Source organism: Pagrus pagrus (genome assembly GCF_965226575.1).
Source record: "Pagrus pagrus genome assembly, chromosome: 9".
Lineage (NCBI taxonomy): Eukaryota > Metazoa > Chordata > Actinopteri > Spariformes > Sparidae > Pagrus > Pagrus pagrus.
In genome coordinates, this window is record NC_140193.1 from 24,059,679 (window position 1) to 24,203,857 (window position 144,179).

The window sequence follows — 144,179 nt, forward strand, 5'->3', positions numbered from 1 at the left end:
ATTTAGGTTTAGAAGTAAAAATATCGCTACTGTATAATTTCTTTGACAAAAATGTAAATTGTTGTTCAAAAGTTTTAATAAGAAAACAGCATTGATAGTAAATGTGAACCCCTGGTTTGTGTGGACTCGGGTATTATTACCTGTGTTCAGAAAAAATATTATGCTTAAAGATTTGGTCATACCAGCTTTCAAAACAAAATAAGCCAATTTCCAATGAAATTTCTGTGATCAGTAGATTTAGTCATAGAGGAGGAGTTCGACTTTGACATACAAATTTGTACCATTTACCAACAGTAGGCTGTGCTGATCTGTGAGGGAACTGAGAGTCGGAAAGCCCAAAATGAAGGAAGATTATTATCTCTGCTGCACCATCACCTTTTTTTAAACTCCCCTGTCAGTAGTAAGTGTCCCACAGACGAGCTGTGGATTGCAGTCACTTATGAGACAGGAGGTGATGGTACAGATATGTCTTTTGAATTAACTGTTCAGAATAACCTCAGAGCTCTAGATCTGTAGATGTATACTGTCCAGTGTGACCAGGTTTGTATCGCATGTGGTCAGTAGGTCGCTGTGTGTGAATGTGTGTGTGTGTGTGTGTGTGTGTGTGTGTGTGTGTGTGTGTGTGTGTGTGTGTGCGTGTGTTCAGAGGCATAAACAGCTATTTCCTCCCATTTTCAGTAATGTCAGCAGCCCTGCCCATCTCCTCCATCCTCTCACTCCCTTTCTCTTCCTGACCCTGTACAGCTTCCATCAGACACACACACACACACACACACACACACACACACACACACACACACACACACACACACACACCACACCGACATCAAAGCCCTGTATCTGACTAGAATCTGTGATCGGTAGATGTGCACACAGCGGGGATCAGCTGTCTATTAGCATACCACAGATAACAAGATAAGACAGAAGCCCACACTAAGTTCAGCTCTTGAATTACAAATAAACAGTTACAGAAAATGTGATCTGTTGTTTGTTGTTTTCACTTTGCATTGTAAATGTAGCTTTATTTTTGTTTCCATTCATTTTATTTAATATTTTGCAGTTACATGTGGCTGTGAATTAATTTGTTTACTGTATTGCCACAGCCAGATCAGCAACCACTTAACTAACCCAAACCAGACTCACAAACATCTAAACATCTAAAGTAAACCGGACAAGTAAACTGAAACTCTACTAAAGTAAACAACAACTTTCCTCAAAACTTGACGAAAGATAATCAAATAACTCCACTGAAGAAAACTATAAGCAAAGAAAAACAAATTAAGTTTAATTAAAGTAAAGAAAATTAAAATAAACTGAAGATCCAAACTAAACTGGAATCAAGACTATAAGTTGAACAAATATTCTTACAGACTAAAATTGAAACAGTACCAAAGTACTTATGAATCTAAGATAAAAAATCATCCAAACAACAAAACTTAAATTAAAGTTAAACTGTGCTGAAGGGAAACGTTAATAAAATTAGTTCCCTTTTTCTGTTTCTTACACTATCTCGCTGCTTAAACCTTAAATTTCCTTCAGTTTGTGACTCTTCATTCTGAGGTAATTTTTGCTCTGGTCGCTGGTTTCAGTATCACATCACACAGATGTTGTCACTGACCTATTCTGTGTTTGTGTTTCTGCTGTCATGACAACTGCACCAACATTATCAAATGATTTGGAAGAGGCTCATATATGCTCACTGCTCACTGTGGATAAATCCTGGGCTGCTCTACTGAGAAAGTTGTTTTCATGATAGTGTTTTACTTAGAGTCACTCTTCAACATCTGCAAAAAGCGGTGACACATCAGTGATTTAGCAAACTGTCAGACAGGAAAACTGCTCACATGTCATGTCTTCTGTTACATGTTGTGTTTGAATGCATCACAAAGACCAGCTGACAACATGCACATACAGTGCACTCAGTTGCCAGTTAATTAGGTGCACCTGGATAAAACTCATGCAGTCTAATTCAACAGTGCTGGGTCTAATGTCACATTTGAAATCAGCGATTCCAGAGAAAGTTTGAAGTCATTCTGCCCCCACCCTCAGTTTACGTCATCATTTTGGAAAAACTCTGACACACACTGAGAAACCAAGCTTTTTAAGATTGCTACACTCTGGAGACTGATTTGAAAACCTCTATTTTGGGGGACAAAATTGCGGATCGGGGGCTGAAGTGGAGATAAAATTCCAAACGAAATACGTTGTGAACGTGTGAACGTTTAGTGTGAATGTACGCCTGGGGCTGTGAGAAAAAAGTCAGAGGGAAATGAAAGAGAACAGAGGAAGTGTCGAGGCTATTAGCTGTCATCTGAAACAATGTCACATAAACTCAGTCAGCACATGATGGCTGCATGACTGACAAAATGACTGCTGCTTTCCATGGGTGTGATTGAGGAAGACTACGATACTCCTTGTTTTGTTTTAACTGGTCTTACTGGCCTCTTTCCCGGCAGCAGCATACTTTCAATCATTTAAAGTGACAAGCATAGAGACATCACAGCTCTTGTCTCCCTGCAGCTTATCTGCTTCATGTCTTCTGTCCCCCTCCTACTATCTGCCGTGACCTCTGACCTCCTAATTGCTGGTTGAGCGGAGGTTCACAGTGACCGCATTGGAGCCATCATGCAGCTAACGCAATGCTATCAGTGCTAGCAGGAACGCCGACGATTGAATGAGCGGGACGGCAAACTGTCTGTCTGTAACCACGACTTGTATCCACACTCATGTTTTTAGGTTGTTTTTTTAAAAGCTCTCTGTCAACACTGAAACATAAACAACACAAAGTCTAAATCTCTTGTTAGAAGTGAAAAATCCCCCCATTTCCCCGCTTCGCTAATTGTGCACTGATTTGCTAAACTAAACAGTCAATCGGTGCCACAATCCTACTCGCTCAGTCGACGAAAAGCCGCTGACAAAGGCTGACTAGTGCCAATAGTGTGGGACCCGCCACAACAACAAAGGTCACAGATGCTCACTAATGACCCTGATGGTCGACGGTCGCCTTGGTATGTCTGGGCCCTTAGATTCTGGTCCCATATGGACGACATTAGAGAAGCATTTAAGCAAATTCACATCTTTGCTTCACATGGAGATCCACTTTGATGAATTTCAATGCATATTTTGATGTTTGTGTTTGTGGCTTCCCTCCTCGTCAGCCTCTGATTGATATTGCGCACGTGCAACTCAGCAGAGATTAGAAAGAAGCAGATGTCTCACTCCTTAGCTTCTTCTATTATCAGCTTTGGAAAAAACAATGTGTCTAATTTAGGCAAACTCGTCTCCTGGCAATGTGAAAAAGTCAAACGGCCATTTTTAGCGGGTTTGCCTACATATACACACTAATTTGGTGTAAAAGTGGAGAGTTACTCTACATTAAAAATGGTTCAGAGGGTGGTGTCTTTTTTTGTCTATCTGAAACAAAAAACACAACAGCAGAAGTGTGTGGACGTAACAGAGTTTTATTTGTTCTAAAAGCCTTAATCGTTAGCATGTGTGGCTAACGATCTTACTTTCTATCTGAACAAACTTACTATCTAACCCAAAGCAATAACCAAACACCACTTCCAACACCAACGAGCACATCATTAACTACATTTGTTTGTGGGTCACAGGTTGCGTTAACATGTTACATCACAGCTGGTGAGGAAAATACTTCTCTCTGATTGGCTACCAGGTGTGACTTCAACCACAGGTTAGGTTAGCCACGAGTTAAACTGTCAACAGACACTCTTCGTAACATGGAAGAAGATTTAAACACAGCCTCTCTTTGGTCCGTGGTCGTGGTATGAGTGACAGGACAGACTCCCAGGTGTTCTGGCTGACTCAGAGGAGGGCACATGCTCTGCTTCATGCCTTTTTTAAAAAAAAAATGTTTTAAACAAAATAAGGACTCACAGAGTGTGTGGGAGTTTGGGAATGGTAGCTGGTCAGATTCCAAGTTACTGTGGGGTCATTAACAGGAAATACCAACAAACACACCAAGTGTATGTGTATGTGTGTGTGTGTAGCATGGAGATCCTGTCTGACATTCACACAAACAGCCTGTCTGCTCCACAAGTGTCTCTCTGTCTGGAGCTATTTTTACCAGAATAGCTAAAATCAGAAAGTTTGGTCTATTCATTATTATTCTGTTATCTGTATAAATTCTGCTGAAAACTTTCTGTGATGCAGAACATTTTTTTCAATTAAAAAAAATGCTCTCCCTCTTTTCTTTGCTGTCCCGCTGGTTTATTTACTGATGGCTGGTTGAAGGTCTGGAATGAATCACAGAGCGCTCTGAGTTCTTCAATGACTCTTTAAGGACAAATATTCTTCCCCTGAACTTCAACATAACACTGTTAGCACCAGCTATTCATCACATCCGACTCAAACGACTCACAAACTACTTATAAAGTCATTGTTTACTGAGTCCTGTAACTATGGATTAAAACTGTTTGAATCACACAAAGTAAATCTAGAATTTATTTGTAGTGAGTATTTACACAGACCAGCTAGATCGATCGGTTGACAGTCAAACTGCAGTAACACAGAAGAACTGAAGATGCATATCTTTACACTTTGGTTCTGTAATCATCTCACAACTCATTTTACTGCTGAGCTATTTGAGGGGTTTGAAAAATCAGACAAATTACTATGACAGTGCCCATGCACAATGGTGTTTTCAAGCTTCCTTGAGTATATTTAATCATTTTACCAGAATCCTAATAAATTTGGTGATGCCTCTAAATCCCTCTTAGAGATCTCTTCTAAATCTATCGTCATCATCGGGTCAAAATCTTTATATGCCACACACTTTGGTTTATGAGCTGTTACTAACAAGCACTTCTGTGTCTAACTACAGCCCCAAGAGCCACTATGTCTGAATTCCACATGTGAAGGAATAGAGTGAAAAGAAACAGTGAAAACTACAAATTTCGGTAATGACACAAAGTGATGATGATAATGATCTATAAATTAGCTTCCTATTGGAGAAGAGTAGTGAATGTACGAACAAGAGAGCGATCTCCGACCTATCCCTCGTCTTGCTTTGTCATGGTGCTGTTTTGAGTCTGCAATCTGACTTTGACGTTCAGCTATTTTGCTAGATGAAGGTTTTTTTGCAACATCAGGTCCTCAACTTTTTCAGGCAGTGCTGGTCTGAACGGTCCTAATTATACTTTATAGCGGTAGAATTTTCACTTCTGCTTAGCATTATTAGACCACATGACAACTGTACTGATACTGTGGTTTACCTCTCTACATTGTTGGTCCCACAGTAGTGGTAATTGTACTCAGATCTTTTAACATGATGTTTTAGGTTAAAGTAGCTATACCACAGTGTTGAAATACTTCTTCACAAGTCAAAGTAAATCTTTAAAAGTAAGTGTACAAAAGTCTTGTAGTAGTCTTAGTACTTTAGGCAAAATAACCTACCAAAATAAAAATAAGGTACTTATTATTATTAGAATTTCCCATATCAGAATAATATACATGTAATATTTCTGAACTATATTATTGATGCATTAATGTGTACATTGCTTTAATGTGCTGGTGAAAGTGTACTGATTTTAACCAGCCTACTTTATACTGTATACTGCTGCTAGCTTGTGAATTTTCCCCAGGAAGGAAGTCTTATCTTAACCTATAATTCATCATAATTGCTTGTTGGGAATACTTGGTACTCTGTCTTAAATTGAGCGAACATATATATATATAAGTCCATCCAAACTAATATGTCCCTCTGAATTACAGTGAAGTAGCAGCAAAAGTAAAGTAAAGTAAGCCTACAAAATAAATGGTTCAAACTGGCAGGCCTGTTAGTATGTTTCAGACTTCAGACACAAAAATCAGATTACTGCCCCACTCACTCCATTCACACTGTGGTGATAACTGAAGAGGAAACACCCCGAACACACACACACACACACACACACACACACACACACACACCCCGAACACACACACACAGAGAGAGAGAGAGAGAGAGAGAGAGAGAGAGCCGCGTGCACACCATCGCCCGCCTGGCTTAAGCGGACATAGCGGGGGTGGAGAGGAAACACCGTTACACACACGCGCACGAACACACGCGCGCGCACGAACACACACGCACACGTTCGCACTGAAGGAGGGTCCCCGCGCGCTCAGCTCTCAGTTTCATTGACTTCATCTCAAACTCACATGAACTTCAGTTGTCGCTCATCCTCTCTTCAGTTCCTGTCACTTATTTTTGGTCTCAGCTCACCTTCCTGTCACAGAAACACGGACCCGCGTGCGCTGCCTCGAGCGGACGAACAGCCGGTTCACGCACGAGACAGTTAACGGGACCGAGGAGCAACAGGAGGTTTCAGAGCGAGTCACACCGAGAGCCGGACGGACACACCGGAGACCCTGGGAACAGACCGCGGCTCTTAGATCTTATCTACCCGGTACTGATTCAACATCTACCCGGTTCCGACTGGACCCGCACTCTGACCCGGGACATCTGCTGTCTGAGCGGTACGGTAGCCTTCTCCTCCTCTCAGCTGGCGCTCTTTAGTTACAGGACAGAACATTAATGACTGACAGAGCTGAAGAAGAAAGTTTGTAGACATAAAAACCTAAAACAAACTTTTTCTTTTTCTTCAGTGGGACAGTTTCCTGTCTTAAACAAAGTGTAGTTGGATTTACAGACTGTTAGTCAGATTGAATAATGTTTTTTGTTCTGAACGGAACCGTTCATTGATTGGGCTAATCAGAATTACAGTAGCCTACCAACTACACGGACCGAGCCCAGAGGTTAGTATTAGCCCGGCTCCGTCCATGAGTCAAACATCCTCACATCCTTTTGCTACGTCAGTACAAGAAACTAACGTTAAAAATGTTCAGATCCAAGAATCCAATCCCTTAAATCTCACTTTTACTGATCAGAACCAAGATGAGTTCAGTGACAGGGCCGGACCAAGAAGTTTGGGGGCCCTGGGCAAAACTTGTTCTTGCAACTGTTCCTGATTTCATGTCAAAGTGTGAGATGTTCAGAAGTCTGGTTTAAACTGTAGATCAGAAAGTTGATACCACTTTATGTGTCAGTCATGAAATATTTAGCGACAGACAGGACTATTGTAGCTTAGCTTAGCATAAAAAAGTACGAGCAGGGGGGAACGGCCAGCCAGGTTCTGTCCGAACAAAATCCACCTGATCACCAGTTCACCGTTTGCCGGAGGTTATGTGTCAGACGGGTGAATTTTGTTACCTCAGAGCCGGGCTAGCTGCTCCCTCCTGTTTCAGTTTGTATGCTAAGCTAAGCTAAGCTAAGCTAACCACCTTCTCATATTTGCTGTACATACATGATATCAATCTTCTCAAATGTCTTTTGGCAATGAAGCGATTAGCGATTCCTTTAAATAGCTTAAAATTGAAAATGCCACGTCACTGTCCGTGTAGGGTAACTTTTAATCATGAGATTTCATTTTTTATGGATGTACCATTCCATTAAATACACATTTTTCTAAGTATCCGTAGGCCATTGTTTTCTCCAGCATCTCCATAGGCCTAAAATATTTGGTGTCTGGGAATTGTATGATCTCCACAAGAATCTTAAATAAAGTTATGTCAGTGCAGAATTTGGACAGTTTTACAAAATCAACTTTTTGTGGCTTCTCTGAATTGAAAGTTTGCTCCGATCTCATATGTATTGATTGTGACAGACTGTTGATGTGAGTCTCTCTGTTGTCTTGTAGTTTGGCCTCCATCATGCCTCCCTCGGTGGGCGGTGTGTGTGTGCGCTGCACCCTGACCTTGGTTCAGGTCCTGGTCCTGGTGCACTGCGCAGCAGGATACAATCTGGATCAGGAGCACAGTCTGGAGTTCAGCGGCCCCTCCTCCTCCATGTTTGGATACTCAGTCCTGCTGCATAGCCATGGATCTCACAACTGGTCTGGATCTATTTTGTTCATCTGATATTGATCTGTGATTTATTTTCTATTCGACTGATCCCTATAAATACTCTTTACTGCTTCTGTCAATCTGCTATTTAGCCTCCATCTGTTTCTCTTATATTGATCCTCAATTTATCAGCTTTTGATCATCTATTGATCTATTATTAATTGTCGATAATTGTAGGTAATATTGCTCCTCTCTTCTTCTGCTATTGGTTCTCTATTGGTTTTCCACAAAACATCTACCTGTTCTCTATTAATTCTGTGTTGATCAGCTATTAATGTTTTATTGATCTGCTAATGTTCTGCTGTTGATGATCTGTTTTCTATTGTGGCGGTGGAAGCTGTCCATAAAGTTGCACAGTCATGCTGCATTTTTTTTTTTTTACTTTTAGGAACTTCAAAACTCATGCTAAGCTTTCAGTATCTTATGTTTTGCTGATGCTGAATCTCCTCAGTTGTGAACTATGACCTTTAAATGGTTAAAATAAATCCCCACTGTCCTTGTAGAGCTGCAGCAGTCAATAACTTTTTAATTAATTTAATTATTATAGTAATACTCTATTAGCTGCCACCTTCACGGTAGAACTGTGTGGTCACGTGTGTGTGTGTGTGTGTATGTTTACGAATGCTAATTAGCCAGTTCTTGTCAAAGAGAGAAGCTCTTTGATGCTTCACACACAGATGCCATTCAGACACTGATGAGACAAAGACAGATCCTGTCTAACTGTCTCTCTCTCTCAGGTTGGTGGTTGGAGCTCCAGTAGCGAACTCATCCTCCAGTCCGTCGGTTCGATCTCCAGGAGCTGTCTTCCGCTGTGAGATCACCGCTGAGCACCGCCGCTGCCACCACATGCATTCAGGTGTGTTTGTGGATAAGTCCTTTCTCCTCGCACCGAATGTACAATCACACATAGTTTGTGCTAGACAGAGAAAGAAATGAAGAGTATTATCAAAGGCATACCTCTCCTACAAATACCTCTTGATTAACTGCGAGGGCTGCATGTGTGAAACAGTGTAAGCTGTTGGATTCATTTGCGTGTGTATGTGTGCAGATGTGCTGAGCTGTGGGAAGACGTGTGAAGCAGACAGCAATCACCAGTGGCTGGGAGTCAGTCTGTCCAGACAACCTGGAGACAATGGAGGACACATCCTGGTAACACACACACTTTCTGTCTTCACTGAAATTTAACGCATCACATCAGGGTGACAGAGGGACTACAGATGAGCTGTGATCGGTCAGCCCGGGCTGCTTGTGTTTCCTCATCCATGTTTGTGATGATGATGATGGTTGATGATATTACATTTCTGTAATATTTAAACACAGCTCAAGTCAGAAGTGAATGATGACGTACTGTTATTTGTGTCAACAAAAAACTGCGATGAATACACAAAAAAGTCAAGGCACACTGCTTTTGTCATGGTAGAAAAGTTAAAAAGCCTTTGTTAGAGTGGCTACATGATTAAAACAGGTACCTGTAGGTTACCGCAGCTTATATTTCTACCCCGTCGTTTTGCTGTTCTCCAGCGGTGACACAAGACACATGTAGCTCTAACCATGTTTGTCCTGTCATGTATGAAGGAAGCCGTTATGAAACATGTACGTGACAAAGTGATATAATTGAAAACACAGCGCTTGCTGTGAACAGATACTGTCGATGTTAAAGAGTTCCATGAATGAAAGGAGCTTTAAATTTAGGGATTGAGCAGAACTATTTATAGCACCAACTGTGATCATCTCTGTTACACACTGAGGGGAAGACTGCCAACAGGAATACTTGAGGTTTAAAATAAATACACAGCAGGGCTGATAATGTTACACACACACATACACATACACACACACTCACAGAGTCCCTGTCACAGTGACTAGGGTCATGGGAATAACAACACTGTGCTGCTAATGTGTTATTGTCAGTAATGAGACCATGTCACATGTTGTTTGTGTGTGTGTGTGTGTGTGTGTGTGTGTGTGTGTGTGTGTGTGTGTGTGTGTGTGTGTGTGTGTGTGTGTGTGTGCGTGTGTGTGTTTGTGTGTGTTCAGGCATGTGCCCACCGCTGGAAGAACGTCTTCTACTCACAGAAAGACAGTCAGAATCATAAGCTGCCGAATGGAGTCTGTTATCGCTATGGCAATGACCTGACACACGCCCAACCCATCATCCCCTGCTACAGAGGTACACACACACACACACACTGTGTGAAAGAAGCAGCTGTTTGGCCGTAGGAGGCAAACTTTTGGGTTTTATCTTCTTATGTGTTATAAGTTCACCTTGACCTCTCAACATGTCCGTCTCTTGCAGACCACCAGAGGAAGTTTGGTGAAGATTATGGGTCATGTCAGGCTGGCATTTCCAACTTCCTGACTGAGGTCAGTAGCACACAGGCAACAATCTTCTTTGAAATCCTGTTTGTATTCACTGTTTCCACCAGCAGACTGGATGTGATCCATCACTGCTGTCTTATGTACGACTTCAGAAGTACTGTTCTTGTTCCTCCTCATGGTGATGTAATGCATAAATCCATATTGACATTGTAAGATAGAAAACAAACACTGTCATCTTATTGTTTAAAAATCAATGTTAAAAACATATTTTAAAGCAACAAATGTTGATTCATTAAAGAGCTTCATTAGAGAGATGTAGTTCACATTATGTCATACAGACTCTGATATCTGCCTGTCTCTCTCAGGATTTGATCATCATGGGGGCTCCAGGGACATCTTATTGGACGGGTTCGGTTCTGGTGTTTAACACGTCCAGTGGAGGGATGTCAGTGTACCTGGACGACGAAACTGGAGCTGTCAGTTTCGGAAGCTACCTCGGTAACTGATACACCTGTTTCTGTACCAGTACTAATAAAACTGCTGCTACTGCTACTAATATAAAACAGGTTTTTCCATGGTCCCTGGTCGGTCTTCTTTAGCCAAGTCAGCCAGCACGCACACTTTTATGTTCTCTGATTGTGTGGAAATCTGATGTTTTCACATCACAGATGATGAAGAAAATGTGAGTCTGAGGCTATAGGTAAAGCATACTGCTGTAGGCAATTATATTATTAGTAATTATTCTTGTAAGCTGGTGGGAAGTACTGAAATATAACTGAAACAATAATCATTTCCGGCCATATGGTCCACACTGCTTTTTCAGTGTAGTGTCTTTCTTTGGCTAATGTGATTCTGAAACAGGTTTTAAATTGCATTTTGTTTGGTATCAAAAAGTCTTCAATTTAACTCCTGATTCATGATTCTGCCCTACATGATGTTCAAGACATTAGTTTACTGCAGAAGGACGAAAACATTTTGTACATTTCAGCCTGAGTTCAGGCACTTCGTACCCACAACACCATCGCCGCTCAGTATTTGTGCTGTACAGGAAGCAGAGCTGAAAGGTGCGATGCTGCTTAGATGAAGGTGTTTCTGACTCTGACAGAAGAAAACACCTTTAATTTGTTCTCACCATGTCAGAAAAGACACAGCTGAGGAAAACCAGCAAAGACTGTAAGATAAAGTGCTCAGTTATGATGGAAGTAGAAGCTTTGTCTTCAGTTAGGACGGTGTGTGTGTGTGCGTGAGAATGTCCTGTACTCACTGGTCAACACAAATCGACAGGAAGTAATGGCTACCATCAGAGACTGGTGTTTGATCTGAACACATTTGAAAGCTGTGGCTGTTGCTGTGTGGCTTTCTTTCACACCCACCCACCCACACACACACTTGTTGGCTTAGACATTGGTTTCAACCATAACCTCTACATATTCATAACCAGGCACAAGCCTTAACCATTTTTGGTCACACTGTACAAGTCAACCAATGGTGTAATCTCTACTTTTCTAATCTTATTATGTCAGTTTGATGTACCACTGAATAAAATCTCACCAAACAAAACGCAGATGAGGTATGACAAAGATGCTGACTCATTCATCTGGGTCGCCTTCAGCTATTCCTGTGTGCTAGCAGCAATTCAGGAATCAGTTCTCCATTTTTGTAAATACCGGCTTCACTTTCTTGTGACGCGTTAGGTGAGAAGACTGATACCGCTCTCCTTTTTTGTTTGAAGCTACACTAAGCAGCATGTTAGCTTAACTTAGCACAAATGTTAACAGCGAGCCTGGCTCATGTCTAAAAGTAACATAGTCCCTGAAACATCCCCTAAAACAAAGTGCAGCTATATTTTTATTTTTTTGTGTGGACTTTTTTCTATTCCTCAGTATATATCTGATATTGGATGATTTGGTCTTTAACTTTGGTCCTAAAACAATTATTTAAAGGGAACTATGCCGAAATTTAGAGGAGAAATGTCTGTTTAATGGAACAACTCATAAACAACTCAAATATGACAGGGACAGCTACACATAGCTTTTTGTAAGAGGTCACAATTCAGAAAGTTTGGGACTCATTGGTTCAATCTTTACAAATGTGTTGTATAAAGTAAGAAGAAGAAGTATAAAGTTGCATGAATGGATATATTCAAAGTACATGGACCTCAGAAGTGTACTTAATTCCAGGACTTGAGTATGTGTACTTTTTAACACTGCAAGATTCTGAATATGCGACTCGTGCTCTTGTTCAGGTTACTCTGTGGGAGCAGGACACTTCCAGAGTTCTACTTCTATGGAGGTGATGGGTGGAGCTCCGCAATACAACCAGAAGGGCAAGGTAGGACCTGCCTGTGCAGTGCGATTGTGTTTGTGTTTGGACCAGCTCGATACATTTTTGCAACATCATTTAGCTTCACCTTACTTCCTCCTGATATAAGTGTGAAGACTTAGAGATTTGTGATAAAAGTAAGGTTGTTATTGAGTTTTTGTTCATATGTTGTGTTGTGTCATTGCTCTGGTTGAGGTTAGTGTGTGTGTGTGTCTCTTTGATGTGCAGGTCTTTATCTTCACTGTAGACAAAAGCATGCTGCGGGTTGTCTCTGAAGTGTCCGGAAAAGAGGTAAGAATCCACTTAGCATGAACATCCTCCATTCACAGTAATGGAATACTGAACACTTTGCTTGTGTGTGTGTGTTTGTGTAGCTGGGATCTTACTTCGGCTCTAGTGTGTGTGCTGTGGATCTGAATGCTGATGGCCTGTCAGATCTGCTGGTCGGCGCTCCTATGGCGACAGGCGTCACTAGGGAGGAGGGAAGAGTCCATGTGTACATCAACCAGGGGGAGGTGAGCAAACATAAACACTTAACTGAATATTTTTTAATTGAGATCTGACGGCTCAACAGAATTCAATACTACATGCTGATATCCTACAGTTATGTACTAATTGTCACAGTATACTGTTTCTGCAGTCAACGGACTTTACTAACAGGAAATAACATAAGACTTAACATCGATGCGTGTGTCAATTGCACTGAGACTTTAAAACGCTGTCAGCCAAATGTTTTTTCCAAAGATTTTTTTATTTTCTGAGTCGCTTCACCGGCATCCACAATTATTTTAATTCCTCCCAGCTGTGAGCAGAACAGCTCCTCTACAGATGTGCGTTATGAGTCAGTTTGCTGATTTGTACCTTTTTCGATCAGTTCAGTTTAAAGCTTGGATTCACTCACCATGTAGCTCCTTCATTTTTTTTAAGTAAGGAGGTCAGATCACAATGTACGTAAGTGCACTTCAGTAAACACAATACTAAGTGAAGGCATCGGCGTTCATACTGGTTAACAGATAAACATCTCAACAGTCACTTCTGTGTGACAGTTATATTATGATTGTGTGGTTTTCACAGTTTTAATAAGCTTTTAATAAGGAAGTGATGTGCTGTGTGTCACTGAGCGTACACCAGAGCTGGTCAGTGAGTGGAGCGACACTACTAAAAGCTACTGAAATAAATGATTTTTCCACCACATTGACTTGACGCTCATCTTGTTCCGTTCTCTTCTTCTGTGATTGTTTCATGGCACCTGACTATTTACAGTCTACACCTGAGTAGAGGATCAGTGCCACCGACGGTTTATCTTGATTCACCTAACTGTCAAAATTTGCTATACATTTGTTTGGAAACTATTCCAGGACAAAAATGTTCAACAACAGCACACTCTAAAGGGTTTTTAGTATGTATACTGACTTATATGAGTGGTTTTTTTTAGCTGTTTCAGATCCCTGAAACTACAGCAGCTAAATAGAAGTTTTTTTATTATTACACCCATGCTTTCCCTGCGGTGACTTAACAACCTGTCTACTGTGAAGAAAACCTTGTGGGACACAGTACAGCTTGCCTGTTTCTTCACAAACTGTCTCTGTCTTAGGCAAATCTGTTGGAGGCAGAGTTTCAGCTGAGTGGCAGAGACGCCTATGCCGCCCGGTTTGGAGAGACCATCGCTGACCTGGGAGACCTGGACGATGACGGTTACCCTGGTAATGACCACACCTTCACGGCCTGACCTATCAGCTTTTATTCTGGTGAAACCTTTTCAAGTACACACAGTACTACTAACACTACTGCTACTAATGCCATTGCAAATACTTTCACTTTTGTTGATAGTGCAGCAATACACCTTATACTGTCTGATACTGTACTAATGGAAATGCAACTGACACTGCTTATGACACCATACAACTACTGCAACTGTTGATACTGCTAATACCACAACAAACACCATAATTAGTACTACTGCTACTACTGCAAAATACTATTTGTTCCTTCTGATATTACTTATAAGTACTTCCACCACGACGAACAGTAACTAATATTACTGTTGCTAATGCCACTGCCAGTACTATATCCATTACTACTGCGACTAGTACCATAATCTTCTATTACTTCTTCTGATTCCACTCATCTTTCTCATACTAAAAATAACTGCTACAACTCTGAATACTACACTGCCAATGCTACACATGCTACTACTGCCTTTGATACTGCTAATAACTACAGCTACTGCTCCACTGGAGCTCAAGGGCACCTCAGCAGCGGTAATTAAAGAGCACTAAATGTTGCTCTGTCGCTTTCTGCCCAGATCTGCTGCCTCACAAATCAGCCTACAATACTACTAATACTACAACAATACTTTGATGACTGCTACCCCACTAAACCAAAAACACACACTTTACCCAGGGGGCAAAACCCACCCACCACCACCTCTGACAAGAACAACAGTAACTGCCACTTCCTGATAAGAGTGAACATCGCTTTAACACAACGCCCTCACACATGCAGACCCCTCACCGTGTGTGTGTGTGTGTGTGTGTGTGTGTGTGTGTGTGTGTGTCCGTGATGAGGGTGGAGTGTGTTATTAAGCTCATTAAAACTGTAATGACAAACTGTTGCTGCTCTGCAACTGAACCTGCCTTCTAATCAGGCACGGCTACATAAAAGGCTGTGTGTGTGTCTGTGTGTGTGTGTGTGTGTGTGTGTGTGTGGCTTTCAGACCCTTTGCATCTTCAAAGGACTCAGGTTAAATATTAAAGGACCATGCTGGTATTTTCTCATGTTTATGTACTGGTCCTGAATACTTTCATCCTGCTGAACATTTTCCTACCGGGCCTCAGCCGGGACTACTGAGGTCATACATGCTATCCTACGCATCCGTTACCGCCTCAATTAATGACTGATTAATCTATAACAATTTGCAGCAAGTTTCAGGTTTCTGAAAGTTTCATAGAAAAAAAACAGAAAACGGTGGCTGTCTGCAAGGAAGGAAACCAATTTGTTGGTTAAAGGTTGAAGTTAGTAACAGAGGCAGCAAGTGTCCTCACAAAAACAGTCATATAAACCTCTGTATTTGTGTGTGTGTGTGTGTGTGTAGATGTGGCAATTGGTGCCCCACAGGAAGACGACCTTAAAGGAGCCGTTTACATTTACAATGGCAGGAGGGATGGCATCTCACCAACTCCGTCTCAGGTACTACACTGATAGAGATATAAGAATAAGAATATGGTTCATTTTATGGTTTGATCACTTTTCATGGTACTTACATTGGATTATATATGGTAGCTTAAACATTTGCGAGGAGATACATGCAGGTTTGTTCTGTGATATCCAACATGGTGTGTGTATGTGTGTGTCTTCAGAGGATAACTGGATCCACCCTGGGTCGTGACCTCAGGATGTTCGGCCAGTCGCTGAGCTCTGGCATTGACATAGATCATAACGGCTACATGGGTAACCTGAACTGTCACAACCATATACAAACCAAAGTGTTGCCATTTTGTTAATTTCTGCTCTCAGCTGATCTGCTTTAAACCCGGTTAAACTCTCTCTGTCTCTGCAGATGTGGCTGTTGGTGCATTCCTCTCAGACTCGGCTGTTGTTCTCAGGTAAAACCACACTGGACCTAGAATAGTCCAGTTGTAGTTTTTTCTCCTTTTATAGAGGAGTGCAGCTTCCTTATTTTAGCTGATTTGGAGGGAAATTATACCGCTGGTGAATCAGGACGTGCCACAATAGGACAACCAAAAGTCTCTAAACATCTGATGAGAATATTGTGGATGCAAATTGTTGTTTTGAGGAATAAGATTTCCTAAAAGAAGATTAATGATTGTAAATAATAAAATACATCTACTGTCAGACATAGAAATTGGCAGCAGGGAATCATATGACTGTTTGATTGTTTGACATTTCAGTCCAGTCAGCGTGCTGTAATAGTTTCTCTGAATGTGTCCTTTGTGTAGGACCCGACCAGTGATTCAGGTGAAGGCGTCTCTGACTTTGCCTGAGCAGATTGACCCGCAGATGGCGCTGTGTCGAGACCACAAAAACCCAGCTGTCTGCTTCAATGTTACTGTCTGCTTCAGTGTCAAGTCCAGACATTTCAAAGGAGCTATAGGTACTGTAAACTAAACTGTTGTGTACATAATGCTATTTTTTCCTGATTTTAGACACAACCTTCTATTGGTCTGGCCCAACTGACCACTGTCCAAGTCCTGCACCCCTTCGTTACTTGTCTTACTTGCGTGTCCAGCTTTGTAATTATAACACATATGCAGTTTAGAACGTTAACAGTTGTAGGATTGTTGTTATATATTGACACAATGGGTTCTTCATTTCTACAAAAGCTGCTTCTAAGTGGTGGCCTTGGACGGTGGTGGCTGAAATGACAACTGTCACTGTCAGATTGTAGCTAGCTGATTTTGTGCTTAAAGACTGAGGTTAAGCTCACATACATATACCAAAAAGTCAGCATCCTCACCAGTTGATGATCTATGTAGACTGAAAAGCGGGAAAAGCAATTGGTTCTTGTATTGCAGAGTAGAGCTAGATAGTCCTATCATTATAAGAGCAGGACAGTACAGCCACATGTGCACTGCTTAAATATGTGGAGAGATTCAAAGCTTGTCAGGCTGCTGTGCCCAGTTATGGTTGCAAAGCTATGAGTAGTCAGTGATATGAGTGTGGAACTTATCTACTGATATTTAGGATTTTTCCTCTCTTCTCCTCCTCAGATCTTCAATATAATCTGACCGCTGACCTCCTCCATAAGCCATCCTTCTCTCATCGTTTCTATTTCCACGGTAACGGGTCATCCAATAGCACACGGGGGCGTGTGAGAACACGACACGGCCAGCTCGCTTGTACAACACATGTGGCCTACCAAAGGGTAACACACTCTCACACATACAAAAACATACAGTGATTAAGTTTAATATGAGTGTAGTGTCATGACTTGTTACTAACTAATTGGATTTGCTGTGGTGATGCTTACAATGTCTATTCCTCCTGTGTATCTGTTTCTTCCTCTTACAGAAAGATGTGAGGGACATTTTCACTCCGGTCCAGTTTGAGGTTTCCTATAGTCACAGAGAAACACACACCCAAAGAGGCTCTTCCAAAACCTTCCCTCCATTAAAACCCATTCTGCAGCAGAGCGCAGGACACCAGAACACCATCACCAACCAGGTACAGTACTGTCCATCAGTTACACAAGCTAGTTACCAACTAGTGCTAACTAGTGCTGACTAGTGCTAACAGCTTGTAGGAACCAGTTATTATTGCTATCAGGTTCTGGTTAGTGCCATCAAGCACCAACTAGCCTACCAGTTAGTGCTAAAACTAACAAGGTACCAACGCTAACACCAACCAGGTACTGGCTAGAGCCAAGCCCCCAGGAAGAGTGCCAGGTTTTGAAGCCAACTTTCATAGTGGCCGAACTGTGTGATTACATCATCACTGTGGCCCAAACAGATTTTTTCCCATAAGCTTGTGAAAGAAGCATCTGTAAAACGGCTGATCTCTAGCGTGCACGCTCTGTGGGCCACACAACATGAAAGATCTGGCTATTTTCAAACGGGGAGTCAAGCTTTTTTGGCTTCAAAATGCCACTGAGCAGCTTTCAGAAGAATAAATGGGGCTCCGCCTTCAACGCTGTGTCCAGATTTCAACTAACTTGGCTAGAGCCACTAAATCATAACTGATTGATGACTCTTCATCTCAAAGCCTCTGTTACAGATCATTTCCAATATTAACTAGAAGGACAAAACATTTTAACAGAACCGTAGAACAATACAGTACTCAGCTTTATCAAAAGGAGTTACTGTAGTAACAAAAAGTAAAAAAGCTTGCTGCCTTGCTCTGCACTGGATTTTTGAGCAAGGGGAAGAGTCTGGGGGAAGTTTATTAACGGAAAATAGCAATTAGCAAATACCTAGCATTACTTACCTCCTTTATTACGCCAAATATTGACCTTTAATAGGAACACCATGTACTGAATTCAGTTTAATTAATTTAAATTAAATTAGCTTAATTAACTAGACATTAATAGTAGTTTACATGCAACTTTGAGGTTCGCTTATATAAAATTAACAGTATATGTACTACTACTTCTATTAAGTCTCTGTGTGCTGTGCTGTGGTTGGTAAGTGTCAAGATTACTGTTGAAAAAAAACAAAAAACTAACCCATCGGTTTCCTGTTGGAGCAGCCTCAGAGTCAGATCTGTATGTTCATCACAAAACTTAGCTGTCTTCAAGGGAAGGAAACAACTAATCTGATGTCAGCTCCACCACACACACACTCATAATGACTTCCTGCTAATCCAGATGTGTTTACGGCTGCAGCATATCATCTGCAGCACATTACCGAACATCAGTCAGCTCGTTCTGTGTCCACACCGTGTCCCACTGACTCCTACAAACAGACCAGGAAGAGTTAACATGTAGGAATTTACAGCTGGAGTTAGTCAACAGGACATTAGTCATCATCTGTGAGAGAGGGGTCAGAGGTCACATTAGTCATCTGTAACGTCCATCGCTCCATTCATCATTATTAACATTATTATTACTGATGTCATCAATTAACTCTGAGCCTCTTTCACTCCGTCAGACTTGGTTTGCTCGATCCTGTTCTCTGGTGAACTGTTCGACCAACATGCAGCTGTCGGCTGAACTAGTGCTACCACAGTAAGAGCACACACACACACACACGCGTGCGCACACACACCTACACACACAGAGTTATCACATGGAACAAGACAGAGGGAGAAAGAAACAACATCAGCTTTGAATTCACCAGGATCAGCGCCTGTTGGATTTTATTTATCCAGTTTAAACGTTTAAGTCACACACAGGTCATAGTAATGATGAGTCCTCTTGTGTTGTGGTGAACAGTATCTACAAGATAACCCAAGACTAGCCTTTCAGTTCCCTCTAAAAACAACATACAACATGAGGCCAACACATGATCCTAATTAGCTGCTGGCAAATTGGGGAGGATTTATTTAGAACATCAGTCGACAGCAGGGCTTTGATCTCGAGTCGAGCTGGACCGCGCTGTTGTTATGCTCTCACGGGCTGGAAGATATTGCATGAAAATTTGTGCTTTAATTCTTATTAACTTAAGAACGCAAACTGTCCTTTTTACATTTCTGTTGATATAATGTATTGATTATTAAGTGTCGGAGGTGCTGGTAGATGTATGGACAGAGCCAGGCTAACAGTTGGCTAGCCCCCTGTTTTGAATGCAAAGCTAAGCGAACCATCTCCTAGCAGCAACTTGATATTTAACATACAAACATGAGAATGGCATTGACCTGCTCAGCGTATTTTAAAATCTTATCCTATTCTTCCTTACAGTCAGTGTTTTTGTTGAACTTAAAATTAATTAATTTACAGAAAAATGAATGAAAAATGTTGAATCTTGTCATTTGAATCTCGCAGTGTGACATGTTTACAGCCAGGGAGGTCATATTAATTCCCTTCTGATACAATAAAATGACAATTCACAATTACATAATGACAGTAATGGATTTCCACTGTCCATAATAGATCTGTATGTTTAAAGTTATCATATCTGTTGAGCTGTGACTTCTCTACTGACAACTAAAGTTTATTTTAATCTTTCTCTAATATAATCTAATCTCTAGCAATCATGTGTTCACGCATTTAGGTAATTTAGCCCATTTTGCAGTGCTTATTTTTAGAAGTGGACTCCCTCCTCCCAACACGTTGCTACTGTATATTACTGGTTACAAATACTTGTCATGCAAGCTGACTTATTAACAGTATATCAGAGTATATAATGTTTCTGTGGCGTTAACCTCATTGCCCAGTACTAGTGTTCATTGTTGTCATTTGTGATAGTTATAATATCTTTATTTTGATGTTGGTTGCGATTGTAACATCAGTGTTTTTTTACATCATCAGTCAGCAGCAATACTTTGCTCTTGGCTCTGGACAGACCATCATGTTGAAAACCTTGTTACTGAACTCTGGAGACGACGCCTTCTTGCCGCGACTGACGCTGCGTTTCCCCAGCAACATCCAGTACATTAAAGTACTGCAGAACGTGAGTTAACATCATGTTGATTGGGCAGCTTGACGACATGGCTGGTTGGTTCTCTCACTTCTCCTGACTTTCTAATTCTCCCTGACATAGTGAAAAGTGATCTGCTGTCAAAATTATTATTTTTTTTTTTTTCACCAAGTGAAAGCTTTTTATGTGAAGTAACTTTATCCAGCTTTGTGGTTATAAGAGATTGAACCCTGAACAGCAAGGCTGATAGCAGTGAGATAATGTTAACTGAATTACATGCTGCATTATTCCCTGTGAATCCCTCATGTGTTTGAAGGCAGTCTGAATCCAGCACAAGGCCCTAAATAGCATCAAAAACAACTTCAACAACACCAATAACTCATTCAGCAAAGTAACAACGACAAACTGTGTGTCTGTGTGTGCAGCAGGACAACGTGGTCAGTTGTGATGTCACGCAGGACGTCAATAGTACAATGGTGGGAGTTGACTGCAGTGTCACCAGCCTCCTCCTTGCAGCAAACACCCAGGTAAGCCTCAGTCAGTCACACACTGTTACTGAAATTGAAAAAGACTAAGGGTGTAGAGTCGTAGTAGCAGCTCTGTGTGCTGAAGTTAGGGACAGCAATGCTTTTAGCTAAATGCTAAGATCAGTCGGAGCAGATGATGTTTATTGTGGTTGCCATCTTAGTTTAGTGTGTTAGAATGCTAAAATTAACCAATTAGCACAAAACACAGTACAGGTGATGCAGATGGGAATGTCATAAGTTACGCAGGTACAGATACAGTATATGGTCATAAACCAAAAAATGATACAGTATGAATATGAAACAAAAATGTTCATATCCTGACATGGATGTCAATAGCCATGAAATATGGTTCATTCAGAAGTTGTTGAGACACTCTTGGTGGTGCTAGACGAAAAGTCACGGGATCCCCAAAACCATTAGGATTCATGGTATTTGAACCATAAATGTTTGTAGTCCAGAGGTCCAAGACGAGATCCAGTGTGTCTGTACTTTTTTTTTTCACTCCTGCTTTTGTCTCGTCAGCTGATTTATTGCTGTATTTCCTCCGTCTCAGTTGCTTTAAAGTAAATGTTGCGAAATACAATGTTGAAATCTGAGTTCCCCTTTTGAAAAAGACAGAGCAGCAGTGTTAAGGTGGAATTTCTTTCGACATGTAAAAGGTTACAGTTAAATATGCATTGAACACAATTCAATAAAGAGTAGAAAAAAGTAAAGGAATAAAGATCCAAAAGTGTCTACAGAAGAGGAGGAAACTGTAAAGAGGATGCAGCAATCAGTCATCATAACCGATGTATAAGGAAACTGATAACTATCTGAAGTCACTAATTTATTTCCTATTTCTTGTAGTTGAATATCAGCTTCCTATTGGACGTTAGTCAGAACAGCACACCTGGTGATATCATCATTCACGTCAACACCAGCAGGTAAGGACCCACTGTCATCTCCAGGGGAGAAGAAAGTCCTTTACATGAGTTACAATTTCAAGGATATTTCATCCACAGTGCAACATTATTGTTGTACCAGGATTTAAGAGGTTATGAGCACAAAAGCTATTTGTGTGATAAATGATTTAATAAATCCATCAATCCATCTGTGAGTTAAAGATGAGACATTTGCAGGTTAAATATTTGTTAATGTATTAAATCCATGTTGTCCTCAGTGATAACTATGAGAGGGAGGAGTATCTCCATGACAACTCCATCAGCCTTCCTCTTCCTCTCAAGTACGGAGTGAACGTCAATGTCCACGGGTGAGTCTGCGTATCTTGGTATTACTTTTTTCAAAGTTATTTTTAGTAGGGATTCACAAGGTCCTATACCAGCCAGATAAACTTCAAAAGTCAGTGTATTTGTGTGTATTAGTTGTCTATCTATCTAAACAGTATATATACTAAACTGAACTGTTGGATAGTGTGCTTTGCTGTAACAGTCTTCGATAGCTTGAGTCGAAGCGAAGTGCACCAAGATAGACATCATTGTTACCATGGCAGTGCCTGTAGCCCCAGGTAAATAATCACCAGCCGCCACTGATGTCTGTCTGTCCGCCTGCAGTTTTGTGACTCCCACCTCCTTTGTGTTTGGAGATGAAGACTTGACTCCAGTTGAATGCTACTCTGAAATATTCAACTACACGTACAAGGTAAACATCACTCTGGTTCAGAAGTTCCTTCAGGTGCATTCAGACAGAACACAAAATGAATTCTGGGCGCAGCCCAATCACATACAAGTCAATGAGGCGAGGTCACATACACATGGGTTGACAGTAACGCATGTAAAGATTTATTGCTATGGCATTTTTCTAAACAAAAATGACAAAATGCTTCACATTAAGTATCACATACGTCACAGTGTTAATAATAGCATTAATGATGCACTTCCTGAGCTGTCTGATGCTTTGCCATAACGTCTGAGGTCAACTAAAAGTGCTTCTGCAGTCTCTGTAAAGTCACGTCTTTGCTTCTTGTGGCAGCCTGAACAGAAACTCAGCATCTAAGTGATGAATCCAAGTGGTAAAAAGTATATTCTAATCTTATATGCATCTGTTGTTTTGTCTGTCTGCAGGTGTTAAACTCTGGTCCCAGCAAGTCTCTTAATACTGTGGTTGAAATTACTCTACCAAAGATCCTGACACCTTACAAACACAGACTGCTGCAGGTGGTCGACTGGCAGGTATGTCCAGTACTAGTAGCAGCAGTAGCACGAGCAGTAGTGTAACCAATTCGGGTAAAGAGGGCTGGAGCCATAGGTGAACAACTGTGATAGGCTGAGACACCCTGAATACTTCTAATTAAGCTTTAAATATCACCTAATTGAACAATTATTCTGAAAATCTTTTCACTTCTCCACATTTTTGGCTTCAACAGTCAGCCTTGGTAAATGCTGACTGAGTAACGGAAGGAGCTGTGGTTGAGCTAATATTAGAAGTAGCAGTAGAAGTGTAGTGGTAGTTGTGGTGATAGCAGTAGTCATGTTTGTAGTGGTATTCATAGCCAGGGTAAGCTACAAACTTCAGAAGTAGTATCAACAGTGTGTATATAATATTAATGTACTGTTTCTTTCTTTCCCTTTGCAGTCGTCTCACGGTGTGTGTTCAATCAGCGACACAACTGTTTCAGTCATTGAGGACTGTGATGTCCCTGAAGCTTCCTTCATCAAACAGCTCGTCTTCTTCTTCTCCTCCACCTCCACCCGCAGAATGGTATACACTCGGACACACACACATGCAGACACACACACACACACACACACACACACACACTAGCATCCTCAGACGTGACTAGCAGTAGTACATACTAGTAAACTCACAATGTCACTGCCTACATGTCAGTAATATTATAGTATAATGTTTACCATGTAAACCTTTGCTAATGAGCAGTAAACACACATTTTACAGCAATGGCTGATGGTACTCAGTTTTGTTGATATTTGATCATAAACCAAAGTGTTGGACAAATTAACAATGTTGACCGTATAATAGCGCTGGAGGAAATATGAGGGAATCACCAAAGTTATTACGGTTTGTTCTGAGGACAGACTGATAGAATATATCAATCAACTTTCAAAGCAATCCATCCAGTTATTGTGATATTTTACTCCAAACCACATGCCAAATTAATGGTACAGGAAAAGGCAAGGGGTCATTCAGTGCCCATGAAAAGTGTTCTGTGCCAATTCATCTATTAGTTGTTGAGAAATCCGAGTCTGGACAAACTGGTCAACAGACCAACATTGCCAAAAATATTTGCCAACACCTCGACTACATACTGACCTACAATGTATGAACTTCCATGTTTTTCTGCGTGTGTGTGCAGTTTTGTGGCCGAGGTGATGAGCTGTGTGAGCGGCTGGTGTGTCATCTCGGTAACCTGGAGGTGGGGAGAGAGGCCAGTATCCAGCTGGAGATCAGACTGAACCCTGCTGTACTACTGCAAGCTCCGGTAACACACACACACACACACACACACACACACACACACACACACACACACACACACACACACACACACATTTCTGCTGGCATTAGGATAAAATAGTAATGTAATGTAATGTATTAATAACTGGATAATTAATAATAATTAATTAATAATTCTCCTGAACCCTGCTGCCTTACATTAAGAAAAACATCTGATGTCTGTCTGCGTCTCTGTCTCAGGGTCGTCATGGCATCATGAGGATGGAGAGCACTGCGACGCTGTCCAATCCCAAGGAAGATCCTCACACCATCCTCGTCCATGGGCAACCCGTAGCACAGGTAAAACACTTCACCAGCAGGCACAACCAAGAACCAACAACACTGTAGAGTCAAACCAGACCACATCTGGAAGGAGCTCATCAAAGGTTCAACATGGAGTTTCTACTACAGTACAGCTGACAGTAGTGCACTATCAAAGCCACGTGGGACTTGTAGTTGCTGAATGTTAACAGACTAATCCTGCTCTAATGTAATGTGTATTCAAGGTGTTGCTCATAATCACATATTGTATGTCACACATCTCCAGGTTGTGGTGGAAGCTGTTTTTACCCAGAAACCCTCAACAATAGTGAAGGTCTTCATCATCGTCGTCAGTTTAGTTTTGGGTCTGCTGATCCTGGCTGCTCTCATCTGGTGTCTGTGGAAGGTAAATATTCATTTTATAACATGATGATACTGTTGAAGAATAAACTTGAAAATGCTGTCTGAGGGACAGATTTTCTATGCTGCTGCAATATAATTAACTAAGAATTACAGCGTATCACTAAACAAGTAGTATTGTTAAAGTGTAACATGTCACAGTATACAGTACTAATAAACCTTGGTATATAACAACACAATGGAACTGACAAACCTGGAACTGTGCATTACAATATACAACTATATAATTAAGCACAGTAAACAAAGTATATTGCTTCATACTCCACTGATAAAGCACCATGATATGACAATTTAATGGATGTTGCAGCAACTTTAACTTAATTTTTTGTCGTAACGTCTCTGTCTACTCGTGTCCCTCAGGCTGGTTTCTTTAAGAGGGAGTTCCAGAAGAATAAGGAGGAAGAGGAGTTCAAGAGAGACAGCTGGGACTACGTTCCTAAGCTCGACAAAAGAGAGAGCACTTCCTAACCTCGACTGTCACCTCTGGCCATGACCTGTGACCTCTGACCATAGGATTGTGTTCACATCGTGACTGTGCAACAGTTTTTAATGAGACATATGAGCTGATGGACGGATGGATTGCTGTGTATGATTTGTCCAAATCAGTAGAAAGTCATCAGCCAATGAAATCCGTCCGGACTGGTTCAGATGGTCTGAAGCCACACGCGTAACAACTCAGCAAGACAGACCCGTCTTGAGTGTGTGATAAAACGTCTCACGTGAACGCCCGAACACCTGAACCTTCATGCTTTTTAAACTATTTAGCCTGATGTGCCTTCACAAATACAGACAAGTACAAAGACTTGAAAAAGACCACAGCAACGGATGAACGGGCGAAGGATTAATAAAAAGGAAACCTGAAACAATCAAATCTGGACAAATTAAAAGTCTTCAGGGCTGCCTGGGATGTTGCATCACGTGTGACACTGTTGTTGTCCGTTTTGACTCTTCTAAGAGGAAATACACCAAAGGAAGTGACTTTCTGCCGACCTTTGATCTCAGGGGATGGAAACCTGGCCTCTGATTGGCTCATAACTCTCTGTGTACATTATCTTTTTATATTTCTGTTTACCTGCTGACCAAACACTTTATGCACTGGTGACACAGGGAGCAGACTCAGTGAGTGTGTAGCACCATTTGACGCCCGTAGCACACACCAGATGATTTCCAGACAGAGGAAGTCAAGTGTTGAGGCTGGGATGTGCTGATACAGGGAGGCTTCTGTGGGTCGATGCAGACGGATGCTGGCAACAATCAGCACGGGTGTTTTAATGAACATTATGACTGTTGTTTCCACTCTTGGACTTGTTATTTTGAGATTTTGTCCCTCTAAAGGCCCAGTCACACCAGCATTTCTTGGCACAATCACTTCAGTGCATGGATTTGCTCATCGGGGTGAAGTAAAATCTGTGCAAATGTTTTGCGTTGAACTAAACTTAGAAATGTGAATCTGACCAACAGCGAGCTGTCTTAACACTGTCAGAATAAAAAACTGCTCCACAAAAGAGGGAAGGTTTACGGAGAGTGAGTTGTGAGACAGTAGTCAATAGTACAAATACGTCTTTTGTCTCATTAGCGAACCATCAGAGACAGTAACTGACTGTGAGCTGAAATTCTTTATTGAAATGAAGGATGTACAATCCTGACAACGAAATGCCCGGGGGCAGAAACACTTTAAAATACAAAGAAGCTTGGAGAGCTGTTTGGACTGTGTGTTAGTGGTGTGCACACTGGTTGTTCTCCAGCTAGCCAGTGCTTTCCACTTGGCTAACACGGCTCTTACAACCCTCACTTGCATCTTAACTCTCCCAGCTGGAGGTGAGATATAGAGACACAAGGAAGGAGGAATTGTACAGTATATACCAAATGGAAAATCCTTGCTAACTCAGGTGCCAGAGACAGCAAATCCTCCCACCCCACAGCATCAACTGTAAAATGTTGAGAAATAATTCAAAAGCAGCAACAGTTTAAAAGAAGAGGCACCTGGTGCCTGATGACTGCTGCTTCAGTCTGACATCTTTTTCAGCCTCAAGGTGAAATTATTGGACTGATAATAATAACTGGGACTGTACAGCTGTAGGACTCTAGCTGTATATTATAACTAAATGAGCAACGATGCACTTGGAAAATAAGAAAAGAAAACAAGAAGGAAAGTGTTTTGGCTTGTAAAGAAAACAGTTTTAATGATTCAGATTCTCCACACGTAATATTTTTTATTTTATAAATCAACATTAATAACAGAGCCACTGTTAATGCCGCCATCACTGTTTACACAGGCGTTATACCAAATCTGTTTTACAAATCATCCAATATTTCTGTCTTCACTACAGCACAGACCAGTGAGTAAAGTGATTCACATTAAAGGGCTGTTGCTGTGCTGTCCTGTGTCGAGGACACATTTAAGGGATAGAAACTTCCTTGATAATGGCAGACTTTGATCCATGTCTGAGTCGCAGACCGGAGGATGGGAGAAAGTATAATTATCAGAATGGACAGTACAGACTCTGTCAGAAAGCCTCTGGAGCTAAATATTACAAAGATGTACGGATGAATTTTGCTGTGCCACTATCTGTGACTGGGTCTGACTTCACAACTCTTCAGTTTTTCTGATCTGTTGCCTGCTTGTGAAGTCTGCTGTGCAGCCGTTAACCACTCCTGTTAGGAAACAATACACGGACATGTTTTAATGTGTGCAGGAAAAATGTAAAATAATACAGTCTGGCATGACCGCCTGTAGGTGTCACAGAAAGAGAAAAAAAGAGCGCTTCTTTTCCACTGTCCTCGTAGGGACAAATATCATGTGATATCAAGTCAGGCTTGAATGTTTTTTGTTGTTGTTTAGACATCAGTGAAATGTTTTGATCAACTTGGTAACAAACATGACCTGCCCCTGTGAATCTTCTTCCTGTGGGAGTTCTACAGTAATAACAAGACATCATTTTGATCAACTCAAAGATGTACAAGACAAATATATATAAAGTAAAAAAGACAGCTGAAGCAGATCCTTTGTTGACACCTTGGTCTGTAAAGCTTGAGTGTCAGATATGTCAGATGCATCTTGTTGGCTGCAGAACAGAGTCGACAAAGATAATTGAGCCACAGGGTTGAATGATGGAAGACTACTTGAAAATCAGCATTTAAAAGACAATTTATAAGATGTTTAAAATATTCAAAGGTGTTGTTTTAACGGTCTGTACTCTGTAAATGCCGACATTTAAAACAGCTGCTACCCTCCCGTTTGTTTATGTATTCAGTACAAATGCACATCACACAGAGAGATGTTTTTTTAAATGTTTTAATAAATGAGTCTGTTGTTTTTGTTTATGTGAAGTTGTTCTGCACTGGAGTCTCACTGCTTTTATCAACAATTTTCCATTAAAATGAAGGATTTTGTATTTAAACAACAACTTGTACTTGTTTCTTTCTCATGAAGACCACAGGAGTAAAAATCTGCATTATCTGAAGAACAAAAGCTTGAAAGAGCTTCTAAATATAAACAGCCATATTAAGTAAAAACAGCACTGTTTTATTAAAATATAAAACTTTTACAGTCTTTGGACAAATTGGGCTCATCCGGTCTGGTTCTGCTTGTATTGAAGCATTATTGTCTGTACAGACAGCAGCTCAACTCTCACCAACACACAAACACTATTCAAACAATAATCAATACACTGAGGACGAACCACCCCCTTTCCTCACAGTGTTGGATTCATTCAACTATTTTGAGCTCACATGTTTATATTTTCACAAACTAAATACAGATGAATCTTCGCTCTCTACAGCAGAACCAGAGACTGGACCAGATGAAGCAAAATGAAAAAAGTAGGCAACACATTTTTGATAAAAGTTCAGTGCATCTGAGAGGAGCTGGTAATTAAAATATAGTAAAATGTAAACATGATTTGAATATAAGACATTCATCTTTATCAGTTAGCTCAGTTCATAAAGCACAGGTAGATTGGAGTTAAATGTAGCGTACAAATTATCTTTCAGGTTATTAAAGCAACAGTAATTAAATGGCCAAGAAAATGCAAAGCTCTGCCACAGTTTTTGCTACTTTTGATGAAACTTCTTCATTAGTTCACATCGCTATGGAAACCATAATGACCTAGAGGGGACAGGTCACTATGGCAACGTGTCTTGGTCCAAACACAGCAGCACCCTCAGTTGGACTCATATGCAGCTGCAGGAGACGGTCAACTCCGCCTCATCCACCTCCTCTCCGTACAGAGTGATGAGTCGTGGATGGACCCTGAATGCACCACACACACACACACACACACACACACACACACACAGTTATAGGTGAAGTATATGGCCAGAGTTTGTCCGTCTGATGTTCAATATAATGCAGCATCAGGAGATGCAATGTAAAATACTGTAACAGGTAAAGGGCCAGTTCACCTGAAACAAACAAACACATTTTTTTTTTTTACAAAATTCAAATGTTATCAAACAGAATTAATCAAATTCTAACAGTGCGCCATTTCATTTCCTGGGGGTTTTGACCATAGACATATATACGTAGACGCTGCATTGACTCGCTGGATCGTACGTTGACATTACCGCCATATTGGATGTGGCAGGTCTGCCCTTCAAGCAAATACAAGCAGACATGAAAACTGTGGGTTTTCTGAATAACAACCACTAACGTTTATATTTAACTGATTTTGATGAATAATTTTTATATTCAGTGATTTATATTCATTTAAGTACCAATACTGACAATCATTATTGGTCATTATTGATCATTCACAGAAAATGAACAAAGCCTGCAAATCAAAATAAGACACTGCAACTGGCAGGGAGTTTACTTTCTTTTCTTTTAGCAGTGAAGTGATAAACTCCATGACAGGAAATTATACACTTATTATTATACATGGCCGCACTAACGTATCGCAGCAACCAGCCAACACTGTATATATGTCAGTGGTTGTGACACTCAAAAAAAGAAGACATTATACAACTTTTTCATGTGTGAGTAGTGCTAATGAGTGCACTGATGAGTAAAACCTCAGAGTCAGACATCTTGAAGCAAAAAGTAAACAAAACAATCCACTTGGACCCGGGCCGGCTCTTGGCGTAAGCCATATAGGCGGTAGCCTAGAGCGCCACATGCTGGAGGGGCGCCGCGTCCTTCTCTGTCTGCTGCAGCTACATGTTTTTGCTTGTGCAGTAATAATCAGGTTAATCTACTCTATAACTGTCCAGATGCTCTCAGGACATTTTACAGCTGTTAGAGAAGGGCCCTCTAATCTGCCATGTACACCACTCTCTGAAGCATGTGAGTTTAGAAAATGATTTGCGGTCTCTGATACACTGCTATGTTGTTATTATTTGTATTGTTGCTGTTGTTATTTTTACAGAGTGTTACAGCTAAACCTAATCTCGCCTAGGGCACCAAAATGGCTAGAGCCGGCCCTGCTTGTATGTATGTCTAACTGTAGATTACAGATTAATCAATGATTAAATCAATCATTAGTTGCAGTCCTGCTTCATGCAGTGTAATAAAATATGTTGATAATAATATAAATGATGATCGTACTGAAAGGGTATATTCTTTTCAGTAACATTAACACCGAGCATCAGACCTGATGAGCACTTCGTTAGCGATCTCCACCAGCTCTCCATCGATGTTCCAGGGAAAGGCGGCTCCCTCTGATTGGATGATGGGAGAGGTTTTAGAGTCACCATCTTCCTCACTCTCCTCCTCTGACCAGCCAGTCAGCGCCCGGGGGCGGATCCTCACCGCTGACACGGCATGCGTCTCCACGAAGGAGAAGCTGAACTGCAGACGGACAATCAGACAGTCAAACTGACAGACCAATCAGGAGAGACAGAGAGGAGTGTCTGTGTGTGTGTGTGTGTGTGTGTGTGTGTGTGTGTGCATGTCCTCGCAGGTCAAAGATTTACTGAGGATGAAGATCCTGTTTAAGCAGCTTATTTATCTGGATGAGTGACTGAGTTTCTTCCTGTTGACAGTCCACTGCTGTCTCAGCTGTGGCCCCATGGAACTCCAACAGGGGGCAGCAAAGACCAGGAGACAGACAGAGAGACTGTCTCATTGTCCTGTCTGTCTGCTTCACTTCCTCCTTAGAATAAAGCTGATCTTGCAAGAGAGGCTCACAGTTTTTGTGGTTTGTCTTACGACAGTAGTCCTGTGGTGGAATGTAACTAAGTACATTAATTCAAGTACTCTACTTAGAATGTAAGTACGGCTGTAGAAATTTGAAGTATGAGATGAGTATTTCCATTTCATGGCACTTTATACTTCTATTCCACTAAGTTTCTTTGGATTATAGTACATTTACTCCTCTGCATTAACATTATAACTTCACTTACTAGTTACCCTAAAATATAAGATTCTGAAAACATATGAAGAGCTTTCAAAATGTGATGCCTTGTAAAAATTTGAGCAAACTGAATCACTGTGAAGTCTTGACTGTTGGTCAGACAAAACAAAGCATATACCCTTGTCAGCTCTTGGTAACTGTGAAAGCACGTCTCTCTTTTTTCTCATGTTTTACAAACTAATCGATCAATGGATTGACAAAGAAAATATTAAATTAAAAATGTCCTCCACCTAGACAAACTACAACAGTAAAATGCTGCTTAACTGGTGTGCTTCTAGTGTAGGGGATAGGGGACAAAATCCACAGTCTTCCTTCTGTGCAAAAATGATTGTATTCTCTAGTTGAATTGAATTTAATATGAGGCTGCGCAGTCTGAGTTAGAAACACTAAATGTGTAACTTTCAAAGTAAGTTAATTTCCTGTTTGTGTTGCTATCCCTCCACTGTAGCTCCGCATGGAAGCACTGCCTAAAGTCTTTTTGACACCTGCTTGATGTCAAACTATAAAGAGGCGGAGTGGATGTCTCTGACCCTGGTTTTCAGATCATACTGCTGAAAATTCTGATTTACTTTTTCACTTCACCTGACAGAAGTGACTCAGGTGAGATTCTACGTCAACAGTTGGACTCAAACCAACTGCTCCACCAGGACGCCCGTCCTGTCAAGTTTGATGCTGAGCTGCATGTCACTCCACCAGGATAGAAGCTAATAAGATGTAGGTCAATGAGTAAACAACCTGTTTACTCTTGAGGACAGGGAAAGCCACACTGTCAGTATATTTAGTAAGTGGGTTAGTGTGCTGTCTCACAGGCCAGGCCAGGCCAGGCTGAACCAGGTTAATCTACCCATTAACTAGTTTGTTTGTTTTCTGTCCAGTAAGAGGTGGAGCTTTAGGATGGCGAGGTCAACACTGAGATGTCATTAACGGTAGGAATTGGTTTACATAACCGCCTCGATTTTGGATCCAGTCTGTAGCTGTAATTTCACAGATACCGATATCTAGCCGATAATATACATTTTCCAATGTCGGGCCAATAACTAATCAGATATACAGTATATCATGCATCCCTTTTTTAAATGTTAAAAGGTAAACCTTATGAGATTAGATGAGTCACTGGAAAATAATTTGGATTGGATACAAGATTTTAAAGCAGCTACAAGGAACTTTCATTTTTTGTTGATTCAGGCGGCCCCTGTGGGCAAAAGCGGTATAAGTGCCGGCGCATTGTGTCGAAAGATCTTGATGTGGCACCTGCATTTGTTCTGAAAGCGAGTGAAAGGAAGAGGCAACACATTTTTAATACTATTTTTATGAGGCAATGTATCTATTTGAGGCTAAGATTAATAAATGTAATATGATGCGGGTGAAATAAAATAAACTTTGTTTTAGTTAACTGTCTTAGTTCTGTATTGTACCACCAGACCACAGAGCAGCTTCTTTCCTCAGGCTGTGACATTTTATGACTTATCCTACCCGGTGACAGGCATTACAGCTGAATGCAGAGCACTAATCACCAGACATAACAGCAACTAGGAGGACAAGGACATGGGTTACTGAACAAAAACTATATGACAGTAATTACTATAGGAATACAGAGCTATTTACATTTTTTTAAAATCAAAATATATCACTTACAGCAGTTTTAGGATTAACTAATAATAATAACCAAGCAGAAAAAGCCAATATCTGCACTGAGGGTCTCATTTGCTTATGTAGGTCATATAGAGGCATCCATGGCCGTAGCCAGCTATGAGGTCACTGAGGTCCGGTCCTCTGTAATTATTTCCTCAAAAAAAATAGGACAATGTAAAATTAGAATAAAAAATGGCGCTCTGTAACTGTATAATCAGGAGTTGAAACATCTGGTGAATCCTTTAGGCCTTAGTGTCTGTCTGGCAGCACTACTTTAATTAATCTATTATTTTCACCACAGCCACACCTCCACATGACTGTTTAATGCAGGAGCTGCTGCAGGAGGTTGGCTTTCAAATCGCGCTGACCGCTATATTTACAGATGAGTTACCAGTGCGCAGTGCAGCAGGCTGCAGCTGTGAAGTCATCAGGGCACCGGGCTGACAGAGAGCAGTAAGTGTGTCTGTTGTGTTTAAACTTATAATATATAGACGCTGTACATGCTTCAAAACTACTATTGCTCCTGCTTTCGGCCATAATGTCTGCATTAAATCAGTCACGCTCATTAGTGTAGCCTGATGAGGACAAAAGCGGAGACCAAATCATGCACACACACAAAAAAATGTTTGAAATGTTTCAACCACAGAGGATCTTCAGGTAAAAGTGACACGAAGTCAAATGAGTCATCTGATATGAGACTGTTTCAGAAAGATAACAGACTAATGTGGCCACAATCTCTGATCTTACTGTGTTCATGTGATTGGACAGATCCGGATGTTGGGGGGTAACACCTGATCTGTGGTCGTCTGAGATGGGAACTTGGGACATCTATACTGGATTTATCAAAGTTTAAGGACACTGTAACATGTGAATACTATTTATATTTACTTTTTGGCATAACAGACATGGTCTATTGTGCCCATACACACAATTTGCTCATTTATTTTCTGAATCATAATATAAAATAGGAGAAAGCGAGCAAACAAATCATTTTAACTTAATAGAGTATTATAATAATGTCATATTTTGTTCACACTTGACTGGGAATATTGTCCTGGTGTATATCTAATCATGAGGTCTGTTCACCTCTTTACTTCTGCCTGAAGCGGAACATCTGTGGTTGAATTATTCAGATCAGTCAGACCCACATCAAATAAAAGATTGTAATGTGCTTGGTGATTTTTCTTTTTTAAGTGTGAGGTTATTCAAAATAACTCGACTCAAGTTATTTTTACAGTACTTTCATACTCTATTTTAAATAGTTATTTTGATCACTACGTTTACTTCTACTTTTGTAGACCTACTTGTTTTTGCAAAGTAACGGTACCTATACTTGAGTACAGTTTTTGGGTACTTAACCCACCTCTTCCTCCACTGTCTCTGCATATTAAACTGACAGCTCTCAGTAAGACAGCTAATTGTGCGGGAGAGACTAAATGAAGAACAGACCCTAAAGGCATCAGTATTACATTGAGACTGTTTCATAAATTCACACAAATTTGTAGATGATATGTTTTCAGTTCGTTCTGAAAGTAAAGCCTGAGAGGATGTTGACTGACAGCTGCTGACCTGTCCACTGGAGCTGCTGTATCTCTTCAGGTGTTTGATGAACTCTGACCTGGAAGTGTTTCCAACTGCAATCAATGCAGCGCTGCCATTTGCCAGCCTGTCACAAACAGGAAATGGAGGAGTACGGTCAGTAGCAGAAACATGATGACATGACATGCTGTGTGGTGCATTCAAGGTCATGACACAGCTGATTTAAATATTCTTAGAGGGATTAACTGCTCACCTGGTGTTTGGAGCCAGTCCTTGAGGCGTGTGTGGACTCAGACAGGGGATGGACATGATGCTGATGCTCAGATACAGGCCCTGATTGGTCGTCCAGGACTCCTCCCCTTCTGCAACGACCTCAAAAAAAAAATCGGTAATCAAACAGAGATCTAGAGATGGAAATCTGAACCAAGGACAGAGAAGCACTGGTCTCACCTGACTCTGGGTCCTCAGCCTGGTCTCTGTGGGAGAGGAAATCAGATTTTGTTTTAATCATGACAGTTGTGTTTTAAAACATGAATATGACACACTGACATTTATAAACACAATGTTTAACAGCTGCATTCAAACCAGTTCATAAATCAATGATTGTATCAGTTAAGCCAGCAAAAAAATACTTAGACAATTAGTTAAAATCTGTAATTAGAGCACAGTGATGTTAACAAAGTGATGATACAGATTTGAGGCAGTCACTTTTTTTCTCTTTCTTCATGGTGTCATCCCAATCCAAACAGTAATTTTTAAATTTTTCTAATACAGGTAAAGAGATATAAAAAGGGTAAAGAACACAGATCACTAAAACCAAGCCTGCACAAGGGAAGCAAACCCTGTTTTGTATTTCTCATGCCATCAATTACTGTAGCTCATTGTAAGGAAAGCAGACTTTTAGCCACTCAATTCCAGTCTTATAAGAAAAAAAGTAATAGGTCTAATATGTGTTGATCAACTTGAGGGGGACACATTTCCTTGGAGGACACATCTATCCACTACAACAATTAGTTTGGTTAAACTGTAGGCTGATTCCACGTGTTATATGCTTGATGCATACTTGCATTACTGTCAGTATCGTGGCAACATTCAAAAGAGAAGCCAAGACAAGACAATATTTAATCACAACAGGAATGAGTGGACATTCAGCGTTAGGTCTATATTTTGTCTATATTATTTATAAGTCCATGTTTTGTTCATTTTTCTAGAGGTTCGTTCTGCTCTGCTGTATATTGCTTTTCTGATTAAATTGTTGAGTAAATGTAACATTTGTCTGCAGTTGAAGTCAAAGCTGCACCAAGCCAGACAACAACATTGTTGGTGTATAGCCAGAGGTCCTCAGTGCCACCCGGGTAATTAATCACCAGCCAACACTGATACAGAGCCTTGAGCCTTGAAACAACCGAGCCTGCGCTGTTTCACACAGTGTTGATCTGAAGATGACCTACAATTTACTGTCCATACATAAAACAGTCTGTGTGTGTGCATGTGTGTATTTCTCACCGATTTTCAAACAAATTCTTTTTTGACATCTTTACTGGTAGAAAAGACAGTTGACAGTCCTCGGGTCTGAGGGAGACAGAGGAGAGAAAGAAATGAGAAAACAGACTGGGGCCCAAATCCAAACCGATCCCTACATACTCATACTTCGGACAGAGTGTGACTCTTCATGGAGTCACACTTACGGCTGTGATGTGTCTATTAACTAAGGGGGAGGGCACAAATGTACTGGCAAGCTTTGGGACACCCTCACCTTCTTAGAGGGAAACAGGAGCATAGACATACAATGCATATTTTTACACATGTGTACTTTTTATTCTCTCTATATATTATTATAAATATTATAAAACATGTATATTCACTGTATTATATTTAACTCCATTTTATTCTTATTGACTATACAAAATAGACTCTATTCGTTATTTATAAATTTTTTTACAATTTCTCGATGAATTTCGAATGAATTTGGATCATCAAAGTAGCCTATTTCTGATTGTAATTTCATAGTAAGCTTGTGAGATGAAATTACTAATTGAATAAATAAAAACACAGTCCCACCTTCTTTTGTCACAATTTTTTTGTTAGACATTATTCGTTTGGCACTCTTCTGACTAGGTCCATGGTTATGTGGGCAGTGTGTAGGGGCTGGTTTGGAATTGGGCCTACAAGTCTACAGCCACGCTAGCGAGCTCAATGCTCAACATTAGCATGCTAACATGTTCACAATGAAAATGGTAAAATAATGATGGGTGTTCTCCATCTTAGTATCGCCTGTTAGCATGTTGCTAATTAGCAAAGGGGACAGACAAATGACAATGCAGTCAGGGGAAAACTCAGAGGATCACTTAAAATCAGGAGGGTTTATCCCACGATGGAAATCTGTACCTAACTGAATGGCAATCTATCCAATAGTCATTTGGCTAACAATGTATATTTTGAACTTTTTCTGACATATTCATTTGAGTCTGAATTCAAGCCAATTTGATTTAACTAGGCCAAAATCATGTCTCTTCTCATTATCAATGTCTCACAGGACTTTGAATTCTGAACAAGATATGACCCTTGTTTATGTATGCATGCATGTGTGTGTTACCTCAGTCTAGCCAGTGTCTTCACCAGAGCGTACTCTCGTCGCCGTGACGATGGCATCCATCTCTTCTTCTCTGCCAGTGCTATGCTCCGTCCACCAAAGCCAAACATGGCGGAGAAACCAAAACGCACCAACTGACCGAGAGACGAGAAGCTGCACATGTCCACCTGCTGCAGGTGACCTGCAGACAGAGAAGAGAGGAGGGGATATGAAATACAGATCAAATATTATTAACTTTGAATACTTTTTTGAAAAACTTAGGACCCTAAAACACACACACACACACACACACACACACACACACACACACACACACACACACACACACACAAACACACACAAACACGCTCACACACACAGCCTGTAAGAAGGCCAAGTGGTCGTATGGTGAGAAGCTCATAAATATTAATGAGAAGCAACACTCCAAATATGGGTGAAAGAAAAAGGGTCAGGAGTGTGTGTGTGTGTGTGTGTGTGTGTGTGTGTGTGTGTGTGTGTGTGTGTGTGTGTGTGTGTTAATATCTATAAACTTCAGTGGAATCGTTGACCACTCTGGTTGTTAGTGCTCCAGTTTGGCAAGTCTCTGGCAGTACATCAGTCCAGTTTTACCAGTCCCCTGGCTGAGACAGTCCAGTCTGACCGGTCTCTGAAGCTGCAGACTTCAGAGGACATTTACAGCAGATTTAGGACAAATGTGTCTCTCTCTCAGTGCAAGTGAAGATTAAATGACAATCCGTCCCTCTTTAATGGTTTCCAAAGCAAGAAGATGCTTCTTACTTTTGGGCGAAATTCTACTTTCAATGACTAGTGTCTTGATTTGCTGTTTCTTCTCTTCTATGGAAACATTTAAGCCAACAGAAAAATACATGACACCTGTTAAATTTCCTTAAAACTGTCAAACACATCAGCTGATGAGGGCCAACAGATAGGACTTAAAAAAAAAAAAAAAAAAAAAAAAAACCCAACTAAATGAAACTATTCAGAACTTGCATTTTCAAAATGTGACTCCTCCGTTAGAGCAAACATACACATGGCTGTGCTCATGTAAAGCAGCTCAGTTTGCTATTACAAATATGAAAGGTGTGCTTTTTGGTAACCCTTATTTTTCATTTTACAACACCAGGCTTGTAAAAGGAAACTGAGTTTAGTCCCTTTATGCTATACACGAGGAAAATAAGAAAAAACAAACAATTTTAAATGCAAGGATCACAGGTAATCAGCCTCATCATCAGCCTGATTTTACCATCAAGACCATTCAATAAGATCCTACACACACACATACATACACACAGACACACACACACACACACACACACACACACACACACACACACACACACACACACAGCGTGCCATCTGGCCACATACCTGCTGTAACCTACTGAACTGCTATCTACCCACCTGCCTGTCTGACGGACTGCCTGTCTGTCTCTCTGGATAGAATCTGATTTCCTCACCATATGGCATGTTGTCCATGTGTGTATGTGTGTGTGTGTGTGTCTGTGTGACACTGCCTGTCTCAGTTTTAATCCTGAAACGGGCAGTGTCACAGTCAGTGGGATCAAACCTGCAGCACCTCTTAAAAAGCTACAACCAAAATATATATCGTGACCATTTAAAGAGCAGCTAATACAGTACACTACAGTTTGATTTATAAACAAAATCATAGCTGATCCAACGAGGGGGGTTTATCGGTCATCTGGCCCCTTCCTGGAACAAGGCTTCATGACTTTGCAGCTGAGAGGGAGGAGCGGAGCCACAAGGGTTCCACAAAAACAAATGAACCTCCTCCACTTGCAGTGCATGTGCGACGCTTTGAGTGTGTGTTAATGGTTTGACCTTTGTGTAATGAGTCTAATGGTGCTCCTCCGACAACTCTGTGGCCGGCCCATTGGTTGTGTTTGGGGCTGGGCAATTTATCAATATTATATTGATATCATGATATAAGACTTTACGTCATCTTAGATTTTGGATATTGTTATATCATAATATGGGATACGTGCTGTCTTGTCCTGGTTTTAAAGACTGTATTGATGATGGTAGCACAGCCTTAACACACAATGAGTAATACTGACAATTCATTACAGTTCATTATACAGTTCATTAAAGTTCAGGTATAAACTCACCTGTGGTGTCCGTGGGAAAAGCTTCCGGCCTGGGAACTTTAACTGTTTTCTATTGTTCAGGAATTAGTCCTATTTGTACCACTGAATACTCCCATCTGTCACACACACACACACACACACACACACACACACACACACACACACACACACACACACACACACACACACACACACACACACAGCTCTAGCATTAATTAGTGTTAATGAACCGCCACCTCACCACAACCTATCATTCAAAAACAGCAGCATACCCTGCTGCCAGCTGATTGGTCAGCAGGTTTACCTGGAAGGAGGCAGGGAGTGGTGGAGGGGGCGGGGCTCCAGTGAGCAGAGTAAACCAGTGATTTAGTGTGAAAGTGATCCTGCTGTTAGACATCTGTCTGCTGTCTCCCTCATGAGACAAGTCACACCGTCTGCTGCTGTCTGTAGGTTTGTTTGTTCTGACTATCAGCCAATCACATGAAAGCTTGACAAAAACATAAGCTCCTGATTCACTCCCTGCTTGAAATAAATTAAATTAGAACAACGTTGGAGAGATGACCATAGACCTAGATGTGGTAGAACCCACAAAGTACAATGCGACAATAAATGCAGAAGTTGTAGAAGTCACGCAGAACATCATGCTTGTAGATCTGGAACAAGTAAAACCCATCAAGTACGATGTGACTATCTGTATCTAGAACAACAATCCAGTGCAATCGGAAAACAGATCTGGAACAGGCAGTGCCCACCCATCGCAATGTACCATAGATCCAGACCTTGTGGAGCCTATTGAGGACACTGCGACTCCACATATATCTAGAACAAATCCAGTACACCTATGATGACCTGACGATAGTTTGGAACAAGTAGAACTTATTCTACTCAGAACCCCATGACTATACAGTAGATGATGAACAGATAAACCTAATTATAGAGCTGGGGAAGGTAGAATCCACCAATGGCAATCAAAATATAGATATAGAACATGCAGAACTAATCCAGGACACTGTTCCTATAGATCTAGAACAAATCGAACCTCCTCATAGATTTAGAGGTATAAACCCACCATAGCCAATGTGACTATGGTCCTCGGACATTGTACCTACAGCTCTAGAACAGGTAGAACCTACCCAGGATGATGTGCAGGGCTGCAGTGACCGGATCTCTGACTCCATGAACAGAACAGGAAACCACATCTGTAGAACCTGTAAAGATGGACAGGCAATGAAACACAATGTCTGGTAGTTTCTACATGATATGGATATATGTGTTTCTGTACAGCGTTGGCCCAGTGTGTGGATCGACACGCTCTGGATCTATATGAGGATGTGTCCTCTCTCTCACCAGCTGGAATGATTCCAAGTGGCAGCACTGGTTTCACTGGTCTCTCTGGAGAATCAGCATCCAGCTGAGCTCTGAGGACCACAGCATGACAGAGCTCTGCCACCGAACCATCCCCGCCAACACACACCACCCTGACAGACAGGTGGAGACAAAACAGGTGGACGGTTTGAACAGGTATCCTCAAATACATAGTCATCCAGCAGAGGGCGTGGCTTTTCCATAGGGTAATTGCTGGGGTCAATTACTGTTAGGGTTGTAGCTACCATTGAGATCATGTCCTCTGTAATATTTCTGGGAATTTGGGGGTTTATTTACCTGAAGAGAAGTTTACATTTTACAATCATATACTTGAACAGTTGAATGCATAAATAAAATGACATTTTATAGTTAGTTTTTTTTAAATACTAAAAAAAAAAGAGGTTTTTTTTGGGTTCTACTTGGGGAGTTTGACGTCTTTAATCCTGTCTACAGACCTGAGAACTGACATGTGGACCTAAACTAAAAAATAATAAATAATGAGTGTGGAAGAAAATATCAAACCTGATTTGTACCTACGGTCAAATTTAGAGAATTTTCTTATTATTAATGTCATGATATTTCCTTTTTTTATGAAAATTGTTGCATGTTAGGTATAATGGACTCTGTGCAGATGAGGGAGAGTTTTTGTTTGCGTATTATTAATAGTAGTACTAGTGTTAGTGTTAGTGGGAATAATTAACTAATCATAAGAAATCATAAATCCATAGTTTGAAAGGTCCGTCCATGATTAAAAGCGAGAAGGCTCATCTTCAGAGTTGCAATAAATGTGAGGTAAACAGACTCCGCCCCTCCCCCTGTGGATGGGATTACCTGAAGCTCCGGTCACCACGGTGACAGCCAGCCTAATTGGCAAATGTAGGTTTCAACCAAATCCTCCTGAGCAGCCTCACACACACACTCATACACACACACACACACTGAGCAGCTAGCTTAGCAACGAAGCTAATCTTCTCTAAGCACATTAAGCTTTATGAGGGCTGAGCACAAAAGCTGCTTACACACACTCATGAACATGAACACACACACACAGACACGCACACACACACAGACCATATCAGATAGTAATGAGTTTGATCAGTGTTGTAGTTGTAGCTATTGTTGTTGTTGTATTATCTCACATTACATTATTTCCACTTTTTTTTTAATTTCCAGTTCCTTTAGACGTTTGGTCTTTGACCTCACCTGTCTGTGTGTATGAGTGTGTGTGTTTGTGCGTGTGTCTAATCAGTCTGGGTCAGTGTGCTTTAGTGTCAGCCTCTGACAGTAAAATGCTATTTAATTATCTGGTTCAGTTAAGTCTGTTATGGAAAAGTGAGGTCACAGTTAAATCACAAACATTACCTTCCACTTTAATGTAAACTTGACTTTAAGCTTGAACTTCACTTAGCTTTAATCATCACAATGAGACTTAACTATGTCTGCTCAGAAATACAAGAACAGCATGTTTTTTACATCTTCTACATGGATCATCAGCTGGTCAGGATGCTGACTTTTAGCCTGGGCAATGTTAGCTTTAGCCTCACTCGTTTAGCATGAAAACATGTATGTGACCATCGAGTGCAAATTTAAGACTAATTTTAGTTCACTTTCAAACAGGACAGCTGAAAACATTAAAAACTCAGCCAGAGACCGAGTTTCCAACCAACTCATTGAGCAAGGTTAGGTTTAAATTAGCTATAGCTGAAGAAATCTGGCAGTGAAAGTTATTTCAGTAAAGGTGAAGGTCACTGACTAGAAATTAGAGTCTCCTGTGGTGTACCTCTGTGTGAAATCAAAGATGAATTGCTTCAAAAAAGAATAAGAATCTTTCCTGACGTGCGTAGAAAGAGCACCTAAAGGTGGGGCTTAGAAGATGGTCAAGGGGATCATTTTTGCATAAAAAGCCCCTTCTCTTGGAAAATATCTCATAAGGCTGTCAGAGCATGAGAGCGGAGCAGAGCTTGAGCGAACACTCGCCTTATCTCCCGCTCCATTTTATCATTTTTCTGTTTAAAATAAGTTGTCAGGCGTCTGTCGTCACCATTGAAAAGATGTTGAACAACTGGTTCAAAAGTGACAGTTTTTCACTCATGTTAATTAAATATTCACATTTACACCATACTTCACTGTGATTTACCATACTTGCACATTATAGATGATAAAAGTTGTTTTTAAAGCAGTTAGAAACATACTGACATTGACTCAAATCCCCAATTTTCTGGCTGAGAGAAACTGTAACACAGCGTGTGTGTTTGTGCATGCGCTTTACAGCAGTAACCACAAAGTCTGATTTTACATTAATGTACAAAATTGGTCCCATGAAGAAGCTTTTTATTGCCAGCTCACAGCCTATGTACTGTAGTTTTATATTAATTATATGTTTTGTGAAAAATTAAATGTGCTGAAATGAAGCTCCAGCGAAAGTCCAAACGGGGCTGGGGCTGTCATAAATATGGTATATCTATCCAATAACGCACTTCCTGCTACTGCAAATACTAAACTACTTATGTCAATATAACTGAATCAACTTCTAAGCAGCTGCCATTTTCTGTTGTTGTGTATTGTATAGTGTATTGAGTGCAGGAGATTGAGTACATATTGAGTTTTCAACTTTATTGCAGGAAATCACTATTTTCTTGGGAGAACAAAAGAGTAAAAGAGTGACACAGTCCCAGGCAAATGATCAATTTGAAATCACAGGAGAGACAGGGACTTGTGAGACAGAGAGACAACTTACCCGTCATATTCATCCAGCTTGCATTCCTTCATCACTGAGAGAGCATGTCCCTTTCTCTCTGTCACTGGAGAGACAGACAGATAGAGCGAGAGACAGGCAGAGACAGAGGAGGAGCGAAAAGGAAAAAGAGAGGGAAACAGATGGAGAGACATTAAGAAGGACAGAGACAGAGTGTTCATGGATGTGTGTGGTCACATGTACACAAGTGTGTATCGATGGATGCCAAAAAAAAGTGGGACAACGGATATCACACCATCTGCTGAGAGGAGGAGAGGAGTGCAGAGGATAGGAGGGGAGAAGATATGAGGAGGAGGAAATAAGGGAGGACCAAGAGAAAAGAGGAGAAGGGGAGGAAAGGAGAGGGAGCAAGGGAGGAGAGAAGTGGAGGCAGAAGGAAATACAGGAGAGGAGAGGAGAGGAGAGGAGAGGAGAGGAGAGGAGAGGAGACAGCAGGAAGAAGAGATGAAAAAGGGGAGGTGACAAAAGAAGGGGAAAGAGGAGAGGAGCAGGTTGTCTCCCCCTGTCTCAACAGATGGGCTAAGCTCCACCCCCTGTATCAGGTTACCTAGCGACCAGGGACTGCCATTAACTCTGACCTTTGGACCTCCTCTCCCTCACTCTTTCCACACACACACACACACACACACACACACACACAGTCCTCTCTCCAACATTTTTTCTTTCCTGACACATAATTTTATTACAATACATGTGTGATATCATCCAAAAATGCACTGTGGCCCCACCCATTGTCACTGAGGTATAAAATAATGAACACTACTTTCTATAAATGATCAGTTGATGGATAAAAAAGTGATTCGACTGACCAGTGATGTCAGTGCGGACGTCAGCCATCTTGAAGAGTGGAGCCACATGATCTCTGTAGATGTGCACGGCCTCCTTCTTGTGGCTGCAGGGGTTGATGAACACCTTTAGATACCTGGGGCGACTGCTGAACCCTTTGCACATAAACATAAATACACACAGACGCACACACACATACATATGAAATTTTTCCAAAAGTATAAAAAAGTAAACACAGTCTATCATCTATTGGTGGGTCCCACACTTGGTCCAAACTGAAATACTTTGACAACTACAGTATTACGTGGAATTAAGAGTATTCTATGACATTTTGCAATGACATTCATGTTTCCCAGAGGAAAAATCATATTGACTTTTCCTCTAGCACCCCCAATTACTTAAGCTGAAAATCTACTACATGGATTTTACAAAAAAGTACGCGTCACAGAATAATGACTTGAAGAAATGTAACCTGATGACTTAAGTGATCACAATTTTTTTAGCACCAGCATCCGGTCAAATGTCTGATTTGTCCTACACTGGTTAATGACCAAATACTTGCAGAACCTGCACCTGCTTCATTTTGCATTTAATGCTAATTAGCTAATGTCAGGATGGTAACAGCACTAGAGCTAACAGTTACCAGCCTTTACTGGTCCCATTTCTCCCTGCCTGAATGAGCCCTTATCACTATACACTGTGTTATCATCACTGACATCAAACAACTGACTACACTTACACCTACACATTCAAATCTTGCTTGTGACCTCAGTTTGGATCAACAACCAGTTGGTATTTTTCACATTAATACAAAAGTCAAACTAGTACAAGTCTGGATGGATGAAATATAGATTGTACTGAGAAGAGTGGACACCTATATACCGTTATAACATCAGCCTGTTTGATGCTAACTATTCAGAATATCAGTTACATCACTGGTGGACGTGTGTGTGTCTGTGTGTGTTATCGATTCCACGCACACATGTACACGCACATACACACGCTGACCCCCTGTGCAGCTCATCATTAGGCAGATTTAGAGACCGCATTATAAATCCCCACAGACCAGCACAGATCAATATACACACACACACCAGCTCCATTATCCAGCTCATTACTATAATCTGCTCCCAAAAGGCTGTGACCTCGCCCTGTTAATGACCTCCACACACATACACACAGTGCGCCTCCTGCTATCACTCCACCCTACAGCTCTGACCAGGTTCTCAGGAGCTCCTGTGAGGAGTTACCCAACACCCCCACCACTCTACCGGACCCCCACCAATACCAGAAGCTCCAACCCTTTTTCTGGTGTCCCCAATACATTAAGGCCCAACCCAACTCTAGCCAACGTGACTCATTTGTGACTCACTACTGCATTTATCAGCCCCAAATGTAACAACAACTTGGATTTGACCCTGATTTACAAGTATCAAAGGATGACACGAGGAGCCATGCTGGCCAGGAGCTTGGGATGGCACTGCAGGCCAATAAGCCCTTTTGGACAAAACAGTTCCAGGAACTCCCTAAAGCCCTAACAAGCAGTCCATAAACTCAGGAGCTACATTTTTTTTACTGTTGCAAGACAAAAACTCCAGAGCATCTGTCTCCACAGTAGAGAATCCACTGAAAGTATCATCCATTTCTGCGTAACTGCAATGAAACAATCAGCAAATTGTAATTTCTCCTGTTCCAAGATCCAATCACAAGAGGTCACTCCAGATGCATGTCAAGAGGCATGTTAATGCAAGTTGTGAATTGACGGGCATAAGGCTGTCCAGTTGTCATCGGATCACTCAGGATGGATAGCAATACTTAATGTGAACAGCCTCCTTAGATTTGCCTGAGAATCATCAATTTTTAAGTTTTCTTCAATATCAAACGGATCTAGTGATAGTTGTATGTTTATCAATGAGTATGGTGCAAACACAAACAGCTAATATCTACATCGGCATTCTTTTTATGGTGCCATCTTACCAAAATGTAAGCAAATGTAGGTGAAAAAGTTGATTGGTCTCATATAAAATAATCTCATTCAATATTCGATATTTTTCTAAAAAGAAAGGTAGACAGACAGGTAGATATAGAGATCAAGTATCCATCAGATCATCTCCCTGCCTCAGCCAGCGGCAGGTTTCTATGGCACTGCTAAAACGTTACCATGGTAAACAATCCCAGTGTTGTCAAGGAAGGGTTGAGTTTCTGTCAGACGACTGAAGACTGAGCTGCTGAATGTTCTTGACAAAAACAGATTATATGTTGGTGCAGACTCCATCCGAGGTCGGTGGACAGTAATCAATTAGAGGCTTTAAACATCCAGTATAATCAGATTGATGAGTCTTGGTTGAACAAAAAAGGCCATTTGAAGATGTCACCTTGAACTTTGGGAAATTTTTTTGTACAGAGCCACACAGCTAGGGAGGCTATAAAGGGAAAGTCTACATCCCTGATGCTAAAAAGTGGGGATGCTGTGTAAAATGTAACTTACAACAATGCAATGATTTTGCATATCCTTTTCAACTTACATACAACTGGATACAGAAAAAGGGATACTGTGTGTGCTGACAAACTAATTAAGATTTCAACCTACATATGAAAGCCAGAGACCGACAGGTAGGCAGGTTTCTCCATCCTGTCACTATGGATACACTCACTGACTTCTCAGAAACACCAGTTAATATGTAACACAGAGCTGCACACACACACACACACACAGGGCCATAAAGCACTTTACAGAGGCGTCCTCTTCTGTTAAAAAGAGAAAAACTAGAAGATAGATATAATATCACACAATGTTCAATGTTTGATACACTGGGTTTTGTTGGACACATGTCAGGAGTGTGTGTGGTGGTTAAACTCAATTTATTATTCCTCAGTCATTGTGTGTTTGTTGCACTGGAGATTTTGCAAACAAAGTCCTTATTTTACAAAACAAAAGTCATAGATGACGCTGGAAAGATTTGTCAGTTAATCAATTAGATTAGTTGATCGACGATGGTCGAGTTGCAGTGTGTATAATGTAGATAGATAGATAGATAGATAGATACATTGGATTTGAATGTGATAAATTGCTATCAAACCCGATCCCTATTGGTCACACAGTGTGTTGATGGTGCCAGTTTGACCTTATGACACCTTACAGTACCAGCCGACTGATTGCTGACACCTTTCACCTTGTCACCACGAACCCGAACAAACTAGCCCTGCAAGAGAGCATAAAACTGACATTGGATTAAAAAGACAATTGACTTGGGAGGAGTCGCAACAGCTCCGAGCTAGGTACGGCTGTCCCATGAGCGCCACCGCCGGCCTGTCAGTCTGTTGTGCTGTTAAACAACTGCAGTCAATCCATCCCGCCATCTGACTGCGTGTATGGAAACAGACTCTATACAGCATCACTGCTTGCCTTTTGTCAATCTGACTGCCATTCACTCTCTGCACGGCGTTCAGCAGCTGCTTCACATAGCAAACAGCACAGAATAACGCTGTGGAAAGAGAGAGTGTCTGCTCTCTGCTCACCATTGTGCAGCTGAATGTTCGGACCTGAAGGTTAAGAAGTGGCGGTGGTGTCTGCAGCGGCGGGACTGCCCGCTCTGCGACACCACAATTCACACAACAATACACTTTTCACACTGACCTCTGGCTGGAAAATAGGCTTAGTGTCCCCACAGCAGCGGAGCAACCGACTGTGTTTACCTTCCCCACACACACACACACACACACACACACACACTCCTCTGTCGCGGTGTGTAAAGTCACAAAAGCCGTCACAGTTTGATGTGCAGTGTGACCACACGAGCTGACACAAGACCTGCGAGACATTCACGTATGTGTGTGTGTGAGGCCAAAGACAAACACTTAAAGAAGTTGTGACTTTGCTGCAGGGCCTCATGGGTAATCTGGTTTGATGGACAGACAGACGGACAGACAGACAGGTGACCAGCGATAACGTGTCAGACCGATGCCATGGTGATAGGAAGACGGTGGCGAGTGTGTAAGACCTTTGACCTCCTCATTTATGGATAGCTTGTAACATCTCTGTTTGAGTCAACATCATTGGAGGAACAGTGAAAACCTGAAATGCAAAGTGTGTGAGATAAATCCATACACCCAGCACTCCAACATTTCTTTTGTGTGTAAAGTGTCAGCCAGGCACCGCCCACTGCGGTGCACCTGGAAAAATAGCGTCTGGGAACTTCAGTCTGCACCAGCATCCAGAACTTTATTAAACAGGTCCTGTCAGGAGGTTGTTTAGTTGCTGAGGTACAAGTTGGTTGAATTAATGCATTTTTTCTTTAACAGGGAACATGTTAAATATGATGGAATCTACACAAAGGAACACCTATTTTTTTTATAAAGTTTAAGCATTTTAGAGGAATCACATTTTTACCATTTTATTATTATGCTAGAGGCATATTTTCTTATATAATTATATTGGTTAACAACATCAATTAAATCAAATCAAATACATCAAAATAAATAAATCCTGTAACTGAGACTGCTGCAGGCCTCAAATCAATAGCTCATCCAACAATCTCATTCAGCCTGTGTGAATAAATTGGACAGGCTACCTGTCTGTCTTCCTATGCACTTGGCTTCCTGCAGTGTCCTTTGCATTTTGTTCTCGATATTTAGCGGATGTACTGCTAAAGCTATGACTGAGCAAGAGAAAGTGCAGCCAAAGTTTCCCAATACTAACATTGCAGTGACAATCGTTCAGCTGCTTAGCGAGTACCACAAAGCACATAGCCCCTGAGCCTAATAAAAGAGCCACTGCAGCTCCTGTAGCAGCTAATGTTAGTATAAAGCACACAGCCCCTGAGCCAAACAGAGCTGCGCCGGCAGCAACAGCCTCCTACGGCGACTAATATTAAGTAGTAACTGTCGTTTTTGGACTGAGGTAGGCTGTTGACAGCTATTTTGTTTGTTTTCATGACTGTGGCATTTCAGTATTTAACAAAGATGTATTTGTTCATCTCAGCCACTAATACATCACCCTGATGGCCAGTGAGATGGGCGAGGTAGGATGCAGAGGCTGGTGTGAAATCACATCCGGCAGCTTTGAGATAAACTAAAATGCCCACTATGAGTCAGACCTGATCACCCACTACCAGTGTTGGACCTCGATAATGTTCTTGTGACTGACTGGGTGCAAATCCCCGAAGCAAGGTTTAAAATCTGGTTCTGTTCAACTATCACGTATGGCTGCAATGTTTGAGTGTCCACATATATTTGGCCGTGTAGTGTTTCATGTTTCTGCAGGATGGTTTTCATTACACTGAAGTGAACTGGACTCACATACATGTACTGTATGTGTAGACAGTGTTTTTACTAATCTTTCTTGCAGACATGATTCAACTGCTGACAGCATGCTACTGAGTACTGCTGAATGAGTGTGTTGGTGGTGTCAGTGTGTAATCTGTCACTTTGTTCCGGTGGATTAGCAGATTAGCTCCATTGTCTGATGTAACTGTGACTCACCTCATAACACTGAGTGACGAACAGGCTGATAGAAAACACTGAAATTATAATCTGAGAAGGTAGCGCTGCATGTGGCTAAGAACTAGCTTATCCTTGGACATAACAATATATGCTCAAGTTTTTTCCTACAGATTTTTAAAAATGTGAAACTGAGCCTTGAAACTAGATTTTAGAGGAAAAAGTGTTTTGCAAGATTTGCTTATTATCAGTAAAAACAAGTGTAATTGAGGCTGAGTGTCTGACCAAGTTATTGACATGACAACCAGTACAGCTAGAGAAACTGTATCTTGAAGTTCTGATCTAGGACTGGTGGTCCGGGATATCCATCTGATGGAACACAGACATTTTAATCATTAGCTCTGGCTAATGACTGATTATCTGACTGATTATAAGGTGACTGCATGGTGTGACAGTTAGTGCTAATAATAACAGTATCACCTACAGTGTGTGTGTGTGTGTGTGTGATAATCATCTTACAGTATGACGCTCACTGAGTAAAAGTACTGAGTCATGTTTCCAGTGTATCTCACCTCTCATGTAACACAGAGAAACTGTTACTCACACAATCAGCCTGGGCTTTTTTTGACATGATATTTCATGTGGAGAGAAGGAAAATCCAAACTGGCTTAGTCAATAGTCACAAAACAAATATGACTTGGTTTATGGTACTGGAAATCTTACTACCTTTACATTTTGTAGTTAGTCAATGTTCTGGTAAACTGTTTCAGGCCACCCCTGGGTGAAAAAAAAAGTAATCAAAAATACATTTATGCTGTGCTTGCTGACAATCTGAATGTGTGTGTTACCTGTGAGCAGCTCCTTTAAGGTGTTGTACCAGATGTGTGTGTGCTCTGATGAGGCATTGTGGAGGTGAAGCGTGTCCTCCTCCAGCCTCTTCCCTCTCCTCTTGCAGCAGAACAGAGCCACACCGAGCACGGCCCCTCCAGACTGCTGACCTATCGCTCTCCGCCGCTTCACCTTCACCGCATACACATCCTGTAGCAGTACCACACCTGGCTGCACCACGCATGCCTCACCTGCACGCAGAGAGGAAGAGTTAACACCCGCACCTGGAGAAAGATCTGTAGTCTTCTGTATAAGTCAATGGATGAACATTGTTGCAGTGGCAGCAGCATTGCTTTCCACTTAATCATGCTCGCTAACAGCTAACAGTTTCTGAAACCAGTCATTATGCTAAGCTAGGCTAAATAGGTCCTTGACCTTTCTGGATGCAAAGAGATGAAACTGATAAACATCTACTCATCTGATTTGCCCCAAAAAAGTATTTTGCAAAATTCTAAAATGCTAAAATAATATGTTTGACTTTTTCTTTAACAATGCTGCTTTTCAGAAGCCAACTGGTGTTGTCATAACTAACTATAATAAAGGCTGACAGTAGAACACAGACTTTAACTCTTAAATATCCTCACAACAAGAGGCTCTGTAGTACACCATTACAATTATACATCAAATTCTGTTTTAATCTCAATACAAAAAGTAAAAGTCATTTTTCTGTTTTATGAAATATTAATTAAAATATTGTGAAGAAATTATTCAATCTGTAATCAGTTAAGAATAACACTGGATTCCTGGTACTCAGGATCCAAAGAGGACGTGTCCACAGTCAGTCAGTGAAATATGAAGGTAGCAGACCGCTCGTGTGTCCACATTACATAATATCATTGTATTAATCACAAATCCTCTGATCAGAACACTGAACAGTGCAGTACCTGTCAATCAGTCAGTGTAATCGGGGATGTCAGATTAATCATCCAATCCTCAGAGGATAATGTCAGCAGAACAATACACTCAGAGTTACATAACAAACACACGTGACACACACAAACACACGTGACACAGACAGTGACACACACGCACACACACAAACAAACAAACAAACACACACACAAACTTTTTGATTATGACTTTGGACTTGACAATGACATTTCAATATCTGTAAAACTTTCCAGGACCTAGAAATTGTATTTGTTTTAGTGCTATTCAGTCCTCTCTGTCCTGTTGAGCTGAGTGAGCTCTAACGCCTCAGCACACAGTTCTTTAGTTGAAATACGAAGTATTGTCTCGGGCTTATGGAAAAATGATATTCATTAAAGGCAGCTGAAAACATAAATACTGAATAAACAATGATTTTGTTATGAATGTCAGTGGGATTTTTAATGAGTTTTCCTTACATCTGGAACAGAACCCTCAAATTCTGGTTTCACTTTGGCTCTCTACAATCAAATAATTGAGTAATCATGAAGCTATTTCTCAAGGAAAAAAAAGATTTGCTGTTTTCAGCCTCCTAAATGTGATAATGTTTCATTGTAAATGAAATAAATCTTATTATCATTAAAACAAATAATCAAGAAAACAATCCCCAGAATACTAGATAATGAGTATTCATTATCTATGAGTATTCATTATTCATATAATGTTTATGTATGTGCACATTCCTGACTCTATCTGACTTAATGTTGCAAATATTTGCTATTTTTCCAGGTTCTGGAATAAAGGTCGTAACTGTTACATCATTTGCAAACTGTTCATTCATTTTCAACAGAGAAAAAGTGTTAAATATTAAGAATGATCGATTCTATTTGAAAAGTATTAGACAACAAGAAAATTATTGATTCATTTAATTTTAATTGTTTCAAAATTAATTTAAATTTAATTTATTTTCTTGTATTTAAATTAAAATAGATTTTTGAGTAAATGCTGTGTATAAACAAAATTAATTAATTGTAATTTAACTACTACATCTAAGAAATGTCATTGACGTCAGAATATTGAAATATCAAATATTGTTAGAATTAAGTGAACAAATAGTGTTGCACTAAAAGGGATTGGATTGTGTTGGAATAAAGTGATGAAACTGTGTCGGAGTAAAATGATCCAAGAGTTTAATTTACTTTATCGATACACATTACAATGACTTTTTTGCCAACAGTAATTACTTGTGTTGCTTTCACACAATTTTGTGAGTTTCTGCCAAAACAAATCAACTGGGTACAACCAGTGTTCACTATTGAATTGAATAAATCCAGTGCATCTTTTTAGTGCATGTCTTTTGGATGTGTAAGCTGTTTGCTAATGAGCTAATGAGCTGGCTATATCAACTTTTGGACTGTTATGTTAGACTGTTCAAAAAGATCCTGCATTAATATGAATGATCAGCCCCACATGTAACAGATGAGGTTAGCTATTTAAGGGCTCGTGTTAGTTTGACTGTTGAATAGTAGCTGAACAAACTGGATGACAGTTCAGTAAAGATAATGCACATTAACAGACCATCTCTAACTCTTACTGATTTGATAGGTTTTAATTACCTTCACTGTGTAGAAAGTCCTGGAGGTCCACAACAAATCCTCTTACACAAGAGCCTGTAACGCTCCTTGGCTATCATTGCGCCTGTTTTCAGGAGGCAGGGCTTTCCATTTTGAACCAAACATAATTCCTTTGAGACCTAGTAGACTTTACATCCCTCAAGATTCAACTAGTTCTACAAGATTAAAACATGTCTAAGAGAGAAATATAAATGGATTGTGTTGTATACACTAAATGCATGTTTCTAAACTGAACAACCCACCATTTCCCCTTTTTAAGTGGAGTAACATTAACATTCTTTTGCGATTGTCTTCTGTCCACCTGACAAAAAGGTGAGTTGTTATAGTTCTGCCTCATTTACACTGTCAAAAGTAGCAAAATATTGAGCCAAGACTTTAAATTTATGCCGGCAGTTCTTATAGGTAAACTGGGTATAGGTAAATCTGCTCTCTCCAGTTCTGACTCATGTTTCCACCTTCGTCTTCCTGCAACAACTCACCTCTCTCGAGATTTCAGTGTGAGACGTCTCCTTAAACGAGACTTGTGTTCCTGGTTACAAATAGGATGAATCACTTACACACCAAAACATGTTAACATGAGGCCATGGTTTAAAAATACTGTAATTCCCCTTTAACTAGGACAATGAGAGTCCTGAAATTCACATGATGAGATATACTTCAGAGAAGAAGTATCACTGTATTGAACCACATCTACAGAACCGCTCGCCCACTCTGATAGTACAGTTGCGTTACAGAGAGCAGCTACACTAAAAAGACAACAGGCAAGTTTAATTTTGGCGTGCCATCACATTACTCACAAAATTAAATTTGATGTGACCTACCAGGCGGGATGTTTTTCATTTCAACCAGAGTAAGGAGAGTCATTGCCAGCTGAAAATGAGGACCTAAGCTCAGCTCAGGACATCTCTAATTTTCATCCATTGTTTTCTTTCTCTATGTGCTTTGGCAACACAAACGAAAGTGGAAAAAGTGAAACTGAAAGATAATGCGACAGATTTTCCATCCACCCCAACAAAGATGACTCTGATCTGATATGAGTTGACGGAACCTACAGAGCTGCTGCGCACACATACAGTGTGTTGCCCATCACAGGTAGCGTGTTGGCCGGTTCCAGATGGAGATGAGTTTCCCATCATGCCCCCACCAACCCACTGTGCCAGCAGGCACACACACACGCACACATACAAATTCAAATATATATGTTATGTTGTAATATTATATTATTATAATTGCGAGGACAACTTCCATTCACTTAAGGTTTCACCTTGTCCTAATTCTAAAGTTAACAATAAAAAACACGTCTAAATCCTAAAAATAACTGGTTTAATTTAAAGGGATAGCTCCACAACACACAAACACACACACCCACACACATACAGGGACGTACACACTCACACACAGTGGCAGTCCAGTCCCATGGTGACCTGGCCATGTGGCTCACTGTGGGGAGTTATGGATCATAATTTACACACACACACATATACACACACACACACCATACTTGGCACACGCAAGCGCACACACACACACTGAGGCTGCAGCACTGCATCACTCGTTCAGTGTCACTGACAACAATTGATCATGTAAACAAGTCCACCGCTATGATATTGTAAATTGATTGTAAATTGATCAGTTATCGTTCCTTCAGAGTTTTTTACACTCCTAAAACCTCCAGAGACGGCCTGTAGGAACTCTTAACCCAGAAAAGCAGAAAAGAGAGTGTCCCAGTTCCAGTCAAATACTAAATGTGTTTTTTGAGTATTGTAAAACTGTGAAGTGGCAAAGTTTAGTAAAGTACCTAAAAATTGCATTCCATTTTTGAATGTGCTGTTTATGGACATAATTGTCCCTCAACACATTGTACAAATAGAGAAATAGTAATAAATAAATAAATGAATAGTAATGAAAGAAATAGAGGTATTTGGCACAGCTGGAAACATAATGCAGATGGTGGTGAAACAGCACGAGACAAAAAAAGGTGTAGCATTTTTGCAAAAACCTTTGTGGTTTTTTTTGTTTGTTTGTTTGTTTTTACAGCTTAATTGATAATCGTATTCCTATGCTACAGTTTTAAGTTTGTGCAATAGTTTTCACACAGGAAGAGCCACTGGTTTCAAAGTGCTTTATCCCAATCTGTATTCCCATTTAAACTTTTTCTTGAAAGTCTGACTACACCTCAATTCAGGAGCAACTCTCTCTCTTTTCAAATCTTTCTGGGCAGGATCTAAATACTACAATACCATGAGCCTTGGCCACAATTGCCATGAAGAAGACCCCAGTTGGAGACGTAAATCAGTGTGGTAGATAATCCAGTGCAGTGATAATCCGTTGTTGCAGCTGAAAACAAAACGCGGCGCCATAGCTGCTGATTTCAATCAAAATGACCAACAATGCTAATGTAACTTAATTCAAGCTGCCGACTGTAGTTACAGTAGTACGGTGTTAGTGCTGCACGTCACAGAACTCTGTGAATGGATTTCTCTTACTGAAATGCACCTTGGAGGACGTAGTAAGCCTCTTCTCTGAACTGCTTTAAAATAACCATATATATAACCTCTTTTGTACTGATGATTCAGCAAAGAGTTTCATGCTGATCCTGTCTGCATGTATATTTCATGATTTCACGACAGTGCAAAACATTTCAGTACTTTGATTTATTGTAACTGCAAATCAGACTGGATATCATTTGAAATTCTTTCATATCAGTACAGTTATAATATCTGAGTTTACCAATTATACAAAACACGCTCTGTATGTCCACCTGTGTGAAAGCTCAGGCCTCACCTCCCTGTCAGACAGAGAGACAGGTTACAGGGTGAGGCAGGATGAATTCATGTATACAAATAAACAACAACAGCTGATCCATTTATATAGAAATATCTCATCAACACACTCACAGCATGCTGACAGGCTGATTCTCAGTGCGTGTGTTTACGTGTGTGTGTTGGTGTGTGTGTGTGTGTGTGTGTGTGTGTGTGTGTGTGTGTGTGAGTGTGTTAATCTCCTCACACTGAGAGACTCTAATAACCCCCCATGGGCCGAACCAACTGCTCTGTACTACTGCCAATACACACACACACAAACACACACACAGAGTGCTGGCTTAATGACATTAGCTTGGATGAAATACAGCAAAACAGATTGGCTTCAACCTCACAGACACACTCACACTCACACACACACACACCACACACAGTTTTTACACCTTTATCCTGCTCCACTAAGCAGTTCTTCCTGAATGAATTTTAACCAAAAACTAAACACGCAACACAAGATTTTAACAAAATAATCAATATTGATACAAACATACTACCAAAATATTACCGCATGACTAAACCAGATACTGTGATAACCTTTACTGGAGGAAGCTAATTTCTAGTTCCTTCAGTTTTCATACACTTCCCCTCTCGGTGTCTTTTTGGTGTGTTTTGATGCTACTACCTGTAATAACAGGAAGGAATCTCCACCAGCTTCTGCTGACGTCAGAGCTGATCAAAGTCAATATAGCTTTACTACAGTATATAAGAGATGGTGGTGGCCCACTCAGAGGCCTGCACCTGCAGTAGTCCCAGTGATACAAAAACAAGCATTTATTAGGTTGTTAATAATTGTTGGCAGAATGTGAAAAAGGTGGGACCGGGCTGTGAGGGCACAGCACAGCATCCGGATGGTGTACAACAAACGGTCCTCTATGCGTGTCTGAAATCTTTCCCTTATGCGTTCTAGCAACAAGGAAGTACTTCGACTCATTAGGTTTGTCTTTTAACTTTCTGTGTTTTATATAGTAGGGGTGTAACAATACATTGATCTGGATCGATATATCGATTCAATGATCAACAATCCAATCGATGCAAAGTGTAAACATCGATCCATATCGCCTCCATCGTTAAGATACAGCTTTATTCTAAAATTCCCCTGGCACGTTTCCATCCATACACAACTCCTTTCGGAACAGTGCTCTGTTTTTATTAAAAAGAATAGATTGCTTTCCAATTAAATGTCTGGAACCATTGATTAAATCATTTTTCCACTGAAGAGTTCAGTAATAAAACTGTCAAATCATATTTTAGTTTTTTTTTTGTGAGTAGATATAAATGTAACTGATTGTGTTAAATGGGCATATGATATCATCTCATATCGCAGACCCCTCTATCAAATCAAATCACCTTTGTGATATCGGAAAATATCTCACTGTGATGAAACTTGTGATTTACACCCCTATTACATTGTGGCACTAATTAGATCAGTTCTCCCACATATTTCTAGGATCAGCTGGTCATGTTTATGTTTTATTAGTCCTCGTCTGAATGTGTTGGTATATTGCGTTGTATGTTTATAACAATTACATTTGTTGTTGAGTAGCTATTCAAAAGGTGCTGACAGTACATCAGTCACAGTGGAGACTCATTTGGTTAGAAACACTATTACACACAGTCCAGTTTCCCATAACAAGCTGATTATTCTAAATTATAATAGCTATTATTATAATAAAGTTATAAAAAGTATAAGTTACACATACTTGAAAGTTTTCATTTATGTTGATAAATCAACAAAGCCAATATCAGCTGATGTAATTATCTTTTGTGAAGAAGGAAAATAAAGCTGATAACTATATCATCAGACATCAGAGCTTTTGAAAAGTATTGAACACAAATTAATTGTTCAGAATTGAGATATTAGATATGGGTTGTAACCATGGGTTCCCCTGGTACTAGTATTGAAGCAAACAGGCTGTTCTCCATTGCTGGAGACATAACATTAGTGACAATACACAGTTTGTTTGTGGGTTAGGGTTAGGGCTAATCCTCTTTTTTTTCTTACTCCAGAACATATAGCCCACATTCTGTTTCTGTTTCTCTAAAAGACATTAAGCAGGTGGTGATGGACCAAAAATGATAATGTCATGTCGGTATAGACTGATATCAAATCTGATATTCACCATTTTATTTTAACTGGTGTTTTTTTTTTTTGTCAGATTGCAGATAAATTAAAAAAATTACAAATGTGCCACTTGGCTCTGATGCAGCCGTCCATTTGTGTCAGTTACCATTTCATCCACAACACTATGTGATGTTACATGTCACAAGTAATAGCCTATTAACACTGAATATTCTCATCTGCAAAGTAACTGGTAACTTAAGTTATCAAATTAATGTAGTGGTGTGTGTGTGTGTGTGTGTGTGTGTGTGTGTGTGTGTGTGTGTGGTGGCTTGAAGTTTGTCCAGATGTCATGTTTCAGGTGGTCTCAACATGACAAACCTTCTCCATTACAGCACCAGCTGCCTCGACATACACACAGTCTGTCTGTCTGTCTGTCTGTCTGTCAGCATCAAGACAACTGATCGACATGTCAACCCATCACTGTTGTTACTGACCTGTGGGGGTTTCTGGGGTGATGGGGGTCCAGGTCAGTCTGGTTCGGGTGAGCAGGACGTCGTGACTCTTTTTCCCCAGTTTGAAGATCCCACGCAGAACAACACACTCACTGACACACACAAGCAGAGTTGATTTTTGACAAATCAGAAGTTTAAAACTGATATGGAAGAAATATTTTGTAATTTATATCAACATCAATGCTGATAAATCAATCATTGGGTCATACTGAGGTTTCTGCTGATTTCTGGAAATCTGTCCAGAGGTGAAACTGATTTCTCTCACACTTACTGCTGATTCTGTCGTCAGTGAATCTGAAGGACACAAACTAAACACCTGGCTGAGGAAGAATATGGAAAGAAGGTGCTCTGTTCACTCTAACTAATATTATTTCCACCCATCCATCCGTCCGTCTGATATCCATCATTTACTGCATCTCTATCAGGCTGTACTGAGGGAGTCCAGTACACAGCTAAGTGTGCTATGTTAGCATGCTAGCACACTGATGTTTAGCAGGTTTAATGTTAACCACGTTCACCATCTTAGTTTAACATTTGCTGTTTCTCAATAAACACATACAGTACGTTGGGTCTAATGGGAACGTGATATGTTTAGTAGGTATTTGGTCAAAATCCAGTTAACTGCTGTGTTAATAAGTTCCTCTGCTCCTTTTCCCTTAAAATATTATCAAATGTAACATATTTCATAAAAATGTAGACATTCTTTTTTGGGCGTGGCAGATTGCCTTCACTATAATGCGTAGCAGGGAAGCCTGCATTGTTTAGCAAACCGAACTTGATGAAAAAAAATAATTGTAGATGAGAACATCAGATATTTGTGGCGTGATGAGAAAATCATAACTGTGTTTCCATCAATGTTTTCCACTTGGATCTTGGATGTTGTTGTGTACGCTTCTTCTCCAATGGTTTAATAGATCTGACTGGAATTCTTTATCATGAACCAGCCAAGAGTCTGGCATAGCCAGACCCACCATGGCGCCGCGTCAGCGCTGGAGAAAGGCCTGACTGCACCAATTCTCATTCTGGTATAGGGGTCATAAACGTTCTGGCTTGTTTGCATGTCTTTAAACCAATCACAATCGTCTTGGGCGGCGCTCAACCTAGAATGCGGCAACAGCACCCCTGCAAAATAGTGCCAGGGTAACTTGGTTTTCATGTGGGGAGGCGAGTCCTGGCATTCATGGCTAAAACCCTGCAAAATAAAAGGTAACAGCTGCTAGCTTGTTTTGTGCCGTTAGAGTAATTAGTGTTGGAGTAATTTCCCAGTTTCAGTGTGTAGCTTGCTAGCTTGGAGGTTGCTGTTGTTGTTCTTTCATGTGGCAATGGGGATTTTGAAAACGGTACACACAGATAGTGGAAGGAAGGAGCTCACAGACACACTGCAACTGCGACAGTCGTGGTGGTGTGTGTACCGGGACAACAACGGCTGACAGTTCGCTGCATCAGCTACACCACTGGCTGTTTGTTTAAAACAACAGCGAGAAAAACACAAGCACAGCCCAGATGGCCGGAGGATGGATGACCCTGACAGGAGCAGCAGAAGACCAAGAGAGAGCAGGTGTATTTACCATGTCGATACATTTATGGTTTACCTGCAAAGCCACTGTTTATAACAGCCACAAACAGACATTATCAGAGCTCCTGTGTGTTAACAGAGTGCCGAAGTGACGCCACTTCCAGTGGACCTCATGGGACCTTACTGAAAAAATTGTACATTAGTCAAGGGGGCTAAGCCGGACAATTAACCTGCCCCGGACCAGGTTAGTTTTCAAGCATAAATTGCCATAGTAACTGAGCTTGAACTACGCTGAGCTTGCTTTATGTAACAGAATCAACTGGAAAATGAGTCAGACTAACAAAATAAGCCTGGCTTATTAGGTAATCTTGTTTTATGGAACAGAGGCCCAGCAAATCAGACTATCCAACACCTAATATTTGTAATACAGTAGTGGGTGGAAAACACAATCGTTTTCATGTCATTCTTTTTTGGTTATTTTTCTCAATTAAATTAGGATTTGCGTTACCTCTGGATGAAAACGTGGCAATTTAAGAGTTCTGTAGAATGAATCTGAACCTGTGGTTCTTTAACCGATGTAAAAGTTTGGTATTTTCATAGTAGCGGCTGCATGATGGGTGCTGCACTTAAGTCCAATTTTGAGGTACTCACACCTCCACTCCACTACGTACATTCTGGAGGCAAATATTGTACTTTTACTCTACTACGCTTATTTGGTAACTTTAGTACTTGCAGATTGCTTGCTGCATTGGAGGGCCAAAGTAGACGATTTTTAAGTTGATTTTTTTTATTGGCAACTGGATTGAAAAAACACTGATTCAGATAATTAGAAATATGTTTAATATTGAATCCAATAACTGGCCAGGTTGATAATCGGTCGACCCATAGTATACAGTACTGTATATACATGCAAATTTAAATTTTGACACTGAAGTACATTTATTGCCAGACACTTACTTTTGATACTTAAGTACATTTAATATCAGATACTTAGTAACTTTTCCCTTACTAGTACTATTCATATGGGTGACTTTTCACACAGTAATATCTTGACACAATATCTTTACATTTACTAGTAAAGTATAACTTTAGGGTACTTTTACAACAATGTGCACCATTCATGCACAAGGATCTATTCTTTTACTTTAGTACAGTTTTGACAGCAGGGTTTCTTCTCTTAAATACTTTTGTGATTTTTGATAGCAGAAATGAAAGATTCAGGGATTCACAGTGCAAGCTGTAACTGTTCTCTCGTCTGATTCATCAGTTTGTTGTGGGCCTATGAACCACCAATCAGAGAGCTCTTTGTGGTTCTGTGTGGAACCTTAAACTGAAGGAACCTCAGAGCAAACACTCACCTCTCGTCCTCCTCCTCCACCTGCTGCTCCTCTTCCTGCTCCTTCTTCTCCTTTTTCTTCTTCTTCCCGCTTCGTTTTTCTTTCTTCTTCTTCTTCGTGCTCTCTCTCTGCAGCTTCTCCTCAGGCTCCGACATGTTTACCAGCTCAACCCACGAACAAAAATGCAAACAAACAAACAAACAAACAAACAAGCAAGCAAAGAGTCGGTTATGAGTTTGTTATTCTTCGATAAACAACACGGCAGATAAACACGTAGTAAGCTGATCACCACCGGCGCGTTACGGTGTATTTCCGGGGTCTCGTCGCTATGGAGACAGACAGCCGCAGCTCTGCCGGACTGACAGCTCGTGCACGCGGCGGGTCGCCCGGTGTCTAATCAACGGGCGTGCGCGCTCCTGTGTGTAGCTTGTCTCCAGGCGGGAGCGCGCACACGGTGAGTAAATTTAAAAGCTGATAGTACGTTACCTCATTACGTCATCAACTCATGTAGCATACTGTAGCCGATACACTTAGAAGATACGATTTCACAGCCGCTTGTACGACATTTAAATAAAAAACAGGTTTGTGTAGGTTAAGCAGCCTCACAATTAGTATCAGTGCACCTAAACTACCCAACATGGTATGCATCTGTAATAGGCCTATATTATAGGTTAATTAGGCCTATTGCAGATCATTTTAAACTACTGTAACAGTAGTTTTTACGTTAAAACTCTTTAGTTTTGCTGATAATTTATCCATACTTTTATTTAAGTAGAAATTAGAACGTAGGACTTTAACCTATGTTGGGATCAGGAGTGACTGTACTTCCAGTGTGGTCTTACTTCTATTGAAGTAAAGGGTCAGAATTTTTCTTTGAACTCCGGTATATGGCTGATATTTGAATAAACAGGTTGCCTGTTGAATTGAGGGTTGCCAGTTTGAATCCATGAGTACAGACTTTTCAGAATCTGACTTAGCCTCACTAACTTAACTCTTGCAGCAGCTTCTGGTGGACCACCATGAGACCATGGCAAGAGACTGATTATTTTTTGATCCAGTTTGAATTGTGCCATGAATCACACATAGGATTGCCAATTTAAATGAGGATTTTTCAACTAAAAAAGTAGCAGTTTCATATAAAACTAATCCAAAATAACAGTGTGAAAATACCGAATTACAAACACACCCAGCAGTTGCGTAAGTGACGTTGTCTCGATTGTCACTCTCCAAAACCCATAACCAAAACCTTGTGGAGCTGGTCCTGTATTTTACTGTATTTATGACAAACTGCAATGTTCTTGACTTGAAAAAATAGCTTTTGAATTGGCAAACATCATACAGGTCACAATTTAAATGTGATCAAAAATGTATTTGTCTCTCGCTATTGACTACTGTAGAAATTTCTTTAGAAATAGAGTCCCATGGGGCACACTGGAGAGGGCATGACTTCGCTGCAGTGCTGCAGCATTTGGTCTAATGTCATGTTTGACAACATTGCCGTCAACATCTCTGTGAAACTGCTTTATCAGTTGAGACTTAAGTTGTTTTCAAAGTGAATGGGACACTGTGAGGTCACAGTGACCTTGACCTTTGACCACCAAAATGTCATCAGTTTATCCTTGACTCCAAGAGGACATTTATGCCAAATTTGAAGAAATGCTTTCTCAGAAATACAGTGTTCACAATAATGGGACAGACGGACAACCCAAAAAAATAAAATGCCTCGGGCCATAGCTATGGCTGGCACGGAGGCAAAACAACTAAGATGTGATGCATATCATTATGGTGGGTTTGAAACCGACCAAACTGAGTGATACACAAGTGAAAAGTGAAAATGTCCTAAATCCTCCTCCATGTTTTAAAGCGTGTTTGCAGACTGTTTAACTCATGGTGTCATCTGTTAACTGTTAATGAAGTCTGAGGCATCACTACTGTACGGCTGCCTGCAGTTGATGCTCAGTCCCTCTTTCCCCCCAGTCCTACACCCCTGCTCCCTGGCTGTGGTATATTATGAGCTACAACACCAACAGTGTGTGTGTGTGTGTGTGTGTGTGTGTGTGTGTGTGTGTGTGTGTGTGTGTGTGTGTGTGTAGGTGACAGATGGCTGAGTTTAAGCTGCATTAATCAGTGTTATGATCAGCTACAGACTGAAACACAAAACCTGTATCACAAAGACTACTGCTAATACTACTATTAATACTGCTAATACACTGCTGCTAACGCAGGAGCTGTATAATCATGAGATGTTTATGTTAATATAATTTACTTTTAAAGAATAAAATGTTAATTTCACCATCAGCAGTTCAGCTTTTTTAAGCAATTTTAATCTTAATTTTCTTCCGATCTCTCTATATATACAGTCATGGTCAAATGTTTATTTACACTTGTAAAGAATCTGTACATCTCAACATTTGGTTCAATAATGAATTTATTATAGGTCCACTCATTCCATCACAGAAAAATGAGAGTTGTAGAAATCATTGGAACCCAGGACTGCCATGATATACATGTTTTTTTACAAGTGTGTATAAACTTTTGACTGCGTCTGTATCTGTAAAGTGTTTTTCATTATTCTAAAGCAGCGTTTCTCTGGCTAAATAACATGATATCGTAGTTCCAGATATCTAGTTGGTTTTATAACTAACATTTATTCTGCAAGTGTTTTCTGCTCCGTTTGAACAGGATGAGTCGCAGTCTCACTTTATTATTCCATTTTAAGAGGGAAGCTAAATGGTGGGATATGGCCACCATATTGTCCCTGTTGACATACACGCACACGCGCGCGTGTACACACACACACACACACACACACACACACACACACACACACACACACACACACAGCAGGACAGCAGTGTGTATTGAGGAGGGCTCTCATGCATAAGCGAGATCATTTTCATAAATTAAAATCTTGCCTGCAGAACGAACATCTGTGTCCGTCACACACACGCACACACACACACACACACACACACACACACACACACACACACACCTCACACACACGCACAGTAATCCTGGTTTTGTCCTTCAGCTGTTGTGATAATGCAGTTAACATGCTAACAGGGTTTTCTCTGTAAGGGGATACGTGTTTTCTCCTCAAGTGTCTGACCAAAATTACAGAATATGGCTGCAACTAACGATTTGTTTCTGGATTAATTCTTCAATCTACAAAATGTCAGAAAATAGTGTAAAAATGCACATTACATTTTCTCAGAATCCAAGGTAATGTCTTGAAATTAATTTTATCTGACCAACAGTCTAAAATCCAAAGATATTCAGTTTGCTATCATGAAAGGCTAAGAAAACCAGCAATTAGTCAAATTTGAAAGGCTGAACCAGTGAAATTTGGGCGTTGTTACTGAAAATAATTTCTTCGGTGCCTGATAGAATATGACAAAAAAGTCTAACCCTACTTGAAGCCCCCTTAGGATCTATAAGCAGTATAGACATTTGATAAATGGTAAGAAAGTGTCAAGTAGTTGTAAGTGGATATTAGGAATTTACAAGTGTTTAATGCTACATAGATGGACTACCCAGATACACTTGCTGTGAATGGACTAATTAATGAATCGTTTTATCTTATTGTCCAACAGCTTGATTATTGATTGTTTGGGCAATCAGGTGTAATTCTGATTAGTTCTGATTAGGCTGCCAAATTTGGGAAAGAAATCAGACATAATTCACCTTCAGCAGCAATGAGCTGCTCTAAAGCGGCATGACCAAAACAGATATAAAGAGAGATAAAAGGTTTTATGTGCCACTGTATATTACATATACATATTACATTTTTACATTGCGGGCCTAGATATTTCTGTGTGTTTAAGGTATAGGTGTGCTTTTTAACATTATAAATAGAACGGCATTCAATTGTGAACTTCAAAGTGAACTTGCCCAAACTGGACTGAAAAGGACTAAATGAACCCTGAAGAAACTGGATACAGCCGCAGTAAAGTGGACTGAATGGAGTTTTGTTGTGTTGTTGCTGATGAACAGAGTCTCAGATTAATCACATTGAATTCCTTTTAATGAAAGGCCTTTATAAACATCTATCTTATAAAATATGAACAAAGGTCACATGAAATGTTAACAGAACGCTACAGGAACATTATAAAAAGCAGAAAGTAAAAACCACATGAACAACATGAACACTTCGGCCCAATGCCGGCCCAGCACCGGCTCAACAATGCCTTACACACTGACCCAAAAATAGAGAAATCTTTATTCTTTTAACATTTGGAATTATTAGCTGAGCGTAGCTCAGGTTTTAACAAAATTGCATAGTTTCCTCCAGATTATTGCTTATTGATTATTTTCCAGTGATAATATTGATAATAACGAGACATTCATAAAGCATGTCCTGCAGGATGAAGCGCTACAAAGAAGGTTACATCATCGAAGTGACACCATCGTCGACATCACTGTCTTTATGACCATACTGAGGAGGAGTCGTCGAACCTGACGCAGACAGAAAGAGCAAAAGAAAGAAGACAGAAAGAAAGACAGCGATGAAATGATAGAAATAAACAGAACTGTCTCTCTCTCCATACAACAGTCTCTCTGTTCGTCTCTCTGTCTTCATCAGCCTCTCAGTCCTTCATCCTCCACATCCTCAGGAGTCGTGGAAAATGGCATTCAGCTGGGCATTCATCAGCCGCTCGTGATGCGAGTGTCCATCAAAGCCCATGAGCCCGTCCACCTGCAGCTCACCGCACCGTGGGTTGGACCCCCCGCCGCCATAGATGGCGGCATGTCCCCCAGCTCCTCCTCCCCCGTAGTGCACACTGAAGGCGAAACTCTTGTCGTAGTCGGCAGCTGCGACGCCCTCTTGCTTGAAGGACGAGAAGTTTCCGTTGATGCTGAGTGGAGGGCTGAGGGGCGGGTCAAACGCTGGGCCGTCCGACACCAGGACGCCATCGAAGAAGGGCTCCAGTGGGCCATAGGGCTGACCTTTGACCTGATGGAAGATGTGGGAGGGCTCCATGGTGCCGTAGGGTGGGCTGGGTAGGCCAGCCGTCAGCCCAGGACTCTGATAGGAGAAGTGTCCAGGATAGGTGACAGTGCCAGCGGGGGGAAGGTGAGCTGGCAGGTCGGGTGTCTGCTCTGGCAGGAAAGTCCGAGGATTGAGCTGCAGGCAGCCTGCCACCAGGTTAGTGGTTGGCTGAGACAGACCTGAGAACAGAGAGACAATAATTAGTCAATGATCAATACATATCATACCTTCAAAACCTGTCAATGGATATCAATACTTATGTATTATAAATGTAATGTCAATACCTGCTTGTCCCTGTTAATACTTGTCACTGTCAATAAATCTTAATATTTGTAACATATGAATACATATGATGTGAACTCTAGCTAACAAGTCAACCTAACCCAACCTTTTGGCTATTTTGTTGAAATAGGTTACCAAAGCCTCATCAATATTCCATTAATAATAAAAAACTTCCCTGGTTAATGCTTATAGTTTTTCCCTTCATATTAATGTTATGTGAGCAGAGATCAGGCTTCAGACTTGGTAAACCCAGTTCATTCTGTTGCTGTAAGGTAATGCTGACCTTTGCAGAGCGCCTGGACGAAGCTCATGAGGTCGGGTGCTTTGCCGGAGCGCAGGACCTCACTCAAGGCCCAGATGTAGTTCTTTGCGAGGCGGAGTGTCTCGATCTTTGACAGTTTCTGGGTTTTGGAGTAACAAGGGACGACTTTCCGCAGACTCTCCAAAGCGTCGTTCAGCCCGTGCATTCGGTTCCTCTCTCTGGCGTTAGCTTTCATTCGACGGACCTTAAACCTGCAGAAACAGAAAGCAGATTCATTTTTTAGGCCTGCTTTCAATTAACTTATCTGTTACATCCTAGAATGATAACCAGCATTCAAGAATCCCTTGAGAGTGGGCATGCATGCAGTCATTATGCAGCTACATAAATGTCGTAGTTAGCATTTTACTGTAGCTGTAAGCGTGTGTAAGGATATTTTGCAGGATGGCGCTCTCTTGCACACGTAAAATGCATTTTAGGTCACTAAAGCAGAGATTTTTAAAAAACATTGTGAAGTGAAGATTTTGGTGTTCATGTTTTTTTTGTGTAATGTGTATGCACCTGAAACAATGGCAGTTCTCGTTTTGTTTACGTTTGGTTAGCACCAATGCTAGTGCTTTTATGCTAGCACTGCTCAGTCTAATTATAATGGTAAACAGAAGTGTACAACAGTTTTACATGGTTTTAAATTGTTTTATTTTAATAGAATAAGCTCACACATGCTCAGAATGCTCTTCTCTGGTGTTTGACTTAGTTTTCGACATAGACGTTATCGCCACCTACTGGCCCAGCTTGAACGTTTGGAATTGTTTTCGCGTTCTCTTGTGTAATGCGATATTTTGAAAACCAAAGTTGTGTTTAAATTTTTTTTTTTTTTAAAGGAAGTTGAAAATATCTGTTTTGAAAAACATCTGAATACATTAGGACAAGTTAAAAGAATGTACACAAGATGTACCATGACAGACTGCCTCTGTCTTTTTCTGATTGGACAAAAAAAAAAGGTTTTGGATAATGTTCCTCATTTCCCTTGTTTGATGGTTGTGTTTTTGTATTTTCATTAATTAATTATGCCTTTGCCTATATGTTTAGTAAAATTGTGATGATGATATTGGTCCATCTTACATTTCTATACAATGTACTGATCCCAATCATGCTCCTCAGAGGATGAACCCTGTTGTTTTAATGACCTTAGAGCCCTCCTCATGACAAACTTTAGCTCAGTGCTAAGCTCACATGCTGGAAATACTTGCTTTTAAAACTCAGAACGAGCAGGAAAAAAATCAATCCCCTTTACCTCTGGATACGAGCCTTCGTCATTTTCTTCTTCTTTGGCCCTCGCCTCTTGGGTTTGTTCTCGCCGTCCTCGTCCTCCTCTTCTTCCTCATCATCGTCATCGTCCTCGTCATCTTCCATATGGTGGAGGTGATCCTCCTCTTCCTCTCCTCCTCCCCCCCTCTCTGTCTCATCTCCTGAGGGGCTGTGAAGCTCCTGCTGCCCCTCTGAGTCCACTGATGCCTGCTCCACAGACCTGGTCATGATGCTGATTCTCTGTTTGACAACAAAATACAGAAAGAGACATGTCTTCATTAGAAAAAAAACTCCTGCAGAGAGCTTATTATCACTCTTAATCTCTGAAGAGACAGAAAAAAGCTTATTATTAGAATATTATTATCCGTCAGAGGTCTCCACTTTCACAGTGAATAAGGTTTTGTCGACCTTTAAACTGTTTAAAACGAGAACCACATATGCAGATTTTTCATATATTGAGGAACGGATGGAATTTATTTTCACATCAGCAGGTATTAAAAAGGGTTTCTTGAAGCATTACTTAAACATTTTGCCAATCAACAATAGAAATGTCTTTAAGCATTTTAAGCACTCGGCATTCGTTTTTCTTTTTTAATATTAGAAATATTTTTTGGTCTTGATTTTACAATAATTGAATTATCAGATAGGCCACCTGTTTGTTTATAATGGTGAAAATACCCAGAGGACTGGAGTCAGAAGGTTTGGTGCATTTTCACGTGTTAATAAACATGGCAGGCGGGTTGCTGATGAATTTAAGTTCTAACTTGAATTTCCTCCAAAAGAAAATACACAATAAAGAACATGTGATGGTGCTGATGTGATTATTTACTTGTCTCAAAGATGTTTTTAAAAAAGGATTTTAAAATGCAGAAACATCGAGCAGTAAAGGCTCGTGCTGATTCAAGAAATGTAGGACTAATTTAATTAGCGCGGCCTCCTGATTTAAATCGGATTCAGAAATTAAAACAATTTAAATCTCTTCAAGAGTTGATTGTGTGTCTACACAGACTAAAAATAAAAGTCCTACAGGCCTAAAGACTCATCACACTGTTGCGGACGGAGACTGGAGAAAAGAAGACGGGAGAGTTCAGTCGATGTGAGACACATTCATTTTATTTTATAGGACAAAAAATATAACATTTCAGTGTGTGGCGTTATAATCTGTAGGCTACACGACATTTCGTTTTATATTTAATTTAGAAAATCATAAAAATGCAACAGAAATAGAAACTTTAAAGCCAAACAGTCTTCAGATTGTCCGGAGAGAAACTGAACAAGCTCTGGTTTAGTTTAGGCCAATTACTGGTAAACTGTTCCAGTCTATGTCTTTGGTCACAGAAATTAATAGTTTTTATCTGTTTAGAAGACGTCAAAAATCACCGGAGTCCAGTATGAATGTCTTTTAAATTGATACATTAGATTGAGTAAATAAGAAATGGTTTTATCAGCAGGGAAACATTTAAAACCGAAGAGGAGGAGAGCTGAACATTTAATTAGGTCTTTAAATAAATTCACCGATGATTAAATGGAGGCTTTAGTGGGCTCAGACAAGGCTATAATCTTTTAAATAGTAGTCTAATAATAATAATAATCTGATAATTGATCCTGTGATGACGAATCAAATAGTTTTTTTTCTTTCAGTCCCGTTTCCCGCTGACCGGTCCCGTTAATTAACCGTTAATTTAACAGGTGAGCGGATGTATGAGACACAGTCAAAGACAAAAATGTGAGTTTTAAATTCCAGCGAAGAAGAAAGACGTTTAGCAGGGGAATATTTGCTGTGGCTCGACTGAGAGCAGGCAGGTAGCAACGAACAAAATTATAGACACCTTGAAATAAAAGATGTGATGATAAAAACTACAACCTGAACAATAACATCAAAATGAACCAATGAAAATCTTCCCAATTTTTTTAAAATGAGGAACCTTTATTTATTTTTGGAGCATTCTGAATTATTTTGATACATTTGAGACTAATCATTGAGTTTCTGAATTACTGTTAATGGTCAGTTAGCAGTAATGGATGAACAATTTGCCTGATAAGTAATCAGATTGATCTCCCTGAAGATGTGACTCAGATTAGGAATGTATCCATCAGATATTGGTTATTAATCTGTAGAAACCTACCTGTTGTTATAAGCCGTTGTCCGTCAGATCGCACTCATCCCGCGCGTCCTAAGTGCGTATCCGTGCGTAATGGTGCGTGAACTGCTGTGAGCTTTCTGGGGTGTGTGTGAGATGCTGCTGCTTTTATATTCAGCATACACACACACATACACACACATACGGGGTTAGGGTAATTAGCATATGAGGCCACGCCCTCCCGGCACGCGCCATATGGTGTGTACGTCATTAAAACGGCCCCGGGGATCACGTGACAAATCTTCCATTTGTATCAGCGAAAGAGTCTCTCTCTCTCTCTCTCTCTCTCTCTCTCTCTCTGTCTGTCTCCATCTTTCTCTCTCTCTCTCTCTGTCTCCATCTCTCTCTCTTTGTGAGGAAAGTTGACCATCTGTCGCAACCTACACGCACGCATGCGCGCACACAAACATAGTGATCATGGAAGGTGTATATACTGTATGAGAAGCTCTATATATTTGATATAGCACGTTTCTAGTGGTTTTAGCCTATCTTTCTTTTTGTTGTTGTTGAAGAAGAAGAAGGTTGGAGCAACATGAAGCAGTAGGAGTTCCCTCTTGTGATATGTGTTTGCTCTCACACAGGCCCTTGCGGAAAAAAAAGTGTTGCAGCATTACAGAAACATTGTGCTGCAATACAGCACAGAAAACCTCCCAATCTGAATCAGTGCCACACCTGGTTCCCCCAGTAAACTGGTCCGGACACACCTGTGAAGCTGTGAAGACTGTCTGGCTGTCTGTCCATCCACCACTGACTGATATCTTGATTATCATTGAATGGATTCTCATCAGACCTTTTACAGACGTACATGTTTCTCAGAGGATGAATCCTAATGACTTTGTTGATCTGCTGACTTTTTCCTTTAGCATCAACAGCAGATTGACATCTGTTTTTAAGTGAAGCAGGCCATGTCGACAACTATTGGATGGATTAGAAAGTGAAAAATGTGCCCCACAATCTGGCTCCATATGCAGTTTTCTTTAATTAGATGATGGTATTTGCTGCAGATATTCATGTTCCCATTTAAATTAATTTTAAGAACATTGATGATCCTCTGACTTTCTTATCTAGTACCATCATCAGGTCAAAATTGTATTTTCATTCAATCAAGCCCAATCCAATATCAAATAAAACACATTTAAACCTGCTGGATCTGGATTCTTATTTGGATCCACATCAAATTGTACTCACTCATAGATACTGGCCACCTCAGGTCTGTACATTATACCCCGAGAAATTTATGAAAATATGGAAAAACTTTCAATCTTGCAATGTTGAAGTAAGCAAGATAAAATTCCTGGATCCCTTTGTCCGGATCTGCACCAAAAGTTAATGGGATCTATTCTGGGCCAAGACCCATCCTCCATCCAGGTGTGGTGGAAATGCGTTAGGTAGTTTTCATGTAACCCTGCTGACAAACCAACCAACAAATGGACACAGGCAAAAACATCAATGAATGATGGATGATTTGTTTAAGTTGTTTAATGCTACTGAACTGTGGATTTCTTTGTGAAGGACTGGGGTTGGACTGTGACTTTACGTATGTTCTCAAGTGCCTCGTCTCAGTGCCTCTTTCTGCTCTGCTAACAGAGAGCAAGAGTACCTAATGCTAGTTTAGAAGAAATATGTCCATTAATATAAACTAACTAACCAGCTTCCAACACAACGCAAAGCCCCTTTCAGTCTTATTTTTAGTCAGCATGTAGGCCACATAGACTCTGTGTGTAAAAAGGTCAGTAGATAATAGAGGGGGAGTCAGAGGATGGGACTTATCTCAGCAGTCCACATCCATTGAGTTAGACTGACTGCCTCAGCTCTGACCAGTAGGAAAGAAGCAGTGGACTTTGGACCAGGATGTTCTCCAGTGAAGAGGTTGCTATGGTGACAATAAACCGGTTGCTAGTAGGTTACCAAGCAACTTTGGAGGAGCCATGTGTGTCCATCAGCCTGGATCCTCTGGCAGCTAATGGTTAACACACAATCAATGTTTCTGTCTCTCTGCCGCTCAGTTCAGGTTTCATGAACATAAAACTAGTATCTAGGCGGGCAGCACCAGGCTGTGCTGTTCATGACTTGTGAAGCTAATAAACTTTGATTCTATTACACTTTTCTCAGGCAACACAGAATTGATAGTTCACAACTCAAAACGTTTTCAGTCCCACCAAAGTAAGTGGCTCAGAATGACACATATTTACGATTTCTGTGGATTAAAATATCCAACAATTGACTTAATGGTTTTACCACAAATATGCGTTTGGAAAAGCAGAATTTAGGATGAGCAAAGTGAAAATAGATCACTGAAGAGACAAGCAAAGTGAACAAACAGCACAGCAACTGGCTGTTGAATAAGAACTGTTATTCTATACTGTGGACTGTGTGTGTGTGTGTGTGTGTGTGTGTGCGCCCGTTGCTCCGTTCTATGTATGAACTGGGTGATCTGACCTTCTCTGTAACTGTGTTTTACTGTACTGTCATTCATTATCTATTCATATACCAGTCTCCACTTTTGGGTGGTGTTATAACCATATATTCCTGCTTCTCAATGCACTTGTTACTGTCATGAGAAAAGTTAACTAACAATAGAGTATCACTGAAAACACGTTCAGTTTATTTTAAGATAAGACTATAAAATTAAATACATGAAGATGAGTGAATAAATATGTGCAGGTAAATTATTCCAATCGCCGGTCACATTAAAGCGTTGTAATTTCTCTTTAAAACCAATCTCATCAGCGACAAATGAGAGCATTGAAGAAAAAAGTGATCTGATCTGTCTGATCTGTGTGAGTAATATGAAATATACAGACAAATAATTGTTTTAACCAAGACTAAAATAGTTAAAATGCTTTTGAAAATAATACATATGGTACCAATGAAAAAAGAATAGTTTATTTTGTATACCAAAAAATGTTTAATTTGATCAACAAAATCTATTTTTATATGGTGATCTTTTTCCTGCTTAATATTTGAGTAAAAATTAAAAGTCTCTGAAAGTGTCAGTTTGGGAGTGACAGCAGCCTCTCCAGTCATTCTGTTTGGATTTCTGTGGTGAATGGAGCTACAGTTTGGTTTAAATTCAGATCACTGCGACCTTTAACCCTCCTGTTATGTTTGTTTCTCAGGAACAGCAATAATGTTCCTGGGTCAATTTGACCCGGGGCATGTTTAATTATCCCAAAGTGTCAGAAACCAAAAATTCCCTATAAACATTGTTTATATCTCATTATTAACTCCATTACTAACCATTTCAATCAATATTTAGTGCAATGGTGTTCTTTACCTCTCACAGATCCTGGTTCAATGAGGATAATTCAGTTTTTCAAAAAAAAATGCATGTTAAAACTTTTTTTAATGTACATTGGAAATACCTACATATAAAATACAATAGTTTTCCATGATATTGATTTTTTTAAAATTTTATTTTTACATTTTTTTATGCGATATTTAGCTGGTTTGGAAAGCATATATTGCCTAAATGGGCAGCGACCTCTGAATTCCACTAGCCTTTCATCCACTGTGACATTAGGGCCTGGGTTATAGAGTAGTGGAAGTTGCTCTACCCACTTGTCCCACACTGTCCTAATAGCTGCCAGCTTGTCCCTCTCCCATCTGACAGCCCTTGTTGTCTCTCGATTTTCAAATCGGATTACTCTGGAGAAAATATGAAAAGTCTCCAGAAACATTGTGACACGAAATATAGCCCTGCCTGTCTCTGCATCCCACAGACTGGCTGTTGATTCATCCTTTGACTTATAGACCCCAGCCAGGATGCCCAAATATGCATGTAAATGCATAGAGAGAGAGTATATCATATGTAGCTGCAGAGTGTAATGTTGGTAGGACTCCCTTGCAGAGAATCTTCATATGTTTTTCCCCTCACCTGCTGAGTGTCCACTCAATGTGGGTGGAGTTCGCCCACGGGAACAGAAAAGGTTCCCGTCACAAGTCATAACAACACCTGCATTCTCGCACTTCACAGATGAGGTCAAGAGAATAGGGAGTGTGTGTGTGTGTGTGTGTGTGTGTGTGTGTGTCTGTGTGTGTTTGTGTGTGCGCGTGAGATTGGGGTGAAATATGTCTCACAGTTGCAAAGAAACAAATAGTATTTGACACTTCTGACCCCTTTTAGCCTCCACTTTGACTGAACAGTATCTATGTAATATAAACATGCAGGGGGGTGTTGCAAATATGTGAAATGAACCATTTTCATATTATATGTTGATTACACCTATTAAGCCAAGCAGAAGTTTCATACAAAAAAATACTTTTAAGTATTTTTTAAAATTCTTTAAAATGGTTCAGTTTGACCTGCAACATAACAGGAGGGCTCAATGTCTTCACAGCTGTTCAATCATCTGTAATTCTTCAGATTAACACCAGACCCAACAGCAGCAGTGCCTCGCAAATAAAGAGCATCATCAGTTTAATGGTGCTTGGTTTCCATCTAGTGGTTTCATTTAGATACTACAGATAAACACAAAGGTTACACTTTCTTTCTTTCTTTCTTTCTTTCTTTCTTTCTTTCTTTCTCTCTTTCTTTCTTTTTTGTAGTGCTACATGTTTTATTGGATGATATTATTTAATTTTTGGTGTGTATCTAGGTACTTTTAGGTGGTGTTGGTTTGGTTATTGTCATGTTACCAACCTGTTACATACACACATACAGTATTAGTCACTCAACCAGTGCATATTTGTGAGGTCAGGGCTGATATGTATAAAACGTCTAATAAATGGTCCTAAAAATAGTCCTAAACTTTACCTTATAAGTCAACAAAATCTTGGCTAGAAGTAGGAAAAGTAAAAGTATTTGATACAAAGAAAAATGCCTTTTGTTAAATTCTTATTTTGTATGGTATTATTAGATTGTTAATACTGATTTGTAATGTAATATGTAAGCAGTATTTTTAATATAGCAGGTTGAGGCGAAGCTATTTTATACAGTAGGATCATTTAGTACAGTAGTTTCCAACCTGGGGTTTGGGCACCTCCAAGAGGTTACAAGATAAATCTGACAATGGAAAGAAGAAAAAGATCCATCCATCTTGCAGTTTGTCTACTTTGTGAATACAGACACTGACCAGGAGCCTCAACACTGGTTTTCAGTGACGGGTCGAATGTCAAAAAGGTTGTGTGCAAAACCATTAAATTAAACAGTCGGATAAATGTAATGTGTAAAAAAAAAAAAGTACAATAGAGTAAAGGTAGAAAGTAGCATACAATAGAAATACTCAAGTAAAGTACAAGCAACTCAAAATAGTACTTTAATACAGTACTTGAATACATGTACATAGCTACCTTCCTTAGTTATTTTCCACCTCTGACATTGTCAACATAGCATATAACAAATACGTAGGGTGGGATACAAGCTTTCCTATTGCACTGAACAATATATTGGTCAACATAGAATGCTGGACACAATTTATCTTCATTTATACTTCTATATAACTGTATCTCATTGAGAAATATTGTACTATTTAGTCCACTGCATTTATGTGACAGTGTCCGTAACATTACAGGTTACTTAGATTTTATAAGTAAAATTAATGGTGTCTTTGTGAAGCATCTTTGAGTATTATGAAAAGTGCTATATAAGTTAATTGTATTATTATTATTATTATTATTATTATTATTATTATTATTATTAATAAAATGTGTGAGGAGCTTATAAAATATGATGCAGCGCTTTAAACCGTAGTGTATGCAGTAAATTACATAAAATTGATCACACACTGATAAATGATTAAGTAATAATATCCAGTAAAACCATGTATTATTAACACATTGAAAAGATCCATAATGAGTACTTTTATTTCAACTACTTTAAGAACATTATGCTGGTAGTACTTTGTTTTAAGTAACAATTTTGATTTCAGGACTTTGCCTGTGTCTATGATATTTTTACTTAAGTTAAAGCAGTGACGAACTGTAGTACATTTACTCAAGTACTGCTACGTATTTACAATTTGAAGGTATTTGTAGACTACTTTACTTGAATATTTCAATGTACTGCTGCTTTATACTTTCACTCCACTGCATTTTGGAGGCAAAAATGAATGATTTTTTACTTCTCTACATTCATTTGGTTGCCAATTGCATTCTGCATCAGGGCCAAAGTGATGCATTTTTTAATTCAATTATTTTATTCGCAATTTGATTTAAAAAAAATAAATAAAAAACAACATTTGATTTACTTTGACTTGTACTTTTGAATACTTAAGTACATACTAATACTTTTGATAGGCTACTATAATATCAGACACTTTTACTTCAGTAGACCTGCTGTCATAAAAATGACTTTCACCATCACCAAGGTAATATTTTGGCACTCTTGGATTTTATTATCATGACAGTGGGTGCTTTTTACAACACTGAGTAGAAGACATGAACACTTCCACCACCAGCCTTCTTTCTGTGCTGTGCTCTGGACGCATCACTGACGGGGCTGCATGTAGCGACGCACGCCGGCAGGTGTCGCTGTTCGTCTGCCGCAGCCTGCTGAGGACACGCCCCCTCCTCCCCTCTCTGCCTCCATGCTGCTGGTTTCAGGAAGCGGAAGCAGGAATGTCGGAGTGTTTTTTTCAGAAAAGTTTGTACAAGTTTGACAGTTTGGCAGCAGAGACGCACACTGTGGAGGAACATGACGGTGAGTTACTGACCCTGCTCACACCACTGCTGCTAACACTGCTTGTTACACTGCTGGAGGTGAAAGTGCTGCTGGTGTTAGGAGTACTTCTGTGTCCACCGAGAGTTTTTACTACGGCTGCTGTCAGTCCTGTGTCCCGTGTCAGAGAGAGCAGGACCAACTGAACAGGACAAACTAGTTAGTCTCATGAACATAAGAAAGGGAAAGTTTAATGACACATGATGTTTTTAGAAAGGGGGTTGAGTTTTTTATTAGGAACCAGGATTTAAGAGTGGCTGGATGAGGCTGATGCAGCAGATGTTTTAAGTGACAGACTGAGACCAGCATCTGTGAGATACAGTAAGTCCTCATTACTGTGTGTGTGTGTGTGTGTGTGTGTGTGTGTGTGTGTGTGTAATGTGTTGTACTTGTATGCTGCTTCATACTTCTACTCCTGTACATTTCAGGCATGAAATTGCTCAACAGTTTATGAAGTGGGCAGGCCCGTAGCTACCATTGAGGCCACTGAGGTCATGTCCTCTGTATTGTTTTTTTTTCTGGGTCTTTGATATCTTAATACATGTAAATATATTTATAAAAGACTTACCTGCAATTGTTTAGTGGAAAGTTGCAGTTGATGTTCATAATAATAAATACTGTGCAGTTCATTTATATTATTTGGATGAGTTGCAACTGATGTTTTTAGCCTTTACAATTACTTAATAAATGTTTTATGAACCATGTTACTGTTTCTTAACAGTAACATTGCTGAAGTATAAATTTACCATTTATTACTGATGGTTATTATAAAGTGTTACCCATGTGAATGCTCTTATTTTGCACATTTTAGATTAATATTTAATATTGTATTATATCTCTTCTGTCTGTCCTTCTTTTAATCTTGCAGTATGGAAGGTGAATGTATGTATATAATTGTAACTGTTGTGGTTTATCTACCATTCTTATGTCTGTTTTTATATTGTCTGTTATTTATTGTGAGTTTTGTGATTTTATGTGAATTACTACTATGAAAGTGAAATTTCCCATGTGGATTAAGAAAGCTATCTATCTATCTATCTATCTATCTATCTATCTATCTATCTATCTATCCTCAATTTAGTCGCTCACTTCAACCCGCTTGTAATACACATGTCCCTAATTATTATATCTTAGCAGCCCTTAAAGGAACAATGCACCCCAAAATGAATATTCAGTCATTGTCTACTCATCCCCAAGCCGATGTGCAGTCAGGCGATTTTTTTAAGTGCACAAAACATTTCTGGTGCGTATATGGGATTTTGGGGCTTTGGGAGGCTTTGATTACTGTGGATGAGCTGTATGGAGCCATTTGGAGCCACAGGTCCCCGTCTACTTCAGTTGTTTAGGAGAATGATGCAGCGCTGTTTTGCTGTGAAGCTCCAGAAATATTTTTGTTAAATGACAAAACTTCACCCGACTTTCCATCTGCATTAAGTTGAGTTGATAATGAACTAGCGAACTTATCCTTTAATGTTAATGTTTTTTTTTTATAATTGATCAATTTACAGATTATTTTTCAGATAGTTACCAGTGGAGGATGAGTGCTCAGATTGTTTACTTAAAGGTGCACTGTGTAGTTTTGAAAAAGAAATTCAAACCAGAAGGATTACACTTAAAATATTAATAAGGTAGTACAAACTCAGAAATATTTATTTGATATACAGTATTTCCATAACTGAATAAACAAGCTGTCTTCAGAGGGAAATAAGGTTCCTAAAAGATAGGTGGCTTCTTAGAAAGGTCCTGCAAATATAAACAAAGTAAAACGGTATGAAATTGTGTTGTCCTGTGACGACAGTTTGTTTATTCAGTTTCTTGAGTTGTGAAAATCAATGAATGAAGGGTTTTCTTTTCTGATTAAAGTTTCTTTCCCAAAACTACATTGTGCACCTTTTAAGTATAAGTAGTTGCACCACACTGTAAAATACTCCACGACAAGTATGGTCTTGCATTCAATATCTGAGTAAAAATACGTTATCAGCTTAATGTAGTTCAAGTTTCAAAAGTTGATCCCTGCTTTGCAATAGAATTGATCTCATCAATGTAATATTATGACATTAGATGATTATCAATGATACATAGATGTAAAATAATGTTGTCAAGATATTGAAACTTCAATACAATACCTTTTTAGAAATAACGATGCTTGATACCACGTTGGATACCACAAGGAAACATTGACCCAACAATCTTTACTTAAAGTAAAGCTAGCTTTTCCAAGTGGTATTAATGTTGACGCCACTGTTGGTTTGGCTTTATTGGCACAACCACAGTGCATGTGTCAGTTGCTGTCTAAAACAAAAGTGAAAAAACACTAGTACTGGTGTGTTGATACTGCAAAAAAAGTATTGAGTATTGAAGTCGTTTCAAAGATTAAGAGTTGATATGTAATGATATTTCAGTATTTACAACAATACTCGTAAGTAGCGTTCTGTTGTTGTAGAAGCTTGACATTAAGCTAACTCTAACTACTCTATGCACTGTTGGGGAGTTTGATGCATCATATTTTCATTTTCATGTGTTTTCGTGCGGTATAGATCCGTAAATATCTTGATCTGGCTAGCATTTGCATTTGTTTTGGGAGTGAAAGAGACTACTTTTGTTTTTTAAATACGGCTGTTTGCAGGATGCATGATGATGGAGTAATGTTTCTATTTGTGGCCATGTAGGATTAATACCTGTAATATGATGATAGTGAAACAAAGTCACTTTTGTCTTAGTAACTTTACTGTTCTTATTCCTGGGCTACATGTAACTCTACAGTTAACAGATTCTGCTGCTTGATTATAGTAATTTTGTTAGCTAATGATGAAATTATCATCGTCTTTTGTTAATGCTTTGTCTTGATAATAATAATCCAACAGAAAGATATAGCTCCGTAGCAAAGCTAACATAAGATGTTACACTTCGAATCTGTTGTTCCTCTGCTGTCTGGCAACATAGAAGTATCTGCTGCTGTACCACCCGACTACAGAGCAGCTTCTCTCCACAGACTGTGAGACCCCTCAATTCATCCTCAGCGTTAAGCCATAAAAATAGTTTTGATTTTATGACATAGGCTATTATTTTGCAGTGAATCCAACCTGATGACAGGCATTAAGAATAACTATAGTAACTCACAGCCAGTAATATGTTTCTTGCAGTCCATTTCATGTAGATTATTTTCTTTATTAAGCTGCTTGAATAATCAACTACACCCAAATACTGTACATTCAGTTCACTGTCATATGTAACGTACAAATCCTCACGTGAGGAAACTAGAGAATGTCTGACTTTTTTTGCTTGAGAAATGACTGAAACAATTCATCTATTATCAAACCTGAATTTTCTTCCTTCAGTCCATTAATCGATCGGTCATTTCACCTCTATTACTGAAAATGCCAGGTTTGTTCTGTTTTTTGTCTGCTCATTTCCAACAGCGATGCCTTAAGATTTATCTTGACACTTTATGATATCATGTTTGTGAATGAAACTTTGCCCACAAACCAAGCAGGACAGGAAGCCATATATGGCAGTTTCGTGGTGCTGATTATGAATCTGACTTTGAAGCACTCCTACGAGCAAACCTCACAATAAAAAGTAAGAGAGGTTTAGAAAATGACGGAAATGCTATTGCAGTGTTTCCTTTGAAATGTAGAGCAGTAGAGATATACAGTAGCATCAAATGGAATTATGCAAGTGCATACAGTAAGCAGAAGTATTTGAAATGACATGAGCCTTGGTTTAGTTTCTCTCTGATCTTCCTGTGTGTCTTCATACAGTTTGCTGCAACAATGACGTAAACAGGCTCTGTCACACTATTGTTTAACTCTGTTTGCAGTGATCGTCCCTTTCAGTGAGATTAAGCTTCAAGTGTTAGCACAGCTGGAATGTTTGCTGTGTTCAGGTAGCAGGAACAGACTCTACATGTGGTTTCACTCATACAGTCCTGACCTCTGTGTCTGGTTTATGTCGGAGCGGGCAGGTATATTCATACAGTCAGTCAATGGGTCATCTTCGCTCAAAGACATTCCGTTTACATGATATAAAACAGAGAGCATATCTTTTTAGACTTTATTACAAGATAGATTGACACACTACATAACTTGCTTACATAATGTTCATAATTCTGCCATACATTTTACACAAAAGACAAAAGAAGGAACTACGAAGAAATGAAAAAAAAAGGCAGCAAAGAGAAAATGAGCTGTAATAACATACAGCATACGTACTGAAACTATAATGACTGTCCATACTTTATCATAACTTAGGACATCAGTTTTACTTTGGATTGAATACAGCGATTACTCCTCATTTTATCACACTACATCTGCCTTCATCTATAATAATACATTTCACTATATTCTTCTCATTGGTTTCACTCTTGGATGAGAGGGGGAAACGTTTTTAAGAAACTGAAACACGTCCAGTTGCCTAAGATGCAGCATTTAGGATTACCATGACCTGGAGATGACTGAGAACCTTCATCAACAAATTTCACTGTATTATTTAATCCATTATCTAATCACATTTATCTAAGTATCTTGTCTTGGTATCTACCTATTTCTAGAGTAAACTCAGATAGTGATATACAGATAAAAATAGGCGAGATACAGAATCTTGTATCCAGTATATTGTCAATGAGTATTCCCAACAATATTTTATCCATTATATGTATTTTCACAGTCATCTTCTTTTAATCGTCCACCTACTTCTGATGTAAAAAAAAAAAAAAAAAAATCCTCACAGTTGAGATGCTAGAACCACAATGTTTGGTATTTTTAACAGTTCATCATTTATCCATTCCATATTGATCCATTTTCTGATGAAATCAGCAATGATTTGGTGATTTGCAGGTTAAAACATGTCTAGATGCCAAGGCTAATCCGTGCTACATGTGGTTAGAATAGTTTTTTAGATGTCTAGGTTGCATGTTAGTGTCACAACAACAGCATATAAAAATGAGTCAATCTCAAGAAGGTTGTAACTACATGTTGAAATGTAGGCATTAATTATTAATAGAGTTAACTCTATTAATAGAGTTGAACTGATAACTCCATTAATCGTCTCGTCGATTGACGTCTGTCCTGTTCTCTTGAATGTAATATTTCAGGAAAACCTAGAGGTTATTTTTCGAATTTGGCACAAACATCCACTTAGACTTAATGATGAACTCATTAGAATTTGGTGGTCAAAGGTCAAGGTCACTGGGACCTCACAAAACATGTTCATACAGTAATTATGATAAATTTCACACTTATGTCTAATTGTATCAAATGATGAAGGGATGACATTTTATATACAAAAGGTCAAATGTCAACTTTACTGACGTCGTAATGTTCTGCATTATGTTATGTCCTTACTCAGGAACAGAAGGAGAGATTGTGACCATTTCACATTTGGTCGGATACTGAATTGGTGACACTAATCTTGGTTGCCCACCTTGAAACTGTGTTGATCAGGGTTCCAGTTATAATCTAAGCTCTGTGTGGTTTTCTAAAGTAACTAATGTTAGTGGTGGAGATGAAGAAAGGATGCGCTCTCCATGAGAGAGAAAGAGAGATACTTCATGATGTAGCTGCTCCTGCCACATCCTGCTGCTCTGCTTAACTGTCTAAGTGTGTGACGGTCAAACAGTCAGCAGGACTGGTAGTAAAGTTCTTTGGAAAACATGCTTCTTTTAGCTTATTTGTGTTATTCATGTACATGGACTCATTACAGTGAAGCATGCATTATTTGTGACTAAAATAGTGGTTGTTTGTTTAAGTGACCCCCACAGATGTTTGAGTTTACTGCCTTCAAGAGAGCTCAGCTCCCACTGGCCCCCACAAAAAATTAACCCTTGTTGTGATCGTATACATCGTCTGTGCTGCCTAGTTGAAGATGTGTGTGAAGCATCGATGTTTGAAAATGTTAGGTTGCTCTGCAGCAACATGCTAACATGATTTCTAATATGAATGTTGCAAATTAGAAGCATTGTGTCCAACACATGCTCATCAGTTTTGCTGATAATGGGCTTCAGGTGGTTGTTGTTGCACCATGTGATGAAGCTCTCTATCAGTCCTCTGTGCTACTCTGTAAAAATAGTCTCTAAATGAAGACGGCATGTTTCTCTCCTGGGAATTATTCATTGGAATCAGACTACTATGTCAATATAGTGATGACTTCCATTTCACCAAGAGCGACACTTAATACCTTTTGGTAAATTCCTTTTAATAAAGTCTTCACTACACAGTGTCATGTGAGAGTTTATACTGTCAGACTTATGTTGGTCGAAGCGTTGTGTTTCAGTCTTAAGCTATGGACTGAACAGTCATCAGATTTTCTTGTATCTTTTATCTCGGATGGACTTAAAATCTTTTTTTTATATCAAAATCCGATTTGAAAGAGTCCTCTCTGCATAAACAATCTAGATTATTGCCTTACATCACTTTTAGACTGCCAGCTAGCAAATAGTACTGTTGTTTTTCTACATTAGTGCCAATACTTAAGTTTCAGTCGCTAATACCAAAACAATACTTTGCTTGATACATTGTATAGAAAATTGGAGAATATAAATGTTTTCTTTACCAGACAGATGTCAGTCTGTTGGTCAAGACTGAAAATTCTCAACAACTCTTGAATTAATTGTCATAAAGATTGGTACACATAAAAGGATAAATTCTGAAGACACGTTTAGAGCCGCCATCAGGTCAAAGTTTCCACTTATGTAGTGAAATATCTCAACATCCACATAATGGATTGGCACAGCATTTGGTCCACATACTAATGTTTCCATCAGGATGAATTGTAATACGTTTGGTGATCCCTTGACCTTTCCAAGCATTGCTATGCCTACGTACAGCCTCATAGAGCTGCTAGCGTGGCTGTAGGCTCCAGTCTTGTTTCTATTTGTTAAAGCAATGCAAATTTTTCAGTGTCAGTGTTTAACAAGGTCTCAACACAAAAGTCTTAAAGGAAGATTCGGAGATTATCAAAATTGTCGTTTAAATTATGAAATATTTGCTCAAAAAGGAAAGTAGGCTGAACAAAAAGTTAGGAATCTGACCAGACATTGGTCACCGACTTTCAGTACTTGACAGTTCAATACTCGGTGCCACACACACATTTCTGTCGGGAACAAAAAAAACATTAAGTTTCAAAGCTAAACCCTTCTCGACAAGTTTTCTAGGGTTTTCCTCTACTGAGAAAACTTGTCACCGTTGAATCCTTTATTAATTGTCAGAATCCAAACTAAACACGGCTGCTGTTTGGCACTTGAAGACAAAAAGAGAACATCTGTGGGGAAGCCTGAATCAAGAGGGCAGTTGTGCTGTTGCTGTGGAGGATGCTCTCTGCACACTCTGACTGTGTTGTTGTTTTCTGACATTCCAATTTGTTTTGCATTTACATGAGAAATCTAAAAATAAACCGATCCCTCCCTCATCCCCATCTCTCTCTCTCTGTCGTGGACAGGAAGTTGTTCTGTTATTTATTCTAAACACTTGTTTCCTGTTTCACACGTTCCCATTTAGATTAGCTGAACGCTACTCTATTTTTTTCCTCATTCTCCTCTCCAGTCAGTGAATAATGCTCCTCTCATCACCTCAGTTTCTATTCATGCTTTGTTCATCTCGTTATGTTCTTGTAAACTTGAGTTTTCTTTCCGTTAATGACAACGACCTATTGTTAGCAACCATGTTACCAAATTACCTACCATTCCATTTCTGTGGGTAAATAGTGTTCGTTTAAAGACAGACTTCCTCATTAGTAAACTGTGACTCTGACTACAGGGGCTCAGTCACCTGTAAGACAGAACTGAAGGAGGATATCAAAAGGAAATAAACAGCTGCTACCATCATTTATTTTGCAATTGAACCATTAATCACTTAGTCATTAAAATGTAAGAGTAATGTCCATCACAGCTTCTCATAGTCCAAGGAGATGTCTTAAGATGCCTTGTTTTGTTCAAGAAATTGTCTAAAACCCAAAGATTTTCATAAAAGGCTTCAGCATAAAATCATTTTATTGCTGAAACCACAAACAGGATGTTTTGACAATTTTTCCTGACCCTGACAGATGGATATTGGTCACTCGGATATTGGGCGGGTGTTTGTAGCAGTCGCTGTCTGTGCATGCAAATACTAAAGCAGCGGGATTATCTCAGATCTAAACATAAACCATGATGCATATCTCTTACATCTCTGAAAGTCATTTCTAAGAATTTAGCGAGCCTGTCTTGGCACATTTTGTTGAACACAGTGTCCTTTAAAACTTCAGACACAGCAGCAGTGTCCGGGCAGTGACTGTTCTGTGAGATGAATCCTGTTGAGAACATTAAATGAGCACACATTTGTTTACTGCTTATCATTTTCAAGTCCTCCATCAGTTTTTTAGATTGACTTCCTTCTTTTTAAGCAGCCACGGGTTTCAAATTCTTGCAGAGACTTGAATCTTGTTTCAGAGGTATCCATCAAAGTCAACATTTACTCAACTTTGTTATTTTTGGCCGAGTGCAGACACACAAACACAACACTAGCGAAGCTGCGTTTTTCTTACCAAGTAATTCACAGAATCAGTGTTAGTGCTAGACAGCTGATTTTCACAACGTCCATGTTACCTTACTGTTTGTCTTCCGGGTTTGATTTTTTATTTTTGATACAGAGCTTGACACTTTTTTGCTGCTGCTGTGTGTGTGTGTGTGTGTGTGTGTGTGTGTGTGTGTGTGTGTGTGTGTGTGTGTGTGTGTGTGTGTGTGTGTGTGTGTGTGTGTGTGTGTGTGTTTGTGTGTGTGTGTGTTACCTATTGGGTAACTTTTTCAGTATACACTGAACTTGTCAGAGCTAGTAGTCCTCATGGGGACCAACGACTGGTCCTAATGCTGCAAAACCACTTTCTGAGGTCCAGCTTGCCAGACCTGCCTGCGTGTGTGTACGTGCGTAAATGTGTGTGTAATCTCCGCTGGTCTCAGTGTGGGTAACTTGGTCATGAATAATAAAAGCCACTTCTCAATTCTCATCTCCCTACAAAACAACTTTACTGTGTATCATCTCTCCCTTTTGTGTATCATACGCTTAAACTGGATGATGATTTAATGCTTTAATTATGGCCTAATACGGCAGCACAAAGCCTTATGTGGTGACATCCACATTTATTGCTTTGTATGTCATGATATTATGTCCTTCTGTGTCACTTGTTTTCATGAATAACTTTACTCTTTTATCCTTTTATAGTGTTTAGAGTGCCTGTACGATATCTTTTCAGGGACTCTGCCAAATTTACAGCAATGCTTGATAATGTGCACTTAAGGCGCCTGTTAAAGTTAACAGTCTCTCTCTCTCTTTGTCTCCACCTCCCCACAGGTGTGTTACCTGTTGCTGATGTTGCTGTAGAGTTGTCAGTCTTCTCTGACTGACTGACCCCAACAGGCACACAGACAGGCAGATATGGAGAGTGGAGTTCTCGGGATGGACACTGGCACTGCTCCAGGTGAGCTGTCTCACTTTGATAGTTAACATATTCAGCTACAAGTAACTGATAAACAGTTGAAATAATTAACTGAAAGTAATGCATAAACAGTTGAATTTGCTAGCTAAGGTGATGGATAAATAGTTGAAGTACAATGCTTTCAGAAAGTATTCAAACCCCTTCACTTTATTCACATTTTGTTACGTTGCAGCCTGATGCTAAAATCGTTTAAATTATTTTTTTCCTCATCAATCTACACTCAGTACACCATAATGACAAAACATGGAAACAGAATTTTAGAGATGTTTGCAAATTTATTAAAAAGGTAAAACTGAAATATCTGAAAGTATTCAGACCCTTTATTCAGTATTTAGTTGAAGTACACTTGGCAGCGGTATGATGCAACAAGCTCTGCACACCTGGATTTGGGGATTTTCTGCCATTCTTCTCTGCAGATCCTCTCAAGCTCTGTCAGGTTGGTGGACAGCCATTTTCAGGTCTCTCCAGAGATGTTTGATTTGGGTTCAAGTCAGGGCTCTGGCTGGGCAACCTCAAGGACATTCTCAGAGTTGTCTCTAAGCCACTCCTGCGTTGTCTTGACTGTGTGCTTAGGGTCATTGTCCTGTTGGAAGGGGAACCTTCGGCCCAGTCTGAGGTCCTGAGTGCTCTGGACCAGGTTTTCATTCAGGATATCTCTGTACTTTTCTCCGTTCAGCTGTCCCTCAACCCTGACCAGTGGCCCAGTCCCTGCCGCTGAAAAACACCCCCAAAGCTTGATGTTGCCACCATAATGCTTCGCTGATGGGATGGTATTGGGCATGTGATGAGCGGTGCCTGGTTTCCCCCAGACATGATGCTTGGAATTGAGGCCAAACAGTTCAATCTTGGTTTCATCAGACCAGAACCACCACTGTTTCTCACAGTCTGAGGTGCTTTTTTGCCATCTTCAAGCAGGCTTTCATGAGTCTCTCACTGAGGAGAGGCTTCCCTCTGGCCACTCTGTCATTAAGCCTAGATCAGTGGTGTGTTGCAGTGATGGTTGTCCTTCTGGACACAGGATCCACACAGGATCTCTGGAGCTCAGCCAGAGTGACCATCGGGTTCTTGGTCACCTGTCTTACCAAGGCCCTTCTCCCCTGATTGATCAGTTTGGCCAGGCGGCCAGCTCTAGGAAGAGTCCTGGTTGTTCCAAACTTCTTCCATTTAAGCATTATGGAGGCCACTGTGCTCTTGGGGACCTTCGACCTAGCAGAATTTTTTTTGTAGCCTTTCCCAGATCTGTGCCTTGACACAATCCTGTCTCTGAGCTCTGCAGGCAATTCCTTTGACCTCATGGCTTTGTTTTTGCTCTGATATGCATGGTCAGCTGAGACCTTATATAGAAAGGGTGTGTGCTTTTCCAGATCATGTCCAATCAATTGAATTTACCACAGTTGGTCTCCAGTCAAGCTGGAGAAACATCTCAAAGATGATCAAGAAAACTGGACATCTGAGCTAAATTTCAAGTGTCTGAATACATGTCAGTGTGATATTTCAGTTTTTCCTTTTTGAATCATCTGCAAAAAAATCTCATTATGGTCATTCTAGTGTATTGAGTGTAGATTGTTGAGGGGAAAATATAAATTTAAACGATCTTAGCATAAAGCTACAACGTAACAAAATGTGAAAAAATTGAAGGCGTCGGAATACTTTCTGAATGCACTGTAGTTAGCTTAAAGTAATTGTTAAAATAATTATCTAAAAGTAATTGATTAACATTTGAAATAATTGGGTTAGCTAAAAGTAATGGATAAAGAGTTTAAATGTCACTCCAAGTAGTAGTACTAATACAAATGCAAACTTGACCAAACTGACTCAGTTGTATGAAAAAGTTCTGTGTATGTTTGTATTAATACTTGAAAACTGGTGGAAATGACCACATGTTGAACTTGACAGTGGTCAAGATGAAGGGGGTCTGTTGCTCATCTGATCAAGGCTTGCTAGTGTTTGTTGGCTTAAGTTCATATGTCAAAGTACATCAAAGTAGACGGTCAGGTGATTGATGTCACCTGAAGTTTAAATTCACCTTACCACTGTGAGTCTTCACATTTATTGGAATTCAATGTGATATTACATTGTCTTTAATGTCTTTATTGTCCCTTATCAAACTGTCTGTCAAAAAGAACAGTTAGGTGGCCTAGAAATTCAGGGTGGGGACTGTGATGCATGTGATCGCTCAGCTTGACTCATCTGATGTGTGTGTTGGTATTCAATCAGTTGTAGTTTCTGTTTGTCTTGCTGAATACTTGCCAAACCTGACTGATGACTTCATAGCTGTCAATCTGTCAGACTAACTGTTTGCTAAATTGATCCTCAGATCCCTTAGTGCAGCCAGACTGCAACGTAGCCTGTCTGCGGCGTCGGGCCTGGGCCCAAAGCAGAGACTCTATCTGGCAAGAACAAGAACCAGAGTGCTGTGGCTCCAAGGTGCCCCAACAGAACCAGAGGGATGGGGAAGAAAAGAGACCCTCAGAAGAACCAGGTTAGACTGAGCTTATCTCTCACCAAAGCAGCATTGTAACTGAGGATATTTCAACAACCTTAAATGTTATCTGTATTTCCCATTAACCCTATATTTGCTGACAAAATTCAATTTTCTGCTAAATTTGCCAACTTAGCATTCACACTGGGTGAAAAAGCCAGACAGAATATCATTATTCTGGGATACGGTGACAGATAAGTAACAAGAAATAAGAGAACATAAAGGGCAATGGTGTAGTGTACTGTATGTATTTGAGGTAAGTTAGAGACTGTGTTCCCTTTACATACCAGAGAGCTGTTTATTTTTCACAGTTTAAAACAAATATTGGCAGACATATTATATACGTCTCAAATATTGATATTGGTATGACCTCAGAAACCCAGCTCTGACGCTTACCTGTGTGAAGCTGCAGTTCCTTGAATGCCCGCTAGCTGAAAGAAATGCTCACTGTATTGAAGTTAATGGCGTGATCAATGGCAAGCTCCTGATCCACTGTGCTGCCTGCTATAACTTACGTTACATTGTTTACAATACGCCACCCAAGGAAGAGCCACTTGAAGTAACATATACAATCAGCAGCATAGCCATCTAGTTGGCTAGATCACTCTATTGGTTCATTCAAGTAGTGCAGATCTTCCAGTCAATGAGATTATGTCTAATTGAACACCACAGTCTCTATGATGAAAAGTAAATTGTGGATGCTTTCAAGTTCGATCATGATCTAAAATCATCAGCCATCCCCCACCACTAGCCTAAAGTACAGCTATGCCCAATGACATCCTCTCATACCCCTTTTCGACCAAGGCGGTTCAGGTGGTGGTTCAGAGCCAGTACCTACTCCGGGACCAGTTCTTTGCATTTCGACAGCCAAAGAACTGGCTTCCAGACGGTAAAACTGATCCCAGAGTGGCACCAACACTTTGCTGGTTTAGAACAAAGGACCACTTACATCAGGGGCTGGGGGCAGGGCTGTCGTAACAAAGGACCAGAGCTAGTGTAGCATGTTCTGACTTATCCATAGAGAATAAACAAAAGATTTTAATTATTTTCACTAAAGGAAGCAGCAGTGGTCCGAGCATCAGTCATGTTTGGATGCCAGTGTAGGCATGCAAAGCCAGGAGCAACACTTGAAAAGACTTCCACAGCTCCATAGTTGTTCCTAACAATGCTGGGAAACTGGAGACGTATACAGTAACCAAATGATGTGACTCAACAGTGGCTCTCATATCTGTGGAAAAGCAAACTGGTTCTTAAAGGTTTGCAAGTTGAGCCAACTTTGAACCAGCACCTATTTAGTTACTACTTAATCCTCTCAAATCATATTTCTTTAATTCAAAACAACTTTTGGATAGAAAAATGTGATGATTTGCTGCCTTCCTGTTTTCAGACAAAATCAAACATTTGCAGAGATCGCAGTGGGCTCTGGGAAACGCATTTTTCACGAAACAGCTTAATGGAAGAACAATCAACAGATTGAATGATAAGGGAAATAATCATTAGCTGCAGCCACAGTGGTGTGAACAGGAACTGGACTGAATGTGGCTCGTGTAGGTGTAAACTGTAGTGGAATTGCTGAAATGTTGAGAGTTGTATCCGGAAGTTCAGCACCACTGTAATGCTTTTACAGCGTGTTGTTAACACTGTTGCATCTGCTGGCTTATTGCTTTAACATGCACCTGTCTCTCTGTCAGGGCAAGTCCCAAACAAGATAACCAGCTGGCTGATTGAATGCAGGTACAGTATCCATTCACCACCTGATTGAAAGACGTTATCAGTTTTTTTTTGTGCTGTTTTAGCCCTGTTCCTGTATGTCATACAGTATATGCACTGCACACTTTTCAGATCAATCAACCAATGGCTGTGATGGATTATTTTTCAGCTGCCAGGTTCCTGTTGCTGAAAATTGATTTTCCTGGCAATTAACTGAAACCAGCGACAGCCTAGAAGCAGTAAATCAATCAAACAGTTGATGGATGATTAGCAGAAAAGTACAGTAAACAGACTTAGTGGTGTTTTACATCCTGACTAACTGGTGTAACAACATAATTAGTTTTATTGCTAAGCATTTTTTAAATATGTTTAGCTGGTGTCTGGAGGTGTATGTGTGTGTATTTAGCTGCAGTGTTATCAGTTGCTGACGTAGAACTGACACACAGCCGACGCCTAAACATAAAACACACAGAACGCACACATACAGTAGGCCAAGGTAGCAGACCAACGCCCAGAGATAGGGCACATAGAGCTGTTCAGGCAAAGAAAAATGGAAAGAATGAAGCAGGAAGAAGCTGACAGAAGACGGAAAGAAAGGCAGAAAAAAGAGAGAGTAAACAGAGGAGGGGTTCTCCCTGCTGAGTCAGCACTGTTATCTCACACACACACACACACACACACACACACACACACACACACACACAGAGAAACAAACAAACACAGAGAAACAAACAAACAAACAAACACGTCATAAGCTGCATTCACTTACAACCGTCTGACTCTACAACGCTCTGACGTGTCCTCTGTGATGTGACATCACTGTGGCAACATGACCAGCAGACCCAGAATTGCATGTTACTATAGCAACAGCCGCAGGACAAGAGCCTGAGGCCGACATCATGGCCGCCAGTGGAAAGTGGGAGGAATAGCAAACACTGCGACTGCGAATTGTTACACAATAAGCTGTGTGTGTGTGTGTGTGTGTGTGTGTGTTAAATGGTGGCGTGAAGTTTGTCCCATTGATAAGAGCTGCAGGTTGTGTAACAGATCAGTGTTTTCAGTGTTCGGCTGCAAACAGCAGCTCAGACCCACTAGCTTACTGCTGCTGACAACTAGCCTGATCTGTCAGCTAGTTAGCCTGGGACAACTAGTCTGGTCAGTAGAATACCTGGGATAGATAGAAGCAGGATTTAGCCTGGGATTTTTAATCTAGCCTGGGGGGTAGTTGACTACAATAAGTAGCTTGGATTTACGAGGAGTAAGTTTGGAGTAGTTAGCCAGGATAGGTATTCTTCACCTGACAGGCGTCTAGCATTGGGATAGTTTGCCTTAACCTGGCATACAGTTAGACTGAGACTGTTATCTTTAGTCTGATTGGCAGTTAGCATAGGATGGTTATCTTAAACCAGATTAGGAGGTATCCTGTGATCCTTAGCTGTATCCTGTTCAGTAGATAACCTGAGATACTTTGCCTTAGCCTGACAGGCAGTTAGCCTGGGATAGTTTAGGAAAGATTTAGCATGACAGGTTGTGATAGTAAGTGTAGCCTGGTCAGTACTTAGCGTGGACTAATCATCAAGGCATTTAGCCTGGCTAGTTGTTGATTTAGGATAGTTATTTTCTTATGGGTACATTTGCAGGTATAGTTTGCTTTATATCAGCCAGGAGCTTGCAAGGGAGTATTACTCTCTGCTTGAGCAAGAGTTAGCCTGGGATAGGATGTGTAGCCTGGTTTGTTGTTAGCAAACCTAGCCTGGTTAGGACTGTGCCTTATCTGTCAGGCTAAATGTATTTTAAGCTAGCCTGATGCGGCAGTAGATGTGCATCAAGGGAGAACACACCAGCGTCAAGTATTTTTATGTGGGATCACACATGGCTACAAGAAGATGCACATCTTTGCGAGCTGACACTTCACGTTCAAATTCAAGTTCTTGTGTGTGGTGCATCTGCTGAGTGCGATGGGCATTATAGATGCTAAGTGATGTCGCTGGTGTGTTTTGCCCGGTATAATGTGGGCTTATAGGAGCTGACCTGACGTCACTGATAGAGTAGTCTGCTGAATTTAGAAATGTTTGATGGTGAGTTTATTGTTTGCGTTGATATATATATATATATATATATATATATAACTCTCTCTCTTTCTGTCTCTGCCTATGTTGTCTAGGACTCCCCTCGGAGCCTCTCTAGATGAGCAGAGTGCTTCTCCCATTAGAGGTAATTAACATTTTCTTTGTGTATTGTTTAAATATTACATTGTGAAGATGCCAGCCTGTTTAAACACTGACACAGCCTCCATTCTGGGGACTAAATACTTCAAAGTAGTCATCACAACTTGTTTTAAAGTTAGTATTTGGCTTGGTTTAATGGACGTGGTTAGGTTTCATCATTGCTTGTGAAATTTCTCTTACCTTGTGTAACTACGAACATGTTACTTGAGGGATTTCATAACTTCATTACTTTGTGTATACTCTGTGTACTGTATGTGTGAGAACAGGAGCACCAAGGAACGGCTGCAGCTTTGAAGATGACCTTTCACTTGGAGCAGAAGGTCAGTACAGAGAAAACTAACAATACCAGTAAGATTGCAGGTTTCTGCTCATTGTTAACAGTTTCCCCTCGTGTATTTTAAGTGACGCCACTAACTAAAGGAACACTTTGACATTTCGTTAGATCCTCTTGTTCTACATCTTACCCAGAATCAGATTAGAAGAAAAATGTTGGTAAGGCTTTCTGACAGATATTCAAATTGTTAGTCAAGAAACAGCTGATTCGTGAGTTAGCTCATTAATTGCTAAACTAACTGAAAAGTGCAACTGAAACAATGTGTGTTAGTGAAGTCGGCTACACTCCCTCTGCTGTATTCAATTCAATTCAATTCAAAAAACTTTATTTGTCCCTGGGGGCAATTAAAGGCATGTGGAGTAGTTGTACACAGACACAACAAGTCAGCATGTTCAGTACACAGTCAGCACATTAGTTACACAGACACAAAACAAGTCAGATAGAATGAAAAAGACTAAATAAACTAAAAAGATATTCACAGTATTTACATGAGGTGAAAAGTAGCATTGAGGCAGGTTGGGCTGTGCATTAAGAGGCAGCAGCAAGTTAGTGCAAATGTGCAAATGTGAAAAATGCAATAGAGAGGGAGGGGAGGTGGTAAATGCAGTGACCATCAACAGAATGAATGGTATGGTATAATGGTACTGTATGCCAGCGTGATTGTCACTAGCACTGTCAGCAGTCGGTCAGAAGAGGAGCTCTACAATGCATCACTATTAATCACTATTATCACTATGTAATCCAGCTATGTTTTCACTGTCTATTTTATCTGACTGTCACCTTTGCGTGTATCTGTCTGAACTGTATCATAATGCTTAATGCAAAACAAGAATCTGATTAGCTGAGTGATTTACAACGCATGCTATTGGTCTGTGAGTTTCCTGGGCTGCTAGTGCTGTAGAGGCTAGAATAGCTGTGAATAGCCAATTTAACAAACACATACTTTTGCCTCATTTCCACTGCAGAGTACGGCTCGACTCGTTCAGCCTGGAGCCGTTGTTTTTTTATTTTCCACTGGCAAAAGTTGAGGATGGTACCTGTTGGCTGGTACTTTCTTTGGTATCACCTCAGTCAAGGCTCCAAGCATTGTAATCCACTGATTGGTCAGAGAGAATCGTCACTAATGCAAAACAGAGCAACCAGAGTTTTTCTGTTGTCTGCGAGTGATGTGGGATTTTCCAAAATCTCCTGCTTTGTTCAGCAGTCTTTTGTTTTGCTGCCTTCAGCCTTTTCTTGAAACAAAGTTTGTTTTCTTGCTTTGATAAACGACCACATGCAGAGAGTCTACACCATCCCTCCAGTATCCTCCACTGTCCCTGTTTGTGTGTTTGTGTTGCGCTGATGATGAATGATGAAGATGATTTCATGGCAGTTTCACTTGGCGTTGCCATGACGATCAGCAAAGAGTTCCATTGAGTGGGAGCTATCTGCAGTGGTAAACGACTCGACTCGACAAAAGTGTAGTGGACTGCAGAGTAAAACGTGTTCATCAGACAGCCACATGGTTTCCACAGGGCACACAGTTTACAAAGTTCAATAAGTGAGATCTTCAGTCACTTTAGACTTACCTGTCACTGTCACTCGGTCCAATGCTTGATACAGCAGGATCTCCCACTTCTGCAGGCCCTGGTCGTTTCTTCATGGGAGTAGAAGCCAGAGCTGCTCCTTGTTTTTTCCTTTCCTTTCATTATTTATTAACTGTGCACAATATCCAACAGTGTCATTGCTACAGTTACACACGTAATAAACCTTGTAATGTCCTGAAAAATGTATAGCAAAGTTACATAACAGTCTCATAATGCCAAGTGGTTACAATATAATGAATAGAATGACAATATTTGCTCTACAACTGGGTCCATACAGTCACAATTTACATTCCTGGTACAGATAAAGGCAACTAATAACTGACAGCAGAGCAAGAATACAGCCGGTCAAAATAAGACTGCTCGTTTTTAAGGACATGTGTGAGCTCTGAGTTTCAGAGTCGTCAGGGCCACTTGTGGGTCGTTGACCCAACCGGCCTTCATGTAGGTTGCTGGGGCTAGGTGAGCCAAGGTGTGAATGCTTGTTAAGCTGTCTGTGGAGAGGACTCAGTACAGCATTGTAGGCGGGCGATAGGTAATGTCGTAGGCCACCTCCTCTGTTCAAAGACGGTCGTTCCAGTTTGACATAGATGGATTCTTTTACTCCTCTTTCAAACCATCTGTCTTCTCTGGACAAGATGTTTACATTGTTGTTGTCAAAGGAATGATTTTTCTTCTTCAGATGTAAGTGGACAGCAGAGTCTTGACCTGAGGAGTTGGCCCTCCTGTGTTGTGGCATTCATACAGTATGTCTCCCCAGCTGTCTCCAGTGTTAGAAAGCCTCGACATAATGTTCTTAGTTTGTAGTTTCTTTTTACGTTGCCTCTTTTCTCTGCTGTGGAGGTGGTTTCTTTTCAGTAGCTGTTGTTTGAGATGATGATAAAAGTTGTTTTCTGAAGCTTCTGCATCTTTGTGTTTACTGATTAACTTACTGAGGCTGTTAACTTCTCTGCGTAAGTTCCTCTGGCTGGCTCGACTTCTTCATCCTCTCCTGCGGCCCACTAGACGCTATAGTGACGCACTATTGCCCCCCAGGCCAGACAAACTTATTACAAAAGAGACGGCCCATCCTTGGCTGCTTATCTCTGCAATACAGTACATATGTATCTTGGACATAACGCCAGATCTGTTACTTCCTCACACTCTGTTGATATGGTAAGTTCATTTTTTTATGTTTTAAACTAGATCTTCCAAAATGCACCTTTTTAAAATATGTCAGTCTTTTATGGACCTGTCTAAGTAGCATCAGAACAATCTAAAACCGGCCTTACATACCAGAGCAGCCTGAAATATCTTTATGAAACTGGCCCCAGGTCGTGGCGTCCTGAGACTCTAAGCACAAGTTGTTCATAACTTGGTATGTTGGACAATCCAGTGCTCAAATAATGAAGGTCAGACTTTTAATTGTGTTGCAGTAATTCTGCACTCTTGTCAGCATGGCCAGTCAGCTCTGCAGTTTGTAGCATACAACAGCACACCGTTTTTAATCTCGCCACAGTCATTTAGCACGTGTTGTGCCGGCCTCCAACCTCCTTATGACAGCTCTTGTTAGGATTTTATTACTGAACTGGGACCAGGAGTGCTCCCTGGTCGTTTACTTTCTGACGTACTTATATACTCATTCATTCATTCATTCATTCATTCATTCATTTTGTAGTCAGGAAGGTCCCACTGAGATGCAAGATGTCTTCTTCCAGGGAGTCCTAGTGAAGACGAAGCAGTTTCACATAAAAAAGAATCACATAAATCTATTTTTACATGTTAGAACACATATAATACATAAAAGTCAACACAAAGGAAATAATCTAAGACGAGAGGCATACAGGTGATACCAGCCATAATCATAACACATTCCTCCTCAAGTCAAGGATTATGTAAAACAACAACAAGTTTTCTTCAGAGTCCTTTGTAAATGAGCTTTAAAGGTATTTTAAGAAGTAATGGGACTCTCCAGCTCATTCCATGTCCAGGGTGCATAAAAGGAGAAGCGGCTGTACCAGGATCTGAGCTCTGAGCTCAGCTCACCCTGGGGACATTTAAAAGAATCCTATTTGTAGATCTAATACTCAGAGGTGGGTAGGAAAGAGTTATATTTACTCTGTTACATGTACTTGAGTAACTTTTTGGGGTAAATTGGAGTAGTTTTAATACAGCATACTTTCACTCCTACTTGAGTAGATTTCTTGAGAAAAATCGTCACTTTTACTTTGTTACATTTGGAAACAATGGCACAACTAATGGTGCTACTTTAATTTGTTATTTTATGTGTTCATGCACATTCCCTTAAGAAGCAGTCGGTCAACTGGTCCCACGACTGCTAACGCAAAAACGACTAATATTGTCGGGTGAATTACATCACAGCGCATGCAGTTTTATGCACACACCTGATTGTGATGGGAACTGAGACGTCTGTACTGGAGTGATTGATCTTTAAGGACACTGTAACATGTGGAAACTCTTTGTATATACTCAAGATCTGCAGATTTATTTGCCAAATCATAATAAAAAATAGGAGACAACAACCAAAAAACATAATGAGAAACTATATTTATATATTTTATGATGATAATAAAATAATATTTTGGCAGATTATCTAATCAGGAGATGATGATTATTTATGGTCTTACAATTAAAAACAGGTGCCTGTTCACTTCTTTACCTGAGGAACACCATCTGTCGTTAAAATAATTCCTGTCAGATCCCCTTGTGGAAAAGACAGACGCGTTTTAGTTATTACTTTTGTACTCTTGCTCAAGTAGTTATTTTGATGACTACTTTTACTTTTACTTGAGTAACTGCTTATGAAAAGTAACAGCACTTTTACTTGAGTACAGTTTTTGGCTACTCTCCCCACCTCTGCTAATACTATAGTGACTTGTATGTAAGATATGATAGATACAGTGTTTTTTTTTATTATAGATAATTCTTAACCCAATTCAGAGACATTTCACTGAGGCCTGTACAGCGAAGTCTCTATATTAGCAGTTTGTGAGCTACAGAGTTGAACATCTTAGACAAACCATCAACTAGAGCTGCATAGTGCTGTTTACTGTCTAAAGTTTTGATATCATTAGTTACTATCTCAGCCGCTGTTATAGTATTATGGCACTAATCTGTTTTAATTGGTCATTTACAAAAGATTCAAATACTTTGACTAGGTAGTCTGACAAGGGAAGATTATTAGGGTCCCCACCCTTTACTAACCAAAAGGGTGGGGATGTTTGAACCAAAGCTAATTTCCAGGTACAGGGCTTGAAGTTGGAGCATGCTCAGATCAAAAACAGAGCAATATGCCTTGTGATGATATGAGCAGCAGTTTGTAGAAAGTAAGGCTCTATGCTATCTGGGCCAGTAGGCTTTTACAATTAAGTTCAATAGAGATTTGTGAACTTGTGCGGCTGGGATTGGATTAAGATTAAACGACTAGCTCAAAACAACGTGCACAAAGTTTCCCTTTTTCTGTTTTTCATTCCTTGGACTGAGTTTTCTCACATCAAAGAAGATCATAAAAGATATTAAAACTTACAGGTGAAATGTGAAACTTCACATGCTGGCTGTCAAAGAACTTAAGTCTGGGACGGCTGCTCTGCATGTGAGCTGGACTGTAGTGTGAATGGGCAATGAATAATTTAGTATTTACCTTAATTCCAGATAAGGTGTATAGATGATTTATTTTTAAATGAAAAACATTTTTAGGATAAATATGCCAGGCAGAGTTTGCCATGTGAGTGTGGTGGCAGACTTGAGTTGCCACAACAAACACTTGCCACAGCCTTGCCACAGCCTTGTGCCTTGCACAAAAATGACTTTAATATAATGCCAATGCAGCTTGATCATGTGTATGTGTACATGTGAATGAAGGTGAGACATCTGACAACCCGTCAGTAGAATCAACAGAACAGTGGGAGAAACTCCGCTCCATCCTCATTCCTCAGTCCTGTTTCTTCATGACAGAAAAGAAAACAGTCGCAGAGGTGTGGAAACACACTGCACGCATGGTTTGTGTGTGTGTGTGTGTGTGTGTGTGTGTGTGTGTGTGTGTGTGTGCGTGTGCGTGCGTGGTTGTTTTCATCATACCACTGATCTGCTGTGAATACATCAGTAATGGCTTTGGGAGCAAGATGGTGTACGTGTCATTGAGCGAACAATAGACTGTAATGACTTTATGTCAAAGCACTGGACACTGACATGTGGGAATGCTGTGTGTGTGTGTGTGTGTGTGTGTGTGTGTGGGCTGAGGATCAGTTGGTGGAATCTGGGACTGAATAGATGCTAATGAGTTGATGTTCGGGGTCACAGAGGTTGTGTGGATTTGTTCAGAGAGTTCAAGGACAGCAGTCTCTGCTACAGTTTAGTTACACCTCACTTCATTTATGTAATTTCACAGCAGCTGCTCTTTTGGCATCACACAAAGCTAATGCTAAAATTACGAATTTAAATGATTTCAGTGTGATTCATTCCGAAATTGATAATTAATCCACAATCAACAGTGTCCTTCAACATGCTGGCAAGTGCAATCACTGTTACAAAGGTCAGCCACAACATTAAAACTACTGTCAGGTGAATAATATTGATCATCTCCTTACAATGCAATGATCTGCTGGGAAACCTTGTGTCCTGGCATTCATGTGGATGCCACTTGACACACGCCAGCCATCCAAATACATTTGTGGACAAAGTACAAGACCTAAGAAAAGTCTACTACAATTATTCAGTTCAATGAGTTTATTGACTGACATACACAGTTTCTACTTATTCCAAATATTGACAGTCTTAATCTTATTAGCAACCAGTTGCCTATTTACACATCGATCTAATATGCAGCAACATGAGCACTCATTTGGAGTCATGTTTGTGTCCATCTGATGGGTGTCGGTCCAGTATTCATTCTCTTTTTAGTTTTGTTTTTGTTCTCCACCAATTCCTTAGGGAAACATCTGACTCTTTAGCTGCTAAATGCTTTGCTATGTTCACCAGCTACTTCCTAACTGTGTCTGTCTGCTGTTTTGTGCTGAGTATAGTGGATTTATCAGGGCTTAGTTGCTAAAAACAGCTGTTCCCTGTGGCTGACAACGACACTATGAGAGCTCAAAAGACCAACGTCGCGGGCTGTAAAACTGAAACGATGTTATGAAGCTCTGTCAAGCTAAGAATAATTGTTTTGGTTCAGCTCTATGACCGGGTACAACAAATTGTATTAATTCATCAAATCTTTGATTTAATTTTAAATGAAAGAGTAATGTCAGGTGATTTAAGGTGCGTCGGCTCTTAAAACTGTACAACTCGTCCTCTGTTGGTGCCACCAGGACTGAATCTATATCCTGTTGCCTGTATTTGGGTTTCCACACTTCCCTGCTTCCTCTTAATGATGTTTCATGTTTTATCTTCTCACACCACCACCTTTGAATACTTACGACCTTTCTCCATATGAATTGGATGAGGTTTTTGTTGAAGACCCAAACACCCTCTTTAGCTAAGTGGCTCTGTCTACTTCTTGTCATCAGCCTAAATCTCAGCTTGTGTTGTTATATCATGTAATGACAGTAAGTGCCTTAATCATGTTGAGAGTGACATTTGTTAGAAGTTCCTTAAGGCCTTTGTTGTCCAGCTGACTCACAAATGTCATGTATGAACACATCCTAAAGGGCTTTAATGATCTCAAATGTTATCAAGACAGGATGGCAGGGGATTAAAATGTTAATGCATGAATTGGATGGAAGTGAATTAGTGAATTAGTCTCGAGGCGATTTGCTGCCATGTAGGGCTCCTTAAATCCAGTTTTCCATCAGAGAAGAAAACACTGGGTTCAAAGAAAGAAAAGGAAATTCAGCCGAAATGACGTGGAAAAGAGAGAGACACTCGCACTGACAGTGGCAGGGGGACAGGTCCCGACAGGTTCCTCCAAACTGAAAAACAGTCACACCTCCAGCTTGTGATGACTTTCAGTTCTCTGACTGACTGAAAGTCAACTTTCTCAGGCATTATTTATAAAGTCAGAAGACTTACCTGGAAGCAGATATAACTCTCAGAATAGTCATTTTTGTAACCAGGGGCCCTCGATTTCAGACGTAGACAAAACATTTTTAACAGATGACTTGATTATACTCACTCACTATACTGAACTAAAGCTGGCACAAAGTTTTTACCTGCTAAGGCTAGCTAGCTAGCTAGTGAAGCTAATGTTAATCCAATGAGCTGGTTAAAACTGACTTTTTGATGTCTCCAAATGACTCAATTTAAAATGAGAATCTTGTTAAAGTGTAATCTTTGTTGCATATCAGAGTCAAACCTGTTGATGATGTATCTGGAAGACATGTTGGAGGACATGAATATTTTTTTAGTGCAGTGTAGAGATAGTTTGTTCTAGTAATATGAGTATGATGAAGAAAAAATGTAAGATCAGACTTTTGTGTTTAACTGTTTTGACTGCTTAGCTCACATACATTTTTGTTTTCATTTTTAACGTTACAAGAGAGAAAACTTCCTAAGTCCTACAAAGAGCAGGAAAGAGCCGCTTACGTAAGCCTAAACTTAGATGGCATCCAGACTGACTTCCACACAGTAAGAAAACACTACACAGTGAATGTGCTTGTTATGAGTTTTTGTCAAAATGAGACTGTAACCCCACAAAATGATGTAGTTGGCTAATGACGTGCTCGGCCACTACAGTTGGGATGCTAGTAAGATAGTTAGCCAGACATGCTAATGATTGCAGCTCATGTTAGAGTTGATAATCAGAGATTGGTCGATTCCTTACACAGTCACACACTAATATGCTACATTATTTTTTTGATTCATATGTGAGTAATAATAATGTCCTTGTTTCTATTGCAGCCAACCATCTTCAGTCCAGTAACAATAAAACTGAGCCCCGGTGAGTACACTTTGATTTTATTCTTTGCATTCAGTAAATAGTTTCAGCTGGTTGATAACTTAGTGTCTCCTCTGTCTCTCCCCTGTCTCCTCTCTCCTCTCTCTACTGTTCCCTTGTGTTTGTGTGTGTTATCTATGCATGTAGCTTTGGTCTTGCGGCTGATCAGAAGAGGAGTCGGTATAAAGAAGGAGGAAGAAGTATGAACTCCACAGGATCAGGGAAGAGCAGCACTGTGTCTAGGTCAGTTCACCTCGTCAGTGCAGGACTTAACGTAGTGGTCTAAGGTAGAGAGGGGTGGAGACACAGAGGGCTGTTGTTAAACTCCATTTCAAACCAATTAAATGACACGACAGAGAACTCATCTGTACCCAATCGAAAACTTTTAAGGTACAGGCATTTTGAGCAGAGAAACAATAATAATTCAGTTACATGAAATTATGATCTTTTATGATTTGTTTCCCCCCTTGTGTAATATTTCAGATACTTTTCACCTCTTCAGGTCTCTAAAAGTCCTTTTAAAGCAAAGAATCTTAGAAGGAGAAAACATTGTAAACAGTGTATTTGCATTATTTATATAGCAGTTTTTATGAGTTTTAAATCACATTAAAGACATTCGAGTGGCAAAACATGGGGTGGCTTTTATTGTAAAGCAGTCAAAGTTAACATTAGACAGACATAAATATAATGTGCTTCTCTCTTACGTTACCAACAACAGTAAAGACGTGAACCAGGTTGCTTCTCAGAGCTCGTCCCAGTCAAACTTGATTGGTTTTAATAGTGAAAACAGCCCACAGTGTCAATATCAGGAAATTTGGGTTTAAACTTTTACAGATCTCCATCTTTAAAGCAGGTGTGGTCAATAAACTAATGACATTTTAATGTCTAAGGTGCATGAGTAGGTTTGTGTTTGGAGGATTTACTGTTCAACTGATTGTCTGTGGTGGTTGTTAGTCTTGGAAGGCTGGTTGATTGGTGGTGGTGGAGGGTGAGCTGGGCGAGGTTATGAGGTCAGAGCAGCAGGCGTGCCTAATGGGGCCAGGCTTTGGGTAGTACTCCAGCAGATGGAAGGGAATGGTGTATTGTGTTTAATAGTTCACACTGGCCTATGGGTTTCTGGGAGTGTCGGGAAGAAAGCTAATTAATTCAAGGTGGCAAGCCAACAAAGCAGTGATATATAGACACTACGGACGGGAATGTCAAAGCATGTCACGATTCGTTCCTTTTTTGATTTCATTTCAAGTCAGATGGCTACAATGCGATTATTGATGAATCTTTAGGTTTCTTGATGCATCAAAATGTTTAAAAAGAGGTAGCCTGGCTTAGAACATAAACAAGATGCACATGCTTATGTCCGTTTGACCATCAAAATGCTTGAATCGCTAGAAGCATAAACCTGATGCAGCGACACGTGCTTTACTTCCTTTACATTACACTGTGCAGTCGGTTCAGCTGTAAGGAATGTAAACACGACGCAGTGACACATGAATGTTCTTTATGTTTCAGCCAAAAGCAACAATCAGCCCAGTATTGCAAAAATATTACAGACCTTCATGGAGCCACTTTAAGCAACATGAAAGGAAGGGTTCATGATTTTCTACTTAAAAACAACACTCGAGTGCTCATATGAGCATTGAAATAGTTATTGCTTACTTTAATCATTCTTCCTGATCATACAAAAGATCCTTCATGCCTCACACACTGTTTGTGTCAGAACATTTAAATAGAGCTTTTTGCATGGAAGGAGGGCTGTGGATTACTTACATTAAAAGTGCATTAGAAAGGTATTTAGAAAAGGTAGGTAGGTTTTAATGGCCATGTTGTAAGGAAGAATGACTAAAAGGCTGCTGCAAAATGAGCTCCAGTTTGGTCTTTCTGGGCCACTGTAGTCACAAAAACAACATTGGTGGATTCTAGAGGGGCTGGTCCTCTGCTGCTGGTCAGGTGTCTGGTTTCTTCCTCTTCTCTTCTAGGTGGGTGTGTTGAGGAGCTGGGAAGGGACAGAGCTATCACACTTAACTAACTACGTCACTTACTAAAAAATTAACCAACTGCCTCACTAACAGACTAACCCACTAAAAGCAAGCTGTGTGTGAGAAGTACTAACTGGCTGTCTGTGTTTTCGTAGTGTTTCAGAGGTGCTGGAGCAGTCAGAGAAGCATCCAGAGGAGATCCTCCTTAACCTGCGGTTAGACTGACTAAACTAACCAGCAGCCTAACTCACCAGCTAACTGACTGCTGGGCTGACTAATTTACTGACTGAGTGGCTGACTGCCTCTGTGTGTGTTTACAGTGTGTCAGAGTTGCTGGACCTGTACGAGGAGGACCCTGAGGAAATCCTTTTAAATCTTGGTTTTGGTCGAGAAGAACCCGACCTTGCCTCGAGGGTTCCATCTAGGTTCATCAACAACACATCCTCTGCCCGAGGCATCGACATCAAGGTACCGATGACAGTGTTATAACACTGGAAAGAAACTCGCAGTGAAAACAAATTTGATATAAGGTCAATGAACTCTTGGTTAGGGCAGCACAAATACTGATATACTCCCTGATACTCCAGGCCTCTTGTCTGTGCACTCCATGGTGGAGCGGGCCGACAGTCAGAATGTCCTAACCCTGATCACCCAGAACACAGAAGTCTTATACAGAAACAAACTATTACACAACTGTACCGACCTGTTTAATTTTGTTATCGAAACAAATTGAGTCTAAGAAAAATAAGATGAGCGACATGCTCCCAATTACAATGTTAAGATGCTGACGCTCAGCAGTTGTTTACTATCATAATTTAGCATGTTGTCATGCCAACAGTGCAACAATGTTAATTTTGTTTGTATTTGTTTATAAATAAGAATAGTAAAGACATAATAGCACTTTGATCTGATGATGGTGCTTTATTAAAGTCACTGGATTTATTACAGTTCATCCTGAGGAGGACATCAGTGTCTGAGCCAGATTTCATGGCAGTCCATTCACACACATTTCATCTCCTCGAAACCACAAATGTGAACCTCGTGGTGGTGGTGGAGGAAAACTCAGGGGATCTCCGAATTCATTAGGATTCAACCGTACAAGATTTTGTGCCAGTCCATCTAGAAGATGCCAACATAACATGAGGGATAAGGGAACATTTTGATCTGCGGTTGGCACTCGAGGGAAAGTCAGCTTTCAGGATCATGAAAGCTATTAGGATTCATCCTCTCAGAACCATAAATGTCTCTACAGAATTTCACAGCATTTCATTGAGTAGCTCTTTAGTCTGGAACTAAGTGGTGAACAACATTTACTCACCAGAACACACCAGATTAACTTATTTGTCTGTCTTGCATCATCAATCACAGATTCTCGTTTTATAATGTTTTATCATGACATCACTTCCTGTGGTTCACCTGTAGGTCTACCTGGGAGCTCAGCTGCAGCGCATGGAGCTGGAGAACCCCAACTACGCCCTGACTAGTATGTACCTCCATACTATCTACAGTGCTTTTCATCCTTTCTAGTTCTCTTTACGACTGTACTCCCTACATCAACAAACAGTGTGTTGAATAGTCAGCCTAAGAAGGGCAACACCACCCAAACACGTCAGCACTGCAGATGAAGGGTTACCCCTGCTTAGTGATGATGAGCTCAGAGGTTCATGTCCTGAAACTGTAGACGGAGGAAGTGAAGCTCAAAGACTGTGTGTGTCCTGTTCCCAGTATTATTTTGGTATTTTGTAAGGTCCTTTAGCTCTTTTAGCTGCTCTGCCAACTGCCTGGACAACACCGCCAGCAGGGACAAAGATCCGTTTGTCCCAGACACAGACACACATGCGCGCATTCACACACACGCGCGCATTCACTCACACATGCGTGCACACATGCACAGACCTGCTCCGCTAACATCCTGGCCTCTTTTTGTTTCAAACTTGTGTTTGCATGAAGTTACTGGCTCCCTAATTAAACGCAAGCACACAGCTGATTTTCTTCTTCTTGACAGTTTAACTGTCTTGGTGCTGTAAAGAAGTTTTAGCCAAAGATCCTCTGTGTGTGTGAAGATGAATCACTCAGTAGTATAAAGTACTTCAGGTCTGCAAAGTTTGAACTCATCACTGGCCCCAGTTTGTTCTGAGGTGACTAAGACAGTTAATCATTTTGTTTAGCCAAGTGCTCAGAGCATTTGCACTTCCACATGGGTTAAATAGGTTTTGATTAGAATTTGTAATTATATTTCTGTTATTTTGGTCGGTTTTTTATGTTGTTCAGTGCAGCAGATTTATATTTTTGCCACTAGGCTTCAGTTTTTCAACTCTTATTGACCTTATACAGCCCTGGCCAATTGTTTTGTTTGTTGAATTTCCAGTTTGGCTCTTCCCTTCTGGTTGCTGTAGCTTGCTGTAGTAAAAGACACGCACAATAACGTGCAGGTTATTGAGTTAACAAAACTGTTTGCATTCTTCAGAAGGACCTGCTGTATCTGCCAGCGCTATCTTTCTACATGGAGTTTGCCTTTGATAATTATCAATAAAGCTGATGAGGTGATATCCCACTACCCTCATTAAGAGAGAGAATGTATATTCATTTCATGTGTGTTACATATTCTACAGATATAGACGGTGGTTTAATGTGGATAAGACTGTCCAAAGGTCTGTTTTTGCTGAGAACTCTGCGCATGACGCAGGAAAAATAGGCGAGACTCGGCGCACCGCTGCAGCCTAGTATGAGAAGCGCTTGAGCCGTGCTGCTAACACGGGCTGTGTGGCTGCTTTTACCTGTTGGGCGCTGACATTCACTGCTCAGCTAGGGTATGTGGCCCTGTTGTCACTAAAGGTGTCAGTATGCTCAAAAATGACTTAGTTTGTACAGCATGGCACCTGACCATACCTGAGGGGAGAATAGTTAATAGGTGTTCCAAATGACCACAGTTGAAGGCAGGGTCAGTTATAGAGAGAGAGGAGAGGCGAGAAGCATTCAAGTGAGGCAAGCGGCGTATACCTTCGTCTCTTCTAGAGAACATTCACAGTGCTGCACTCAGTTGTGCACATGAAAAGAGATCAAATTGTGTGAGGAATGAAAAAAGAGGGTTTTAGAAAGAAGTTCAACCCTTGGTTCCGTTCTCCCCGCCCCACAACAGGCCAATCGTTGCGTAAAATGGGTGTGAATGTTAGTCTGTCTGTTTCGGAAAGTAACAGAAATTGTCAGACGCAGGTCACCCACATTTCCGACATTGAAAAGGTGTGGAGGGGGAGGGGGTTTGAGATGCTGTTTGTAAATGTTTGGTTTAAAACTAACTGTTGACTAACTTTGCGTGAAGCTCCAGTGAGTTTTGTGAGTACTTGAGCTGGATCTGTTCTTTTAAATGAACTGCTCCTTTAACAGCCTCTCGTTTGTCTGTGGTTCCTGGAAGCTTTCTTCTTTTCCAGAACATTCTCATACTGTTCCGTCGGTTCCCTGGATCCCAGACACGTGTGTGTGTTGTTGTTTGTTATGTAAGCTCTGTTCTCACCATCAGAAAAAAAATCTCTTGGGATGAAGAGAGAAAAAAGTAGGGAGTACGTGTCGTTTTCTCTTATTCCTCACTTCCTGTTTTATGATCCTCAGAATAAGCATTAGTGCGGAGTCAGCAGTCAGCAGGAAACACACACACACTATTACTATCATCACACGCGGCTGCTGAAATAAGAGGTTTAATGCTCTGTAGTCATGTCCAGATGTGACTGTAGTAGCTGAACTGTATGACTGACTGGTTTGTAGCATGGACATCATTTGTTTATAAACTGTTTTAACCGGAAGGTTTTCTTACTCATTTGCACCCTCTTTCAGAGTATTTGCAGCTTGTTGTTTTAAGAATGCATTAATTCATTTTTTGGGGGACTTTTTGGCAGCTGAACATTTTAGCAAGTAGATGCCTGCTTCCACATCCAGCCGACACAGAGAAACATCATCAAATCATTGGAGGTCAAGGTGTCTTTATTATCCCAAACTGGGAAATTGGTTTGCAGCAAGAATCATACAAAAACAAAACAAACAAAAACACTGATGGACAAACAACTGTGTATATTGGACAGACTAATTCAGTGGGAGGTCTTTTAGTGTCCAAGTCAAATACACCAAGCAAACAGTCCAACATACACACTGGTTTAAGCTCTGGTTTGGTCTCCACCAACTCCTGAGAAAAGTAGCTTGCTCCTTTGCTGATAAATGTTCCCCTCTCTCCTCCAGCTAGTCTCTAACTTTGTCTGTCTGCCGTTTGGTGCTAGTCACATAGTGTACTGTGGGTTCATCTGAGCTTTTTAATGAAAGCTGCTGCTTACAGCTGGAAACGAGGTGTTGGTGAGAGCACTGAGATTGAACCATACAGCAAATGTGCTATAAAACCAAAACTAAAAGCTAAATGAAGGATTAATTAAAGTACGTCTTCTCCTTCTACTGGTGCTGAGTTGCTATGAATTGAATGAGGTAGGCTGTGGGCTTCAACTTGAGATTTTCTTGCCTATATTTGTTTACATTTTGCTAAATTTGCATCATGGAAACCATGCTGAAAAAGGTATAAGCAGTTCCCTTCTGCAGTTTACCCATGTATGTACATGGTTTACCCTCCCTGAAGAAAACGCAGATTGACTGATTCTCAGGCAAGTTCTGTTCTGTAGCTATCAGGAATGTCTTCATTCCCCTGATTCATATGTAGTTTTATGGACATTTAGACACAATGGACATCATAAGGATATGTGTAATAATAGGTCAAAGACACACTGAACCTTAATATATGAGTGTCGTGTCTGGGTGTTCAGATCTTACTGAGTTATGACAAAGAGAATGGGTCTGAAACAAATTGTGTCAGTTGGAAGCTAAATGTTTTTACATACCTTCATTCCCTCCCTGTGTCCTGTGCTACATCCTGGTAGCCCAATGTTAATTCTTGCTGCTGCAAGTATAAATTGCTGCAACACAAACAACAATAGCTTTCCTTCATTCGGAGAAGACACTTCCGTCCTTCATCTGAGATTAAATAAGAAGGAAAATCACCAAAATTGGATGATATTTTCACATGACAGCAGTGATGTAACTAAACGCCACCAATGAAATTTGCCAACCACAAGTCTGTTTTTAGGAGTTAGTGGTCAGGATGGGTTAGAGATGAGAGAGTAAGAGAGAGGAAGTCTGTGCTGTACTTCAGGTAAGAGTTTTTAGGGCACTTTCAAGTGAACACATTTTATATTCAGTATAAAAAATATATAGTATTACAGTAATTATAGTGCACTGTAATATTAAAGCTACTACCTCAATTCATACTCGGCACACAGCATGAAAAAGAGTTTGATTTTATGGCTTATCCAACCCAGATACATCCAACCATAAAAAATAACTCATTTAAATATACAGAAATAGCCAATCTTATCACTAACTGTCTTGTCTTCTTATGCAGTAAATTGAGACCGTTTCATAACCACTGAAACATTCATTTTTTACCTGTAAATGGGGAGCAGTGTCTGTCTTGTTGCTGTCGCTATTTCAAGAAGCTTCCTAAAATAAGACAAACTGCACTGGAACTTGATTCGTGGCCTGTTTTAGGAAAAGTAAGACTTCTTCATCTTCACAAGGCCGAGGATTAGACTGAATGTCCTCGTAAGATGGATATTTGTTGGGTTAGTGCTTTAAAAACAAACTATGAGACACCAGGAAATGGATATTTGAACTGTCTCAGATGAGAAGCAGCCTTGCCTGGCTGCTGTATGTTGACATGTTCAGTCTTTTTAAACTATTTTGTTTCCTGGTTTACTCACTGCTAGATATCACATGATAAAGGCCCCCATGTCAAGCACCCTTTCACGGATATTTGCGTTCTTTTATTCCATCAGCTCTTGGCTTTGTAAACAAAGTGTCATCAGCCTGTTACATCTGTGGATGTGACAGGCTGCCCCATGACTTCTGGCTTTCTTCTTCTCCTGGTTCATTGCTTATCACACTGTGTGAAATAGATCTAATAGAATCTGTGTGCTACGACGTAAATAGAAAAGCACAGACAGGTAAATGCGAGGAGGAGACATATCATCTGTCTGTCGTGTTCTGAGAATGCAGCAAAACAAAACACCAAACCTTGACCATTGAGCTGACACTGATGATTTAACATATCAAAAATACAGCTTGCAATGTTGTGACGTCCAGTAAATACTTCTAGCCTGATTCCAAACCTCTGACTCAGTGCCTCCATGTCAGATTTGTCAGGTGTGGTGTTTTGCTCATTATTAGCTGTTTCCACTGGTTAGAAGAAAAATCGACCAATCAAAGCACTGTAGGTAGGATTAAGACTGGAGATGTCATCTTCCCATGTAGCTAACTAGCTATCTAGCTACTTCCATGGCCGAATAAACCTTTTAGGGCCCCAAGGCACAACTTGCATCAATGTTCCCATTAAGTCCAGTCTAACCAGCACTACTACATGTGTGCACAGTGTAACCTTATTTTGACACATGATTTGTCTCTGCTTGGAAGGAGCCCGTTCCAACTTTAAAGGTGATGATGTATCAGTGTTGTGTTCACGACTTGTTTCTACTGCCGAGCAGAAGAAGATTTTTTCTTCCACAATCTTAGAGAATCCAAATCAGTGCAGTTTTTTAAGAAGCATCTTTTGTTTTCATTAGCGGTTTCCTAAATGAACAGTTTTATATATTCAAGTTTTGAAATGGTCTTTTCTGTCTTAATTTTGGCTCCATTAAGCACTTTGTAACACTTTTGTATTGTGTCTGTTTCCGTCAGGTCGTTTCCGTCAGATCGAGGTCTTGACTACAGTAGCTAACGAGTTCTTCCAGCTCTACAGTCAAGTTTCTGGTCAGCCTGTTCAGTGCTTCAGCTCCAGGGACCAAGGTAACCAACCACTGAGGGACAGTTTTTCTGTAGTCTAGACTTAAGGGAACCAGAGAGCCATGGGCCTTATACTGATTTTTATACTGACTGTTATATAGAAAAATAAATCCTTGGAGGACATATGGTGAATATATACTATTTTCAGATTTACTTTAGTTTTAGTTGTGACATCAATGGTCCATGTAAATTGTAGTATTATATAGTCAACTTTAGTCAAATTCTTCTTATGTGTAGTCAGTTTTAAATCGACGAAAAACTCTTGACAGTTTAACTTTTTCATCAAAATCTAATTTAGTTAGTTAGTTAGTTGTCCCAATAAAATTTTGTTTTCACCACTGACAACAAGTTACTTGACAAATATATTTTGTGACAGTTTGTCCACATCATAAGCACCACATTTGACTGATAGTGTGTTTTGTTTTGATCTGTTCCTCCTGTGTCTCTTTAGGAGGGGAAGGAGGAGAAAGTGGGGGTAATGAGCTACCTCCTGCTCTGAAGCGGAGCAGCTCGGCTCGTAATGTCGCCAAACTCCTCAAGAAAACCATCAGTAGACACAACCTGAATGCAGCCTCCTCTGAGTCAACTGAAGCACACACACCTAACACACAACACACACAGATGAACGGACAAGCCCCCTCTGATCACACAAACACCAACGGTCATGCACACACTGTGCAAGAACAGGACACCTGTCGGACTGACCATGACCACCAGGTGGAGACAGTCAACCAGAAACACAACCGCAAAAAAGACAGCTGCTCCCTGGCAACTGTAACGGAGGAAACCAACGGGGATGGAGAAACAGATGACAGGTAATGCTGGATAGGCCAGTAACTAAAGCTAGCGTTAGCTTGCTAGTATTTAAACTAGTTTGCAGTGGTGGAAGAGTAATACAGTGAAGAAATACTTCAAGTAGAAGTTTATTCAGAATATAACTTACTTACGTTACGTACATTAGCAAAATGTACTTAAAGTATCAAAGTAAAGATACTTGCTCCACAGAAAACTCGCCCCTGTAACTGATATATTGACTGACTGCACCAACATCTCTCTTTGTGTCAGCCCTGAACAGAGCAGCGCCAGAGCAACAGCCAATGGAGAGCATCAACCAGAGTCAGCTGACTTTCAGTCAGCCAATCAGAGAACGGATGATGGAACCAAGGTGGTCAACCAGGTGCAGGAGGAGAAGAACCTGACCTCAACCCCAGACAAAGCTCCTCCCACCCTGGCTCCACTCCAGCTGGCCCAGCTTCGGACAGAAAACGCAGACTCTTTCGACATGGAGGAGGTACGGGTTCTCCTGGAATGGGTTCTTCATACTTGTATTTGGTAATGCCAGGACTCCCCTTCACAGGATTTCCAAACTCCACCCACACATGAGAAGTGTAATGTTCTCTTGGGTCATAGCGCTATGTTGCCAGTGTCTTTTTAGTAAATTCTGATCATTTAAATCACCATCCACATTGAGGAGTTTGCCTTCTCCTGGACCGATCAAACATCTCACCACCCCATATCTTCACCCGTGGAGCTTACACTTCACTTATCATGCCAGAGAACAATGGGACTCTGACTTGTAGATGTTCCCAAAGACTGACGTGACAAATGTCAAAATCCCCTCAACAACCAGAGTGGATTGCCCGTTAAGGTGATTTATACCTGCTGAGGAGCCTGATGGGCTTGCTGCTGCTGTAGGTGTGCAAGCATGTTGACTCAGTGTATCTGCATAATCATAAACAATTATAGACTGACCTCTTAGTGAAAGGTCTCAGGGTTTCTTGAGTGAAGTACTGACCCTCAGCAGCTTTGTTTTAAAATCCAGTCTGTTGTTTGTCGTTCAGATTCAGAGTAACGAAGATGAAGCTCTGCCACACAGGTCCTCCAGAACCACTGGTGAGTTCACCTCAACCTCTATTTTCAACTTTTTGCAACACTCTTTTTAAAAATACCAGAAATACCTTTTCCAGAGGAAGGATGTTCCACATTTAAAGGGCGTAAAAACAGAAATCAGTGTCACCATATCTCTTGTTTGAAAAATTAGGAACTTCTGAAAGAAAGGCAGTGGAGGATCTTACTAGCACTTAAAATGAAAGGCAGTCACTAATACATGATGGTACTAGGTCATCCAATGATTTATAAATGAGTAGATGGACTTAAAATGAGTCTAAAATCTCTCAGATCTGTAATCTGTGTCTTAATCTCTTTAGTCAGACTTGCCATCTGAACGTTGTAGCTTCTTTCTTTCTGCTTTTATTGAGTATCTGAGTGTTTTTTTTTGTTTGTTTTTCCATAGGATTTTAAATATATTCTGTCCTGTCCACTGTATATGCAGCGTGTTTCTGCACGCAATAAACATGTTTCCTGTTTCTCCGTTTACTTAGTGAAGACACACTGTCCTGTCACCTCAGGCCGTGTTTTTATGCTCAGTATAGATGATAATACTCTGACGCCACCAGGACAGAAGGGGTGCTGCAATAATCATAATGTTTGTCTGTCTCTTATCAGACCTGTTGAGGACAGTCAGTCAGCAGTCAGACAGCAGTGGTTTTGCTGAGGAGCCCTCTGCCGACTCCTACAGTTACCTCAAGGTCTGTTTGTGTGTTTTGTTTCACGTCTTTCCCGCCTTTATCTCAGTTTAGATCAACAACTTTGACCTTTAAATGTTTAGAAATGACTCATACCATTCCAGTCAGAGCCTTATCTCACCAAGTGGAAAAACATCCCACAGATTAATCACATGTGAACTGGAAGAAAAAGGATTTCATTGTGTGTAATGAAACCTATTAATGCAATCTGAAAAATATTTCTCTTAGAAAACAAATAATTTAGAACCACTGTAGCTGCTTCTGATTTTCATAACTCTGCAGGTTTGACTAGTAAAATCCTTCAGATACACATCAGGTTTAGCAATCTATGTTACATATATAACCATTCAACCATAAAAGATATTCTCCAAAATTAATTTGATATTTTAAATGCAATACAGGACTTCGAAGTCCAGTGTGTAGTATTTAGGGGCCGAAATCAAATATGATACGTTGTTGTTATGTACATAATTATGTATGTATTCTTTAGTGTATAATCGCCTGAAATTAAATAATTGTTAAACAGTAACAACAGAGGGAGCAGGTCCGCCACAGAGTCTGCCATGTTGCACCGCCATGTTTCTACTAGGGCACGACCGTCCAATGTAATCAGCCGATTATAGCCTATCTGAGATTAATCGTTATCGGCCAAAAACACTTATTTTTCATGTGATTTTTCAAAAAGTCATGACGTGCTTCCTTGTGTCGGTCATGCTTATCTGTTTGTAAAGTTAGCGCGGTAAAGTTAGGCTAACCTGGCAGTACAGGCCAAAAGATGACATGCTTTGATAATGTTAAGCAAGAAAAGGCTCACTGGTTGGAGTTTTGTTCATAATGACTGAATGGTTAAAATGCTTAATGTCTGAGTTTCAAAATGCCCCATGTAACTTTAGACATATATAGGTATCGTTATTGGCCCAAAAAATCCGTATCGGTCGGACCCTAGTTTCTACAGTAGCCCAGAATGGACAAACCAAACACTGGCTCTGGAGAAGGCCATTTGCATTTTTTACATTTTTAGCAGCCACCGGAGCGGACGGCAAGGTGAGGGTTTTTTTTGTTAGATGCCACTAAATCATACACACTGGACCTTAACTTGTAATGAAGTATTTTGAAGTATTTAATTTTCATTGTTGTATTGGTACTTTTATATAAAATGGGTATTTGAGTTTTTCTTCCAACATTGGTGTGTTAATTAATTGTAATTAGGTGCAGGAGAGTAGTGACAGCTGTGACAGCGAGACCACTGTGACATCACACCCTTCACAAGATGTGGCCACGCCCCTTGCAGTCGACCAACCAGCATTTGTGCTGCCAGATGGCACAGAGGAAGAAGCGGAATGCAGTGGTGCTGCTGAGGCTGATGGGAGTAGTAGTTCCAGGGTAGAAGATGAGCATAATGGAAGCTCAGAGCAGGTTCCACAATATACAGCCCACCAGCTCCCCAGGAACCAACCAATGGAAACGCAGCAGGATGAGGCCCAGGACGAGGACCGAGTTGATAATGGGGACCAGACCGAGCCTGAACCAGAAACAGAACCAGTGATTACCCAGAGTATGTCTGCTGCAGAACAAGAACCACAACCAGAGTTAGAACACACCCAGAAGCAGCCTGCTGCGAAACCACAACCACAACACTCTCAAAACCAGACCGAAACTGCAGCAGACACAGAACCACCAACAGAGGGAGTGGATGCTGAGGACAGGGTTCAAGAAGAGCATGCATTCTTAGATGATTCTGGTTCACCCTGTCCCACTGTTCCATCCTCTCCGGTTCTCAGCGCTCTTGAACGAGCCAAACGGAACCAGCTGAGCCGGGCAGGGTGGCGAGTTGACCCACAGTCAGTTGAGGAATCCCAAATCCAAGGGAGAGGACAAGGAAGAGGGCGGGGACGAGGCGGTATCCCCCTACAGAGGTCCTCCTCTCTGCCCACCTCGCTCCTGTCGCCCGCAAAGGTTGTGTCCTCTGTAAGGATCCAGTTTGGACGAGGCCAGGCATCCTGCACCGAGCCCAGGTACTCCTTCAGATACACCCAGGAGTCCGAAGGGGACAAGGAAGAGAAGGAAGATGATGTGGACGGACAAACAAACTGTCTGTCTACTCTGATCATAAACCCTGCCTCTTCATCTGACTCTATCAACCAACCAAGGCGTCCCACAGAAGCTGTAGTCCCACCTAAACCCATCCCACGATACCTAATGAGATCATCCTATTCCCTGCAGAGCTCTAGCCCTCCTCCTGATTGGTCACCAGGCGGCCATGCTCAATCATGGAGCACCCAGAGCGTCCCTGATCTCTCCTTCAGTCCGCAGCAGCCAGGCCAGTTCCAACAGAACATGAACACCAACCAAAACCAGCAAAGTTGGTATCCAGGGCAGATGATGTTCCCTAATGCTAACCCTACTGCTCAGTACTTAAACCCAAGCCCCATTCCTAGTCCTAGTCTTAATCCCAGCCCATACCTGTTCACTCCAAACCCTTCTCCACAGTACCCCTCCCCTCTCCAGCCATACACCAGCCTCCCTAACCTCCTTCACAACCACAGTCCCTCCATGATTCACCATTCTAGCCTCACGAGTCTCCACCAACCTACAACCCCCACAACCCCTCAGCACGGCAGCCACTCGAACTTGCACCAGCCCTCAACTACCACTGATCCTCACCATGGAAGTCTGGGAAACCTCCAGGGCTACAATCCTCTATACAGTCACTCACCTTACCACACCACACCTCACGGCTCGCAGTTCGCCTCACCCTACCTCGGTTTCCATGGGTACCATATGAATCCACACCTGGTGTTCCCCCACCCCGTCACCCAGTATCCACCGATGCCTCCAGAACACAGCCTCCACCATGGGCATGCTCCATCTGCTCAAGGCTTCCATCCAGGCTTGGCCTCAAGCCTTGGCCCGGGTCACAGCCTCCACCCAGGGCTCACTCCGCCTGCTCCATCCAGCACTGAGATGCAGCTGAGGAAAGTTCTGCATGACATCAGAGGGACGGTTCAGAGTCTTAGCCAGGTTAGTCCTGTTCAGTCCTCCAGGCTCTTAAGTTGTTGTTACTACTTTTATTTTGTTTTTGCAGCTCCTGCCATAGAAATAGATCGATGGAACTACAAACATGAGTGCTTAGACAATCAGACAGGTTGTAAAAGGAGTCAGCAGTTCAACGGATCTGGATTAAAAAAATAGTATTGCATATATCCCTGGTAAAATGGTTATTTTGTGTTTTTACATTGGGTTTTGTACAGATTTAACAAAGGAGATAAAAATGTTTATCAGTGAGCTGAGAAATGCTGGTATGTGAAATCTTTCGACACAGCCAGGCGAGCTGGTTCCTCCTGTTTTTAGTCTCTATTCTAAGTTAAGTTAACTGACTTCAGACAGTAGCTTCATATTTAGTGTACAGTCATGACAAGAGTATCCGTCTTCTCATCTAACTCTCGGCAAGAAAGTGGATAATCTTATTTAGGTTTTACAATGGACAGTTGGGTTGTAATTTTACTTTTTGCCTTTGTTGTGTTTGTTTTGTCTTCCAAATAAATGCGTCTATCCAGGGGGTTGGTGTAAAATATGTATACTTATTATACCAAGTGACCAAAGTTATATCCACATTTTTCACCAGAGGCGTGTGACATAGATCAAAACCAACCACCAACACTCTGTATGTGTGGCACTCTTTAGTTCCCATGTCTTGGTGAACAGACCTATATTTAGTTGTTAGACATTGGCCTCCAGTTTCACCTTGGTAAACTAGCAGTAATGACTGGTAATGCTGCAGGTCGAAAATGTTGGGATTGTTCGACTCCTGCTGTTCGTGACCCCTGAAACCCCTCCCCAACACCAGCAGTAACTGCATCACTTCCTGTAGTTTATTGAATGGTATAGTTTGAGTGACATGCATTTGATTAGGTTAGCTCTAATAACTCATCCTGTTGGCAGCTTGTTGTGTTCTTGTTCCTGTCCTGACATAATTTTGCTCTCCATGTAGACTCCGGACCCGTTCAGTGACCACAGAGCAGCTCTGCCTAGCCACCAGGTACTTCCTCATCAATCCTCCCTTGATAATACTTCCTGCTATATTTAAATCTCTTTTACCTGGAATTCAATGACACAGACACAAAATCAACACTTCCCTGTGAAAGCAGTTCTAATCTTTGACGAGTCATGAGTCTTGAGTGAGTCATCTCTGCGGAGCACATGTCAGGACAATGTGCACCTTACTTACATATTCCCCACCACTGTGTATTCAGAGTCATATGATATTGACACAGTAGCTTTGCATATCCTAATATTTGCACACCATTAGTTTGCACAATGATGTATTGGGACTACTTCCATCCACAGTAGGGAGCATCAGAGAGGACTGTTGTTGTCATTACCAATAAAGTGGGTTTCCCTTTTTCTCTCTCTCTCTCTCTCTCTCTCTCTCTCTCTCTCTCCCTCTCTCAGTCTTTGGGAGAGTTTCAGCAGAAGAGGCGGAGTCTGAACATGTTCCGCAGTCAGATGATGGACCTGGAGCTGTCAATCATCCGACAGCAGGCTCTAGTCTACAAACACCTGAGCCCTGCTGACAGGTGACTCATCATAGCAAACAGATACATATTATATGTTAATCTGGACTGATGATATGTGATACTATGATACAAAACAAACTTGGTGTGTGTGTGTGTGTGTGTGTGTACAGGCTGGAGTTGGAGCAGCTTCAGTCCCTGAGGTCAGCAGTCAGAGAGGAGCTGCAGGAGCTGGAACAACAACTGGAGGACAGACTGATGGAGCTCACACATCACACGCAGTGCAGGGTACGTCAATGACCTAATTTATTTGGTCAGATGTAAAATTCAGAATTTCTAAAAATTCATTCATTGTGACGTTTGGAGTGGGGAGACAGTGCAGTGATATTTTGTTCAGTTGGTAAAGCATGTGCCCCCATGTACATACATGTGTCCTCGCTGCAGTGGCCCAGGGTTTGAATCCCACCTGTGGCCCATTAGCTCTCCCCCAAGTGCCTTATAACTGTAACAAATCCAGACATCTGCAAAAAATGAGTTTAAAAGATATGTGCAATATCTTTGAATTGCTCCGTACAAAGCATCACACACTTTAAAAAAAAACTTTTGTTTCCATAGACACAGTGACTAAACAAGGTTGCACAGATACCCGTTCAGTTTTATGAAAGAGATATGGGACCAACAATAATATATTATTTCTTCCCAATCTTAAGAATGACACAGCCCAATTTGAATCAGAAAATCTTCTTGGGCCCACCAAAACTTGTAATGACAACGTCAATAGTCATTGATGCGATATAAGATATGTGCCAATGTCGAAGACAGTCAAATTATATTGTTCACCTGTCAGAATTGTGTTACAAACAGACTTCAACACACGACACTGGGCAAAATAGGTCAGATAAAGGAAGAATAGTATGTTATTTAACTACCTTGTCAGTTCTTATACCTTTTTAATGTAAATATTTGATCATAAATATTGTATCTTAATTTCAAACTTGATTACAAAAAAAGAACATTATTAAGTTTTTGTTTTTTTAATTTATTATAATGACCTCTCGCTGCTCACCAGCAGTATCTTTGGGGCCCACCTGGGGACCGTGGCTCACACTTTGGGAATCAATGTGTCAAGGTAAAATAGCACAGGGTAGTTTACTTCCTCTTTGAGCAAAGATGTTTGACAGAGGATCATCGTCCAACTTTCTGCAAACTTCTGAAGTGTGGACTGAGTTTGGTTGGCTTTACATAGTAACTGTTTAAGAAACATTTAATTACATTATGAACATCTTGCGATTTTGTACTCAAATGCCAAATGTGGTCTGAAAAATCTAACAAGAAGTCTGGAAAATAATGCAATTTTAAAATGGTAAATTTGTACAAATCCTGTATGTACACACAATTTAGGGGGTAAAAACACATAGACAGACCTGCGATGTGTGAACGTGTAGTAATGCTGTTGGTCCTGTCACCTCTTCCTCAGGGTCTCCATAGCGAAAGCAGTATTGACAGTCTGTCCAGCGTCTCTGCACTGAGAGCCATGGAGCCGGTCAGCACACACACACACACACACACACACACACACACACACACACACACACGCACACTTGTTGTATAAGGCTTGTAATGCTCAACACTGTCATAATGCTTTCCTGTCTGTCGGTCCAGGTGTCAGACCTCCTAAGAGAGCAACACTTCCTCCAGTCAGAGATCAGCTACGACGGTCGCGCACCCTCCACCAACCCCTCCTCTCGATCTTCCAGTCCAGTCCGAGGAGAAAGAGGAGATCGCGAGCAGATAGGAGGCACGTATAGAGCATCAATTAACATAACCCCAGCCCCACCACCTCGACCCAACACACATACTGAGGAGGAGGTGGAGGAGGTGGAGGGAGAGGAGGACAGAGGAGGAGGAGGACGAGAAATACCAGACGTGGAGGGAGCAGCAGGAGAAGTCAGAGTGGACAACCTGCAGCAGCTCATCAGAGAGGTAACAGTCTGTCAGCACTTTTGATTTATAGTTAATTACAGTCATTATGTTAAACTGTGTGTACAAAGGAAAAATATCCCCAAATAAAATGTGAAAATGTAACAAAATCTTTATCATTATCATTACTTTTTAAATACATTTTGTCTAATTTTTTGTTTGTCAAGGTTTCTTTTTGTCGTGAAAAAAAGTAATCAACTGTTAAGATTAGCCATAGGTTCTATTTATAAAATCATCTCTGCATTTTACATTGTTGGTCATTAACGAGCATAGTATCAGGATGGAGAACAAGTTACCCAGCACCAAAATGCAGTGCTCGTCACTGTTGGTACTGGTAATTTCTTTTAGTTTATCTTTGAAAGAGCTTCTTATGCTGCACCACTGTTTAAATTGGATACTTGTTTCAGCCTTCAGGTGACTGCTGACCAGAAAACAATCCAAATCTAAATCATCTCAAAGAAACTACTGTAGCATTTTTGCACAACGTAGCTGTTTTTAAGGAATATTTTGACCTTTCACCTTCTTGCTGCAAGAAGATTGATACCACTCTCATGTCTATATTCAATATGAAGCTGGAGGCGGGAGATTAGTTGCTCAGCTCATCTAATGCTCAGCAAAAAAGCAATTAAGCATTTTCCTTTAAACCAGAAGAGCTGAATGACGACAGCAGCTGTTTCCCTGTTTATCAGGAATTATTTCACCAGCTCTGTCTCTATTACATTCCAGATACGAGAGAGCGTAGCGCAGGAGGTCCGACGGGAGATCTACGGCGAGCTGCTGGCTACCATGTCGCCACAGCGATCGCAGCTGCCCGCGAGGCAACACCCCCTGTAGTAATGTCATCAGCAGAGCACCGCCCCTTTCACCTTCAGCCTGAGCAGCAACACTGTCTGTCTGCAACACTGTATAGCTGAGTAACACTGTATGTCTGTAACACTGATGATGAAATGAACACATCACTTACATGTGATTGACCTCACTTACCCCACCTGTGGACCGGCCTGCTGTTAACAAGCATGCTCGTAAGTGAGAGGTGGAGGGTGAGGCCTCAGACAGGACGCATGGTGGGACAAGGTTGTTTATGTGTTCTAGTGTGCTGGTGTGATGCATGCTGGGAACACCAGCCTGGACCAACCTGTCCCTGTGAAGCATTAGCTATAATGTGTTGCTTTTTCATCACAATTTCTTTTCCTAACAGAGCCAGACCTAAAACTACCAGTGCCACTAATACTATTAGTACTACATATAGTACTTCTAACAGTACTCAACCAGTATATTCACTACTAGTGATAAGATCAGGACATGAGCAAAAGATATGTCCTGATGATGATTATGATAATAGTTAATAATCAGTAGCTTGTAACTTAAACATTCATCACTGTCAAAAACTGTGGATAAACCTGTCTGTATAAGGCACTACTGTGAAAAATTCACAAACTGATAAGGGTTAAATGTACTCAGTACAAACTTCAGAAAACTGCTGGCTCACCCAAATGAGACAATTTCCTCCCTTCCTGCTGTTTTTTTTTAGTTCCAGGTTTTAAAATCTTTCTGTGGATTTCTGTTTACAACCCAATACAGTGAAGGTGAATTAAATTTAGTTTATTTGGGAGTCTGTCATAGGAAGTGGGAAGTTGCTGGAGATGTTTTTAAAGGTTATAACCATTAAGATTTCAGTCCTGGTTGATTCACCAATATTTAAAACTGATACGTTGGTGCCAAAATGCCAAAAACTACCATGTCTTATTTTGTAGACACTGTTCTGATGAGCTACTACAGTCAGTGGTAACCCTGCTGACAATTACATTGCATTTCCTGCGACTGATTCACAGTAAAAGCCAGTTGAATGCTTTTAATGTGAAACGGCAGCACTAGGAAATCTTGTGGTTGCATTAGCAGTAGAGGTACGTGTCCACAGGGGTGTCATTTGATGCTTTGGCACCAGGCCCCGGAGGGTGCTGCTCAAACTGTTGACAGAGCACCAAGAACTGCAAACAAGGTGGAATATGACTCTTTCTGTTATCAATTTTTGATCCATGGAGGTTTTATATTTGCAAAACTTCCAATAAGCTTAGAATAGCGATTAAAAATCTGTGATCTGTGATGTCATCACAATGTAAAGTCTATGGGCAATGGGAACTCACGGGCGTGGCCGACACAATGCTCTGCTACCAGAATGCATTGCACTCTTACAGTACATAGACAGTGAATGGGAGGCGTGAAAACGATGGATCCTGTGGACAAGTACCATTAGTTCTTCCAATTCAACTGTAGGACAGTAAACACTAAACAGTGAGACTGATACCTTTCTGTGTAGGTTGGTCATTTAGATAACCTGCAGTAATGGGGGACTCCGCCATTAACAGTAAAAATTGCCATATAGAGAGGTAATTTCAGAATATAGATGCATTGAGTGGCTAACCTTCTGATCACAGATGATATCAACAACAGGGTTTGATTTAATGAAAATCTGATTTCTAACTTTTAATGATATTCTCCATGCTTTAAACACCACAAAATAAATGCTTGTGTCTTCCATGGTATTGTGACGGAGGCAGAAATCTTAGAGACAGATATCTCAAAACCTTGACCATTCAAATCAAAAGTCTGCATGGCTAGATGCCACTAGAGGGAGATGTAATTTGGCTGAATTGAGCCTTTAACACGTTATCAGACCAACACATGGGGAACTAACTTGCCTTAAAAATACTGTAAATGCATTAATAATGTTTTAATCTCTACCCTTACACCTTTTATAAAGGGGTTACATTCCTTATTCTTCAATAAGAGTTGAGTCAGCTGAGCTTTTACGGCGGTTCCATGCACATTTCACATTAATGTAAAGGATTCAAAGAGAGCTTCGAGGTATAAAATTAACGGATTATGATCCTACAGCTGTCAACATTCCTTCATCATCATCATCATCATCATCATCATCATCATCATCATCATCAACACCAACGCCACCATCAACATCATCATCGCCAACATCATTTTCATTGCGCTTGTGTTCCTCTTGCCTCTTGCCTTAAAGTGCAGTTATATAATTTTTTCTAGTTAAAAGCCCAGGTCCACCAGAGGTTCAGTCACCAAGTGTTAGTTAGATCTTTTAGTTGATGACCAAAGGTCACCAAAAGTGAATTTATTGCTCAAATAATCAAAGCTCTAAAAGACACAGCAAATATATCACATCAGAAACCCTGGGAGATCTGTACTAGAAGCAGGCCTGAAGAACGCGACTTCCGAAATGCTATGTGCACCACCTCCGGCAGTTGTTGGTCAACAACTACATCGGCTCAATAAACAAGATACAAGATACATAAATCAGACAGCTCTAGAGTTGTAGGGTGCATTGTTTTCTGTTTTAATGATCAAGCCTAGCAGTTTCCCCTTGGCTCCGCTCTTTGTGCTGAGCTAGGCTAAACATGGCCTCAATGTAAAGATTTCACAAAACGATGGACTGTTCCTTTAACACCAAGTCTTTGCTTTGTGTGTGTGCTGGTTGTTACTGTGCAGGTGATAATGTTAGTGTGTGATGTCATGAGGTACTGTGGAGGTCAGGCATAGAGATAGAGAGTTACTCTGCAGTAGTAGGTTTTGGTAAGTTGTCATGGCGACTGATGATGATGATGATGTGATGACGTCGAGGGAGGGGGGAGCTTATCCACTATGGGTGAGTGGGCAGTACAGTCCAAACCTTAGCCTTATTAGCATGTTAGCCACATTAGCATGTTAGCTGCAAAGTGTCTGATGACACATCTTTGTGCAATAATAAGAACATACTGATTACTGGTAAGAAATCAGTATGTCAGGGCCAACATTTCATATATGATCAGCCATCCTACAAATGAATCTGCAGCTTGCTGTTTTTATTTAGAGATTGATTGTTTTTCTTCCTCTTTGCACAAAATACACAGGACTTATTGACCACTGAACAATTAATTACTAATTGCCAATCACCAAACTTCTGTTGTCTTTAGCATTAAGCCTGTGTGTCAGTCAAGACAAACTCCTAAATACCTCTTTTTTATCTTCTTCATGGAACAATTTTTCTGAAATTTTCACACAAACTAACATTAGAATCAAAATTACTGAAAGCTGAACTTTTGGAAATATATGTATTGATACTGTTTTTTGTGGATGCTCATCCTTGACCTTTGGAAACAATGTGTGGTGAAGGGATTTTGAGCTCAAAAGTCTAGTTAGTAATGATTCTGAGTTTTCAGCCAGTCTTCATTCAGCTATTGGAGCTGGTTCAAGTTTCATCATGAGACCTAAGTCATCAATCATTGTTAACTGGGCCTTCAAACTCAGATTCCTTTCACCATTTATTGATTTTGTGTGTTTAGAAAACTTTATTTTCATATTCACTGATCGCAAACTCTGCTCTGCTGGACCAACACTCACTGTGAGCTCTGAAGCTCGACGTGCTTCTTTTTTTACTGATCAAGAATCCTTCACACACTTCTAATTACACTTCCCTGTCTTACTGTTGGTGTTTATTAATTTCTTTTGATGTCTATTAATGATAATGTGTATTTTGTATTGATGTCTTGTCAGCGGGATGCAGGGGAAGGATCACTCTGTAGAGATGAGAATAATAAAGATGTATTTATTTTCAGTACGGATGAGTGATGCCTCATTTCTTACATACCGTGTGTGTGTGTGTGTGTGTGTGTGTGTGTGTGTGTGTGTGTGTGTGTGTGTGTGTGTGTGTGTGTGGGGCCATTTGGACCATCTGTATCTAACCAGAACCTCTACTTCACTTGATTTTATGCAATATTGTAGATGAATACAGGTGGATATAATGCACTTTTTAAATAGTGAATGGACTACACACCTTGTATTAATTTGTAGGTTACAAAACCAATAATAATCTTATTTTTCTAATCTCTCAAAGTTTCTCTATTTATCTGTCCTTGTGTTGCTCTAACAACCAAATCTCTCCTCTGGGGAATAAATAAAGGATTACAAGTACAAAGGATTTGTATGTTGACTGCCACTTTAACTACAATCCAACTATTTCAGTATTCATCTATTTCAAATGTTCAAACTACAAAATCGACACATCGAGCACACACACTTCAGAACATTTTGTCCTCTGTATTTGGATATAATTTAACAGTAACAGTTTTACAACATTTCTATTGTTTTCCTCCCTCTTTACTGCCAGTTGTTCTATCCTAAGTGACTAAAACACAACATCCATGGATGAGGTAGTTATTTATATCACCACTGTGGGGCGATGCTAAAACATTTTATTTGTGACTTTTATTTTGAAATCCGGAAGCTACCCCTGACCCGGACGTGTTTGTCCCATTGTAGGAAGTTTTCCGTTAGAAACGACACTGATTGAACGTAAGGGACCAGAAGAGTGGGAAACCAGAACGGTACGTGGATTTTAAAGCTTAACTAAATACAGTAAGAAGACAGAGTCTTTCTTTTAAACTCGAGATGGAAAAAACCTCGAGGTTTTAGCAACACACTAGTAAAAAACTTTTAGCGGAATAGCTGAAACTAAAATAGGATTAGCAGACTAGCTAACTTTAGCTCATCCAAACACACATGGCGATAAAACAGAAACGTTCGTTGGAAATGTGTTTTAGTTAGATTTAGTCTTGTTGTCTTGATAAACTGCCCAAACAAACCTTATTAATTATCAAACGGACGTTCTTTCTTATGTCCGGTCGTAAATATGGTCACTTAACATAGTGTTAGCTGTTCCTGTACGTCAGCAGGCGGTTAATCTCTGATAGTTTATATCACCTGAAAAACAGTCCAGACACTCAACGTTACGTGTGCAAAAGACCTTCTTATCCTAATAACGAAACAGGACCTGCGTGGATAATTTCGTTACTGTCCGCTGTGGTTGGCATTATCTGTCATTCAGACGGTGGATAAGTTGGTCGACACTAAATACATTTTTGTTATGCTACTAATAATTTGATCAAGTTTGGGCTCTGATAACTTGTTATTGGCATTTCCCATTTTCTCTGCTTTACCATGTTTTAAACACGAAATTATTTATAAAATCAGAAAATTCTTTGATAATCAGAATTACTGTAAATTGCAGCCCTACTCTGTGCCCGGTTCTGTATATCTTGAACAGTTGAGTTGGCTGAATTGGATTGGTCAGGTGATTTTTCTAAGAAATGCCTTCAAAGCCCCTTAAAGCTCATCTCCAGCAGACTGTTGTTGCAGTGTAATGATAATTTAATATAGAATATAAAATATTGTTGATGACGGAGTCAGACCTCTTTGTTTCTCAAAAAATTCCTTCTATTTTTCTTTACTTAACCTTTCAAAATGTTTCTTTATTATAACCATGTATGTGATTGTGTTTTTCAGGTATGGACTCTCCAGGCAGAAGTCGAAGTCCTAGTCCTGTGCAGAAAAAAGAAAGTGGTGAGTGAAACCTGCTGTCACCAGTTTGTTATTGCAGTGACAGTATCAATACTGGTAGCTGTAGTTCTGATATCCATGTAATAAGGCTGCTGTCCTTCTCTGACTTCAGGACCTTCAGAAGACGAGTCTAGTCCGGCAACACAGGGGCCCCAACAGGCCGGCTCAGTTGAGCGAAGCCCCAGAGAGCGGCCATCCCCTCAGGCCAGTCCTGCAGACAGGCCCAGCTCCACGAGCCCTGCCTCCAGCAGCTCAGACAGCAGCAGCAGCAGCAGTGAAGATGAGGATGAACATCAAGGGACACTGAGGAAGATTAGGAGCAGTGTGGCTCAGATCAAAGTAAGCAAAGACTAATATGGATGTTTCTGGCTTTTTTTATATGTTTACAAGCATTGATTACGGTCCACTTCCTGTTGTTAAAGGAATCAGAAATGAGACAAATGCACAAGGTTGTATTTGTTTATTTTTGTTGTTTATACTTGAACAATTAAGCATGTTCAGGAATAATATCTTTGAAAGGGAAAATGTTGCTGTGAGAAATATCATCAGTAGTCTGGGCTGGAGAGAGGTGCTGATCTACTGATTCAAATCAAATTCATGAAGTCCTGAATGGATTTTGAATTAGATTTAATAATCGCAGATAAATACCGATGTTGCATGAAGTGCTTCTCAGAATCTGTCTACCAAATAATTTTCTGCCGGGGTCAGGTCAGAACAACAGCAACCTAAGCAAGGTAGTCCGGTAGGTAGTCATATGCAAAAGCGGCGGCTAGTAGCATCTTTCATTCTTGGTATATTTTGATTCATTTTTCATTTCATTTCATTTTTGTTTTTTGCCTTTTTCTACTGAAGCACGTTTTGCCTATGATAGCTAAGCACTCATCAACATTGGAAAAGGGAGTGGTGGGTTCGAATTGAGTGCAGCATACTGCGGTAGGATCTCCTCCAGCAGCATCTGCCGAACGGCCAGCCAGACCGGTGGGACAAAATGTCACAGAAAGCGCTGCGACTGCCCCAGGAAGAGAGGAAAGAGAGGCAGCATCAGAGCTAAGCTGACCAGCTTAGACCAAGAGCTGTTCCTCTGCCAAGCCTTCTTCTGGCTAATGTCCAGTCCCAGGAAAATAAAGTGGATGAGGTGCAACTGAGGCTCACTTAGCATCTGGAAATCAAATACTGCTGTGCGCACATCTTTACAGAGTTGTGATTAACCCCTAACATCCCGGATCAAGCCAGTGCACTTGATGGTTGGACCTTGTTCAGAGCCAACAGGTCTCCAGTTAAAGGAGAGGAGAAGGGCTCTCTGTCAACATAGATAATACCTGGTGCTCAAACGCAGTTAAAGTGGATGGACGGTGTTCACCAGATGTCAAATTTCTGATGCCAAGATGTCGACAATATTATCTGCCCAGAGAGTTCACCAGTGTTTTTATTGTTGCTGTGTACATTCCCCCAGATGCAAACTTAAAAAAATGCACTGCAGGAATTGTTTGATGACATCAGCAGCAACATGACTAAACAACTGCATGGAATTGTGATTGTAGCTGGTGGTTTTAATCAAACAGACCTCAGTTGTTTTGCAGTTTGAAATGTCCTGGACCATGTTTATACAAATATTGCTGGCAGCTACAAAGCCCTCCCACGTCCTTACTTTGGCCTATCAGATCATATTTCTCTGCTTCTTATGCCTATTTTACTCACAGTTGTTAGAGGCTCAAACCATTGGTTAAATCTGTTACAGTAAGTGTGGACAGATGAAGCTACAGCAGCCCTATATTTTCTGTGTCTCCGTGTCATTGTATTGCTCTACGTGAACAGCAGAGGGCGCAGTCATATTGCTCAAGAAGACAGACTCGTTCTCATACCCACCCTACTCCACCTCTGATTGGTTTGCTTCAGTGGCTTCAATCTCAATGCTTGACTGTGTAACTGTTACACAGACTCTCCGGTAATGTCTGCTTCTCTGCAGTGGTTGAGCTGTGATAACACTTCACCTAACGAGCCCAAAGACACTGCAGCAACTCCGCTGTTGGCTGTTAGTTCTTGCAAAGCAACTGCGAGAAAAACTCAACGCCAGTAATGCCTGAGAACCACTGAACATATAGGTAGGAAACAATAACGTGTCTGTTATGCTGACAGATTTTTGTGGCCCTGGTCGTTGGTGGGACCTGCGGCTGAGTGCCTGTTCTTGGAGAAGAAGAATTACAAATGGAAAAGAACCGTGTCCATTACTTTCATCTTAGACGTGAACTCCCCAGGGCCTTCAAGCTACCTTCAAGCTTTTACTTTATGTAGACCCTGGCCTAGACTGGCTCTAAATTCAGTCACAGCTAGCTGCTGTGTTGTCTCTCTTAATTAGCTAAACTCAGATGGCAGCATGTTTTTCTGTTGGTCCAATGTTCTCTGACAAGTTCATGTCCAAGTCATTCCTGCATAGATGGACAACCCAGATCTTTTTAACATGTGAAGGCCAAAAAAAACATACTGCTTACACTCTCTGTTTATTTGTTGTCCAGAGATCAAGATCCAAGTCTAGGTCCAGGGAGCAAGACAGATCAGTATCCAGAGAGCGAGACCGGTCTGGGTCCAGGGAGAGAGACTGGTCTGGGTCCAGAGGACGAGACAGGTCCGGGTCCAGAGGACGAGACAGATCAAGATCCAGAGGACGAGACAGGTCCGGATCCAGAGGACGAGACAGATCAAGATCCAGAGGACGAGACAGATCAAGATCCAGAGGACGGGACAGGTCCGGGTCAAGAGGACGAGACAGGTCCGGGTCCCGAGGGTGGGACCGATCCAGGTCCAGAGAGAGAGACCGGGAGCGCTACAACAGAGGACGCTATACTCGGTAACAGACAGACACACATACTAAGACACAAACAGCTTTTGACTGGCTTGTAATAACTTTAGTAAGTTATTTAGTTCAAAATTAAGTCAATGTGTGAAAGACCTTGTGAAACCGGGTCATTAACGATTTTTGGTTACAATAAAACACTCGACACAAACACACAAAACCACAAAAGCACAACATCATTTTAAAAAAAAGTAACTAAACAAATTTTTGAAGATTTTGTTTTACCCTCTACTCTTGGCTCTGCCCAGGGATCGCTATGACGATCGCCGTGACAACAGGGGTGGACGTTTTGACCGACGGATCAATCGAGATGCAGAGTCAGATCACAGGAGGCGAGGCCGCTCAGCCTCCCCTACAGACCAGGAGCCACCAGCTACTGAAGAGCCGCCGGTCAAGAAGAAGAAGGAGGAGATTGACCCGATTCTGACGAGGACGGGTGGAGCTTACATCCCCCCTGCCAAGCTCCGCATGATGCAGCAACAAATCACTGACAAGAGCAGGTAAGGTTTTCAATTATTATTATTATTTTGTAGAGACTACAAACAGCCATGATCCTAGTTCTATTTTCTTAACTTTCCAATCATCTCTCAGGTTGTAGGTAGTTTTTCTTTTTCAAATAATTTCTATAAAAATTTAGAAGACAGTTCCTGCACCCGACTGCATACAAAACAACAATAATGTAACCTTATGCAGCAGTTTCAATTGAGCTTGCAGCTGGGAACAACTCTGTTGTGACTCCCGACCTGACAATCTCTCCTGTTGGTTTAAACGACTCCATATAATCCGTGTGTTTTAACTGATGCCCTGCCTCCTGTGCAGCCTGGCCTATCAGAGGATGAGCTGGGAGGCTCTGAAGAAGTCCATCAACGGTCTGATCAATAAAGTCAACGTGTCGAACATCGTCATGATCATCCAGGAGCTGCTGCAGGAGAACATCGTCAGGGGGAGGTGAGCAATAACACCAGCAAACAACTTCACCTGTTATTCAGGTATAATAGTCTGAGGGTGTAGTGCTAGAAGTTTATGTGATAAGTGGAGTGACAGTGATTCTGTTCTAGCTTCTATTTTTCACAGGAGTGGGGAAATACACTTAATGATGTATCCTAACTTTAACACTTTCTTATTAGTAAGATTAATTAAAGACAGAGAAACATACTTGGCTCTCTATCCCACAATAGAAAGGAAAGTCTGGAGGTTGTGTGCTGTCTGACTGTAACTGTCTGTCTGTCTGTCAGGGGTCTGCTGGCTCGCTCAGTGCTTCAGGCTCAGGGAGCATCTCCGATCTTTACTCATGTTTATGCCGCTGTCGTTGCCATCATCAACTCCAAGTTCCCTCAGATTGGAGAGCTGATCCTCAAACGCCTCATCCTGACCTTCAGGAAGAGCTACCGTCGTAACCTCAAGGTACCTGTCTAAATGTCCGTAGAGAAGATGTGATGGTGGTGGATGGAAAAAGTGTAGTCACATAAGGATAATGAATCTTATCTCCTACAATTCTGAATTGATTTACAAAAGCCAAAAATGTTACTTGTGTAATACCGTTAGTTAAAAAAGTTATTTTGATTTAACAAAAGGGCAGAATTGGGTTTACTTATAGTTTATTTTTTAAAAGGCTTACATTTGGGTACATTATGCATTTAATAAGTTGCCAACTCTGTTACTACTTCATCACCCAGATACTAACATTAGCCGAGCAGAGCAGCAAACTAGTCAACATAGTCTAAACGCAGCTTATAATTTCAATCATTTCAATTCAAGTGTCAGTTTTTGAAATGATTTTCTTTTAAATTTGTTTTATGATTTCTGTTATTATAAATATTGGCAGTATTGGTTTTCTTAGCAGTAGTATTAGAGTTAGTGATGTATTAAAACCAGTCTCTGTTTTGTTTTGCAGCAACAGTGCCTGACAGCCTCAAAGTTTGTGGCTCATCTCATCAACCAGAATGTAGTAAGTTGTGCTGTCTGACTTTGATATTGATGGAAGGTTTGAATGTTGATGTTCAGCTCTAATGAAGCGTGTTTGCTTTTCTCCTCTCTCTCATCTCTCAGGCCCACGAGGTTCTGTGTCTGGAGATGCTCACTCTGCTGCTGGAGCGCCCGACTGATGACAGTGTGGAGGTCACTATCGCCTTCCTGAAGGAGTGTGGACTCAAACTGACTGAGGTGTCCCCGCGAGGAATCAACGGTATACTGTAGCCACACCTCTGTTGTGCTGACAATTCTCTGTAAAACTACAGTAGTTGTGGGAGAATTGGCCTTTCCAATAAATAGATCCTGTATATCAGCGTAGTTAATCTGTCACCAACAACTTCTGCCTGTCTCTCTCTCTTCAGCCATATTTGAGCGTCTAAGGAACGTCCTCCATGAGTCGGCTATTGATAAGAGGGTCCAGTACATGATTGAGGTGATGTTTGCCATCAGGAAGGACGGTTTTAAAGATCACCCAGTTATCCCAGAGGGTCTGGACCTGGTGGACGAGGAAGACCAGTTCACCCACATGCTGCCACTGGACGATGAGTACAACACCGAGGACATCCTCAGTAAGACCCAGAGATGGAGGGGGGAGGGACTCTACCTGGCTAAAACACTCAGGGCTACGTACATATACTCATTTGTAACCTGTGTGTCTGTGTTCACTCAGATGTGTTTAAGTTGGACCCAGACTTCCAGGAGAATGAAGAGAAATACAAAACGCTTAAAAGAGGTGAGAACAAACATCACGCTGTAACTATCCAATCAGCTGTCACTTCCTTCAAAGTTTAACCAATCAGCCGTCACTTCCTGACAGATATCCTGGACGAGGGCAGCAGCGATTCAGGGGAGGAGGGAGATGGCAGCGACGAAGATGAAGAGGAAAATGAGGAGGAAAATGAGGAGGAAGGAGAAGGTGAGACAGACGGGTTGACCTGCTGGACAACTTCAATTAAAGGACTATTGCACTTATTTTACTACTTAAAAGAAAATCTGAAAATTGAGCAGTTAATTTTAAACCTCCATTGACAGATGGAAAGTTTAAGGACCCCTCATTGATTGTGTATACTATTCAACATTGTGATATTACAGACTTATATTAATCATTCTTTCAATATTATGTTATGATATGTGGTTTTAACATAATAGACAACCAGCAAACCAGCATCCTAAATTATCTAAAAGACGTCTCTGTCACTCTCTTAGGTGAGAAGGTCACCATCTTTGATCAGACAGAAGTCAACCTGGTTGCTTTCAGAAGAACCATCTACCTCGCTATACAGTCCAGGTACGAACACACACACACACACACAGTAACATGCTTGAAAAACACGCTCACACAGTCAGTGATTCACTTGTCTCTCAGGGTTTTGGCAGGTATTTACAGCTCCTTCTATATCTGATGGATTTGGACTAATATTTAAAGCTGTGTCTGTGAGTGTGTGCGCAGTTTAGTTACCATGGTTTCATTGAAGCCCAGTTCACAGGTTTGGAGGATAGGATGAAACACTGAAACAGATTGAGATTGAAAATTACACACATACAGACACACACAAACAGTAACACACACACACACAGTTTGGTCCACAGAGATTGATTGATTGTTTGATTGATTGATTTTGTAGTTTGGACTTTGAGGAGTGTGCTCACAAACTGATCAAGATGGACTTTCCTGACAGCCAGACGGTGAGTCTGCACACACACACACACACACACACACACAACACTTGGCTGATGTAAAATGGCAGACAAACAAACACAATGAGGATAAAAGCGAAAACTCTTTATTTTTCTGTTTTCCTCTTGAGAGGACACTGAGGATAAATCTGAAAATACCACTGAAATACCACTTACCACAAAAAAACAAGTGAGGCACTGTACAGACATCAACTACAAGTGTTGGAATCACAAGAGGGGAGCATAAAATGTAGAGCTTAAACAATTAGTTGATCAATAAAAGTAAACAGCAATTTTGACAATCAGTTAATTGTTTGAGCAAAAAATGCCTCGCTGGTCACAGATTCTGAAATGTGAGGATTTTCTGTGCCGTGCTGATCAGAAGGTCGCGCTCATGAACACATTCACTATTTGATAACTGAAGGATGAAGAAGAACTGATTTTGGGGGGGGTTTGGGGTGGATGGTGTGAAACTTTAGAAAACACATCAGTAGACCTGCTGCTGTCTCAGTTGCTTGTTATCTTCAAGTGTGTGTGTAGTTCTGTTGCCAGGTTGTGTGACAGTAATAGTTATAGTTGGTCTCAGACATTGACAGTTGTTGGTCAGCTGTGTGTTAATGTGATAGAAAGTGCTGTGAGTAATATGATGTGTCAGAGGACAATCAGTGGTGTGTGTGTGTGTGTGTGTGTGTGTGTGTGTGTGTGTGTGTGTGTGTGTGTGCGTGTGCGTGTGCTGTTGTTTGTATCCTTGTGAGGACCAGTTTATTTGTTTGACCTACACACTTGACACCTTCTGACGGACATGGAATCTCAATTCTAACTGATGATTTGTAGGTTTGATACGCAGTGTTAGAGCTGGCTCAAGCTGACTCATATTAAAGCATATAAAACACTATAAGAGGGACTTAATCATGCACTTAATTGCTATGTACTGGATGCTTAAAAGGGGGGAGGCTGAATATTATTGCCGATGCCAGGAAAATGAAGAAGAGCAACTGTGATGTCACCAGTGCTTTTCTGAAAAGTTGAGAGATTGTCAACTCAAAGAGCTCGAAGTGGGCGCAAGAAAAAATGCAGAACGCTGAGAAAAAAGACGCTGTGGGGGCTGTGCACTTTCTCTGGGCCGCAGACCCTAGCTCCACATGGGAAACAACTGAAAAAGGACACTGGCGACTGAACCTTCTATGCACTGAGCGAGTCAGCAGATCCCTGAACTAATTTTTGAAGACAAAATGTTAAAATTCTCTTGATTCCAGTTTCTTAAATGTGACTGAATTCTGGTTTCTTCACTTCCCTATTACGATCAACTGAATATCTTTGAGTTGTGGACAAAACAAGACATTTGAGGATGTCATGTTAAGCTTGGGGAAACACTTTTCAGCATTTTTCACAATTTTCTGACATTTTATAGACCAAACAACAAAATAATTAAACAAGTAAATAAGCAATGAAACTAATTGTTAGTTGCAGCCTTACTAGCAACAGTGTTCTCACAACATTTAACCGTGATATGTCATTGACTTCTGTTCAACTGGATGCAGACTGACTGTGGACACCTGTCCTCAGCTTCTCACTCTATATCTGAAGTTAAACTCTTTGACCTTAACACATAACGCTTTGAGCTGCTGATGGACTGTTCATGTGTGTTGTTATTAATTATATTGTTGAACTGGTTAGTCAATGGACAGAATCTTAAGCTGCAGTCATTTTGACAATAAACTCAAAGTTTAAGTCATTTATCAAGCAAAAATGGCAAAGATTCACTGGTTCCTGCATCTTTAATGTGAGGATTATCTGTTTTTCTCTTTGGTTATTTTGCTTTGGATATTAGTTATTGAGTATCTTTGGATTTTGGATCAAGATGCATAGATGCAGTGTGCTCCTATGATGGTGGTGTTGTAGCAGCGGAGGTGTCATGTGTGCAAAAAAAATGCATGGTGTGTTAATTGACCTAGATATGAAGCGTATGGAGCACAAAATAATATAGGCCCACCATTAGATATAAAACACAGCCCTCTCCACTCCTTCTCTCCTCTCCTCCCGTAAAAGAATATAAAAAAACATTTTGGCAGCAGTGGTCATGTTTCAGCTAGGTGCACATCGGGGGACACTACGGCTAGATTTAGTGATTTATTGTGCTTTAGTTGACTAACTGACAAAAAACCAACTGGTGAACAAATGATACTTCATGTTGGAGGTGTTTGGAGATGTGCGTGCGTGCGTGCGTGCGTGCGTGCGTGCGTGCGTGCGTGCGTGCGTGTGTGTGTGTGTGAGAGAGATCAGAGCAGATGACCTTGTCAGCCAGAGTTTCATCAACATCAGGAATGATTCACTTAACACAACAGCTGGAACACACTCACAAAGATGTTTGTCCTCTGGCACATTCTTCTCACAGCCGCTGTCTCTCACTCACTTAACAGCCACACTGACTGAGGAGTCCGTTGAAGAAAAACAACAAACATTTTCGTTGACTTTAGAAGCTTTCACATCAAAATCAAGCAGTCTGAAGGCGTCTCTGCTGCCTTGTTTCCTAACAATCAGGAAGTGTTTCTGTGAATGCTTTTAAACTTTTTTCACTCTTTGTCCCACAAGCACTTGAGAGCAAGAGCACAGGCACAGCATTCAAAGATTCTTAATGGCTGCCTTTTGTGGAGCAACATCCCTAAATACACACTGCTGGTATACTCATGTCAGTATTGTGATATGTCTTAGGTGCTGTCTTTTCCTGGTTTTAAAGGTTGCATTACAGTAAAGTGATGTATTTTTTTTTACTTATCAGACTGTTTTACTTATTCCAATACTTGACTTTACCCAATTAGTCATTATATCCTTATTACTGATAAGTATTATTCAGAAATGTCATAGTCATAGCATTTATGAAGCACTTCAGAGTGAAATATCGCTATAAGGCGATATCACCCAGCCCCAGTGATGATAATAGAGGTTTATGTGCAGTAACCAGCCTGCAGCTTTTAACTCATAGCCTTCTTATGATTCATGTTACTGGCAGGAAGTTAGCATAAATTAAACCTAAAATCAGTCGTGAATGTCATTCTGTCATCATTTCTGAATTTGACTTAGACATGTGGCAAACAACGTGCCAGAAGAGATTAACATATCAGTCAGGAAGAGTGAGAGGAGGATGGTTTGCAACAGAGACTGGCACATCAGTTGCGTAAATCAAATGTTCAGTTTTCTGTGTCTCTCAGCTCTCATTATACACCAAATGTCTCTGAATAGAGAGTGTCAGTAGTTACAATGAAAGTTAACATAAAAATTATCAAAAACCAATAAAATACAAACAGACCTGCAGAATCAGAGGATCTAAACATCACACAGGATCAAAACAGATTTGCTTGCGTTGATGTTTTACTTTACGCCACTTCAGATATAACCCCACAGTAGGATTTTACACCTCTCTGCTGCACTCGAACTCACATAATCAAGTCATTAACCCCATTTAACACTGACCTTTCACAGAGCATCTAATCTGATCACAGCCGATCAACATGATGTGATGATTGTATAATTGTATTCCCTATTGAGTGTTTGTTTTTTATGAACAGAAAGAGCTGTGCAACATGATCCTGGACTGCTGCGCTCAACAGAGAACCTACGAGAAGTTCTTTGGTCTGCTAGCCGGGGTGAGACACACACACAAACACACACACACACATAAAACACACACCTGTTGATATTACCATACCCAATTTAAATGGTTAGTTCACCTAAAATGCAAAAAACAAACATTATCTCCCTCATTATCTCTTTTCTTTCTATTTGTATCTATCAAGTCTGATAGTTGTAACTGGACAAATTGAAAGCACCAGTTAACACTTGTTGTGTGTGTGGATGGGTGCGTGTGTGTAGAGGTTCTGTCTGTTGAAGAAGGAGTACATGGAGAGTTTTGAGGGGATTTTTGCAGAGCAGTACGAAACAATTCACCGACTGGAGACCAACAAACTGAGGAACGTGGCTCGACTGTTCGCTCACCTGCTCTACACAGACTCTGTGCCCTGGAGTGTAAGGACGAACACACACACACACACACACACACACACACACACACACACACACACACACACACACACACACACAGCCATTAAATCCATTCCTGTCTGACTGAATTCAAATTAAACACACCGGCCTGTTTTTTTGTCTCTCAACCAGGTGTTGGAGTGCATCAGGATGAGTGAGGAGACTACAACGTCATCCAGCAGAATCTTTGTGAAGATCCTTTTCCAGGAGCTCTGTGCCTACATGGGCCTCCCCAGACTCAACCAGAGACTCAAAGACCAGTATGAACACACACACTCACACAAAAACATGTTTTTGTGTCCATCTTCAAAGATAAAGGAGTCTGTAATACTGTGACTGAAAAGTATAAACACTATGTTTAAACAAAAAGACAGTAGTAAATAGTTTGTTTGCTACAAGCAATAAAAAGTGTGATTTAATAAAACTGTGAATGTTTTCGGGAAACACATCAGTGAGGACTAAAGATAAGAAAAGGAAGCAAAGTTTGAAAATTCATAAAAAAATGGACGTTTCAGCTGTCTGTTTATTGGTTGGACGTGTGAACAAACTTGTATGCCATATTGTATTGTATCCATATTTACAGAACTTAATAAGAACAAACAGATTCTCTGATGATGATTAGAGAGTGTACCGTAGGGTGACTGAAGAATAAAACACAACACAAAAACATTGTATTAAGCAGCAAACTGTGTGTATGTGTGTGTTTCAGGACTCTGCAGCCATTCTTTGAAGGTCTCTTTCCTCGTGATAATCCAAGAAACACTCGCTTCGCCATCAACTTCTTCACCTCTATTGGACTGGGAGGACTGACGTAAGGGACACATACAAACATACACACACGTATATACTGTGAAAACCCATTGTGTCCAAAAATCTGAGGCTCAGTGAACTGTACTGAACTCATTGATTGTTAAACATCTCATTCCAGAACAATGGGTATTAATCTATCACAGCATATCAGCACTGACTCCTTCATGTCCATCAGTGTATATACATTTCACACAAATAATAATCTTTCTTTCTTTCTCTCTCAGGGACGAGTTGAGGGAACATTTGAAGAACGCTCCCAAGATGATCATGACTCAGAACCAGGACGTGGAATCCTCTGACTCTTCCTCGTCCTCTTCATCCTCCTCTTCCTCATCTGACTCCTCCTCCTCCGACTCCTCCAGCGAATCCGATTCAGACTCATCAGACTCGGACTCCTCCAGCAGCAGCAGCTCAGGTACATTCATATCTATTTAAAGTCCAGCATTAAATTGTTTGTTTTTCTGTTACAGCCTACATATCTCAGGGAATAAATCATCTCCTGTGTTCTCCTCAGAGAAAAAAATAGAAACCAAAATTGAGATATGTAATATTTCACATTTTTTTATCAAAACAATGAATGACTATAACAGGCAAAACTTGAATAATTTTAATGCAATCTAAATAATGAAAAGGACTCTCACAATTGTATAAGGGTACCTTTTTAGCTGGGGGAAGATCTGTCAATAAGGGGGTGCAATGTTGAAATCAATACTATACTGGTGAAGTGAGGGCAGTGCTGCAGAGATGCATTACTAATGCATTTTGAACCAGGCAGGTGAAGGCACACATAAGGAGAATTGCAGTGGACACAATGTAAGGTTAATATCCAAAGTCTCCCATGCTTTTATTGTGTAAAGTGAGAAAAGCTACTGCTAATGACAGAATTGATTTGTTAGTCAAATTTTAACACAGTCAAAATTGACTCCCAAGTTTTTGACCTGTGTACGTAGAAAGAGGATTGGTTTCCATACAGACAATAACATGACTTGATTTTAAACTATAGTCACATAAAGCATTAATGTCACTCTCACAGACAACGGTTTGCTACACAAGAGCCACATTAGCTTTCCTGCTAAAGCAGGGCGTCAGGTTGGGACTGCTTTGATTGCACATATGCACCAAAGTCAAGTGCAAACACCAACTGAATGTGTAGATGGTTGCCTTTAAACAAGTTGATTATTTTGTCACTATATAGTGGGATTTTGTGTACTTGCATAAATGCCATGCATGGTTTTGTGTGTGCATGTGTGAGAGCAGGCTGTGTAATGCTCCCACATTCCTTGTAATTTTATCTTTTAGACAATTTAGGTTATCGCAGTCTGTGCCTCTTCACAGTATTTTACATGACGTGGTGAAATTAAATTAAATGTGTTAATGGGAACACCTAAACTATGTGCTGATCTACCTAAAAGTGAAAGATGGGTGCACCAGTGCAATCACTGTAAAAAGTTAGTATGAGAGGAAGGACAGCGCAATGTGAAGTTTCCTGTGTGTTTAACTTGCATGAACACAAATCCTTTCCTGCACCTTAGCTTGTTGAATGAGCCACCAACGTCAGCACTGCTAACGTCACTTCAGTACCTGCAAATATAACTGTTGTCCAGTTGGATGCTGGCATGGTTGTTACTCTTCAGTGCTGTCCATTGTTAACAGGCCGTCTGCCCATGGCCTGTAAGCTTCAGCACTCCAGCTGGCTGAGAGGAAAAGGAGCATTTCTGATATTTCTCCAAAGACCTTTTTATCCTTTCAATAATAAACAGAGACATATTTAAAGTAAATTCACATTCAGTCATCCCTTTTTGCAGTCAAAAGTAATGTCAACATGTCTTTAAAATGTTTTGTTAATAGCTGTGTAGATATACAAATGAGTGTGTGATGGATTAACAGATGAGTGATTATTTTTCCCCTTGTCCTCCAGACTCTGACAACAAACACAGGAAGAAGAAGAAGAGAAAAGAACAAAGTGAGGAGAAGAATAAGAAGAAGAAAACAGAGAAGGTCAAGAAGAAGAAAGACAAACCCTCTGACAAGAAGCGAGCCAGACGCAAGCACGATGACGAGGACGACAGTGACGATGAGAAGCAGGCAAGGAAGGACAGGAAGGGCCATGCACGTCAGGTGGAGGAGCATGAGCATGCACGTGAGGCAGAGGAGCGTGAACGTGCACGTGGGATGGAGGAGCGAGAACGTGCACGTGGGATGGAGGAGCGAGAACGTGCACGTGGGATGGAGGAGCGAGAACGCGCACGTGGGATGGAGGAGCGAGGACGCGCACGCGGGGCGGAGGAGCGAGAACGTGCACGCGGGGGAGAAGAGCGAGAACGTCCACGTGGGGGAGAAGAGCGAGAACGTGCACGCGGGGGAGATGAGAGAGAACGTGCACGTGGGGGAGAAGAGCGAGAACGTGCACGCGAGGGCGCCCCCCGGAGCAGGCGAGACGAAAGATCAGAAGAGAAGGAGCAGCAGGAGGAGAGGAGACGAAAAATGGACATTCAAGGCAGAGAAAGAGATGGAGAGAGGGAGAGAGACAGAGACAGAGGGAGGGAAAGGGACAGAGCGAGAGAGAATGAGGAGAAGAGGGAGAGAGAGGGAGAGAAGCAGAAGGATAGAGAGAGGAATAAGGAGAACAGAGACAGAAACAGAGAGAGAGAGGAGAGGAGGAGGAGATAAAACTCTTGATCTCCGTCCTGAAGCAGCGGTGATGGACTGATGACTGACAGACATCTTTCCCTTCTGTCATCCCTCTCTTCTTTACCTTGTCCTGTCACTCTCTGGTGTTTTGGATTTGGGATCTGTCTCTCTCTCCCCCTCTCCCTCCCTCTCTCTCTTTCTGTCTGTATTTTCTATTATTAATTTTTGTTGATGATGATATGTGGAAAAAAAAAATTAAAGTTGTTTCCGATGTCTTTTGAAATGATTGTCTCAAGTCTTTCAAGCTCCCAACCAAACACACACCATTTTATTTTACCATGCAGTCGTAGGAAGCAGCCTTTCAGTCAGCAACTGTCCTTCCTAGAAAAACAACCACAACTGTCATTTTATTTTTTAAACTGTTAAAGGAGTAGTTTGTCCTTTTGCAAATATTCTTTTTCACTGTATTGCTGAGAATTAGATTGAAACCACTTTCTCTGTACCATAAGAAACTTGAGCCAGTAGCTATTTAATTCAGCATAAAGACTAGAACAAACAAACATCTCATTTATTTCTATACAAAAGTGGATGTGTAGGGTGTTTTCATGTCAGTTTCAAGGATATCACTCTGAATGGGACCAGCTAGTTCGCTGAAAAACAGGTGGGGCTGTAATTGTTACTGAGCCAGAGCACCCCACCTCCTTTGGAGAAATAAATTCAGTATGAATGTGTCTCCATTAAGTCACTAGATCTTCTTTTCAACTACTTTGACCCCATTGCATGAATAATGAAATTAGTGTCTGTCTGCTAAAGCTACTCCACCTATGGGCATGAGCAGTATTTGGCTAAGAGAGAATATTTGAAAAAGGGCTGTTCCCTAAAAGTCAATGATTCCTGTTCAGGAGAGCCACGTTTTGTCAGTGAGTCACAAACAAGAAACTCTTGTTGCCTGTTAGTTTTATTTATTTTTATTTGACCTTTTTTAGCAAGGCAAATCATTAATAACATTATTTACAATGCCAGCCTGGGGAGCAGTTGAGTGTGGGGCTGTGCTTGTGTACTCCGGGTGTCACTAACTGGGCGGAGTGAGCTGAGGAGTAAATAATACATTTCTCCTGTTTGTAGATAGAGGTATTTTAAAAAGACAGTAAAATAAACCCTAGAATAAAAATGTGTTGTCAAGCTGTCTTACTGCTTGAGTTGCATGTAATTTGATGAATTCCCTCCAATGATGCTGTATCGATTTTGATCATTTTAAACTGTCCACAATGAGTCCAAAGCCCCTTTCACATATGAAGTCTGGACGATAATAAGATCAGGATATTGTCCGCACATTGTCCACACATGCAGCACACAACAGGAGATTGTCCATGTCAGACGTGTTCACAGATGTTGGAAATACTCCATATGGTTTGGGGGAGGGGTGGTGCCTCGGTAGCAGGCTGCAGACTGCTGTGTAATGATGAGGGTTTATGCGTTAACATCAGTACTAAATGTATTTGGATCTATCTGCAATAAAACCAAAGGGTGGAAAGTCATATACAAGCAATCATAGAAGAATATGAAACCGCTGCACACAGTGCACAAAGATACCACCGTAGAAACAAAGCTGCAACATTTTGGATCTGTGTCCAGCAGCAGTGACATATAGACATGAGAGACTGAGCAGGGACATATTCCAGCAGTTTGAACACCATTTTCACATGTCCCGGTGTACATTTGAGTGTAACAGCTGATTTAACCAGCACTATTGTGGAATATTACATGTTGTTGACACACCCACATGCTCGCTGGGAATTCACCACGGACAGTTGTCTGCTCTATTCAGACATGGGTGCTCAACAGTGTTTTAAGGAGTGCAATGCAACACCAGTGGACTGCTTTTCAAAACCTGACACCCACAATGCCCGCAACACAATTTAGCCACTGAGTGACATCACTGGAGGCAATTTATCAGATTACATGCAGAGCCACTAAAAGCTTTAAACTACTTTTTTCACATATGCAGTAGTACTCCCCACGAACTGTAAACACACTTTAAAGTGGTACAGGAATGGTGGAGTTTCCCTTTAACAGGGCTACCCTTTTTGATGGCACAAGCACAGACTCTGCTGACTTAGGGCTGTATGTCTTGCAGTCTGCACTAACCCTCAGCAAAAACCCAGAATCACCACAGCAGCTATCCTAAACACTACCAGCCACCAGTACACAGACAACCACCCTGATGTCGCCATGTAGCAACTGTTCAAAGGTAAAAAAAATCTACCTACCAGCACCTAAAGTTTGCACATGATCATGTTATATCTCATTCGTTTGATCTATAAAAAACTGAGGTGCGAATTCAATCACTTGGGGTTTTATGAGCTGGACAATTTCTTGACCAGGACCAGTAACCTTCTTGGACAGACAGGGCCAGGTAAGCTGTTTCCTGTCTTTATGCTAAGCTAACTAAGCTTTCTTCTCATCTAACTCTCATCAATAAAGCATTTATTTATTTTTATTTATTTATTTTTAAAGTGAGACAAACGTCCACAGAGTGGAGCAGCTGTTTCACATTGAAAAACATTTGGGAACCCAGATGATACCACGGTACCATTACTAACCAGTTCTGTTGTCACCACACACACACACACACACACACACAGAACATTTGCTGGTAGAATAAACAAACTGAAACTCATCATATGTCTCCACAAGCTTCAATGGCAGAACATCCCGTCATATTAAAGCAAATATGACTTAAAAACCCGACAATGTGTCGTGTCACAATAATCCACTTCAACATGGAGCAACAGAAAAATAGCTGTCCGAAGGTTAAGACCAGCAGGATCTCTGGGTAACACAGGTATGCACAAGATGTTTATGTGTGCTCTGTCTCATAAAGGCTTATCAGTTCCAGGTTTTACAGCTTTAAACAGAAAAATATTGGTAGTTGAAAATTAGGTGAAAGCAGTATTTTGTTTACAGTAAACAGTCTCCTCTGGTGGTGCCTCAGAATATGCTTATGTGTGCAGTTCATTGACTCTCTTCTCCCCAACAAGAACCAATACTTTCTTCCCTGTGTACCTTCTCCACACAGCCAACTGTGTCTCTGTCTCTTTCCTGGACTGATCTAGATTATCTTTGACTTGTTGTAGTGTCACTGCACACTAAAAGTCACACTCTCAGCTGCTGAAGACAGACACTATATACTGGGGAAGGAGGAGCTTAATAAACAGGTAAACTGAGAGAAACACTCTCCTCTTTCCACCATCTGCTACTGTGGATACTGACATAGATGTCTGGCCCACTCAGCTGTTGTATTATGTGCATATTCCCTGTAAGTGTATAATTTCCCCCAAAATGAGCTATAAAATGTAGATTTAGACTATTTCTGTCCATGTAATTGACATTTACAAAGACGTATTTATACTTACTATAGCCTGGCCATAAAATCATTTGTCTTATCTCATTCATTTGTTCTTTGAGACACATTTTAGCTCCTGCGTTTACTCATTAACCTCCCCAACAATTACCTGCCCCTGCAATCCTCTGTTTCCTCTGGACAGATCCTCCTCCTCCTGAGTTCTCCTCAGGGCTGCTTCAGTCCAAAAGAGGCTCCTTGTAGCGCCTCAGAAACCAACAGGAAACCATTTACTGTAAGCATTCATTTGGTAATTTTAGGTCAAAGAATCTGGGCTTGTATTTGGTTGTAAAGTGGAACATTTAAGACATTTTTGTTAGGTACGAGCATCAGAAATGTTTGTTTGTTGACACGTGCAACACTTAAAACACATTAAACTTAAAACTTTTAATTGTGTTACATACAGGCAATTTAAAATGCATTTCTTGTGCAGTTAGTATACATATAGTATAGTATACATAGAGGACATGTGTGAGGTCATTAATCTTATATGCTTTTCTGAACACCTGTTCAGTACTAAGTTGTACTAGGGAGGTTTGTGTTTGCAATCTGTTTTGTGTCTTTGACAAAGGTTAAATACATCAGCAAGTTCAAACACTTTCATAAGATTCATCACACTAAAACATGGAAGCAGCTGGCCCCAGTAAGTCACTACATTTGAGTCATAGAGCAGAGCATCCGATTCTTTCCAAGAGGGAGTTAAGAAGATTGGTCCCCCTGTTATTTC

The 144,179-nt window shown here is 40.6% G+C and overlaps 5 protein-coding genes across 8 annotated transcripts; 3 read left to right on the top strand and 2 right to left on the bottom strand.

The window, feature by feature from the left end:
• Nucleotides 1–6,102: 6,102 nt before the first annotated feature.
• itga4 (integrin alpha 4) lies at nucleotides 6,103–26,572 on the top strand. Of its 2 annotated transcripts, none has more exons than XM_084361665.1 (29): nucleotides 6,103–6,477; nucleotides 7,698–7,892; nucleotides 8,640–8,758; nucleotides 8,951–9,051; nucleotides 9,940–10,072; nucleotides 10,199–10,266; nucleotides 10,587–10,719; nucleotides 12,467–12,552; nucleotides 12,772–12,834; nucleotides 12,918–13,058; nucleotides 14,138–14,246; nucleotides 15,638–15,732; nucleotides 15,903–15,993; nucleotides 16,103–16,148; nucleotides 16,503–16,657; nucleotides 17,274–17,428; nucleotides 17,575–17,727; nucleotides 19,149–19,225; nucleotides 20,468–20,609; nucleotides 21,002–21,103; nucleotides 21,950–22,026; nucleotides 22,263–22,352; nucleotides 22,654–22,741; nucleotides 23,164–23,271; nucleotides 23,675–23,800; nucleotides 24,414–24,539; nucleotides 24,755–24,853; nucleotides 25,101–25,220; nucleotides 25,595–26,572. In XM_084361665.1, the coding sequence occupies exons 2-29, from the start codon at nucleotides 7,711–7,713 to the stop codon at nucleotides 25,700–25,702; spliced, it is 3,093 nt and encodes a 1,030-aa protein (XP_084217791.1). In that variant the 5' UTR covers nucleotides 6,103–6,477; nucleotides 7,698–7,710; the 3' UTR covers nucleotides 25,703–26,572. The 2 variants fall into 2 exon arrangements, with proteins under 2 accessions (XP_084217791.1, XP_084217792.1); XM_084361666.1 differs by having other exon boundaries at nucleotides 21,005–21,103.
• Nucleotides 26,573–26,665: 93 nt separating this feature from the next.
• On the bottom strand, nucleotides 26,666–61,800 carry cerkl (CERK like autophagy regulator). The gene is made up of 14 exons (XM_084361667.1): nucleotides 61,458–61,800; nucleotides 58,566–58,675; nucleotides 50,650–50,880; nucleotides 44,386–44,517; nucleotides 43,559–43,622; nucleotides 40,804–40,934; nucleotides 40,590–40,664; nucleotides 37,355–37,532; nucleotides 36,265–36,330; nucleotides 35,209–35,234; nucleotides 35,012–35,120; nucleotides 34,789–34,885; nucleotides 30,826–31,022; nucleotides 26,666–29,486 (listed from the first exon to the last, which is right to left on the bottom strand). The coding sequence occupies exons 1-14, from the start codon at nucleotides 61,589–61,591 to the stop codon at nucleotides 29,408–29,410; spliced, it is 1,629 nt and encodes a 542-aa protein (XP_084217793.1). The 5' UTR covers nucleotides 61,592–61,800; the 3' UTR covers nucleotides 26,666–29,407.
• Nucleotides 61,801–65,445: 3,645 nt separating this feature from the next.
• Nucleotides 65,446–70,509, bottom strand: neurod1 (neuronal differentiation 1). The gene is made up of 4 exons (XM_084361997.1): nucleotides 70,405–70,509; nucleotides 68,265–68,518; nucleotides 66,995–67,224; nucleotides 65,446–66,608 (listed from the first exon to the last, which is right to left on the bottom strand). Exons 2-4 carry the CDS (start codon nucleotides 68,504–68,506, stop codon nucleotides 66,049–66,051), a joined length of 1,032 nt encoding a protein of 343 aa, XP_084218123.1. The 5' UTR covers nucleotides 68,507–68,518; nucleotides 70,405–70,509; the 3' UTR covers nucleotides 65,446–66,048.
• Nucleotides 70,510–76,937: 6,428 nt separating this feature from the next.
• Nucleotides 76,938–124,287, top strand: itprid2 (ITPR interacting domain containing 2). Of its 3 annotated transcripts, none has more exons than XM_084362573.1 (22): nucleotides 76,938–77,059; nucleotides 86,398–86,524; nucleotides 88,860–89,024; nucleotides 90,716–90,758; nucleotides 92,899–92,948; nucleotides 93,229–93,282; nucleotides 101,714–101,753; nucleotides 101,898–101,993; nucleotides 104,044–104,191; nucleotides 105,146–105,206; nucleotides 110,486–110,593; nucleotides 111,042–111,405; nucleotides 111,656–111,881; nucleotides 112,432–112,483; nucleotides 113,096–113,178; nucleotides 114,385–116,196; nucleotides 117,167–117,214; nucleotides 117,628–117,752; nucleotides 117,863–117,977; nucleotides 119,167–119,232; nucleotides 119,352–119,672; nucleotides 120,396–124,287. In XM_084362573.1, exons 2-22 carry the CDS (start codon nucleotides 86,482–86,484, stop codon nucleotides 120,501–120,503), a joined length of 4,128 nt encoding a protein of 1,375 aa, XP_084218699.1. In that variant the 5' UTR covers nucleotides 76,938–77,059; nucleotides 86,398–86,481; the 3' UTR covers nucleotides 120,504–124,287. The 3 variants fall into 3 exon arrangements, with proteins under 3 accessions (XP_084218699.1, XP_084218700.1, XP_084218701.1); XM_084362574.1 differs by lacking the exon at nucleotides 76,938–77,059 and adding an exon at nucleotides 77,144–77,398; XM_084362575.1 differs by lacking the exons at nucleotides 76,938–77,059; nucleotides 86,398–86,524; nucleotides 88,860–89,024; nucleotides 90,716–90,758 and adding an exon at nucleotides 91,835–91,889.
• Nucleotides 124,288–124,970: 683 nt separating this feature from the next.
• Nucleotides 124,971–140,323, top strand: cwc22 (CWC22 spliceosome associated protein homolog). The gene is made up of 20 exons (XM_084361485.1): nucleotides 124,971–125,059; nucleotides 126,018–126,074; nucleotides 126,184–126,410; nucleotides 128,585–128,916; nucleotides 129,171–129,422; nucleotides 129,742–129,870; nucleotides 130,158–130,326; nucleotides 130,817–130,870; nucleotides 130,972–131,107; nucleotides 131,256–131,462; nucleotides 131,564–131,626; nucleotides 131,711–131,809; nucleotides 132,100–132,181; nucleotides 132,519–132,579; nucleotides 136,137–136,214; nucleotides 136,441–136,593; nucleotides 136,741–136,868; nucleotides 137,318–137,419; nucleotides 137,643–137,833; nucleotides 139,337–140,323. The coding sequence occupies exons 2-20, from the start codon at nucleotides 126,020–126,022 to the stop codon at nucleotides 140,086–140,088; spliced, it is 3,270 nt and encodes a 1,089-aa protein (XP_084217611.1). The 5' UTR covers nucleotides 124,971–125,059; nucleotides 126,018–126,019; the 3' UTR covers nucleotides 140,089–140,323.
• The last annotated feature ends 3,856 nt before the right edge of the window (nucleotides 140,324–144,179 follow it).

Coding starts and splice junctions, on each gene's coding strand:
- itga4 (XM_084361665.1), top strand. CDS start 7,711: ATGCCTCCCTCGGTGGGCGGTGTGTGTGTGCGCTGCACCCTGACCTTG. Junction 23,272..23,674: donor TGCAGGTGGTCGACTGGCAG/GTATGTCCAGTA, acceptor TTCCCTTTGCAG/TCGTCTCACGGTGTGTGTTC. Junction 24,540..24,754: donor CTGTACTACTGCAAGCTCCG/GTAACACACACA, acceptor TCTCTGTCTCAG/GGTCGTCATGGCATCATGAG.
- cerkl (XM_084361667.1), bottom strand. CDS start 61,591: ATGTCGGAGCCTGAGGAGAAGCTGCAGAGAGAGAGCACGAAGAAGAAG. Junction 36,331..37,354: donor AAGACACTGGCTAGACTGAG/GTAACACACACA, acceptor TGTCTCCCTCAG/ACCCGAGGACTGTCAACTGT. Junction 35,121..35,208: donor GGCTGAGGACCCAGAGTCAG/GTGAGACCAGTG, acceptor AGGTCGTTGCAG/AAGGGGAGGAGTCCTGGACG.
- neurod1 (XM_084361997.1), bottom strand. CDS start 68,506: ATGACCAGGTCTGTGGAGCAGGCATCAGTGGACTCAGAGGGGCAGCAG. Junction 67,225..68,264: donor ACGAAGGCTCGTATCCAGAG/GTAAAGGGGATT, acceptor CTGTTTCTGCAG/GTTTAAGGTCCGTCGAATGA. Junction 66,609..66,994: donor CGTCCAGGCGCTCTGCAAAG/GTCAGCATTACC, acceptor CTCTGTTCTCAG/GTCTGTCTCAGCCAACCACT.
- itprid2 (XM_084362573.1), top strand. CDS start 86,482: ATGGAGAGTGGAGTTCTCGGGATGGACACTGGCACTGCTCCAG. Junction 101,754..101,897: donor AACAATAAAACTGAGCCCCG/GTGAGTACACTT, acceptor CTATGCATGTAG/CTTTGGTCTTGCGGCTGATC. Junction 117,753..117,862: donor CACCTGAGCCCTGCTGACAG/GTGACTCATCAT, acceptor GTGTGTGTACAG/GCTGGAGTTGGAGCAGCTTC.
- cwc22 (XM_084361485.1), top strand. CDS start 126,020: ATGGACTCTCCAGGCAGAAGTCGAAGTCCTAGTCCTGTGCAGAAAAAA. Junction 129,423..129,741: donor CAAATCACTGACAAGAGCAG/GTAAGGTTTTCA, acceptor CCTCCTGTGCAG/CCTGGCCTATCAGAGGATGA. Junction 132,182..132,518: donor TACCTCGCTATACAGTCCAG/GTACGAACACAC, acceptor TTGATTTTGTAG/TTTGGACTTTGAGGAGTGTG.